The 144,179-nt window shown below is 39.9% G+C and overlaps 2 protein-coding genes and 1 pseudogene across 13 annotated transcripts; 2 read left to right on the plus strand and 1 right to left on the minus strand.

Moving 5' to 3' along the window:
* Positions 1 to 9,709: 9,709 nt before the first annotated feature.
* LOC145525221 (uncharacterized) lies at positions 9,710 to 12,253 on the plus strand (annotated as a pseudogene).
* A 10,816-nt stretch (positions 12,254 to 23,069) lies between these two features.
* On the minus strand, positions 23,070 to 97,314 carry MRE11 (MRE11 double strand break repair nuclease). Of its 7 annotated transcripts, none has more exons than XM_081543860.1 (20): positions 97,221 to 97,314; positions 96,374 to 96,491; positions 94,613 to 94,745; positions 92,249 to 92,390; positions 84,245 to 84,332; positions 82,782 to 82,923; positions 79,099 to 79,213; positions 74,614 to 74,799; positions 73,746 to 73,917; positions 71,001 to 71,081; positions 66,966 to 67,092; positions 63,915 to 64,015; positions 62,423 to 62,596; positions 56,560 to 56,622; positions 47,734 to 47,953; positions 46,522 to 46,605; positions 36,658 to 36,716; positions 34,708 to 34,775; positions 29,430 to 29,508; positions 23,070 to 26,393 (listed from the first exon to the last, which is right to left on the minus strand). In XM_081543860.1, the coding sequence occupies exons 4-20, from the start codon at positions 92,311 to 92,313 to the stop codon at positions 26,340 to 26,342; spliced, it is 1,878 nt and encodes a 625-aa protein (XP_081399986.1). In that variant the 5' UTR covers positions 92,314 to 92,390; positions 94,613 to 94,745; positions 96,374 to 96,491; positions 97,221 to 97,314; the 3' UTR covers positions 23,070 to 26,339. The 7 variants fall into 7 exon arrangements, with proteins under 7 accessions (XP_081399986.1, XP_081399983.1, XP_081399981.1 ...); XM_081543857.1 differs by having other exon boundaries at positions 46,522 to 46,602; positions 92,249 to 92,409; XM_081543855.1 differs by having other exon boundaries at positions 92,249 to 92,409.
* Positions 97,315 to 97,464: 150 nt separating this feature from the next.
* Positions 97,465 to 120,340, plus strand: ANKRD49 (ankyrin repeat domain 49). 6 transcript variants are annotated; one of them, XR_014069328.1, is made up of 6 exons: positions 97,465 to 97,516; positions 109,486 to 109,836; positions 110,518 to 110,917; positions 115,078 to 115,154; positions 117,427 to 117,531; positions 119,294 to 120,340. XR_014069328.1 is itself a non-coding variant. In XM_081543866.1 (5 exons), exons 2-4 carry the CDS (start codon positions 109,582 to 109,584, stop codon positions 115,128 to 115,130), a joined length of 708 nt encoding a protein of 235 aa, XP_081399992.1. In that variant the 5' UTR covers positions 97,465 to 97,516; positions 109,486 to 109,581; the 3' UTR covers positions 115,131 to 115,154; positions 119,289 to 120,340. The 6 variants fall into 6 exon arrangements, 5 of the variants coding, with proteins under 5 accessions (XP_081399992.1, XP_081399991.1, XP_081399993.1 ...); XM_081543866.1 differs by lacking the exon at positions 117,427 to 117,531 and having other exon boundaries at positions 119,289 to 120,340; XM_081543865.1 differs by lacking the exon at positions 117,427 to 117,531 and having other exon boundaries at positions 118,992 to 119,972.
* The last annotated feature ends 23,839 nt before the right edge of the window (positions 120,341 to 144,179 follow it).

Here is a 144,179-nt window from a genome sequence, read left to right on the forward strand (position 1 = left end):
GGGCCTAGTCCTGCTGGGGAAGCTGATACAAAGCACGCACAGCAGCTATGCAAGCCCTGTGAGGGAGCCGGAGTGTCTACACACCAGCCCCTTCAATCACGGATTGAAGGCTGCTCCCAGGAGTGTGATAATTCTCTACTTCCTGCCTGCCAAGTGGGCGGCTGGCGTGAGCCTCAGAAGCCAGAGAAGGGCCTCGGGCTGCAGTTGGAAGTTGTACCAGCATGCTCTGAAGGGGTCAGGAGTATTCACACTACCCAAAACATTAGTCGCTCAGTCATGCCCGACCCTTTGCAGCACCTTGGACTGTAGACCGCCAGGCTCCTCTGTCCATGGGATTCCCAGGCAAGAATACTGGAGTGGGTGCTATTTTTTTCTCCAGAGGATCTTCCTGACCCAGTGATCAAATCTGGGTCTCCTGCATTGCAGGCAGATTCTTTTTTTTTTTTTTTTTTAATTTTGGTGTCATCTGAAGTTTATTTATTTATTTATTTATTTTATTACCCACCTCCCTCCCCATCCCATCCCTCTGGGTCATCCCATTGCCCCGGCCCTGAGCATTTGTCTCATGCATCGAACATGGAATGGTGTTCTGTTTCACATATGATAATATACATGTTTCAATGCTATTCTCTCAGAACGTCCCACCCTCACCTTCTCCCTCAGAGTCCATAAGACTGTCCTATTCATCTGTGTCTCTTATTCTGTCTCGCATATAGGATTATCGTTACCATCTTTCAAATTCCATATATATGCATTAGTATACTGTATTGGTGTTTTTCTTTCTGGCTTACTTCACTCTGTATAAACTTCACTCCCAGTTTCATCCATCTCAATAGAACCGATTCAAATGTATTTTTTTAATGGCTGAGTAATATTCCATTGTGTATATGTACCACAGCTTCCTTATCCATTCGTCTGCTGATGGACATCTAGGTTGCTTCCATGTCCTGGCTATTGTAAACAGTGCTGCGATGAACATTGGGGTACACGCATCTCTTTCAATTCTGGTTTCCTCAGTGTGTATGCCCAGCAGTGGGATTGCTGGGTCATATGGCAGTTCTATTCCCAGTTTTTTAAGGAATCTCCACACTGTTCTCCAGAGTGGCTGTACTAGTTTGCATTCCCACCAACAGTGTAAGAGGGTTCCCTTTTCTCCACACCCTCTCCAGCATTTATTGCTTGTAGACTTTTGGATAGCAGCCATTCTGACTGGTGTGAAATGGTACCTCATTGTGGTTTTGATTTGCATCTCTCTAATAATGAATGATGTTGAGCATCTTTTCATGTGTTTGTTAGCCATCTGTATGTCTTCTTTGGAGAAATGTCTGTTTAGTTCTTTGGCCCATTTTTTGATTGGGTCGTTTATTTTTCTGGAATTCAGCTGCAGGAGTTGCTTGTATATTTTTGAGATTAATTGTTTGCCTGTTGCTTCATTTGCTATTATTTTCTCCCATTATGAAGACTGTCTTTTCACCTTGCTTATAGTTTCCTTTGTTGTGCAAAAGCTTTTAATTGTAGGCAGATTCTTTACCATCTGAACCACTAGGGAAGCCCCACAATATCCAAGTGAAGTGAAAGTCACTCAGTCGTGTCTGACTCTTTATGACCCCATGGACTATACAGTCCGTGGGATTCTCCAGGCCAGAATACTGGAGTGGGTAGCCATTCCCTTCTCCAAGGGATCTTCCCAACCCAGGGATCGAACCCAGGTCTCCCGCATTGCAGGCAGATTCTTTACCAGCTGAGCCACCGGGGAAGCCCTGTATCCAAGGGGAGGTATAAATTCTACAACACTTCCTCTTCTCCAGGCTTCCAGCTCTCCACTTGGCCAGGATTGGGCCTCCTGAGTTCCCAGTCCAGCACCACTGTCCTCGACTTCCCCTGAACTGATGGAGCAATCTAGTGCTCAGTGAAAGAACATCTCCCACTCGTTCCATGCTAAGACTAAATTATTAAGCCTTCCTCAGAGACTTTGTTGGCTCTGCAGCATTATTATGGCTATAACTAAGGAGACTTTGGAAGTCACAGAGCCTCCAGAATGAAGCAGCTCCTTCCTTTGTGCCTTTTCAATAGAACCAAGCATGCTGTGTATAGTCAGTACATGCTGTTGGGGACAAAAAAGTTTCTTCTACCCATTTAGGTTTTTTGGGCTGGTCTTTTAATTAAATTGACATAAAACAGATTAACGGGCTTCCCTGGTGGTTCAGACGGTAAAGAATCTGCCTGCAATGCAGTATACTCAAGTTTGATCCATGGGTTGGGAAGATCCACTGGAGAAGGAAACACTAGACCCTCCAGGTGGCCGCTAGTGGTAGAGAATCTGCCTGCCAATGCAAGCGATACAAGAGATGCACGTTCAGTCTCTGGGTTGGCAAGAGCCCCTGGAGGAGGAAATGGCAACCCACTCCTGTATTCCTGCCTGGAGAATCCCATGGACAGCGGAGCCTGGTGGGCTACAGTCCATGGGGTTACAGAGAGTTGGACACGACTGAGCACTCATGAACCAACAAATGAATGAAAACAAATTAACACGAGAAAATCATATTTAATTACATACTTATGGGAGCCCAAAAAAAGATAGAGCCTCCCTGAAAGTCAGGCAGTTGAGGCTGAGATGCCATATTCTGAAATAAGAAGAAGGCAATAGGGGTCTGGAGTTTCAAAGGGGAGGAAGACCATTCACAGGAAGACGGCAAGAGCCAATGTCCAGTCAATCAATGCTTGCTGTGCCTCACAGATACAGTGGGACAGAAAGGACTTTCAACAAATAGGCTCTGCTGGGTTTCCCCCAGCTTTCCAAACAGCTCACATGCTCTTAGTTACCTCTATCTGGTGATAGCTCTCTTCCTGGACCAGACTCTCCACCTGAATTCTTTTAGGCAGTTGCTGCTGCTGCTGCTAAGTTGCTTTAGTCGTGTCCGACTCTGTGCGACCCCATAGACGGCAACCCACCAGGCTCCGCCGTCCCTGGGATTCTCCAGGCAAGAATATTGGAGTGGGTTGCCATTTCCTTCTCCAGTGCATGAAAGTGAAAAGTGAAAGTGAAGTCGCTCAGTCGTGTCTGACTCTTCGCGACCCCATGGACTGAAGCCTACCAGGCTCCTCTGTCCATGGGGTTTCCCAGGCAACAGTACTGGAGTGGGGTGCCATTGCCTTCTCCGTTTAAGGGGGAGGTAAAACAACAATAACAGCAACAACAACTCTTCCTGAGTCTTTTGTACCTTAATTGATTTCAGATCAAACTAATCTATAAGCGTAAGTGGCATATTTTAGGGACATTCATTCTGAACTCTTTCAGTGCCAAATACTAATTATATTTTCATCTCTAATAATAGTCATACATGTTGAACAAACCAGAGAGCAGAGTTTAGTGTTTAACTATTTCAAATGGACTTGAAACAAAAAAAAGAAAAGTAACAAATCATTTCACAAATATTTTTAATAAAAACTAGACAAAGAATCACAATGTCATGCAGATCCTTACAGACTTGTTTCTGACGCTGCACCACACCAAGAGTCCTGGCACCACAAGCTATTGCTCACTTAACACAAGTATTGTTTCCTGAAAATCCCTACTTGATTAAAAAAGTCATCACCCCCACAGTCCTTCTCTGGTGACAATCACAATGGCAGGGGGAAAGAAACAGCACTTAGCACCGTTGCCAGTACGTGATAGTCACACAGAGTTTGTCTGTTTTCATGGCAAAAGTTGAATGTCATGTTACTTAAGCTACAAATAAACCAAGTGGGGCTGAGATATAAACTATGGCTGAAGATAATCTCAAAAGCAATAAAAATGGAAAGGTTATGTTAGGAATTGGCTTCCAAGTTCTAGTACACTGGAGCCACAGGGTAAAATGGTATATTTAGGACAAGTAAAAGGAAGTACATACAAGCAACCTACAGTTTGTGGCTTCAGTTTTTTTTTTTTTTTCTTTTCTGTAAGTTGATCTCACTCTACATGTTTACATAGCAGCTTTTATAAATGGTGGCATGGATATTGGACCAACTCAAACAGCCTATTTAACCCATGATGTGGACAAATGCTGGCATTTGTTGTAACCACCACAGAAATAGTTAGTGTTGGTGATCCAGGGTGCCATCCTCTGTTATCTGCTCCTTTTCAATTAAACATCTGTGAGTGATCTCAACCATCTCTACTGGTTGAACCATCACTCACTAATCTTTCCGAGCTACACCTCCTCTTACACTTTTGTTGAAAGCTCCAGATCAATGTTATATATTCAACTGTTGGTTGGACATTTCCACCTGGAATACGCACATGCCTTTAAACTAAACTCATCATATCCTACTCTTCCCTCATTTTCTTAAACTTGCCCCTTTTTTTCTTCACAGCTCACTACGGATAGAATTTTGGGGTCTTATCGCAGCCCACCAATCTCATGATGCTATGTATATGAAGCCACTATTTCTCTGTCTAGAATTATCCCCTCCCACCCCTGAGCTAGGAAAGCATCTCTTCCTTCTCCAAGTCCCAGCTCAAGGGCTGTCTCTCTTGTCAGATTCACTGACCCCCTCGACTGCCGCAGTCTCAGAACAAGCAGAGTCTGTGTCCCCAGATCTCATTTAAAACTGCTCCCACACCATGTGGTCTGCTCTCTGATGTCTCCTTTACCTTGTGGTAGGCTGTTTGAAATGTATCTGTCCTTCTAATTGCCAGCTCTTCTGTGTATCTCATTCTTACTACCTCCTAGAACCTAGCCCAGGACCCAGACAGGGGAAATGAGCAGGACTGTGGCAGAGACTTTGAACTTGGAATCAGACAACCCAGGATGCAAACCTTAATTTTTCTGAATACTCTTTTTTCTATCTAGTAGGGTTCAGGGACATATCTACATTTTAATCATTTAAAATTATGTAAACTGTATCTTCTGAACTCACTGTAAAATCTACCTTCTATGAAAATAACTATATTTTCTGGTTCTACTGCTGGTTAACCACTTAAAATGAGGATTTCTTCAGTAAATCTCTGAGGAGGCAAAGAGAAAAAGATACAATTCCTCTATTGGTAGAGCCATAGAATGCATGTTACAAGGAGATTTTCTGTAATCCTACAGGTTGAGTCATATTTCTTAGCACCAGCTCTAATTCTATGCTCTTAATTGCTCTTGAGCTATTTTTTCCTCTTTCTCTTTTATTTCTGCTGTGTGCTTTGTTTCAAACCAGATCTTCAGAAAGTGAAAGGGATAATTAAGCCTGATATTTAAGTCTTTTGATTAATTTACATTTTATAGAGGGAGGAATGATGACTAGTGTTTTTTTGTTTTTATAGCAATACCAAATAAAAATTTTGTAAAGCTATTTCTAGAAAGCATTACCAGATCTGCAACTTATTTTCACAGGATATAAGTAATAGCTATCATTGATACACTCTTTTGAAAAATGCTTTAATAAGACCTTTTTTTTTGAATTACCAATTGAAGCCATTGGTTTTGAGCATCAGAAAAAAGTCTTCTTTTCTCATATTAATTTTACACTGACTTCTATTTTATAAAGTTCATGCCGTGATAAAGACAAATTCTAGTAATTACAATTGAAAATACAGCTTGCAGTTGAGGGAACCAAGGAAGGTTTGTGGTGTTTGAAATATGATGATCATACTTCTTTGAGAAAGAAACTATTTGCAATGGAATAAACATGTTGGATCATAATGTAAAGGTCAGATCCTGGCCAACCACTCAGATTATTTTTAAAAATCACATTAAGGATACTATAAAAGTCTGACATTAAGGGCAGAAGAGTAATGTGTAATCTAAATTGTGAGAGGAGAAAGACCCTACCATTTACTCTATACCTGAAAGTTTAATTGCTAAGTGAAAGATCTTAGCAGCAAGTGAGTTCGGAAGAGCGTGTGGACCCTCAGCCTGCGTGTGATGGTTCATCCTGAGCTTACTTCTGCCTCAGCTTTTCCTTATGTATTTATTTTGGCCGTGCGGGGTCTTCGCTGCTGCACACAGGCTTTCTTTAGTTGCAGGGAGCGGGGGCTACCCTTCGTGTGGCTCAGGGGCTTCTCATTTCAGCGGCTTCTCCTGTTGCGGAGCACAGGCTCCAGGCACTCAGACTCAGTAGCTGTGGCTCGTGGGCTCAGTTGTTGTGGTGCACGGAGTTAGCTGCTTGCGGCTTGTGAGATCTGCCCCGACCAGGGACTGAACCCGTGGCCCCCGCACTGGAGGGTGGGCTCTCAACCCCCAGACCACCTCTAGGAAGCCCTACCTCAACCTTTCTATCCAGTGTAACAACTATCTACCTCAGCCTCTCTGATTAGACTGAGCTTTCTTAGGTGCGGGCACTCTGCTCTTTCCATCTTTTTTTTCCACTTTATTTTTTTAATTGACAGATAATTGCTTTACAGAATTCTGTGGTTTTCTGTCAAGTATCAACAAGAATCAGCCGTACACCCACGTCCCCTCCCTCCAGAAACCCCCTCCTATCTCCCTCCCCACCCCATCCCTCTAGGTCGTCAGAGCCCCTGTTTGAGTTCTCTGAGTCATACAGCAAATCCCCACTGGCTATCTATTTTACATATGACATTATAAATTTCCATGTTACTCTCTCCATACATCTCACCCTCTCCCTCCTCCCCTCCCCCTGTGTCCATAGGTCTGTTCTCTGTCTGTCTCTCAATTGCTGCCCTGAAAATAAATTCATCAGTACCATCATTCCATATATATGCATCAGTATAGGATATTTATCTTTCTTCTTCTGATTTACTTCACTTTGTGTAATAGGCTCTAGGTTCATCCAACTCATTAGAACTGACTGAAATGTGTTCTTTTTATGGCTGAGTAATATTCCATTGTGTATATGTACCACTGCTTCTTTATCCATTCATCTGTCGATGGACATTTAGGTTGCTTCCATGTTTTAGCTACTGTAAATAGTGCTGCAATGAACATCGGGGTACACGTGTCTTTTTCAATTTTGGTTTCCTCAGGGTATATCTTTTCATTTTTTAAACCATGCCTAGTGTGGTACCTAGCATAGTGCAGGCTGTTACTAAATACTTAATGAATGTATATATGAAAACATCAATAGAGTGTTTTTAAAGACAAAAAACTCCAAACGTTCATAGAACTAAAGCAGAGCTCTTCATTTCATCATCACTCCTTGACAATGGAACTGTCTCTCACAAACACAACTGGCTGTGTCCTGCAGAAGTACAGGGTGTAACTTATAAAGCCAGCAGTTTTATTTCCTTTCCAACGACCTCCTTATATGTAACCAAAACCTGCCACCCACACATTGGCTCAGTAGGCTGATGAGACCAATAACCCATCTCTGACAGTGAAAATAGTAAGGGACCTGTTAGATGTAAAGATTGACTGCATTGTTCCGGACATCACTCTCTTTTCTCTGAGTATAAATGGTATTTATAAAACAATACAAAAACATATAAATAAGGAAATAAAAATCACTACAATCTTTCTATTAATATTTTGGTGTTTCCTTTAAATTTTTAAAATAATTGAAATGAAATTTTATCAGTTTCAGGTCCAGATTACATCATTCTGGGAGCATTTTCCATGTTACTATATTTTTCTCAAAAACATCCCTTTTAATAGCTGCATACATTTTGCCTCAAGGAATACCATACTACAGTGTATTTTTCATTACAATAAATAATGCCTGATGGAATCATCTTTTAACATAAATATTTCAAGCCTTTTTATATAGAAATATGATATAATGCACTCACATGTATCCATTAGGCAGGTCCAATCCATTTCCTGTCCTCTGGTCCAGACTGTCTTAAGGCAAATTCTAAACATTCTATTATGATGTCATTTAATATATTAAATAAATTATTGCATATATTCTATGTATTTACATATATTATATTTTTATAATAATACATATTGTTAGAGTATAATATTTACTCAATTTTTAAATCAAATATCCAGTCAGTTGCTCAAGCATACCTCATTTTACTGCACTTCATTTATTGCACTTTGCACATACTGTGTTTTTTTACAAATTGAAGTTCTGTGCCAGTGCTGTGTCAGGCAAGTCTATCAACGCTGTCCTTCCAACAGCATATGCTTGTTTTGTTACATTTTGGTAACTCTCACATTTCAAACTTTTTCATTATTATTATATTTGTTATGGTGATCTGGGATCAGTGATCTTTGATGTTACTATCGTCATTGTTTTGGGGTGCTATACATCATGCACACAGAAGATGGCAAAATTTATTGATAAACGTGGGTTCTGACTGCTCCACCAACCAGCCCTTCCCCATCTCTCTCTCTCTCCTCAGGCCTGCCTATTTCCTGAGACATAGCAATACTGAAATTAGGCCAATTAATAACCCTACGACAGCCTCTAAGTATGCAAGTGACAGGAAAAGTTACACATTTCTTCTTTTAAAAGCTAGAAATAATTAAGCTTAGGGAGGGAGGCTGAAAGCTAGACCTCTTGCACCAGAGTTAGCCAAGTTGTGAATGCAAAGGAAAAGTTCTGGAAGGAAATTAAAAGTGCTACTCCAGTGAACACACAGAGATGAAAGAGAAACAGTCTTATTGCTGATATGGAGAAAGTTTTAGTGGTCTGGAGAGAAGAGCAAACCAGCTGCCACGTTCTCTTAAGCCAAAGCCTAATCCAGAGCAAAGTTTAACTCTCTTCAATGCTCTGAAGGCTGAGAGAGGTGAGGAAGCTGCAGAAGAAAAGTCTCATAGCAGAGGTTGGTTCATGAGGTTTAAGGCAAGAAACCATTTCCGTAACATAAAACCACTTCCATAACATAAAAGTACAAGTGCTGATGTAGAAGCTGCAGCAAATTATCCAGAAGATCTAGCTATGATAGTTACTGAAGATGGCTCCATTAAGTAACAGATTTTCAATGTAGATAAAACAGCCTAATATTGGAAGAAGATGCCATCTAGGAATTTCATAGCTAAAGAGGAAAAGTCAATGCCTGATTTTAAAGCTTCAAAGGACAGGGGCTAATGCAGCTGGTGACTTGAAGTTGAAGTGAATGCTCATTTACCATTCTTAGGGCCCTTAATGATTATGCCAAATCTACTTTGCCTGTGCTCTACAAATGGAACAAGTTCAGGATGATAGCACATTTATTTACAACATGGTTTACTGAATGTTTTAAGTCCACTGCTGAGATCCTGCTGCTCAGAAAACAGGATTCCTTTCAAAATATGACAGCTCATTGACAAGACACCTGGTCACCCAAGAGCTCTGATGAAGATGTACAATGAGATAAGTGTTGTTTTCATGTCTGCTAACACAAGAGCCATTCTGCAGCCCACGAATTAAGGAGTAATTTTGACTGAAAGTGAACTGACTCTTTGTGTCCCCATGGACTGTAGGCCGTCAGGCCCCTCTGTCTATGGGATTCTCCAGGCAAGAATACTGGAGTGGGTTGCCATTTCATGCTCCAGAGGATCTTCCTGACCCAGGGATAGAACTCCGGTCTCCCATATTGCAGGTGGATTCTTTACCGTCTGAGTCATCAGGGGTTCCAGTTTTGACTATCATGTATTATTACTTAAGAAACATCATATTATAAGACTATAGCTCCCATAGTGATTCTTCTGATGGATCTGGGCAAAGTCAATTGAAAACCTTCTGGAAAGAACTCACTATCCTAGATGCCATTAAAAACATTCAGGATTCATGGGAAGAGACCAAAATATGGACATGAGCAAGAGTTTGGAAGAAGTTCACTCCAACCTTCATGGATGACTTTGAGGGGTTCAAGGCTTCAGTGGCAGCTGTACCCGCAGATGTGATGGAAATAGCAAGACAACTGAAAGTGGAGCCTGGAGATGTGTCTGAACTGCTGCAATATCATGATACAGATTTAACGGATGAAAAGTTGCTTCCTGCTGCTGCTAAGTCGCTTCAGTCGTGTCCGACTCTGTGCGATCCCACAGACGGCAGCCCACCAGGCTCCGCCGTCCGTGGGATTCTCTAGGCAAGAATACTGGAGTGGGTTGCCATTTCCTTCTCCAGTGCATGAAAGGGAAAAGTGAAAGTGAAGTCGCTCAGTCGTGTCTGACTCTTAGCGACCCCATGGACTGAAGCCTGCCAGGCTCCTCCGTCCATGGGACTTTCCAGGCAAAAGAGTACTGGAGTGGGGTGCCATTGCCTTCTCCAAGTTGCTTCCTATGGGTGAGCAAAGAAGTGGTTTCTTAAGCTGGAATCTACTTCTGGTGAAGATGTTGTGAAGGTTGTTGAAATGACAACAAAGGATTTAGAATATTAAATCAGCTAAGTTGATAAAGCAGCATCAGGGTTTGAGAGGACTGACTCTAATTTTGAAAGAAGTTCTATGTGGGTTAAATGCTGTCAAACAGCACTCCATGCTACAGAGAAACTGCTCCTGAAAGGCAGAGTCAATCAATGGGGCAAACTTCACTGTGGTCTTATTTTAAGAAATTGCCACAGCAACTACCCCCACTTTGAGCAACTACCACACTGATCAGTCAGCAGCCATCAACATCAAAGCAAGCCCTTCCACCAAAAAAAGAGATTAACAACTTGCTAAAGGCTCAGATGACAGCATCTTTTAGCCACCCAGGTCTCCCATATTGCAGGCAGATGCTTTACTGTCTGTGCCACCAGGGAAGCCCTTTAGCAATAAAGTATTTTTAAATTAAGGAATGTACTTTTTAAAGACATAAGTCAGTTGTGTACATAATAGACTAAAGTATAATGTAAACATAACTTTTACACGCACAGGGAAACCAAAAAATTCATGTGACTCACTTTATATGGTATTCGTCTTTTTTTCAGTGGTCTGGAACTGAATCCACAATATTTCTGAGGTATGTCTGTTAAATCCCAGGTGGTGCTAGTGGTAAAGAACCCACCTGCCAATAAAGGAGTCAAGAGACGGGGTTTGACCCCTAGGTCAGAAAGATCTCCTGGAGGAGGAAATGGCAACACACTCCAGGATTCTTGCCTGGAGAATCCTCATGGACAGAGGAGCCTGGCGGGCTACAGTCCATGGAGTTGCAAAGAGTCAGACACGATTGAAGTGGCTTAGCCCACATGCACACGTCTGTACATAAATCTTTGATCGCATTTCTGATTCTCTCCTTGGGATAGAACATTAAAAAATGGAATTCTGGATAAAGATGAAAGCTCTTTGATGGCTTATGATATCTTGCCAGATTGCTTTGCTGAAAACATTCATCCATTTTCACTCCCATGAGCAACATGAGAGCCCCATTTTCCTGCACCCTAACCAACACCCAGTCATTGAACTGATATTTTGAAATGCATTCTGAAAGACTCCTTTTCACCCAGAACCTAATGATGAGGTCTTTGGAGTCAGTCAAGGCTGAGATTCAATCCTTAGCCTGTGTAGCCACATGATATGTGAGTCAGTCTCTGAACATCTGCTTCCTCATTCAGTAGGTAAAAATACATACCACATAGAGTTTTGTGATGATTAGATGTAATAATGTTTATAAAGTGCTTAGCGTGGTCCTGGCAAACAGTTCAATAAATGCCTATTTTAGACTAAAAGTCCCATGAGGCCATGTCTATCATGGGTGGTTGTTTGTTGTTGTTGCTGTTGTTTTGGCTTCACTTAGTGTCCATTGAGGAGCTAGCACTCAATAACCAATGCCTGAGGGCTCAGATGAGGCAGGGCGAAGAGTGCAGCCCTGCTGGGTCTCCGGCAGTCTCTCTGACAGCAGGAGGGACCCTCGTCTTGCGGTCTTGCGGAGCCTCAGGCCCTCCAGCTCACTCTGGCCCTGACCAAGCCTGCAGCTGCTCGTCACTGATCCTGGAGGCTGTTTATCCGCAGATTCAGAGCAGCAAGTTCCTCACTGTACGAATGAGAGAATTTCTGTAGGGAAAGGCATATTGCCAGAAGTTTTACCAAGAACATGAAGGGCGTTTTCTCTATCAGCGGCTGGTGGAGTTTATGGCCAGTGAGCCTACGTCCTCGCCCTCAAGGATGCCGCCCAGCTCTGGGGGACATGCGGGGACCCACCAGAGTGTTTCGAGTGTGCCGCCTGGCCCCAGATTCAATTCATGGGAGTTTTGACCTCACCAACACCTGTAATACAGCCCATGGCTTGGACAATGTGGCTTCAGCTAGTAGGGAGAGTGCAGCTTCTTCCCTGACACTGGTAAACACGCTGGTCTGAGGAAGAGAAGCCCCAGTTGCTTCATGTCCCTGTGTACTGTGTCCCAGAGGGAGGCACCCTCTGTACAGCTGGAACAGGGCACAGGGCCAGCCGGATGCAGGCCAGTCAGTCTGTGAGGACCGGAGGTGTGGCTTGGCTTTTCTCACAGACCTCTGGTCCAGGGCATTCTCCTAGGACCAGGGAGGCCTGGGGCTCCTGTGGCATCTCTGCTGAACATCACCACCTATGTGAAGGCTTAGCTCCTGTCTACCATCCATTCTAGAATCTAACTCTCTCTCTACCTCTTCTTTGGAATGCTCATGGGTGGTTCAGAGAAATGATGGCTCCTCTTTTTTCTGAGAACTACTTATCTTCTTTCAAGGAGGAGCTTGTCTAATTGACTTGCCCGAAAAATTCAGTTGACTCTGTATTAGCAATACTTGGTCTATTTTCTTTTTTTGTCTTTTTTAAAAAAATTTATTTATCTATTTTTTGCTTTACAATATTGTATTAGTTTTGGCATACATTGACATGAATCCGCCACAGGTGTACATGTGTTCCCCTTCCAGAACCCCCTCCCACCTCCCTCCCCATCTCATAATATCCCCTTCTTAACACCATACATAAAAATAAGCTCAAAATGGATTAGAGACTTAAATGTAAGGTCAGAAACTATAAAGCTCTTAGAGGAAAACATAGGCAGTACATTCTTTGACATACATCACAGCAAGAACTTCTGTGACCCACCTCCTAGAGTAATGGAAATAAAAACAAAAATAAACAAATGGGATATAATTAAACTTCAAAGCCTTTGCACAGCAGAGGAAACTATAAAATAAGATTAAAACACAATTCTCAGAGGAGAGAAAATAATTGCAAATGAAACAACTGACAAAGGATTAATCTCCAGAATATATAAGCAGTTCATACAGCTCAATATTAGGGGAAAAAAACAGCCTAATCAAAAAATGGGCAGAAGACCCTAAATAGACATTTCTCCAAAGAGGACATACAGATGGCCAATAAATGCATGAAAAGATGCTCAACATCACTCATTATTAGAGAAATGCAAATCAAAACTAGAATGAGGTATTGTCTCACACCAGTCAGAATGGTCATCATCAGAAAATATACAAACAATAAATGCCGGACAGGATGAGGAAAAAAGGGAGCCCTCCTACACTGTTGGTAGGAATGTAAATTGATACAGCCATTATGGAAAACAGTATGGAGATTCCTTAAAAAATAGGCATAAATCTACCATTATGACCCAGCAATCCCACTATTGGCAAATATCCTGAGAAAACCATGACAGACAAAGACACATGTACCCTCAGTATTCACAGCAGCACTGTTTATAACAGCCAGGACATGGAAGCAGCCTAGCTGTCCATCAACAGATGAAGATGTGGTACATGTACACAATGAATATTACTCAACCACAAAAAAGAGTGAATTTGAGTCAGTTCTGGTGAGGTGGATGAATCTAGAGCCTGTTATATAGAGAAGAAAGTCTGAAAGAGAAAAACAAATATAGTATATTAATGCATAATATGAAATCTAGAAAAGTGATACTGATGAACCTATTTGCAGGGAAGGAATGGAGATGAAGATGAAGAGAATGGACTTGTGGACACCGTCGGGGAGGGAGCGAGTGAGACAAATGGAGAAAGCAGCACGGACATACGTGCACCGTCAGGGGTAAGGTGGGCTGCTGGCGAAAAGCTGCTGTGTGGCACAGGGAGCCAGTCTGGTGCTCTGTGACGACCGGGAGCGAGGAGATGGGGCGAGGGGAGGGAGGCTCGGGAGGGAGGGGGTGTACTGCATAATTATGGCTGATACGTGTTGTTGTATGGCAGAAACCAACACAACATTGTCAAAATTCAAAAATATATTTGAAATAAAGTCTGTGTTCCACTGAATCCTCAAGGCTAGGGCAGTAGCCTCAGTGCTATCTCTCTATCTGTAACTGGAGTAAGTAAACCTGTCCTGAAGCCAAATATAAATATATAAATATATATATATATATACACACACACATACATGTGTGTGTATCAAATGAATAAAAAAATTCTATTTTGATAGCTAAAATGGCATGTCCCTTAAGGTTAATTTAATGTAATCACTAATAAAGTCCTGGGCTTATTAGCTATTTGCATTTCCTATCTATCACTTTAAAATTCATGTCCTCTGGCCATTCAACAAGGGAATTTGTTAGTTTTTACCAAGTCTTTAAAATGTGACCACACTTTATATTCAAAAAGTTCACATCTAAGAATTTATCTTAAAGAAACAAGGCAACTATATTCACAAATACATATATATTTATTGTATTAATTATATATTTCTAATTTTTTTTATAATCAGAAAAAAATAATCAATGTGATTTGGGGAGAAAACCGAAAAATTTCCATGGGAAATTATTAAATAATTTTAGTTGCTAGACACATTAAACCTAACTGAAGTAATCCTGAGAATCCCAGTGGTCACCCATTCTCAGTCTATTATCTATTATAGATTTTATCTGGACCAACTGGACACCACTTACTTTTCAATTTTCACAAGAACTTGGTCAATGAGTCACCCATATTTACTGCTTATTGTTTAATATGAATCCTTGTAACCATCTGAAAAGTCTCTCTCCAGGGGAAAGCTCTCCTCTGGGTGTTTACTCTATCTGGGCCAGAGTACCAACATGAGATCCAGCTCACAGTTTCCTTTGCACTTTGCCCTTCTTTTTTATATAATCTCTGTTCAAAGATGCACCAGGATTTGAGACTACTGCTTTAGGTTGTAACTCAGGACATGCCTCAGTTTCATGGGAGGCAGTGTGGTCATGCAGAAAGAACAAAATATGGATTCAGATTTAAATCTCAGCTCTACATTTATTAGCTGTGTGGTCTTGTTGTTGTTCAGTTGCTAAGTCATTCCTGACTCTTTGTGACACCATGGATTGCAGCATGCCAGTCTTCCCTGTCCATCACCATCTTCCAGAGTTTGCTCAAACTCATGTGCATTGAGTCGGTGATGCCATCCAGCCATCTCATCCTATTTCGTCCCCTTCTCCTCCTGCCCTCAATCTTTCCCAGCATCAAGATCTTTTCCAATGAGTCAGCTCTTCACATCAGGTGTCCAAAGTATTGGAGCTTCAGCTTCAGCATCAGTCCTTCCAAGGAATATTCAGGACTGATTTCCTTTAGGACTGACAGGTTGGATCTCCTTGCAGTCCAAGGGACTCTCAAGAGTCTTCTCCAACACCACAGTTCAAAAACATCAATTCTTTGTTGCCCAGTTTTCCTTATAGTCTAATTCTCACATCCATACATGACTACTGGAAAAACCATAGTTTTGACTATTCAGACCTTTGTCACCAAAGTGATGTCTCTGCTTTTTAATATGCTGTTTACGTTTTTCATAGCTTTTCTTCCAAGGAGTAAGCGTCTTTTAATTTCATGGCTGCAGTCAATGTCTGCAGTGATTTTGGAGCTCAAGAAAATAAAATCTGTCACTGTTTCCATTGTTTCCCCATCTATTTGCCATTGAAATGATGGGACTGGGTGTCATTATCTTAGTTTTTTGAATGCTGAATTTTGTCAGCTTTTTCACTCTCCTCTTTCAACTTTATCAGAACTCTTTATTTCTTGGCTTTTTGCCATTAGAGTGGCATCATCTGCATATCTGAGGTTGTTGATGTTTCTCCCGGAAATCTTGATTCTAGCTTGTTTGATTCATCCAGCCCAGATGTACTCTACATAGAAGTTAAATAAGCAGGGTGACAATATACAGCTTTGATGTACTCCTTTCCCAATTTTGAGCCAGCCTGTTGTTCCATGTCCAGTTCTAACTGTTGCTTCTTGACCTGGATACAAGTTTCCCTGAAGGCAGGTAAGGTGGTCTGGTATTCTCATCTTTTTAAGGATTTTCCAGTTTGTTGTGATCTTATGCTCTTTTAAAAGGGTAATAATGCCTACTTTTTACTGTTATGAGAATAACAAGAGCGCATATATACACCTGGAAGCCTGGTGGCTCACACGATAGAGTTTGCCTGCAGTTCAGGAGACTGGGGTTTGATCCCTGGGTCAGGAAGATCTCCTGGAGAAAGGAGTGGCTACCTACTCCAGTATTCTTGCCTGGAGAATTTCATGGACTGAGAAGCCTGGCAAGTTATGATCCATGAGGTTACAAAGAGTTGGACACAACTGAGCGACTAACACTTTCATACACAGTTGGGCCTGGCAGGGAAGGGCAACTCAATGAACTCAACTCAACTCTCCTTCACTGTCCACCTCTCCTCATTCCCTGTTGCAACCAATGAGAAGGGACCCCTGCAGAATACAAGGGGATGCCATCTAGGGAGTGGACAGGAAGACAGAAGGAAACTAGCAGCTGGAGAGGCAGAGGGGGTCGGATAGTGAGGGTCAGAACTGGCAGAAAGTCTGGACTGGCTGTCTTGTAAATGTAGGAAGGGACTCAGGAGAGGAGGGTAATCCACCTGGTTTAAACAGGTTGGAAGAAAGGAAGTTGGGTGAGGTAGAGGCATGAGAATCATTATTACTCTCTCTTGACAGGCTAGGTCACCAATCGGCAAAGGAATATTAGGCCAGGTAAACAAGGTTGGTAACATTTCAGGTGAGAAAAAGAAAAATAACAGCAAGAATAGCATATTTTCTTAATGTCACCCAGCAAACATTAGCTAGCTCTTAGTAACCCAAATTGGTTTCTTTGACTATCAAAGGAAATGTCAAGTCTGGGAATAAGATCAAGGTTTGAATTAAATCAACTACAGTTGATAACAGTTAAGAATTATAACCAACCATATAACACAGGGAACTATATGCAACGTCCTGAGATTAACCATAATGGAAAAGAATATAGAAAAAAGAAATGTGTGTGTATATATATATATATATATACACCCACACACACATAACTGAATCACTTTACTGTACAGGAGAAGTTAACGTAACATTGTAGATCAACAATATTTCGATTAAAAAATAAAAACCAAACTGAAACTACTGAAGTATTTTTGCTAAAAACTTATATTAACTCACAAACAGTATATATGATTATAAAATTTACTTGAAAATTTATGGAACCAAGAATTACCAAGATACTTTTGGGGAAATAAAAAACAAAGATGGAAGGCATATTCTAGCAGATGAAAACCTCATTATAAAAGTATAGTACTGAATTTGAAACAGAGCAATGGAACCGAACAAAAAGGTCAGAAATAGATCCACATATGTATATGTGGCCTGTTAATTAATGACTAAGAGAGCTCTGCACTGCAGGAGAAAATGACAAGTGATTTCAACAAATGGTGTTGGGGTAAGGGCATCTCCATGTGGAGTAGAATGAAACGATTCCTATCTCAGACCACACATAAAAATAAATGCCCAGCTGGACTGTAGAGTTACATGTAAAAGACAAATCAGATAAGCTTTTGGAAGATAACACAGAAGAACCTCCAGATCCTAAAATCTTAGGATAGGGAAACAGGATACAAAAACTTTAATCACTTATAAACTGAACTTTGTTGAAATGAAGAACTTCTGTTCAACAAAACATCATTTACAGAATGAAAGGGTAAGCCATTGGAGAGAATTTTCAATACATATACACAATAAAGAAATTATATAAAACATACGTCTCAGAAATCAGTGAGAAAAAGGCAGACTACTCACTCAAAAAAAGGCAAAATATTTGAATACACATATTACAAAACACATCAAAACTGTGAAAAAAATATGCATATATAAATGTTTCTTAGTATCATTAGTTATCAGAAAAATGAAAATAAAAGCAGAAGACAGTACTATATATCCATCAGAATGACTAAAATGAGAAAGGGTGAAAATACCAAGTATTTTATAAGGACATGGACCATCCTATGTGGCTGGTGGGAGTGGAAACTGCTATAAGCAATGGAAAAGTAGGGACATGGTGCAACATGGTTGTAGCTCAGATATCACATTGTGAAAAAGAAGTTATACACACAAAAAAAGTACACACTGTATGAGTCCATTTGAATGAAGTTATCATTTGCTAAATTTATAAAATTTGGAGAAAAAGCTATTTTTAGTTATAATTTTTTAACTTTGGTAACATTACATCAAAGTGTATAGAAAAAATTTTATGTTCCTTGTCTGTACTTTGCCAGTTTTTCGATATATTTACACTGGAGGCCAGTGCACTTAGATAAGACAAAAAACATTAAAGGCATAAGAATTGAAACAAGACGTAAAAATATCTTCATTGGTGGATCACATAAAATTATACCTGGAAAAGCCAAATGTATCAAAGATAAAACAAATTTAAGTGATAGGATTCATCAAGTTAGCAGGATATAAAATTATTATACAAAAACAAATAAATTTCATATATAAAAATAATAGCCAGTTATAAGATATAATGGAGGAGAAAAACCATGATCACAGTAGAGGCGTGACAAGATGAAATAATACTGATGATTAAATTTTAAGTGTTCAAAACCTCTATGAAGAACATTTTAAACATTTTTAAGATGCATAAACTTGAATAAATGTTAAGATATTCTTTGTTCTTCGATAGGATATCCTTAAAAGATATCAGTTCTTCTTAATGTAATTCTAAAAAAAATACCGAAACAGCTTTTGTTGCTGTTGAAGCTACAAAAGTGATACTTAAGTTCATTTGGAAAAACAAACACAAAAGAATACCTAAGAAAACATTGAAAATGAAAAGCTATGAGGGGTAATGAGCCCTATTACACATTCAGTTCAGTCACTCAGTCACGTCTGACTCTCTGCGATCCCACGGACTGCAGCATGTCAGGCTTCCCTGCCCATCAGCAACTCCGGGAGGCTGCTCAAATTCATGTCCATCGAGTCAGTGATGCCATCCAACCATCTCATCCTCTGTCACCCCTTCTCCTCCTGCCTTCAATCTTTCCCAGCATCAGGGTCTTTTCAAATGAGTCACCTCTTAGCATCAGGTGGCCAAAGAATTGGAGTTTCAGCTTCAACATCAGTCCTTCCAATGAATATTCAGGACTGATTTCCTTTAGGATGGACTGGTTGGATATCCTTGCTGTCCAAGGGACTCTCAAGAGCCTTCTCCAACAACACAGTTCAAAAGCATCAAATCTTCGATGCTCAGCCTTCTTGATGGTCCAACTCTCACATCCATACACGACTATTGGAAAAACCATAGCTTTGACTATGTGGACCCTTGTGGGAAAAGTAATGTCTCTATTTTTTAGTATGTTGTCTGGGTAGGTCATAGTTTTTCTTCCAAGAAGCAAGCATCTTTTAATTTCATGGCTGCAGTCATTTTGGAGCCCAAGAAAATAAGTCTGTCACTGTTTCCATTGTTTCCCAGTCTATTTGCCATGAAGTGATGGGACTAGATGCCATGATCTTAGTTTTTTGAATACTGAGTTTTAAGCCAGGTTTTCCCTCTCCTCTTTCACCTTCATGATGAAGACTCTTTAGTTCCTCTTCACTTTCTGCTATAAGGGTGGTGTTGTCTGCATATCTGAGTTTACTGATATTTCTCCCAGCAATCTTGATTCCAGCTTGTTTTTCATCCAGTCCAGCATTACGTGTGATGTACTCTGTATATAAGTTAAATAAGCAGGGTGACAATATACAACCTTGATATACTCCCTTGCCAATTTGGAACAAGTCTGTTGTTCCATGTTTGGTTCTAATTCTTGCTTCTTGACCTACATACAGATTTCTCAGGAGGCAGGTAAGGTGGTGGTCTGGTATTCCTATCTCTGGAAGAATTTTCCACAGTTTGTTGTGATCCAAAATCAAAGGCTTTGGTATAGTCAATAAAGCAGAATAGATGTTTTTCTGGAACTCTCTTGCTTTTTCAATGATCCAACGGATGTTGGCAATTTGATTTCTGTTTCCTCTGCCTTTTCTAAATCCAGCTTGAACATCAGGAAGTTCACAGTTCACGTACTGTTGAAGCCTGACTTGGAGAATTTTGAGCATTACTTTGCTAGCATGTGAGATGAATGCAATTGTGCAGTAGTTTGAACAGTCTTTGGCATTGCCTTTCTTTGGGATTGGAACGAAAACTGACCTTTTCCAGTCCTGTGGCCATTGCTGTTTTCCAAATTTGCTGGCATATTGAGTGCAGCACTTTCACAGCATCATCTTTTAGGATTTGAAATAGCTCAGCTGGAATTCCATCACCTCCACTAGCTTTGTTCATAGTGATGCTTCCTAAGGCCCACTTGACTCCTCACTCCAGGATGTCTGCTTCTAGGTGAGTGATCACATCATCATGGTTATCTGGGTCATGAAGATCTTTTTTGTATAGTTCTATTCTTGCCACCTCTTCTTAATATTTTCTGCTTCTGTTAGTCCATATGATTTCTGTCCAATTTATTGTGCCCATCTTTGCATGAAATGTTCCTTTGGTATATCTAATTTTCTTGAAGAGATCTCTAGTCTTTAATACTACACATTAAAACATACTATACAGACTTCATATTTAAACTTTGTGCTATTGGTGCATGAAGAGCACCAATGGAATGGAACAAAGTTGAGAAATAGACCACACAACCTATGAAAACCTAGCACATCACTGGGGCAAAAAGGCAGCTTTAATAAATGATGTTACAGCAACTGGATAGTCATTTTTAAAAGAGAAAATTAAATCTAGTCTTCACAACTTTACACAAGAGTAAACTCTAAGTGGATCAGAGATCTAAATGTGGACAAATGAAACTGTAAGAGCACAAAAAGAAAGTAACGCATTATAGATAAAGGGCCAATATCCTTAATATAAAAGTATTTTTATTAATTGGTGGGGGTGGAAGAACTAAAGATCCTAAGAAAAGGGGTAAAATACATGAACAAGCAATATACCAAAAATGACCCTGAAATATACATTTACAGATTCAATTTCATTCATAACAGAAATGCAAACTAAAACTATATGGAGATGCTCATCCACTAGATTGGCAAAAAATCAAAAGCTTGACAATAAATTGGTTAGGCTATGGAGAAATAGGCTGTCTCACATATCTTTGGCAGAAATACAAAACAAAGTAACCTCTATGGAGGGAATTTGGCAGTATTTAGCAAAACTACACAAGCATTTACTATTTTACCCAGCAATTTCACCTACCAGGAATTTACTCTGAAGATACACATCCATAAATATGAAAATATTAACAATTAACATTGCAGAAATGTTTATATAATTGTAAATACTGGAGCTACTTAAATACCCAAATACAGGAAAATGATAAACCATTGTATTTAAACTCATGGGAGTACTATGCAGCTATGAAAAATAGAAAAATCTATATAAATTGTTTGGTGTAATTTTCAGGATATATTGTTTGGGGGGCAGGGAGAGAATATATATAGCATACAACTTTTTGCATAAGAAAAATGGAGAAATTAAAAATACACAAATTTAGCTTTAGCAAAAAGAAATACAGAAAGGATAAACAAGAATGAAATTGTACCTACAATAGATAGAGCAGAAAGAGGGATGTGGGAGGGAAAAGAATAAGATTTGGGGGCACACAAATATACACTGAAATATTAAGGGGTAAAGGAGCATTTCCCCTGGCAACCTACTCTCCAAAGACCGAAAAAAAAATTACATGTACGTGTACAGTTCATGTTTGTATATGAATATATGTATGGAACATACACACATAGAGAAGAGATTTTTAATGATGAAAAGTTAAAAATTGGTGAATCTGAGTAAAAGGTAAAAAAGTTCTCTATTATTCCTGCACATTTTCCATAAATTTGATATTATTTCAAAATGACAAATTTAAAAAATGTAACCTGGTTTCAAAGCACTACTGAAATGCTCAGAAATCAAGACTGGGATGATCAGCCGCTGGGTGCTTTCAGGTATGTCTATGACAGATGGTTAGATGTGATTTCACAAGTCCTATTTCTAGACTATCAAGACCTACAGACAAAACAAAACAAAAGACCAACAGACATGCGATTGCGCCTCTCATTCTACTAGGCAATGGCTTTTCACCTCTAGCAGCACTTGCTCAAAGTCCAGATACATCCCACAATCAGTTCAAAAGCAATCACAGTAGACCGAAGTTAGTTTTGTAAGCTTACAGCTGAGAAAATATTGATTTTTAAACATAACAAAAATGAAACCCTTGAAATGAGGCACTGTGATCAAGGGCACTCAAGTGCTAGTGTTGGGTGGCTGTACATGATTCACAAGCACTGCTGTGGCTCTGACAGGCAGAACAGAGCAGCCTGGGCCAAACGGCCTAATATCCATCATGCTTCATTTGGCTAATCAACTATTATGTGCAATCACTGGTCAAGAGCCCTTTGGATCTTGCTTTACCACTTACGACATCAAGGCACACAGATTAAATATTCTTTTATTTGACCCAAATTATTAGAGTGACAACATTTAAATTACACATTGGAAAGCAGTGCAATCATCTCTCAAAAAAACAGACAATGGTGGCTTAATTAAAAGAGCTTGATAAACAAGATATGGAAAACTCAGGATGTCAAAATAAGTACTAAGGTGAACATATACCTTGACACACAGACTGAAATATTTGACTACACAATTTGATAGTTCTAATTCAACAATTTTTGTTAGTAGTCATGTCAAAAGCAATTAAAGAAATACGTACCTAAACTGTTGAGAGGTTGTCTGGGGAGAAGATTATGGAGAAATGCATGTTTTGATAAAGATTTCAAAGTCTGAATTTCAAAGAATAAATATGCATTGCCTTTATGATTTAAATAGCTAAAATCAGATTTAGCTATCAGTCACAGAACAGATATACAGAGAAAGCTATATGAACTGACTTCATAGAGACCAATCTAAACTGCTAGTATTTTGAGACCTAGTTATTAAACATTAAGTTCAGAAATATTAAAAGGGAATGAGATAAGCAAATGATGAAATGTAGACATTTTTCATTCAAGAATATGGAAGCTCTTTGGACTCAAAAAAACCAAATCTTTATTCTATAACAAATGAGCTTTAAAAAAAACAGAATTAGCTTTAAAAAGTCATAAAACACTGTGACAAATGTATAAGGAATACAAAAAACGACAACAGATTACACTGGGGGAAAGTTATTTTTAAATACAGTACATTTCAACAGAAAAATTTTACAGTGGGAGACTTTTTAATTCCGTTTTTCTAATAAAGACTTTTCCCTCTTTATTAAAACATAAAACATTTTCTTCTTGAACCTTTATATGTAAAATTTATCGAACTGACAATTTCCTTAGTAACACAGGCTGAGCCAGGTGAAATATGCCAAGCAATTTACATATAAAATTAGAAAGCTAATTTTGGTTTTAACTGCATAGGTTCAGTATTATTTTTGCATAGGTTCCAAATTTACTGCAAAACTACGCTGAGTTAATCTTAAATTTGGAAGCACCACCTTGTGGCAAAAGAACGAACTTCTCAACAGCAGGAGTCAAGATGGGGTTTCCCAGAGAGGACACCAGTGCTCCTGAGGCACCGGTGAAATCCTATTTTCTGACCTGTACAGAGTGCCATGAGGCTCACTTTATCATCATTTGTTAAACTACATGACTTTTCTGTTACTGTATTTCATAATTTTAAACATTTACGGAAACCATACTCAATATGTACCCGAATTGAAAGTTTGAATGCCTGAATTTCCCAAGTACCACTTTTATTTCCTAGAATTATAAATGTACTATTATATTTTTTATACAAAATGCCAGAAAAGGAGGTATTCTTTGGTAAATGATGGAAGAAGTTTTCCCCTCAGAATGTTTTCACTGAGGCTTTCTCTCAGCCTCTGAGAAAACTGCAGGGGTTCTGCAGTCATCACCTCCACACATCTATCCCAACTCGAAAAATCATCGAAAAAGCCCTAGATTTTATTGCATCAATACACAATATCAAGGATATGTGGTATATTTAACTATGCAGCAATATTCATCAAAAATGTCTTTCTTTCCTGCTTTACTTACTATAGCTGCTGCTGCTGCTGCTGCTGCTAAGTCGCTTCAGTCGTGTCCAACTCTGTGTGACCCGATAGAAGGCAGCCCACCAGGCTCCTCCATCCCTGGGATTCTCCAGGCAAGAACACTGGAGTGAGTTGCCATTTCCTTCTCCAATGCATGCATGCATGATAAGTCACTTCAGTTGTGTCCGACTCTGTACGACTCCATGGACAGCAGCCCACCAGGCTCCTCCGTCCACAGGATTCTCCAGGCAAGAATACTGGAGTGGAGTGCCATTTCCTTCTCCATACTTATTGTAAGGTTGGCCCCAAAGTTCATTTGGGTTTTTTGTAACATTTTACGGAAAACCCCAATGAACTTTTGGGCCAACCAATATATTTCCAGGAAGTGACATGCTATTCACAAAATGACCTGAATTAGCTGGGGAGAATTCACCTTCTCTCACTGCCAGAGTTATTTTTCACAGGAGCTAAATGCATCCCATTTAGTACCTGTTTCATACCATAGAGCAGGTTACAGAAAGGGAGAAGCCCTTACTCTTTTTCTCAGGAACCTGTCAGGTTGCATTAGTGATCATGTCCCTTACTATGACCCCCACCTGAACACATCCGATTGGCAGGTGAGAAGAGTCATTGGCTAAGTCTTCCTAGAGACTGCCTCCCAAACTAGCTTCCATCCCACTGTGGAAAGCATCTCATCTTTGCTTTATTCAAATACTGGGAATCTTAAAGATGGGAGTAGATGTGCTGGAGAGTATTTCACAGGACAAGGCCTTCTGCTGAGTTGATGCTACCTACTAAAATAATCCTATACTCAAATGAAGAACAGAAAATATTTTTAAAGAAACTAGGATTACATTGCAGTTCTTGACTTAGGCCCTTTCAAAGGGCCATGATATAGAGGCAGCCACTAAGCTAATGCCGTCTTTCAGAGTTTGACACATTCTGGGGATGAACACACCAAAGATCAGGACTGCTGCTCCATCTACTGTTTGTTTCTACCCGTGAAGAAACGTCAGGCTGTTGAACCACCAAGGTCTGTAACTTCCTCAGGAGTCCTGAATAAATAGCTGCATTGTAAGATGAAAAGAACAGTCTTAAAAAGGAAAATGGGACTACTGAACTTAAATCGGAAGAGATCAAATTTTTAGGTCCCCCCTAAGAAGGAGTAAGAGCCAGTTTCTCCTTTCTTACTTACAAGTAAGAAAAAGTAACAGAAGCTGCTTTTCTAAGATTTTGGAATTGCCCATGCCCAATGTTAAGATAAAATATTAATAATGAGGAATCTTGGCACTGATATTCCACAGAAGTGATGCTTCATTGTTAATCTAATATAACCATAAGGGTCAACTGGCCAGCCTATCTAACAAAAAAAGATTCAATATTCCTAAGAAAATATGGTTAAACTATTTTAACCCTTTCCTCTTAGAAACAGATAAGGAAGACAGAGAAACTTTAATAACGGAAAATAATGCAGGAAATTACTACCATTCAATGGAAGCACAATCTTTTAGAATCTTTGCTACAACTGGAATAAGAAATGATAATTCTGACAGACTTTATTTTTTGATACCAACTTTTATCTAATTATTTAAAGTACAGGATATATGTAATCATTCAAAGTCTCTGGCTGATACCATTACAAGCATTAGAAAAAGAACATATATTGAAAAGCAACACATATTGAGTAACAAACAGTGAGCTTAGGCACTGTTTCATATAAACTGTTTTACATGCAGGAAATCCAGGATGTCTAGAAATTACTAAAATTATAAAAAGGGGTAAAGCTCTTTTTCTCAACGCTGGCTAAATGTCATCACCTTAAAATACTGACACAGTCTTTGATTATAAAGCAGAAATGCACAATCGTAGGTTTATTTTAGTCCTTATTCAAGAATGATATTTACACAAAGCTCTCACTCAGTATAAATAAACTATTGTTATGTCATGAAAATAACCTAAGTTTTATAGAGCATTTATAATACAAGTAACATTAACACCAGATTAAAAATGAGAACCAATGCTACTCTATATGCCCTTGAACTGGGAAGTTTCTCAGACAGTGGAGTCATGGTCAAGACATGATATTAAAAAACATAAATTTTTATACATTAGTTTCTCCATCTCTGTGTAAGCAAGAATGATTCAAATTCTTCAGTTAACAGCAATACTCAAAAAATCTTCAACTGGTAAACTCTTAGTCTGCAATGTTTCAATTTTTCCCGAATCTTGAAAACTTCAAAATGTCATTAAATATATTATCTTCTGTTTCTTCTTAAACAACTAAGGTTCACGAAAGGATCGTCATCGTCCTGAAATGACATGCAAATGTAAAATTAGTGATTGTTCCATGCTTCACTGAGATAAGACAGAAGTGCTTATGGGCAAACAGTACCAGTAAGAGCCATCTTCTCCCTTCACATCGGGTAGGCTTTTATGTTTCTATTTCCTTCATAAATACAGATTGTCAGGTTTTTTTCTCTTTCTCCCTTCCTTAGTAGCCATTTCACTGTTAAAATAAACAAGCTCAACTGAATTTTTAGCAAGCATTAAAAATAAAAATTTATTCTGCTCTATATGAGTGTGTATATCAGTCAGTTCAGTTCAGTCGCTCAGTCGTGTCTGACTCTTTGCGACCCCATGAACCGCAGCACGCCAGGCCTCCCTGTCCATCACCAACTCCCAGAGTCCACCCAAACCCATGTCCATTGAGTCGGTGATGCCATCCAGCCATCTCATCCTCTGTTGTCCCAATCTCCTCCTGCCTTCAATCTTTCCCAGCATCAGCGCCTTTTCAAATGAGTCAGCTCTTCGCATCAGGTGGCCAAAGTATTGGAGTTTCAGCTTCAGCATCAGTCCTTCCAAAGAATATTCAGGACTGATCTCCTTTAGGATGGACGAGTTGGATCTCCTTGCAGTTCAAGGGACTCTCAAGAGTCTTCTCCAACACCACAGTTCAAAAGCATCAATCCTTTGGCGCTCAGCTTTCTTTACAGTCCAACTCTCACATCCATACATGACCACTGGAAAAACCATAGCCTTGACTAGACGGACGTTTGTTGGCAAAGTAATGCCTCTGCTTTTTAATATGCTGTCTATGTTGGTCATAACTTTCCTTCCAAGGAGTAAGAGTCTTTTAATTTCACGACTGCAATCAACATCTGCAGTGATTTTGGAGCCCCCAAAAATAAAGTCTGACACTGTTTCCACTGTTTCCCCATCTATGTGCCATGAAGTGATGGGACTCGATGACACGATCTTAGTTTTCTGAATGTTGAGCTTTAAGCCAACTTTTTCACTTTCCTCTTTCACTTTCATCAAGAGGCTCTTTAGTTATTCTTCACTTTCTGCCACAGAGGTGGTGTCATCTGCATATCTGAGGTTATTGATATTTCTCCCAGCAATCTTGATTCCAGCTTGTGCTTCCTCCAGCCCAGCATTTCTCATGATGTACTCTGCATATAAGTTAAATAAGTAAGGTGACAATATACAGCCTTGACGTACTCCTTTTCCTATTTGGAACCAGTCTGTTGTTCCATGTCCGGTGTGTATATACGCACCCACAACATGTATCAATATATTTCTGTCAGTTACTCATCCTACTAAAAGCAAATAAAGTATGAGAAAGCCAAAAAATAAATACTACTCAAGTCATTTCTATTAGGTTTTTAAACAGGTTTTTTTTTCAATTTACATTTTATAACTGGTATATCTGATGTTCTAGAAACTGAAAGCTAAAAAATTCATGAAGCCACATGATCTAATTTAGAAATAACTGCAATTTTTATTTCACTACCCATTTAATGCCAGAAATAGATCACTACTCTCAGAATGATGCAAGAAACAATCTAGCAGAGCAATCTTTCAAATATTTTTTTGGAAAAAGAAGTAGACAGGCTATTTCAGTTTCAATGAGTTCCTATGCTCCTGGGTTGTTTATTACATGTACAGTATGAATAGGCAAGAATATCAGATGTTTGCTAAGGATTTAGAGAGAATGCAAACTAACAAACCTAAAATAAGCCCCAAACACATGATGTAATGCAGATAACATAAATCAATGATTATATATTTTATAACTAAATATTCAAAAGAGAAAGCAAATCTGTAAAGTTTTAGTTTATGTTTAAGATATTACTAGAAAGGAATAACTATTTGGTGTTAGGCTCTGTTGGTGATGTTAACACATTCAAATGTTCACCAAGTTAGCTATATCTAGTGATATATGAATGTCTTGAGAAATACAAATTCTCTCTCGCTTATTATTTTCTGCTACCATAAAAGGCAGAACTGATTTATAAATGAGAGTTAAATCCAAATTAAAGTATAGTAGAGAATTTGCTAATAGTTCTCCTTTGCAGTTAACTTGAAGTATACAAATTTTTTTAAGTAACATATAACCATACCTATATCTAGATGCTCTGGAATTAACAAATACATCAACAATTGCTCACTTCTCTCCTGGAGGCAACATGTTAGTATTTAATAGACAAACTGTATGAGTTCATGTTGCCATTTTTCTCTGTAGCCCGAGTTCTGGGGAGTCTCTCTTCAAGCTGTTTCAAAACCACATCTGGGACACAGGGAACGTGACAGCAGTAGGTGAAGCTCAAAATCATAGGTGTGAGTCACATGCTGCAATGGGGATAAACCTGGAGGACACTGTGTTCTGTGAAATAAGCCAGGCGGAAAAAGACAAATACTGTATAATCCCACTGATATGAAGTATCGGAACAGTCAAAATCAGAACGACACTGGAGTGGTTGCCGGGGCTGAGGAGAGGGGAAATGGGAAGGTGTGGTTCTATGGGTACAGATTTTTGGTTCTGGAAGATGCACAGGTTGTGGGGGTTGTTGCAGAACAATGTGAATACACTCAACACCAGTGAACTGCTGATAACTGTGCACTTGAAACTGGCTGAGATGGTAGTTGTATGTTCAAGTTTCTACCGCAGTGAAAACTTCCCCCAGGCACCCTTATGTAGGAAATGTGTGGGGCATACAGCGAGGACTTAATAAATATTCCATAAAAAGAATTATTATCACCGCTATTTCTCCAAACATAAACAACAGAAGCTTAAAAAAACTATTCTGATCTTGTTAACTGGGCAAGTTAAATAAGAGCTGAGTGGATATTAGATGTTAAATTTCAGGCCTTTCACATCTGAGATATTTCCATTGACAGGCACTCAACAAAGGCCGCTCATTGGTTCCACATTAACTATGGCTCCAAGGAAGGTGATCAATGAAACTATTTTTAGAAATAATTTTCAGCAACTGGCTTAGCTGTTCCTGTTCAGATTTTATAAACACTTAAATTATTTAAGATTTAACTTAGTACTTTATTACCTCATCTGATTCAAAGTCGACCCCTCTGGCGATCTGGCTCTGGGACATGGGTTTGCTTGATGATGAAGTGCTCGAGCCTCTGAGGCAAAACAGGAGAAAAACAGAAAATGAACCAAAATTCATCAAAGGAGCCTTTCTTGCCAAATTTTTCATTTTAGTAGCAGCCATAAATAAAAACAGCTAGTACATTCTCTTCGAGCTGCGTTAGAGGCAGTAAAAGCTCAGAGGTATGTGACGAAAAGCACCCTGAGGTCAAGGTCTGAATTCCAGTTCTGCCCTTTACGAGCTACATGGCTTCCAGCAAGGTACTCACCCTCTGTGCCGCAACTTCCTCAAATATGAAACGGATAATAATACTTTTTTTAGAGATTAAGTGTGTTAGCCATAAAAAGGAATGAAACTGGGTCATTTGGACAGGTGTGGATGGAACTAGAGAACTGTCATACAGGGTAAAGTAAGTCAGAGAGAGAAAAACAATTATCTTGCATTGATGCACACATGGAATATAGAAAAATGGGAGAGATGAACCTATTTGCAAAGCAGAAATGGAGACAGACACAGAGAACAAACATACAAACACCAAGGTGGGAGGGGGAGGAGGGAGAGGAACTGAGAGACTGAGTTGATGTATATGTACTGTTTATGTTGTTGCTGTTTAGTCACCAAGTCGTGTCTGACTCTTTGCGACCCCATGGAATGAAGCCCGCCAGGCTCCTCTGTCCATGGGATTTTCCAGGCAAGAATAATGGTGTGGGTTGCCGTTTCCTTCTCCAGGGGAACTTCCCAACCCAGAGATCAAACCTGCGTCTCCTGCATTGGCAGGTGGATTCTTTCCTGTTGAGCCACCAGGGAATCCCATATACTATTGACACTATCTGTAAAATAGATAACTAATGAGAACATACTATGTAGCACAGGGAACTCGACTTACTGCGCTGCAGTGATCTGAATGGGAAGAAAATCCCAAAGTGAGGGAATATATGCATACGTATGGCTGATTCATTTTGCTCTGCAGTAGAACCTAACACAGCATTCTAATTATACTCCAATAAAAATTAATTTCAAAAATAAAAACAAAAAGCAATAGCCACTCAAGAAAAGACTAAATGTGTTAATATACCTAAACACTTCGATCAGTGCCTGACATATACGAAGCACTTCACAGATGTTTGCTTATATTATCATAGTTCTTAGCATATATTAACACGTATCTACTACTATCCTCTACTCCTCAAAATTATGGCAAAATTGAAATATTTTAATTCAAATATCAGCTATGTTTCCATAAAAAGATAAAAGGATTTTGGAAAAGCCTCACTGCTTTCTAGGATTGCCTCAGTTAAGATTATTTATGTTCTGTCCAAATCGAACAGCAAATATTTATTTAGTACTTGATCCTTGCCAAATACTAAATGATAGGCCCTGGGAAATATCGGTAAGCAAGATAATCGGGAATCTGCTTTTATGAAGCTTAACTTAATAGTAATGGAATTCATATTCCTGTCTTTTTACTAACAAAACTTTTAAGTTATCTTAGAACAGGGGCCAGCAATCTTGGTTAGTAAGCCAAATCCAGCCTACCTGTTGCCAACAGATGTGAGCGAAGAATGGTCTTCACCTTTTGAAATGGGTACATTTAAATGGTTGCTTAAGTACCTACATAATATCCCCAATATTGTCTCCTGGCCCACAAAGCCTAAAATATTTACTACCTGACCCTTTAAGAAAACAGTGGCCAGCTCCTGTCACAAATGAAAGCAGCGTTTGTGAATTCCTAGCCAACGATTTATTACCACACTTTGGAATGTTACTACAGCGAAAGAACTGAACGTCTTATCTGGACAAACTGTTTGAAACAAGAAGTCTTGTGTCAGAAGGAAACAGAAAAACCCACAGGTTCTCAGGCATAAAGGTGAAGGAGGATGTGATGAGCAAACTCGAAGAGCAACACAGCTTTGGAGACAGCAGATCAAGGAACTTATCAACCGATCCAACTGGGATGCCCCTACCTCTCTGCATGTGACCTAAGCTGGAACTGGTCACTGCTGACTGGCTTCCATCTGTGACAGGAAGACAGAGCATCAAGAGCATAAAGCCGAAGCCCACCACGGAAGGCAAGGCATTGTGGATGCCGGGGCTGGGGAGAGCGGAAAGGTAAGAAAGAAGCACCCACTGAGACCTGATTCTGCCTGCTGCTGTCTCCCCAGACAAATAACCAATGGTGCCCAGACATCTACACCAGATGTTGGCTCATGTGATCATAGCAGGAGCCCCTAATTCTATACCAGAGGACCCCACAGACCGACAGATCTAGTCTATGAGAAGTCCCCTATCCTTAGAAATCAGTGCTGGAAGGAAAGAATGGCTATATTGCTTTGACTGCTAGGTCAAATAAATAAATGGCTTTTGTCCTGAATGACAAAAAAAAAAAATAGTTTAATTTAATGAGCTTTAAGGCAGAGAGGGTGTATTAAATTGTGTGCCAGGAGCTCTAAGTCTTCTTCAATTTTGCAGAGATATAATTTGGAGCCACAGGTCAGAATTCTTGTCTAGATATGTTCGGCCAATTATGTCAGTTGTAGCACCGTTACAAGCATAAGATAACATGTTAAATTGGCCTTGGCACATAAAAGGTGCCCCCGAAATGTCAGTTCCCCCCACTGCGAGGTTTAACAGGATCCCCTCCATCCTTCCCCCTGGCCTGATGGGACCGGCTCTTCTTTTGCTCGCGGCTTTAAGATGAGGGTGGGTACCACCAGCTCTATCAAATCTGGAAGGGTCCCTCTTATTCCCAGTACAACAAGGTAGAGTTAGTCACTCAGTTGTGTCCGATTCTTTGCGACCCCATGGACTGTAGCCCGCCAAGCTCCTTTGTCCATGGACTTCTGCGGGCAAGAATACTGGAGTGGGTTGCCATTCCCTTCTCCAAGTGATCTTCCAGACACAGGAATCGAACCCAGGTCCCCCGCATTGCAGGCAGATTCTTTACCATCTGAGCCACCATGGAAGCCCACAAGGTAGAGTTTGCTGCAATTTTTCCAAGGAAAAGTAGGTGGACCACCATCGCCTATCCAGCAGAAGGGAGGTTTACAGCTGAAAGTTCTTTCCTTTTTCAAGTTAACCACCAGAATATTAGTGCTTTCACTGCCTACCATTCTTCCTATTATTCTCGTTCTATTTCCCTAGCCTGTTCTTCCTTATAGAGGTGTTACTTTGTGCCAAGTACTGAGAGAGTTAACTTAGGCAAGTTGATAGGGAGTCCAAGGCCCCTTTAAGGAGGAGGTGAACAGTCTTTCTTTTTTATATTCTTTTGCCTTAGCGACGTAGGCCTTGTAAGCCCTATCTCTTGCTCAAGGACATGCATTTTTTAAGCTCAAGATGTATGCTGTGGGAAAAGAGGTCTGACAAAATTTTCACAGCCTTGAGGCATTCTTTTTATCTATTCTCAACAGCCAGTTGAAAAGTATATGATGCTTTTATATAAATATATTTAACGCTTAAATATATTTAATGCTCTGCTTAAACTAGCAAGGTGGATACTCTTCTACCCCTTTCCTGTGCCTTTTGCTAGAAAATTTTTCTACCACTTTCACTTTAATAAAATCTCTGCTACACAAAGCTCTAAGTGACTGAGACTGCGTCTTTGGTCCCAGAGTTAAATCTTCGCCTTTGGAGACCACAAATCTGGCACTGTTCACCATAAGCTATCAGTACTGTACTTAGCACTTCACTAACATTAACTCACTTCTAAGCCTCATAATAACCCTTGGAGATGAATATTCTTGTCTTCATTTTACCAATGAGGACACTGAGGCACAGAAGATACTTGTACAAGGCCCATACTCAGTAAGTGGTAGAGCTTAATACTTGCAATTATGACTGAAATAAATACACAAACCATGCTATTACTAAATAATTTTCCCCAAACAACCTAAATCGTGTCACCCAGTTGCTGTCATTAGGAACACAAATCTGCCAAAGCGGATTTCAGATTTCTTGCCAAAATGTTAGTTTCTAAATTGTCTCTTGTCATTTGAATGACTCTTATTACATGCACAGAGGTCTGAGAGTTTAATCTATTATGTTAAGAAGCAACAGCAGAGGATAAACTTAGAGATTATCATAACAAGCAAAGTAAGTCTGAATGAGGAAGACAAATACCAGATGATATCACTTATATGTGGAATCCAAAATACAACACAAATGAACTTATCTACAAAACAAAAACAGAGTTGCCGACAAGAGAACAGACTTGTGCTAGTCAAGGGGGAGAAGGGTGGGAATGGACAGACTGGGAGTCTGGAATTAGCAGATGCAAACTATTATATATAGAATGGATAAACAACATGGTCTTACTGTATAGCACAGAGAACAATATTCAACATCCTGGGATATACCATAATGGGAAAGAATGTGAAAAAGAATGTATATATATGTACAACTGAACTACTCTGCTGTACAGCAGAAAATAACACAACACTGTAAATCAACTAATACTTCAATAAAATTAAATAAAAGAAGAAGCAATGGCAGAGGTGAGTCCTGGAGCAGAATGCCTGGTTGGTGACTGGCTGGTGACCTCAGGTAAGTTATTTAAACTGCCACGCCTCACTTTCTTCAAAGGCCAAAGGGAGGAAAACAGAGTTATAAATACATTTACCTCCTGGAGTGACTGTAAGCAGCAAACAAGCTAATTCATATGCAAAGACTTAGAATGGTGCCTGACATACAGGAAGTGCTAAAAGCTGAAACTGAATATTAACAAAATACAAAGCTATTTTCTGTTAATTGGAGAAAACACAGTACTCTAACAAGAAAATCACTGGGTAATAAAGGCAAAAGGAAATGAATGACAAGTTATTCAAACTGTCACTGAAAATACTTGTAATAATGATGCATCGACTCTATGAACTAGCCCCCTGGTCTATTTTTCACTTCTATACATACACGACTGCTTCCGAGGTGGCTCAGTGGTGAAGAATCTGCCTGCAATGCAGGAGGTGACGGTTTGATCCCTGGGTCGGGAAGATCCCCTGGAAGAGGGCATGGCAACCCCACTCCAGTATTCCTGTCTGGAGAATTCCATGGACAGAGGAGCTTAGTCCATGGGGTCGCAAAGAGTCAGACACGACTTAGTGACTGAACAGCAACAACATATACATGACTAGTTGAAAATGAATCTGTTAGATTTCCATGACTTAGAAAAATGTATAAGAGAATTCTGGATAATTTTTTATTTTTTCAGATGTTTCTTTCTGCAGGAAGTGACTGCACCTACCTTTGATCAGTTTTCAAAGTGGTCAGAAAAATGTCTTCTTCAGTATCTGACTCACTCACCTCAATCACCTAAGAGGGAGAAACAGCAAATAGTCTTTGTGGGGGTGGAAAATTTGAATAAAAATGCATTAAATAGTCTAAAAATACATATTTTTATAAAAATTTACAAAAAAGGAGGCAGAAACCATGTGAGCAGCATAAAACCTAAAGCTCTGCCTGACCTCCCCTCTAAGACAACTCTTCATTTTATGTATGGTTTTCTGTATAATATGTGTGAGCTCACTTCCATCCTGTACCATGGCAGCCTGGGGACCTATAGGAACATGTACCTAGACTGGTGAATGACTCACACAGGGTCACATGCAGACAGTGCCCTGTGATTTTCTTGGGTTTGAAATGAAAGACCATCAGTGTTTCATCTCCAATTAAAAATGAGGTATATAAGACTGCATGGGAAGTACTGGATATCTGTTTTTCTGTTACATTTATCCCTGTTAAATACCACTTGTTGCCTTTAAGCCTCACTAAAGATATTTGTGATTCTTGATTCTATAATCCAAAATACTACCTATTCTATATTTTGTCTTATCTTGACACTTAATACACACATTTGCTATGTCTTCATCTAACTGATAAAGACAAAACAGTGAAAAAAATAGCACTTGAGATCCACTCCCTCAACAGGTTAACACTGAACTATTAGTCAAAAACCATTAAATGAAGCTGTCTAATCAGCTATGAATCCAGACAATATTTTTGTCCATGAAATTATCAGAAGATTGTCTTATGTACCTTGAAGGAATCTAATGCCTTCAGCATTCCCCTAAACCACCACTATGTAACCCCAATTAAAAAAATGAAAGAAAAAGTTAGTTTGCCATGATTTAACTCTTTTTGAACTCATATTCTTCCATTATAAGAGAAAAATCTAGAAGGGAAGCTTCCTTGTGGACATGATGAAAATTTTGTTTGTTTTCACATATGAAGCAAAAGAGGGCAATAGCTGACTAGGAATAATGAAATGGAAGTCAGGATAAAAGGACTAGTATACTCAGAGATAGTTGTACAATAGGAAGAAGAGGTGAAAAAAAGAGATGAAATTAAGAGAGATAAAAGAACAATAGCAGGATCTGGACAGAGAAGTTTTCTGGAAGAGGAGCAGGTCAGCCACATCATGCACTCAAAGAGATCAGAAAGGGATGAATTTCATGCTGCCAGGGCGGTATGATACAGAGCAGTGATTCTCAGCTAGGTGTGATTTTTAACCCCTACTCCCATTCCAGAAAGGTCTGGCATGTCTGGAGGCATTTTTGATTATTGTATCTGGGGGGACCACAGCCTCTAGGAGGCAGAAGCCAGGAATGGTACTGGAAAACTGAGACACATGGGTTTTGAAAACGAGGTAAGAAGAGAGTCAAGCCAATTTTGGACTCTCCTTGGAATCCAAAGGAACAGCGGAAGTTTCATGTTAAACCCTCTGTTTCATGTTAAGTTTCATGTTAAAACTTCCTTCATGTTAAACAGAGGTCCATAAACTCAGACCTTGCAATCTGTCCTGAGTCTCACTTCAGCCTAATGGCTGAAGACACAGCCAGAGTATGTAAGTAACAAAAGGAAGCCAACAAGAAACAAGACCTCTCTGTGCACTGAATGCCCATCGTCTATAACAGTTTTCCCTGCAAGGACCCTTCTGGTTCAACACTATTATTCTTAAAACTATTACTGGGGACACATATTTATGGATGTACAATCAAGGTGATCCACTCTTTAAAAAAGAGAAAACAAAATAGATACTCCTAGAAGCCCTCAGCCTATATAATCAGTAAAGTTCTCAACAGTTTTAACATTTGACATTTTTTTCTTCTTTTGTTTACTCTGTAGAGCAAAGAATTGGCAATCATAATGTACCAAATGGAAAGTAGCCCACAACTAAAAAACTTTTTTTCCTTACCTCGGTATAATTTTTAGTAGCAACATTTCGGGAGGGCTGCTGTCTTGTAGATTTAAAGGCTACAATGAAAAAGATGATACATTCGTTACGTTTTTCTTAAAATAGTTTAGAAAAATCTGCATGCTTCTTTAGCTGAATATTTCCTAAGTTCTATCTGTAAAAGCTCATGATGACTAATTATAAAACCACTTACATGTCTTAAAATCTGAAGGGAGATGGAATTATATCTCTGTCAGTCTCAAATGATTTTTCTGATTTACTCAAATAAATAAGCAGTGTTCATAATAACATCTATAGTAAAAAACATTTTATAGCAAAATACCTGAAGGATAAAATCTGATCACCAAATAGACTGAATTCCAAATAGGTGAAAGTAACCTTCTCAGGTCTTCTCTTACAGTTGGCAATCTCTTTCCTTGTGGCTCTACTGTATTAGGAATCACTTGTTCCAGTAAGAGCTTCCTTACTCTCCTCTACTGTGTTAAAAATATTCAGTATCTAAGTAATTGTCCAGAGGGAATTCTAGAAAACAGTGTATCCTTTGTTTCACAATCACTTTCCCACAAATCCTTACATTTTCACCTTTGTAAACCTCGTTAGAATTATGAAGTTTATTCTTCCCAAGACTATGATATTATGATTTTACAATAAGACATATAATCTGGTCTTCATCCACATTTCTGGCAGAGAGCCCCTAGTCAGTCAGTTAGTGTTAGTCACTCAGGTGTGTCTGACTCTCTGCAATCTCACGGACTGTAGCCTGCCAGGTTCCCCTGTCTATGGAATTCTCCAGGCAAGAATACTGGAGTCGGTTGCCACTGCCTTCTCCAGGAGATCTTCCCAACCAAGGAATCGAACCTGGGTCTCCTGCATTGCAGGCAGATTCTTTACCGTCTTGAGCCACCAGGAAGCCCAGAGAGCCCCTAAAACACTGATCTCCTGAAATGATGAGAGCCATCAAGGTGTTTTTTACTATGTTAACAAGGCAACTTTGGGACCACAACTGAGGGAGGTTGGGAACTAGGGAACCAACTAGGAAGAGAAGGTTGGAACTTTCAGTCCGCAACCTGATTTCTGGGGAGGGTAGAGGAGCTAGAGGTTGAATCAATCACTAACAGCCAATAATGTCATCCATCATGCCTATGTAATGGGGCCTAGATAAAAACGCAAAAGGAGGGGGTTCAAAGAGCTTCCAGGGAATGAATCAGGATGTTTCCACATGCCACCATGCCTAGACCCCAAACTTGATAAAGACAGAAGCTCCTTTGGTCTGGACCTTGCTCTAAGTATCTCTTCAACTGACTATTGATTCATATCTTTAATATCTTTGGTAATAAGCCAGTAATCCAGTAAGTAAACTAGTTTCCTGTGTTCTGTGAGTCACTCTAGCAAGTAAATTGAATCAAGGAAGGAGTCATGGGAACCTCTGATTTATGGCTAGTTGGTCAGAAGTATGGGAACAACCATATGCCAGCATGTGACTGGCATCTCAAGAGGAGCAGGCAGTCTTGTGGAGCTGGGTCTCTCCCCTGTGGAACCTGATGCTATCTCTGGGTAGCCAGTGTCAGAACTGAGTTGACTTGTAGGACACCCAGCAGGTGTCTGACAACTGCATGGTGGTGTGGGGAACCAGCCCCCAACCCAACACACACTGGAATTAAGAGCAGAATATTAAAAACCTAGAATAAAATTTAAACAGCCCATCAGAAGTTTAAGTTTCTCCTAAGCCTTACCAGTTTCCTAACATAAAAAAAAGGTCTCCCTCAAGATAACCTCAAAGCCAAACAACAGGGTGAGAGGAGATAAAAAGAGGATTTAAAGAAGTCAAATGCTCAAACAACCCCACAAAGTCCAAAATTCTCCTAGTCAGAAAACTCAGGAATCTTCCTACCTAGCCCTAAGCTACTATCCTTTTTTCCACCCCCAATCTTGGCATGTCTAGCTAAGAGGGGAGAGGAAAGACAGATGCAGAGTTCCTACCACCTACTCTATTACTGGTCTCACATCCTACTCCACTCAAAGGCTGGACAGGGCAACTGAATCAAAGAGCCAGTGATTGAGACTCTTTCAAAAATGTATTTCTGCTCAATCATTATTCACTAATGGACTCTTCAAACTCTCAGCTCCTCGAAGAAGAAACAAGAGCCTTCTTTTCTTTTTATCCCCAATAAATGTTTGTGTGATAAATGAACATTATCAGAAAATTAAGCACTGGGTTCTATTAGGAAGGCAATGCATACTGTACTGGGGGCTAAAAGCTCTGGTTTTAGAGTTAGACCTAGGTGGACTCTCTAGCTGGGTGACTGTGGCCGGGTTCCTTGGCTTCTCCAAGTCTCAGTTTCCCCACCTATAAAAGAGTGTTAATAATACTTCATGCTGTATGGAAATATAAGAAACCTCGAATAGCCAAAGCAATCTTGAGGAAGAAGAATGGAACTGGAGGAATCAACCTGCCTGACTTCAGTCTCTACTACAAAGCCACAGTCATCAAGACAGTATGGTACTGGCACAAAGATAGAAATATAGATCAATGGAACAAAATAGAAAGCCCAGAGATAAACCCACGCACATATGGACACCTTATCTTCGACAAAGGAGGCAAGAATATACAATGGAGAAAAGACAACCTCTTTAACAAGTGGTGCTGGGAAAACTGGTCAACCACTTGTAAAAGAATGAAACTAGAACACTTCCTAACACCGTACACAAAAATAAACTCAAAATGGATTAAAGATCTAAACGTAAGACCAGAAACAATAAAACTCCTAGAGGAAAACATAGGCAAAACACTCTCCGACATAAATCACAGCAGGATCCTCCATGACCCACCTCCCAGAATATTGGAAATAAAAGCAAAAATAAACAAATGGGACCTAATTAAAATTAAAAGCTTTTGCACAACAAAGGAAACTATAAACAAGGTGAAAAGACAGCCTTCAGAATGGGAGAAAATAATAGCAAATGAAGCAACAGACAAACAATTAATCTCAAAAATATACAAGCAACTTCTGCAGCTGAATTCCCGAAAAATAAATGACCCAATCAAAAAATGGGCCAAAGAACTAAACAGACATTTCTCCAAAGAAGACATACAGATGGCTAACAAACACATGAAAAGATGCTCAACATCACTCATTATTAGAGAAATGCAAATCAAAACCACAATGAGGTATCATTTCACACCAGTCAGAATGGCTGCTATCCAAAAGTCTACAAGCAATAAATGCTGGAGAGGGTGTGGAGAAAAGGGAACCCTCTTACACTGTTGGTGGGAATGCAAACTAGTACAGCCACTATGGAGAACAGTGTGGAGATTCCTTAAAAAACTGGGAATAGAACTGCCATATGACCCAGCAATCCCACTGCTGGGCATATACACCGAGGAAACCAGAATTGAAAGAGACGCGTGTACCCCAATGTTCATCGCAGCACTGTTTACAATAGCCAGGACATGGAAGCAACCTAGATGTCCATCAGCAGATGAATGGATAAGGAAGCTGTGGTACATATACACAATGGAATATTACTCAGCCATTAAAAAAAATACATTTGAACCGGTTCTACTGAGATGGATGAAACTGGAGCCCATTATACAGAGTGAAGTAAGCCAGAAAGAAAAACAACAATACAGTATACTAATGCATATATATGGAATCTGAAAGATGGTAACGATAACCCTATATGCGGGACAGAATGAGAGACACAGATGCATGGAACAATTTTATGGACTCTGAGGGAGAAGGTGAGGGTGGGACGTTCTGGGAGAATGGCATTGAGACATGTGTATTGTCATATGTGAAACAGAGCACCATTCCATGTTCGATGCATGTGACAAGGGCTCGGGGCCGGGGCAGTGGGATGATCCAGAGGGATGGGAGGGGGAGGGAGGTGGGTGGGGGGTTCGGGAAGGGGAACACATGTAAACCCATGGCTGATTCTTGTCAATGTATGGCAAAAACTATTGTAAAGTAATTAGCCCCCAAGTAAAATAAATAAATTTATAAAAAAAAAAAAAAAAAAAAATAATACTTCATGCTGAAAATTGTTCAAAGGATAAAAAGAGGTAGTTAATATAAATTGTTTTGGCAAGTGACTACAGGAGTAGTGACATCAAATAATGTCACTAGTAACAGTAGATGGAGTAGCACCAATGATAGCCATGGTAAATTAAATGCAAAGACAGAGGCTCTTTTATTACTTAGTCACTACCCTTTGCAGACAAACTTCTGTGGAAAAATGTGGGCTGTCAACTCTTATTTACAACTGCTGCTGGCTATAATTGTAATATCTAATAATACATTTCCGAATAAAACTCCAATGCAGTAACAAACCTCTACACTCCATGTAGTGTGTTATAATAGAATTGAACCATTATTTATCTCTTCATTCCTCCACTTAGGATACAAACACAGAAGCTATAGTTTTAAAGTTGCTTTTGTCCCAAGTTACAGCAACTATAGCTAGTACTCCATGGTTATTCTGTCACAGACTGTATTTAAAGTCAGTTTTATTTTTCAAAAAAAGGCCCAATGTTGGATGTAACCAGTTAAATTTAAAACCACTGACAAATCAACTGTATAAAAGACAAATTTATACTAATTTATGGAAGATCCATTTTCATAAGTTTATTGTAAACACTGCCACTAATACTTATTAATAACAACAGCAATCATTGATTGGATTCTTATCAAGTGCTATGCTCAGTAATGGATATGCATAGTTCAGTTAACACGTTTAATTACTCTGGGAAGTTAGTACTACTCCCCAATGGGAGGACAGAGTAAATAGGCTATATTTATTTAATTGAAGATTAAATAAGATTGCCAGGAGAAATATCAATAACCTCAGATATGCAGATGACACCACCCTTATGGCAGAAAGTGAAGAAGAACTAAAGAGCCTCTTGATGAAAGTGAAAGAGGAGAGTGAAAAAGTTGGCTTAAAGCTCAACGTTCAGAAAACTAAGATCATGGCATCTGGTCCCATCACTCCATGGGAAATAAATGGGGAAACAGTGTCAGACTTTATTTTTTTGGGCTCCAAAATCACTGCTGATGGTGATTGCAGCCATGAAATTAAAAGACGCTTACTCCTTGGAAGGAAGGTTATGGCCAATCTAGACAGCATATTTAAAAGCAGAGACATTACTTTGCCAACAAAAGTCCGTCTAGTCAAGGCTATGGTTTTTTCAGTGGTCATGTATGGATGTGAGAGTTGGACGGTGAAGAAAGCTGAGTGCCGCAGAATTGATGCTTTTGAACCGTGGTGTTGGAGAAGACTCTTGAGAGTCCCTTGGACTGCAAGGAGATCCAATCAATGCAGCCTAAAGGAGATCAGTCCTGGGTGTTCATTGGAAGGACTGATGTTGAAGCTGAAACTCCAATACTTTGGCCACCTCATGCGAAGAGTTGACTCATTGGAAAAGACCCTAATGCTGGGTAGGATTGGGGGCAGGAGGAGAAGGGGATGACAGAGGATGAGATAGTTGGATGGCATCACTGACTCGATGGACATGGGTTTGTGTAAACTCCGGGAGTTGGTGATGGACAGGGAGGCCTCGCGTGCTGCAGTTCATGGGGTCGCAAAGAGTTGGACACGACTGAGCAACTGAACTGAACTGAACTGATTTAATTGAAATCTTAGAAGAATAAGAACAGAATAGAGGTAGTATCTGAAGGGATAACAGCAAAGGATTTCTAGAAGTGATAAAACACGCCAATTCACAGCTTCATAAAGCTGAATAAATTCTAAGCAGGATAAAAAAAGAATTGAACATCTAGTGAAAGAATTTCACATCACAGTGAAAGTGCAGAACACCAAACACAGCTAGCTGGAAGAAAAATGGACTACTTAAAAAAAAAACAAACAAGCTAAACTAACAGCTGATTTCTTAACAAGCACACTGGAAACTTGAATACTCAGTTTGAGTGATTAATTCTGTCCACTGGTGTCAGGGAAAGCTTCACATAAAACAATAACGCCTGGACTCTCCTGATGGTCCAGTAGGTAAGAATCTGCCTACCAGTGCAGGGGATGTGGGTTTGATCCCTGGTCCGGTAAGATCCCACATGCCATGGGGCAACTAAACCCGTGCACCACAACTACGGAGGCCACAGGCCCTGGAGCCTGTGCTATGCAACAAGAAAAGCCACCTCAAGAAGTATGCTCACTGCAACTGAAAAAGCCAGTGCACGGCAATGAAGCCCCAGCGCAGCCAAAGTAAAAAATTAATTTAAAAAACAAGCAAACAAACAAAAAACTGAACAAAGCCATGATGAAAAAACTCAGTTTGGGCTCAGGTAAAGGCAGGTAATTTACAGTGTCCATGCCTCTGTGTTGCACACTAACCAAATTGTGGTGGCTTAACAAGGAAGTGTTCATATTTTATTCATGTTCCTTTCCTAACTCCCTCTTTTTTCAATAATACCTCTCTCTTTTTTAACATTAACATTTCACAAAAGCCTACTATGTGCCAGGCTTTGGGGGGTGGGGGGGTGCCCTATCATCTGGCTTGCAGGATCTTACTTCCCCAATCATGGATTGAACCTGGGCCCTCAAGGAGAGTCTAACCAGTGGACGCCAGCGAATTCCCAGGTTTTTTGCTTTTAACCTTCAGAATAATCCAATTTGGCAAGATGAGTCCCAATTTACATGTGAACAGACTAGGAGAGTGAGTGACTCATCTAAAGTCACAGAACTTTTCATATGTTGAACTCAGCCCAGATTCTTTATAGTGCTTTTTTTTCACTTCTCTGCTTTTATTTTAGACCTGCTAAGAATGTCTCAGTATCTTTCTAGATGCCATTTTCTAAATGGCAACAGAGACAATATACTTAGGAAGTCAAAAGGATTTCAGCTGGCTCTATGCAAGTACTGAATAATTCTTGAATAAAAACACAGCAGCAGGACTTTTGATAAGAAGGTTCTTTAAGAATCATTTAATAGATCTGATGTCTTTATCCTTTCTCCAAAGTGATCTGTCATCCAAAAAATACCGAAAAACTTCCTCTGATGGAGTCACAGGTCATTTTCTTCTGAGGTGGCTTACTCCATGTTTGGGTTGACTGACAGGCTATTCTGTATAATGCAAAGACTACTGAGAACCAATTAGCTCAATCAACCAACTAGCTCAATCTCTAATTTTATCTCACTCTGGAAACTAGTACAGTGCTTAACTACTTGTCCCGAAGGCCAGAGAATGTGGGGGCTCAATTCAAGCTCCAGAATTTACCAGCTGTGAGACCTATGTTTTCAAAGCCTTGGGTCTCTTTTCTGTAAAACAGAGAAAATACAAGTAGCAACCCTACTGAGCAGATGCTAAAGAGTCTGCCTGCAAAGCAGGAGACCCGGGGTTGGTTGCTGCGTCTGGAAGATCCCCTGGAGAAATGGCTACCCACTCCAGTATTCCTGCCCGGAAAATCCCATGGACAGAAGAATCTGGTGGGCTATAGGCCATGGGGTAGCAAAGAGTCAGACATGACTGAGCGACTAACAGTTTCACTTTCCACTGAGCTGTTGACAGGCATCCAGTAATTGTCTCATAAATATTAGTAATTACAGTTGCAGACAATTAGCAATTGTCTCATAAATTATTAGTACTATCAGTGGTTTTATATCCATAAGGCAAAGTATTTAGCTCAATTCCCTCGTCTATAAAAGAGGGAGTATGTGAAGTTGTTCTTAAGTCTTCCAGGTCTCTTTTATCATAGAATAAACTTAAATCTGTGTGTGATTAGCTTTTCCCATCTGTCCTCATTGGGGAGCTGTTCTTAACCTACGGCCCATGGATGGGCTTCTCAGGGATCCCTGAACCCTTTGAAATGGAATACAACTGCATGAGTACTTATTTAAAGACAGGATATGTAGCGTGCAGAATCTACAGCTTAAAACAGATTTAAAACCACTGTCTTAAGGACTATGCAAATCACATCTATTCAATCTTTGACACGATAGAACTTCATTAATGTAATGATTTCAATTTTTCTCAGGTTAGCTATCCTAAGTTCCTTCTAAGAGATTTTTTTATATTATATGGTTTCTCTTCTGAATGATATAAAGCTGAAATCCTTCTTGAAATATGGTTCCAAAGATGAGCACAGTATTCTTGACATGATACATCCAATCAACACCGAGGGAGAACTTCCTTGCTGTAGAGAAGCACTACTTCTCTAAATACTGCTTTAGGCACTGAGAGGATAGGAAGGCCAGGCATCTCCAAATAGAGGAAATAGGCTGCAAGTGTCAGACGATTTTATCTCTTAAGAGATTTTATCTCTCTTAATTGGCAAGAGGAAACAAACTACAAGTATCAGATTTTTTTCCTTCTCTATACAAAATTAAAAGGTTTCTTTTAAAATTCTGTGTTGCCATGCCGACACTTGGTTCCACCTGAACTTTTCTCAAACCTTGAGCTAATCACTGTGTTTTTCTTACGGAAATGTTTTTCTTAAGCTATGTTAATGAACTATGATTTTCTTCAAGTCAGTTCCCTTAAGAGACTCAGAACTGATAATGGCTCAAGGAACCAGTATGTTTTACTCATACAACTGTTCTCCTAATCCATGTTAATGAAACTATATATTTGCTTGGAAACCTGCCTATCCTCAAGATTCATGTCAATTGCTTTATGGCCCACCATGACTCACCTTGTGCCAGTGTTATGTCAAAATGTATGTTGTGGGTGAGGGGCCTGATGCTGGTCTCTGAGTTTTGAGATATTTCCTTTCTCCAATTGGCAGCCTGCTAGTAGCTGTATAACATCCAGCTAAAGGCTAGCAGGGAGGCACTCCTGCCTCCCCCTTCTGATGTCTAGGTCCGTAAGCCTTCTCTATCTCTTTTATACTTTAATAAAACTTTATCACACAAAATCTCTGAGTGATTGAGCCTTGTCACTGCCCCCGGATTGAATTCCTCTCCTCCTAAGAGCAAGAATCCGGGCATCTTTCAAAGCTCAGCAACAGCCTTTCAGGCACCATCAGATTGAGACAGTTAGATCAATCTTTGCACAACCTTAATGACCTAAGTTTTTCTTACTTGGTTTCCTGCTAATATCACATACTTCTCAGAACTCTCTCTGTGCAGCCATCCTTTTGGACATATATACAGCATGTATTTACCCTTTATAAATTTCATCTAAGTAAATCTAAGATTTACTCCAACTCTCCAATCTGTCAAAAATTAATCTCTAATAATAAGATAATATAAACACAATACATATGGATATACTCTCAATGGTAAGGAGAAAAAATCACCTATTTTAACATATATTTTCACAAATCTGACTTATAATTTCTGCTGATCTCATAAACTATAATATTAAAAAGTTTATTAAATTTTTATACTACATGATTATCAAAACAGTTTATAAAAAATAGGTTCCCTTAGTTTGAGGCTAGCTTTCAGACACAACACATACACAAAATCAATGCATAGAATTCTGACTGTAATTTCCCTTGAATGCAGCTCACATGACTATATTAACAGTAGAGATGGACAAAAGCAGCATGAGAAAAGCAAGTTAACAGTATGTTAAGAAGCAGTTCCTTGTCTCTTAATCACTGTTGATACACTGACCAACTGCCTTTTCTATGTCTCAATGATCCCTCTATTAAAGGGAAATCATCAGATCTGTCTAATATCAGATATTATAAAAAATTACATTTTAGTGCTCACCCTCTTCAATAGCCCCCCTGAATGGCAAAGGTCTTTTAAATTAATATAATTTATCCCGTGATTCCAATAACCCTTTTGACTCCCCAGTGATGACAACACAAACCAGTAAGACTTATTCATGGGGTTTCCTGGGTCTTCTTGCATTGGAATTTATAAATAACTGCAAGCTGATCTCTTGCAGTCTATACTCACCATCTATAATAGACATATTTCTAGATGTTGACGTCGTGGCCTTTGAACCTCTGCCTTGAGTAGAAATCTCCAGACTAGTGCCTGCTGTTAGAATATTGAGCAGTTAATATACAATCTATCAGTAGCTAAAGTTTTCTTTAAAAAAATAAAATCAAAATGAAATTTTAAAAAGTTATCTCAAAACCGTTTATGTGTAAAATGCCAAAAATATATATATAAGAAGAAACATCTAGAGTCTGATCAGTCAATTTTCAAAGACTATACTTAGGCCACATTTGGTTCATATTGTTCCATTTAAAACTTAAGGAAAATATTTATAAATGCAAGGATAATAAAATAATCATCACTAGAATATGGAGACTTTTCTCCTTGTAGATTTTTAAGTACTACTCATTTTAACCAGTTTAAAATTCCTATAAATATTTAATAAAAATAATTTTTAAATATTCCTAGGGATTTTTATACTTCATTAGGAAATCACTGGGTGACTATCTTCTATTATTTGGACTATTCAATGACAACACTATCACATTAAACACAATGATGGTAATTAATGTTAGCTAACATTAAGAAATAAAATTGTTTGAGGGCAGTTTTTCTTTGTAAACAAATTTTATAAAGCCATTTCATGATAATGTGGGCATTTGTATCTTAAGACCTACCAAAAATAATTTTTATGATCTGGAGTTTTCTTCCTACTGTCAGTGGGCCTTAGCTAATTATTTTCCTTAAGTGTTTCGTTCACTATTTCTTTGTATATCTGAGAGTAAATGTATCGATTAAATGTACCCACTGTGTAAGAAAAACTGTGAAACTTTTTTCTTTTTTTTTTGGCTGTGCTGTGAGACTTGGGGGATCTTAATTCCCTGACTAGGGATTGAACCCACACCCTTAGCAGTGAAAGTTCAAGTCCTAACCACAGGATCTTCAGGAAAATCCCCAAACACAGTGAAATTCTTTCAAAAAAATATGAGAGTAGGTATTAAACTCTTTTATTATGTAAAAAAATATATATTAAAAACTTCATGTGCATGTGGCCATTCAATATTTAAGTGAAATGTGTATGTCAGAACTATATTAAAGACTGTCTCAGCACATTATAAAGATAAAATTTTGAAGGACTGTGTAATTCAATTCTGCCAATGGGAATACAATTCTGAACTTCCTACACAACTACCAAGTGTGAATGTGTAGGGAAGACTTGGGGCTAACCTCTTCCTCTCTGCAACCCCCTTCTCGACACTGAATTCTGCCCTCTTCCTCCTCTTTGGCCTCTTCCTCGGCCTCTTCCTTTGTTGCCTGCCGTTATGATGCTATCATCAGAGTCATCAGCCATCTGTTCTGCCAAATCTATACTCATAAGGTCTTCAGCAGTCAAGTCGGAAGCGGCGTCCTCTGACTGAGATCTGAGGGCTCTGGCCCTACTCATGGCCTGACAGGGATGACAAGAGGAAAGCACATGTTAGTGGACAATGCAGCATCCTCCAAGTCATTAATCTGGTCACTCTGGTGAACATCTCACATCGCCAAACTGTCTAAACTATTATTTTTCACTAATCAAGCTGTTATTGTTGTTGTTCAGTCACTCAGTTGTGTCTGACTCTGCAACCCCATGGGCTGCAACATGCCATGCTTCCCTGTCCTTCACTATCTCCTGAAGTTCACTCAAACTCAGGTTGATTGAATCAGTGATGCCATCCAACCATCTCATCCTCTGCTGCCCCCTTCTCCTCATAATCATACTAAAAACTGCAATACAAGAGAAGCCTTCTCCCCCAGCAATCAAATTCAGTGCCTGTAATTTGCCAGATCAATTTGCGATACTACCTGTAAAAGACCTTTTGAAAGGTATACTAAGGATGACAAAACTTCACAAAACCAGAAGTTTCAGAACTGGCAGGAATGGCAGTTCTGGCAGGAGTTAGCAATCAATCCCAATTCAACAGGCTTCCCAGGTGGTGCCAGTGGTAAAGAACCTGCCTGCCAACGCAGGAGACATAAGAGATGAGTTCTACCCCTGGGTCGGGAAGATCCCCTGGAGGAGGGCCTGACAATTTCCTCTTGTCAGGAAAACAAGAGAAAATCCCATGGACAGAGGTGTCTGGTGGGTTACAATCCATAGGGTTGCAAAGAGTTGGACATGAGGGAACCGACTTGTACACGTGCATGCGTGCCTAATTCAGCACCACCATTTATAAGAGACTGTCATCATTTGAGTTTCTCTATACAATGAGCTATTGATAAATAACAAGAAAAAAACCTCACAAAAAAGAGCTTGTATCTCTGGGTGATGACATTTTGGGGTGCTTTTCTTTTCTTCATTATTCTTGAATATTACAAATTTGCTATAATATACATTTTCTAAAATATGACTTTTATAATCAGAAAAACATAAGCAATAATTTCTTACAAATATATAATAAAAAGAATTAAGTAGAACAAAACAAGTGAAAGCCTGGAAAAGGATAAAAACCTTAGCACCAAGATTTTAATTTAATACATTTTAATTTGAAAAGAAACTGTCTAGAAAAGACCAGTTTGAGACTTAATGAAATATCCTGAATAACTCTGAAGGGAATAAAGATTTCCTGATTAAAAACAAAAAGAGCAATGCTGCCCTGATCTCTTCCTTTAAACCTATCAAAATGTAACAAGAAGAACAAAATTTTTTTTTAATGTTTTCAATAAAATTAGAAAAATGCTCTACCCACAAAACACAAAGCCTAGAAGGAAGAGTTAATGGGTAGGAAAGTGAATATCTGGCTTGGCTAAGGGAGAAGGCTAAAGAGTTTCAGACAGCGTAGAGAGCTCCAAAATTGATCTATCCCTCCCAAGAGACCATGACAACAGTCTCTCTTGCCTAGAATGACAAGTTCTGGGTCTATGAACAGGCAGCTAGAGCGTTTCCAAGCTCTCTGTGATCCATGAACTATGGACAGACAGGGCTAACTGAGGAGACGAGACAAAGCAGGCAGGGTAGAAGCAGGAGTGAAGTGGTGGTGGGAGGGAACCAAGCTTCACCATGAGGCACTTGCTGGAGTGGAACAGCTAACTCACTACAAGCGCTCAACATGGCATTACAACTCAAAAAGAAAAAACTTCAGGGAATACAACAAAAAACATAAAGAAAAAAAAATTGTGAAGGTTTCAATTCATCTTTCTTGTCCCAGATAAAGTATGGCCAATCCTCATAATTTTCACATCCCATATATGCAAATTCACCTACTTGCCAAAATGTTTTTATAACCCCAAAACAATACTCCTGATATTTTTGTGGTCATTTATGGGCATGTGCAGAGTGGTGAAAATTTTTAATGGCCCGACACACACATTCCCAGATGATGTCGAACAATGTGACACTCAGCCTTCTGGTTTCAGCTCTTGTGCTTGTAAATGAGTGTCCTTTTCGGAGCACATGTAGTGCCATATTGTTCACAATTTTGTGCTTTTGGATGGTGATTTTACTTTTAAAACGGCCCCTGGTGTACTGCTGAAGTGTTGTTTACTGTTCCTAAGTGAAGGAAACTAAGATGTGCCTTGTGGAGGAAATACACTTGTCAAATAAGTGTCATTCAGGCATGAGTTGAGTGCTATTGGCCACAAGTTCAATGTTAATAAATCAATGACATATACTGAATAAGGTGTCCTCAAACAGAAACACACAAGGAAAAGGTACTGCATTAATCAGTTAGCAAATATTTTGTAATCAGTGGCTGAAAAGAGCCTATTCTTCTATTTCCTCTTGAAGCAGTAAGTTAAATAGTCACTCAGTGTTTGCAGTGACTTTACAGAATACAACTACCATAAATAATAAGAACCAGTACATTAAAAAAAAAAAAATATATATATATATATATACAAAGACCTAAATTACATACTAAGGTAGATCTAGTTGATACATGTTGAACTCTGTACTCTGAAAATAAATAATATACTGCTTTTCAAGACCCCATGAAATGCTTTAACTGATATATAATGGAATGCTAAGAAAAAGATCAATTCTAAATAGCAAAAAAGAATACCATACTTTCTAATCACAGTACAATAAAATTGAAAATGAAAATACCCCGACTTCAAATTGCAAAATAAAAGAAAAACTACAGAATATCTAGAAAATTATAATAAAAATACTGAATATCAGAACAGATGAAACTACTTAAAATGAACTGTTAAACTAAAGCAAAGAAATGACAATGGAAGGGGAAAAAAGATCTAAGGAAAATTAAAACAATTATGACAAAGCACTCTGCTCAATTCTAAGTAATTTGGAAAGTAAATGGCCTCAACTAAACCAAGACAGTCTCAACAGACTTATTAACAAAGAACATTTTGAGAAAATTATTAAAAGAACTACAATCCAGAAAATGACCACAACCAGAAAGTTTCACAGATAAATTCTACCAAATCTTCAAAGAACAGATGATTCCATGACTATTTCGATAGCATTAAGAAAGAAAGCTGCCAATTTCTTTTTATAAAGCCAGCATAACATGGTATTGAAAACTGACAAGGGACTGCATGCACAAAAGAAAAATTACAGTATCTTACTCATGAATATCAAAGCAAACAAAAGGAATCCAGGGACACATTGAAAGACCAGTACACCCATTACCAGGGGGTTCATAAAGTGATACTAAGGATGTATCAATAATAGAATAGAAAATAATATAATTCACCATATTAACAGAACACAGGAGGAAGAACCCCACAGGCTTATCTTCACAGATGCCAAAAAAGCTTTTGATTCATTACCTATTCCAGATTTAAACAAACAAACAAAAAACCCTCAGGAACAAATGGAGACCTCTTTTACATGACAAAAACCCCTAACTCTGCTACACAAACACTCAGTATGAGTGTGCACACACTTTCACCTGAGTGCTCTTATAAATCAATCAGAGAAAGGCCAATGACCTAGGCAAAAAAAATAATACTCTATGTAAAGAACATGACGAAGTGTTTCATATAAATGTAACTTATAAAAACTGTTCAGACTTACTGGTAATAAAAAAAAGTATGAATTAAAAACAACAGTAACATATAATTTTTCACCACTTAGGTTTGTAAAGATCATATAGCAATTCCATGTTTAACTTTCTGAGGCATCATCATACTGTTTTCCACAGTAGCTTTTACCCTCCCACTAGCAATGCACAAGGGTTCCTATTTCTCCATTTTCTTGCCATTATTTGTTGCCTTCTTATTTTTGGAGAACAGCCATTCAAAGGGATACAAAGTGTATCTGATGGTTTTGATCAGAATTCTCTAGTGTTTAGTGATATTGAGTATCTTTTCTGTGCTTAGTGGTTAACTGTATCTCTTCTTTAAAGAAATATCTAGGCAAGCCCTCGGTCCATTTTTAAAATAGGTTGTTTGGTTGGATTTTAGAGCTCTTTATATATTCTGGTTACTAATCCTTTATCAGATATATGATTTGCAAATATTTTCTCTCATCCTACTGGCTGCCTCTTCACTCCATTAATAGCACTTGGTATTACAGCTTAAAAAAAGATATTGACCCGGAATCAAATCCAGATAGAACATAAGAAAGAAATCAGAGGCCAGTCCAACTATGAACTTTGGAACAGACTAAGAATAGTTTCTACATTTTTAAAGGTCTGTAAAAAAAAAAAAGTGCCATATACCACAGATGGCCAGCAAAGCCTAAAATATTTACTACAGATATTTGGCTTTTTATTTAAATAGGAAGCTACAATTAAAGAAAACACTTGAGTTTTTCTATGTGAAGAAAACATTAAAGCATGTTTTTTATCTCTAAAGGAAAAACTGATGCTTTTGTTTGTCTGTTTAAGTAATTTAAGTATGATACTGGGATTCATGTTTTGAGCTAAATAATTCTACAAAGCTGTGAATTACACCTTGGGAAAGCCTCGAACTCCATTGGTCAAGTTCTAAATAGTCTCAGTTCAGTTCAGTTTGGTGTCACTCAGTCATGTCCAACTCTTTGTAACCCCATGGATTACAGCACACCAGACTTTACTGTCCATCACCAACTCCCAGAGTTTACTCAAACTCATGTCCACTGAGTCAGTGATGCCATCCAATCATCTCATCCTCTGTTGTCCCCTTCTCCTCCCGCCTTCAATCTTTCCCAGCATCAGGGTCTTTTCAAATAAGTCAGTTTTTCACATCAGATCGCTAAATATTGGAGTTTCACCTTCAGCATCAGTCCTTCCAATGAATATTCAAGACTGATTTACTTTGGATAGACTGGTTGGATCTCTTTGCAGTCCAAGGGACTGTCTCAAGAGTCTTTTCCAACACCACAGTTCAAAAGCATCAATTCTTTGGCGCTCAGCTTTCTTTATAGTCCAACTCTCACATTCATACATGACTACTGTAAAAACCATAGCTTTGACTAGACAGACCTTTGTTGGCAAGTAATGTCTGCTTTTTAACATGCTGTCTAGGTTGGTCATAGCTTTTCTTCCAAGGAGCAAGCGTCTTTTAATTTCATGGCTGCAGTCAACATCTGCAGTGATTTTGGAGCCCCCCAAAATAAAGTCTGTCACTGTTTCCATTGTTTCTCCATCTATTCGCATGAAGTGATGGAACCGGATGCCATGATCTTAGTTTTCTGGATGTTGAGTTTTAAGCCAACTTATTTACTCTCCTCTTTTACTTTCATCAAGAGGCTCTTTAGTTCTTCTTCGCTTTCTGCCATAAGGGTGGTGTCATCTGCATATCTGAGGTTACTGATATTTCTCCTGGCAATCTTGATTCCAGCTTGTGCTTCATCCAGCCTGGCATTTTGCATGATGTACTCTGCACGTAAGTTAAATAAGCAGAGTGAAAATATACAGCCTTGATGTACTCCTTTCCCAATTTGGAACCAGTCTGTTGTACCATGTCCAGTTCTAACTGTTGCTCCTTGACCTGCATACAGATTTCTCAGGAGGCAGATAAGGTGGTCTGGTATTCCCATCTCTGTAAGAATTTTCCACAGTTTGTTGTGATCCACACAGTCAAAGGCTTTGGCGTCATCAATAAAGCAGAAGTAGATATTTTTCTGAAACTCTCTTGCTTTTTCGATGATCCAGCGGATGTTGGCAATTTGATCTCTGGTTCCTCTGCCTTTCCTAAATCCAGCTTGAACATCTGCTAGTTCACAGTTCACATACTGTTGAAGTGCGGCTTGGAGAATTTTGAGAACTACTTTGAAGTGTGTGAGATGAGTGAAATTGTGCAGTAGTTAGGACATTCTTTGCATTTCAATCTGACCTTTTGAAAACTGACCTTTTCCAGTCCTGTAGACACTGCTGAGTTTTCCAAATTTGCTGGCATATTGAGTGAAGCACTTTCACAGCATCATCTTTTAGGATTTAAAATAGCTCAACTGGAATTCCATCACCTCCTCTAGCTTTGTTTATAGTGATGCTTCCTAAGGCCTACTTGACTTCACATTCCAGGATGTCTGGCTCTGGGTGAGTGATCACACCATCGCGGTTGTCTCAGTCATGAAGATCTTTTTGTACAGTGCTACTGTGTATTCTTGCCACCTCTTCTTAATATCTTCTGCTTCTGTTAGGTCCATACCATTGCTGTCCTTAATTGTGCCCATCTTTGTACAAAATGTTCCCTTGGTATCTCTATTTTCCTGGAGATCTCTGGTCTTTCCCATTCTATTGTTTTCCTCTATTTCTTTGCAGTGATCACTGAGGAAGGCTTTCTTATCTTGCCTTGCTATTCTTTGGAGCTCTGCATTCAAATGGGAGTATCTTTCCTTTTCTCCATGGCTTTTGGCTTCTCTTTTCTCAGCTATTTAGAAGGCCTCCTCAGACAGCCATTTTGCCTTTTTGCATTTCTTTTTCTTAGGGATGGTCTTGATCACTGCCTCCTGTACAATGTCACAAACCTTCATCCATAGTTCTTCAGGCACTGTGTTTATCAGATCTAATCCCTTGAATCTTTGTCACTTCCACTGTATAATCGTAAGGGATTTGATTTAGGTCATACCTCAGTGGTCTAGTGATTTTTCCCTCCTTTCTTCAATTTAAGTCTGAATTTGGCAACAAGCAGTTCATGATCTGAGCCACAATCAGATCCTGGTCTTGTTTTTGCTGACTATATAGAGCGTCTCCATCTTTGGCTGCAAAGAATATAATGAATCCGATTTCAGTATTGATCATCTGGTGATGTCCATATGTAGAGTCGTCTCTTGTGTTGTTGGAAGTGGGTGTTTGCTATGACAAGTGCATTCTCTTGGCAAAACTCTGTTCGCCTTTGACCTGCTTCATTCTGTACTCCAAGGCCAAACTTGCCTGTTACTCCAGGTATCTCTTGACTTCCTACTTTTGCATTCCAGTCCCTTAAAATGAAAAGGACATCTTTTTTGGGTGTTAGATATAGAAGGTCTTGTATGTTTTCACAGAACCATTCAACTTCAGCTTCTTCAGCATTACTGATCAGGGCATAGACTTGGATTACTGTGATATTGAATGGTTTGCCTTGGAAACAAACAGAGATCATTCTGTCATTTTTAAGATTGCACCCAAGTACTGCATTTCAGACTCTTGTTGACTACAAGGGATACTCCATTTCTTGTAAGAGATTCTTGCCCACTTAGTAGATATAATGGTCACCTGAATTAAATTCGCCCATTCCAGTCCATTTTAGTGCACTGATTCCTAAAATGTTGATGTTCACTCTTGCCATCTCCTGTTTGACCACTTCTAGTTTACCTTGATTCATGGACCTAACATTCCAGGTTCCCATGCAATATTCTTCTTTACAGCATCAGAGTTTACTTCCATCACCAGTCACATCCACAACTGGGTGTTTTTGCTTTGGCTCCATCTCTTCATTCTTTCTGGAGTTACTTCTCCACTCTTCTCCAATAACATACTGGGCACCTACGGACCTGGGAATTTCATCTTTCAGTGTCAGATCTTTGTGCCTTTCATACTTTTCATGGGATTCTCAAGGCAAGAATGCTGAAGTGGTTTGCCATTCCTTTCTCCAGTGGACCACATTTTGTCAGAACTCTCCACCATGACCTGTCTGTCTTGAGTGGCCCTACACAGCACGGCTCATAGTTTCACTGAGTTAGACAAGACTGTGGTCCTTGTGAGCAGTTCCAGCTCTTTCCAATTCACCACCTGTCAGCTACAGTTCTGAAATATTTAGGGAGTAAAAACGGACTAATGGGACAGTTGTATGAATTCAGTGAGGATGAAACTTCCGGTCATAAGGTTTAAATTTTTCTTTCTGCATATCTCTGTCTCACGTACTAAACTGAGCCTCTCTGGGGGACCCAGACCATCTTTTTCATATTTATATACCTAATAAAAAACACAATGGCTACCCACAACAGGTACTATAGAAAATGCTGAAGGAAAGCAATCAAAAGTCCAAAATAAATAATTGATAAAATAATTGTTAAGTACTAGACAGCAATTATCCAACATTTACAGCAATAAGAAAATAGGAAAATATACTTCAATTTGAATTTCAATCATGAATTCACCAAGTACCAGACAGAGGCCCAAAGTTTAAGTTAACAGTTGCTAACCTCAAATTCCTAATCTACAAAGAGATGGAAAAGACAGTGATGAGGGCGACCAAGCAAATTTCAACATTTTAGAAAGACCACTGGACACTGTGTATTTACCTTTAATGACACTGCTAACCAAAACACTAAATTTCTTTTTTTGCTGCAAACAATATCAGCTCAGTGGGGTAAGGTTTTATCTTATATTGATAAGATGCTCTAATAGCAGTTGGGAATTATTTTGACTAGTAAGAACTCTTCAGACTATTATTCCTGCCCCCTGCCCTCCCACTCCATACACGTATCAACAATTAGTTAAGTTTTCAACAATAGCAAAAGGTTAAAAACAGAATATCAGCAACCAGAATTCTCGTAGGTTGAACTGGAATAAGTCAAAGGCAGCTGTCATCAGCCAACCCCTGCTCAGTCCCACCCACCAAACCAAGATACTGTGGACTAAGTAAAGCTACTAGTTATTCTGATTTAACAAGCTGACAAATATGCCAAGGAATTAACAGCAAAATTACCTCTCGAACTTCATCATCTTCTTCATTTGTATTCTTTTGTCTGCTTTCTCTGAAACGACGTACCTGGATTGTAACAGAAAAATTCACAAATATGTTACAAACATGTTCGTTATGTAAATACAAAACTGCTTAACAGATGCTTTTCATTTCAACATAAAACTTGGAAATTCAAGTATAGTTTTGTTTCACAAAAGATTAAAGAAGTCATATTTTTCCCAGTGACTTACATTAAAAATTCAGAAATGTACTCTAAGAAAAATTGGCCATAAGCAAAATTATATTACCTGCTGCCAAAATAGCCCGTCATTGAAAAACAGCCAGTCAGACTACAGAGGAAAAAATTGCAATGTCCTATGGGTGTTATACTTCAGTAAAATAGCCAAGAACAAAAACCTCTCTTTTAACAGGTTTGAGTTATTACAGTACACAAATTATTCTTGGGCTCCTGGCTGTAAGTCATCCAGGAGGCTCTCTAAAATAGCGTCCGAAATGGGTGGGCCCTTGAAGATCCATTTTATTAACAGTCAACCACCGAAAGTTTAATGATTGCAAACCCTGGTCCTGGTGCCACGAAGGATACAGAGCTTCCTTTGTTACCAGCTGCTGCTCACAAAGCTCTTACAATTTAGTTTTGCAGTTGGAGATATGCTCCATTTATTTAATAATTTACTTGGCACATATTTACTGAGCCAAGCCACTATGTACCAGGTACTACTGTAGGGGTGGAGAATAGAACAACAAACAAGAGTCAGAAAGTCTGCCCTTAAGGAGCTTATAATCAACGTTTGTGTGTGTTAGAAAATCAGAAACAAAATAAGCGATATTGTATTTTAGAAGGTGTATGGGATCAAGTCTAGCTGGGATCAGCTAGACTGGGAAAACTCTGTCCTTACCTCTGAGGAGCCTCTGGCAGCCCCAGCGCCGATTTACTGATGGTTTCCTACCTGGATGAGCAGTTAGCATGGCTTATGTGACCAGAGGGGCATAAAAAAAACCCTGTCAACTTCTGCACATATCTTGCCAGGTGTCCAGTCCTGGGTTTGCGGTGTGCATATAAGGAGAGAAGTGGATGTCTGGTATTTCCCAGATCCCTAATGCCTGCCTATACTCCTCCTCTTGCTGTACTGTACCAGCTGCCTTTAAATAAAAATCTTATTTCAAGTACATGAACCTGTGAAATTTTTGCAAAAGGTGTTAAGTGCTCCCAGAGAAATAATGTGGGAAGAGGGACAGAGTGCCAAGGAGAGGCTACAGAATGATCAAAGGCCTACTGAGAAGGTAATAAAGTGAGAAAGTGGCAAGGACTTGAAAAGGTAGGGAATGAACTTTCCAAGTACCTGGGGGAAATCATTCCAATCAAAAGAAAGAATACATGCAAAGGCAATGGGGCAGAAACACTGTATGTTTAAGAAATAGCAAGGAGGATGCTGGGCTTGAGCAGAAAGGTGGCTGAAGAAGTTACAGAAACCAAATCTAGTAAGGCCTTGGAAACAACTGTAAGGATTTTTTCTTCTCTGGCAGGAGTGATTTCATCTGAATTACGTTAGGACCACCAACAGCGGAACTGAGGACAGAACAGAGGGTGGAGGAAAAGAAACATGGGCAGAACAGGGAGACCAGTGTGGAGGCAACAGGAGTAACTGAGGTGAGAAATGGCCATGCCTTACACCACTGATAGTGATGGGGGTGGTGAGAAACAGTCACATCTGTACAGATTCTGAAGGCAGAATTAAAGGATTTCCAGGCAGGATATAGGCGACAGAGAGAGAGGAATCAAGGATGACTTCAAGGTTGATCGCCTGAGCAATGAAAGAATGGTGCTTTCACTAGAACCTTACAGGTAGACTAGGGGCTAAGGATCAGTGATTCAGATTGGGAATGTTGGAAGCTGAGGAGGTCTACTGAACATCTGAGTAGAAATGTCTAGTAGGCTCTTGACTAGAGAAGACTTGAGTCGACAGAAGAGGTCGGGCTAGACTTTTGAAAAGTCATCACCAAACTGATGATGGTATTTAAAGCCAGGAAGTTGGATGAGAATACAAAAGAAATGTGTAGATAAAGAAGGGGTCAAAGGACTGAATTCTGGAGACTCCAATGTAAGAGGGTTAGAGGTGAGGGGAATCAATAGAGACTGAGAAGACACAGATAATGAGGTGGGAAGACAGCAGAAGAGTATGGAGCCCTAAAAGGCCATGGAAAAAAGGCTTTAAGAAGTGGTCAAGTGAGATTTAAGATGGAGAATGGACAGTGAATTTAGCACTGGAGGTCACTGGTACTTTGACCAGAGTAAATTCACTAGAAAGATGGGGTCAAAACCCCAGAATGAACAGGTTTAAGAGAAAAATGAAGGCAAAGATTCTGAGCAACAAATATAGAAAACAATTTTGCTGTGAAAAATGAACAAAGAAGCAGAGTAAGAGCTAAAGGGAAATAAGATCTAGACTCCAGAGTTTTGTTAAAAGAAATAGCAGCATGTTTGTTATGATTCAGTAAAAGGGGAAAAATAATTGTTTTTTAAAAGCTGGCATAGCATGTAATAGTACTCCAGGTGGCATATGATATACCAAAAGCACTGAGGCGTTCACAGACGAGAAATGAGAATCAGGGAAAAAGTGTGGAGCAGACATTATGTGCCAGTGTGCTGAGGACTGACATGTGTTCTTTGAATCCTCACAACAACTCTGATGGTGGTTCTATTATCCCTATTTCACAGATAAGGAAACTGAGGCAGAGAGATTAAAATAGCCCACTGACAGTTCCATAGCAAGTAAGGTCATCCTGTCTGCAGTCCATACGTTTAGCCCCCATGCTACACACACACACACACACACACTCTCTCTCTCTCTCTCTCTTTTGACAGACTGTCAAAAGTCATGATGTCACTCCAGGTGTGGATGGTCCTTTTGGAGGGTAGAGTATGAGGAGGGGGGCTTGTTTTTTTTATTTTTTTTAGAGCAGTTTGGGTTCACAACAAAACTAAAAGGAAGTTACCTAGATTTCCCATACACCCTGTCCCACACATGCACAGCCTCCCCTATTAATACCAACATCTGCCACCAGAACTGTTCAGCTGACACTCCACACTCTGTGCTCCATATCACCCAAACTCCAGAATTTACCTTACGGTTCACTCTTGGTACTGTGCATTCTATGAGGCTGGACAAATGTATAACGGATACATGTATAATCCACCACTTTAGTTCGATACAGCGTAGTTTCTCTGTTCTAAAAAACCTCTGTGAATCTATCTATTCATCTTCTCATCCCCACCCCCGCCCAACCACAGCTTTTTACTAAGGTCATAGTTTTACCTTTTCCAGAATGTTACACAGTAAGGAATCATGTTCAGTACATGAAGTTACTTTTTCAGATTGGCTTCATTTACTTGGTAATATGCATTTAAGGTTCCTCCATGTCTTTTAAATGCTTGATAGGTCATTTCATTTTAGTACAGAATAACATTTCCTTGTCTAGATGTTTTACAGTTCACTTGTTCATTTCCCTACTGAAGTACACCTTGGTTGCTTCCAAGTTTTGGCAGTTATGAATAAAACTGCTATAAATACCACGTGCAGGGTTTTGTTTAGACTTAAGTTTTCAACTCTGTTGGGTAAATACCAAGGAGCATGATTGCTCAGGAGCATGATTGCTCAGGAGCATGGGAAGAGTGTGTTTGCTTTTATAAGAAACTGCCAAACTGTCTTCCAAAGTGACTATACCATTCTGCATTCCCACTAGCAATGTAAGAGTTCCTGTTGCACTATGGCCTCACCAGCATTTGGTGCTGTTGGTGTTCACGAGTTTGGCCATTTCGATAGGTGTGTAGTAGCTTCATTTCCCTAATGACATGAGATGTGGAGCATCTTTTCATATGCTCACTTGTCAATAGTCTATCTTGGTCTGTTAAGGTCTCTGGTCCATTTTTTAACTGGATTTTTAAAATTTTCTTATTGTTGAATTCTAAGAGATTTTCACATATTTTAGATAATAATCCCTCATCAGATGTTTCTTTTGCAACTATTTTCTCCCAGTCTGTGGCTTCTCTTCTCATTCTCTTTACAGTCTTTTGGAGAGGAAAAGTTTTAAATTTTAATGCAGTCTAGATTATCAATTACCTCTTTCATGAATCATGCTTTTGTTGTTGAGTCCAAAAAGTCATTACCATACACAAGGTCATCTAGGTTCTCCTACGTTATCGCCTAGGAGTTTTATAGTTTTGCATTTTACATTTAGTGGGGGATGGTCATATTATATTTATGGCACTTAACTGAGAAAATTACCCATGCTAAAAATTTATGAACCTAACACATCCAGAATCACAGAATAAGGGGTTTTAAAGTGTGAATTATCTGCCTTCCCTGTGAAAGTACCTGGCATTTAATATTACTGGTTGTATACTAGTTGACATCATTAGGCTTTAAAAGAATTATGCTTAATAATTAAAAGCAAAAAATAAGTCAAGTGGAATGAGTTTTAAAAATAACATTTTGTTCTTCTGCTTAGAGGGAATTTGGAAAACACAGGAAATGAACCCTTATAATCCTACTACCTGAAATAACCATTGATAATGTCTGGAACATTTTTTGCATACACACATACACATATTCACATAGACAATAAAAATAATTGGGATCACATTGTGTATAGTTTTACCTCTTTGGAATTCTTTTCCCACTTAACACTGAAAATACTTTTGCATGTTCTTAAAGTATAATTTTTAATAGCTGCATAGTATTATATGGGCATTCCAGGTGGCACCAGTGGTAAAGAACCCACCTGCCAATGCAGGAGACTCAAGAGACATGGGTTCAATTCCTGGATAGGGAAGATCCCCTGGAGGTGGGCATGGTAACCCACTCCAGTATTCTTGCCTGGAGAATCCCATGGACAGAGGAGCCTGGAGGGCCCTAGTCCACAGGGTTGCAAAGAGTTGGACACGGCTGAAGTGACTTGGCACACACACATAGTATTCTATACTATCTATGTGCCAACATTTATTTTACCAAAACATTTCTGACCTCTCCCCTGCATTACACTGAGATAAATTACACCTCATTCAAATCTCTATCTCATTATTGTCTCAAGAAAACTTTCTAGGGCTGAGTTAAAGGGCAAATCTTAACCCTTTTGACATACACTGCCAAAATGCTTTATAGTACAGCTGTTCAAACTCAATACTGCTACCAGCAGGGTACTAAATATCTTTAACAAATTGTTGCTACTTTGACAAATAAAAAATTAATTTGAGTTTCTTTGATTATCATAGGTTAAATACCATTTTCATATGCTTATTAGCCATTTGTATTTCTTTTGTGAACCACTTATTCAGGTCCTCTGTTCATTATTCTATTGAAACGTTTAGTAATCTTCTTAAGATTTATAAGAGCCCTTTAACACTATATTAAGAATATTAACTTCTTACTCTGCCCACATACAAGTATTTTCTCCATGTCAGTACCCTCTAATTTTGTTTTTTGACAATCTGACATGCAAACATTCAAAATTTCTTTGTAGTCAAATCTAAAGAGCTTTTCCTTTGCTTTTATGCTTACAGGAACTGCATTTTCTAAGTGAAATTCAAAATCTCAATCAAAATTTACTAAAAATTTTGAGTAAGTAGACATTTTCACCCTATGAGGTTCATTTTAAAGCACTTAGCATTCATTAGGTATCAATCATTTTTGAGACTGTGTTCTAGACACTTATTAGACATTTTATAATTTAATCCTCATTTTATGATCTCAATTTTATAGATGAGGAAACTGAACAAATCAGAGAAGTAGTGATGTACCAAGAAGAAATGCAGAGCTACTCTTAAGGAAAGACTATCTAAATATTAGATTTTCCACCCCAAATTATTCACCTCTTCATCAATTTTATCTTCTAGGGCATCAATATGACGTTCTTTAAGAAATCGCTGTGTTTTTTCCAACTGATATTTCACTAATTCCTCTATGGCATCTTTTTCTTCCTTGTCCACAAATTCTTGTACTGCTTCACCCATTCCCCTTTCTGTTAGAAGTGAGAGCTGTACGTTCTGTAAGAGACAGAAAACAGTATTTTCTGATGCAGAAAGTAGTATTTTCCCTGCAAAACAATTCTATACGAGCAAGGAAAATTACAGAATAAAAAGCTATTTAGTTAATGAAGCAAAGCAAAAGAAAACAAAGGACGGTAATTGAGCCTACTGATAAATATTAAGGGCCCAAATCAGCAAAGTATAAACAGGAAACGGGAGTCGAGCTCAGGACCTATGAAAACAGAGGTGCCTGAGTGGCTAGGACACAGAGTGCAGAAATGGGAGCTAAGGGTCAGATTAGGTTGACTAGCGTGGCAGGCAGAACTGTTTGCCGTTTAGTTGCTCAGTTGTGTCCGACTCTTTGTGACCCCATGGACTGTAGCCATCAGACTCCTCTGTCCATGGGATTTACCAGGAAAGAATACTGGAGTGGGTTGCCATTTCCTTCTCCAGGGCAGAATAGTCGCCCCCCTAAAGATGTCCACATCCTAACCTCTGGAACCCATGAATATGTCACATGGCAAAGGAGAATTAAGGTTACAACTGGAATTAAGATTGAAATTCAGCTGGATACAAAACTGGGAGACGAGCAGGGACTATCTGGGTGGGCTCTGTATCATCACAAGCAGCCTTCACAGCGGAAGTGGGACACAAAAGGGAGTCAGAGAGATGTATCTGGGGAAAGACAGCAAGGCAGATACAATGTTGCTTGGTTTGAAGATGGAAGAAGGGGTCTTGAGCCAAGTAAGGCAGGCACAGCCAGAAGCTGGAGAAGTTGAGAAAATGAATTCTCCTCTACAGCTTCCAGAAAGAAACACAGCCCTGCTAATACCTTAATTTTAGTCCAGGGAGGAGAGTCAATTTCTGACCTACAAGATTGTTAGGATAATAAATTTGCATTGTTTTAAACCACTAAGTTTACAGAAATTTATTTCAGCAGCAACATAATCAGAGGATCTCAAAATGGCATACACTCATGATAATAAGAGTAGCGTCACCCTCCTGTGGCTATATAATAAAGTAATTCTGAAATTACATCCTGATGCAAGAAAATTAAATCCCAGATTCAGACTTATGTAGCAGAGATAAAAAGAAAGAGGATAACAACAGCAACAATAATACACAATAATCATGTGCTAATAACTAACATTAATTAAGCAGTTATTTTTCTTGATATATAATAACTATAAAGGAATGTAACTGATTGCCCTACTTACTTCATGGAAACATTCTGAGGATTCATTTTGTTTAAACTGTCAATTATACATATCCTAAATAGAAATGTTATTATAAGATCACCAATAATTCAAATGGAGAACTGTAATTAAGAAATTACCTTCTCTGCAGTTTGAAAATACTGTTTTACAAGGTCTTCAACCCTTAGTGTTGTTCCTTCTGAGGGTTTTGAGATGAACTTGCCAAAGTTGATCTCTTCTCCTAGAAAAAAGACATCCATGAGAAAACCAATAACAGTTTCTATTTTAATGTTGGGGCCTTCCTGGTGGCTCAGTGGTAAAGAATCCACCTGCCAATGCAGGAGACGTGGGTCCAATCCCTGGGTCAGGAAGATCCCCTGGAGAAGGAAATGGTAACCCACTCCCTGTTCTTGCCTGGAAAATCCCACAGACAGACTGAAATCTGTGGCAGACTATAGTCCATAGACACAACTAAGAACATACACACACCTTAGTTAAAGTACCCAAATTCACTGCACATTCCTGTCAGTGGAGGAGGTACGGCCAAACTTTATCAACTGTCAGCTTGCTCAACATAGTAAATTTTGAGACAAAAACATGGCATTTTTGCTAGTTTCGAGAGTCTTTCCCCCCAGGCCTCTACTTCTCCTGATTTCCAAGCAGCACGTCTCCTGGCCCTCGAGGTGGTCTGCCGATCTCTGGGAGTCCCCCATACTGCTTCAGTGGCTCAACAGTCACATGAAGACATTTACCTTTTCCACGGTACTGCCACTTCCACTGATGATATAAAAGCAGCCCTGGGTAAAACTGCCAGTGTCTTGGGATGAGTGAAGGCAGTGGTTCTGAGTTCTACTAATAGTCATCACCTCGTATTCACAGTTCAAAACAAGACAAAGCAAACAGCCTGTTTCACTTAAGAATATCCTTGATGGAACAGCAAAAATTATTAGTTAAATCTGAGCCCTTAAGCACATATCTGTTTAATATTCTGTGAGACAAATGGGAAGTATGTGTAGTAAAGCAGTTTTGCTGCCTTCTTACACAGGATGGTTGTCTCAAAAAAACAGCAGGTACAGAGTGAAAAGAATACTGGGTAAGAAGTCAAAAAACATAGGCTCTGCTCATAACCTCTGTCAGGGAAAAAGAATATTAACTGTCCAGCAGGTATGTGACATGGTGTGGAAAATACAATAATAAAATGATAGGAGAAAGCCCATAATAGCTAATGATTACAATATAAGGTGGTAAGTGCTACAACAGAGAACAAAAAATATGACATGCCAAGAAGAAATGAACTAATTCTTCCCCAAGAAGATTGAAAATAATGTGCAGATAGCAAATGCTGTTATCATTTGACTCAAGACTTGCAGAATGTGTAAGATACACTAAGCAAAAAAAGAGAAAGAAAAAATATTTTAGGCAGAGGGGAAAGTTTATGTCATGGCTTACAGGATAAAAAGGCACAAAGTTCAGCATGCCTATTGCAAAGCAGTGAGGACAAGTGAATAGAAATCCTTTTTGAATTTCAAGATGGGAGAATTAATATTACTTCATAAATATGTTACTACATTTCACTACGCCAGACACTATGCTAAGACCATTTACACACAGTATATCATCTAATCCTCACAACAGTACTATGAGGTAGGTGCAGTTATTATCCTAATTTTGATGACAAGAAAACTAAACATCAGAGAGATTAAGCGATTTGCATGATTTCACACACACAGTTGAAGTAGCAGAGCTGGCCAAAACAACAAACAATTTCATGCTTTCAATACGATATATGAAAGGGTCATTGTTTCCATTCGGCAATTAATGTTTAAGCAAAAAGGGATCATCAGAACAAAACTGTTTATGGATGAAACTCAAGCAAAATAAGGAACCAGTTCTGAACTCCATATTCTCACAAATGCTGTACCAATAAAACTCCAAGGAATTGATATGGATGAATGATTAAAGTAAATCATCATCAATAACTAGCTAAAATTAATACATAAAAACAATTCTCTGATATGGATTGTTTTCCTCTAAAACAGTATTCTATGAGCTCCATTTAAATATCCCAATGACTATTTCAGGCTGAATTAACAGTACACACCATTTTGATCACAATTTAACTCTGAGAACAGAAGCCCACTAAATCAGAATTAATAAAAACCAATGTGGTGTATGTGTCAACAAGGGACATGTTTTTCCATGAAAGTGCTGACTCAATAGCTCTAAGGAGAAGAGCTCCTGTATTTACAAGGACCAATATCTCTTATGAAGAAGCACTACTTCAGTTGGGTGACCTGTTTCTGATAAATGCTAAAATAAAGGCAATTAGTTTTCACGAAACTTAACTGGAAATTATCTGATCATCAGAAACATCAAACTTAAGCCCTTAAGTATATATCTTTTTAATAGTCTCAGACATCTCTTAAGACTGGAATCTTAAATCACATACGCTATGAAGTTGAAATTTAGTACTGTAAAATTAGAGAGCATATTCTCTGAATACTAAGAATATATAGTAAATAATAGATATGTAAACACTAAATCTATAAGGTATGTGTTGTTAATCAGCCGCATGTTTAAAAAAAACTATGAAATCCATCATTACTTCACTGATTTCCGCAGGTTTACAAGCAACTGCTATCTAATTTTTGCCTGCATGCATGTGCGTTTAGTCACTAAGTTGTGTCGGACTCTTTGTGAGCCCATGGACTCCTCTGCCAGGCTCCTTTGTCCATGGGATTTTCCAGGCAAGAATAACGTAGTGGGTTACCATTTCCTTCTCCAGGGAGTCTTCCTGACCCTGGGATCAAATTTACCACAGGTGGCTCAGTGGTAAAGAAAATGCCTGCCAATGCAGAAGACTTGGGTTTGATCTCTGATTCGGGAAAACCCCACTTGCCTTAGAGTAACTAAGCTCATGCACCACAACTACTGAGCATGTGCTCTAGAGCTGGGAACTGCAACTACTGAGACCCCTGCTGAAGCTGCTGCAGCGCAGGTGCCCTAGGACCCCGCACTCCGCAACAGAGAAGCCACAGCAATGAGGAGCTCCCACACCCCACTACAGAGTCACCCCTGCTCGCCAAACCTAGGGAAAAAACGGCAAAGAAACGAAGACCCTGCGTGGCCAAAAATATCCCTTAAAAAGAAAGTTTCTAAAAATGTCTTAAAAAAAAAGATAACCAGCTTACCTGTGTTTTCCTTTTGTTCTCTGTGCCTGAAAAAATGGATAACGTCTTTTGGATTAGCTACCCGATCCACAAATTTCTGGCTAAAGCGAAGAACACTGAATGGTTCAAAGCCTCCACTATAGTCCACCTGGAAATACAGAACAAGTTACAAAGTTACAAAGGGTAGCAAACAACAGAGCACCAATTGCAGTATTTATGGGTAAGACTTTTAAGTTAGTACTGTATGTTAATGTTCTACAATTCATTTTAAAGATCATGATGATGTTACACCATTTATTCTATGAAAAAATAAAGCTTCAAAGGTTTATGCTTCTGCAAAACATTGTTTGATGGAATCAAAGTACAGCAAGAATTCCCACAATGTCAAAATTACTGTATCTCCCCATGGTAAAACCAACAGTCTAGGAACCAGGAATATCATCTGAAAAGGACGTGAAATTTCTAAACAAGTTTTCTTAAACTTTTAAAACAGATATGCAAATAGAATGCTGGCACTAGATGCATTCATTAATTAGTTTATAACATAAGGATAAGCTTTCACATCAGACAAACGCTGGGAAAATCATGGAGGAAAAGAAGCAAGTCTGTGACCTTTGAGAAATGATCACCTTCAAAACACGGGACAGTCATCTCTTGGTATTTCAGGGGGATTGATTCCAGGACCCCTGGCTGGGAACACCAAAGTCTGCAGATGCTGAAGTCCCTTGTATAAAATGGCACAGTTCAATCAGCCCTCCATATCTGCAGATAACGAAACTGCAGGTACAAGAGGGCTCACGATTTCTATTTAGAACTAACAATGGTTCTCAACGCAGGCTTTTCCTAAAGACTTCTCTTATGGCACCAAGCCCCTTACAAAGAAAAACATTACATCTCTTCCTAACAGATACAATCATTTTCCTAAACCAGCTGTTCTCAAAGGATGCTCTGGGAATCAGCATTGTACCACAACACCAGCCTTTCCAGACTACTCCTAACCTCCACCCCACTTATACTCTCTGTCACACTTAGCACTAGCTAAGATTCTGCTCACATATTTGCTATTTGTTTATTGTTTTCTCTCCTCACACCTCCACCTCCTATAAGCCTTGTCTATTTATTCATCACTGCCCACCCCTCACTCTCACATGCAGAAAAGAAGGCACTCAATAACTCAATACACATCTGTTCACTGAATTAATGAATCGATGAGGTTCATCTAGCCAATACAATGTACTTTTGGAATACTCCCTACAAGAAAATATTTCTTCTTTTATTCATTAATGAGTTAGTAATGTGTTTGGGAAAAGGAACACCAATTTCCAATTTAAGTCTGATTGGTTTTAATAATATCAGGCAGACATAGATGAGAAATATGGTGCTTCTGCCCTGATCAAGAGACCTGTGTGGGTCCCTCAAAGCAGTTATGTCTCTATTTCCCAGACAAACCATCTCTACAGCTGTCATGTTCTAAACCAGAAAATGCGAAATGCTCAAGCTAGGGGGTCTCCCCGAAACACATTTTTAACAACTGAACTCTAGTCTAGTTTTATTTGTAATTTTCTGCTTCTAAACTTTACAAAATTATTCACTAAGCAAACTTTACTGAAGTGTCCACAACGTCTAAGTACTCTGTCAAGGGCCAGATATAACATAAATAAAACAGCATCCTGGTTGGAAAGAAACTAACAAGCTGGCAAGGAAGACAAACTATGTAAAGAAGAAGCTGCAAGCAGAACCTGAATAGTGCTGTAAGAAGTATGTACAGAGGAGACTGAGGACACGAAGAAGTAGCGATTCTGACGGGATGTCAAGAAAGGTTTCTGTTGAAGAGGGAAGCTTAAGTGAGTATTAAAGGGGATTATTTCAGAAGAAGAAAAGTACATCCCATGCAGCAGGATCAGCGTGAGCAAACGTGCGAAAGAGTGAAATAAACTCCACTAGGCCTAGAAAACAGCAACTTTCAGTCAGAAACGGAGTCTAGGAAGTGCTGGCAGGAAACGAGGTAGAAGCAAAGAGGTGGGTTTAGACCAGATCATGTCAAGTCTGGAATGCCACATGAGAGTTTAGACTCGTTCCTATTAAGAGCTGGGATGTCATTAAGTCGTTTTCAGCAGGAAAAGCATGCAAGATCATATTTTAGAAAGAGTGTTGGCATTAGTCTGGAGAGGCTAGAGGTGGGGCCAGGAGGAAACTGGAGCAGAGTCAGGAAGGAAGCTGCAGCTGCAGGCCAGCTAAGAGAGCATCTGGGCTCAGCTACAGCAATGACAACGAGATGGAGAGAATTCACTCAGATCTAGAAGTACACACCCAGGGACAAGAGACCCAGTGGCTCAAGGTCACATAGCTAGTGACAGAGCCGGAACCAAACCAGACAGTCTGACTCTAGACTGTCCGGTTTACCTTCATCTTGTACGCCCCAGGGCTTCTCAAATTTTCATGTGCATATAAATCTTTGGGGGATACTGTTAAAATGCAATTCAGTGGGTTTAATATGGAGCCTGAGATTCTGTATTTTTAAGAATTTCCCAGGTGATGCCAGTGCTGCTGCCGTTTGAGGGCCATGACTCAGGTACAAGGCTTTAGAAGGACTCTTGGACTCCAACAAGGAGGTCTCAGGGGTAGGTCAAAATTTGGGAGCCATCATTCTATAGGTGATCATATGCCTAGACTGGACCCAGGACTTACTAAAATATAGGAAGGGACAAAGAAAACTTGTAGAAGAGAATGCCAAAGAGTGACTCAGTAAGATGAAAAAAATCTACTAGATTTGACAATTGAAGGTTGCCTTTTCCATCTGAGATGGTGGTGTCACAGCCTTGATTATAGTGGACTGAGGAAGAGACTGTTATATGAGCAAATAGACAATGTATTACTATTTTGGGCGGAAAAAATAAGAAAAGCTAGAAGCTAAAAGGGAAAGGCACAGGGATGAAAAAAAAAAGTCTGTTATTATTTGTGAATATCATGATGCAAAAGATCAGCAGGTTTAGAGGCACAGGAAACACTTCGATTTCTTAGAATTTTCTAACTGAAATGTAAGTTCTTGCTGCGTACTTATCAAGCACGTGCAATTGCCAGGGAATGATCTGGGATCTTTGGCTACATTAGTTAACAAGATTCACAAAGTTCCATGCTTCCGTAGAGCAGATAGTTTGGTAGCTGAGGACAAACAATAACCAAAATAAATAAATAAATTGGATGTCGTGGTTCAGGAGGATATGCTGTGGGGAGAAAAAGAAGATGTAGAGAAGGGTAAGTGAAATCAGTAGTACTGGAGAGAGGGCCAGGGGGTTACAATCTTAATCAGGCTGGGGTCCACTGAGGTGACTACTTGGGTGACATGTGAGCAGACCTGGAGGAAGTGAGCGGGTCTGATATGTCTGAGGCACTGCAAGAAGTCCAAGTGCCTGGAAGGAGGGGAGAGCAGGGAGCAGCAAGCAATGAAGTCAGAGAGCACAGCACCTGTTCAACTCAAGACTATTTAGAAATGAGGGAAGCAAGAACACAAAAACATCAAACCTATCAGAATAAACTAAAATGGATAGCCAACAAGGACCTACTGTATATATAGCACATGGAACCTCCCCAATGTTATGTGGCAGCCTGGATAGGAGGGGGTTTGAGGGAGAACACATATATGTATGGCTGAGTCCCTTCACTGTTCACTTGAAACTATCACAACATTCTTAATCAGCTATACCCCAATATCGGAGAAGGCAATGGCAACGCACTCCAGTACTCTTGCCTGGAAAATCCCATGGATGCAGGAGCCCGGTAGGCTGCCACCTATGCGGTCGCGCAGAGTTGGAACAACAGAAGCAACTTAGCGCAGCAGCATACTCCAATATAAAAGAAAAAGTTTATAAAAAGGAATGAAACTACAATTAAATCAAATGCTGGCTACTATATTATTTTCTTCACCAATGATGATATCTCTTTTTACTATACGTACTCTCTTCGCTATTTTACCAAAAAAAAAAAAAAATTCATGTAAACTGTACAAAACTCTCCTCTGAAAATCAATAAAGCTGAATTCATCTAAATAGGACTTACTCGCAGTCGTATAAGAGGCTTCTCTGGCTGTCGAGAATTTCCCAGACGTTCCCGTTCTGCATTTTCAAGCATTTCTTCAACCTCAAAATAAAGATATTGTCATGACTAGGGGGAAGAGGGACTGCTGGCTGGCATCTAGTGGTAAAGGTCAGAGAGGACTTGTAAAAATCCACTGTGCACAGAACAAGTTCCCACAACAAAGTGTTTCCCAGTCTAAACTGTCAGCTATGCCAAGGCTGAAAGACCCTGTGCTCCCTGAGTAGGCCGGGACAATCCACTCACTCATTCTCCATCTCCCTCGCCTCAGAGGTCGGGTTCAGGGACAAGTACACAACCTCAGTCCACGGAAACTCAATGTTTAAGGGGTTTATCTGGAACCACTGGGGAAAAAAATGATTCTTTCAGCTGTAAAGACAATATTAAGTCTGTGGGCTACCACAGCACAGCCTTCCTTATAGTGAAGCTTAAGATAAAAACCATAGGACTGGGTGGCACAGGACTAAACAAACACGCAAACAGAGACAGAGGGACCTGCTATCTTAATTTGAGTTTCTGGGTCTGGTCATCTTGAAACCAGCAAACCTAAACTTTTCAGTTATGTGAGTTACATGCTGCTAGTAAAGTTGTGACATTGGGTGAGTTACTTTAAGGTTCAGCTCCAGTGGGCGTTTCCACAGTTTAGTGGTTATCACGTTTGCCTCACTTTAAGGTTCAGCTCCTCTTTCTATAAAATGTGGATGGTAGACTCTAATCGTCCTATAGCATTGCTAAGTGGATTAAATGCAAAATGCTGTCAACAGTGTCCAGAATATACAAGCGATGAATAGCAGTGACAATTATCATCATCATCAGGCTTTTCATGAGAATAAAATGCAAAGCAGAAGAGCATACACAGAGTAAGAACTGAGTAAGTGTCAGCAATTAATGTTACATATGAGTGACTTCTGTTCCAAGAGCAAATCTGTAAGTAATTTGTTCGTAAGTCCAACAGTTATCCTAGGTACTCAACTAACACAATTGGCTACATAATCCTGTACTGTAATAGGTTTCCCAGCTGGTGCTAGTAGTAAAGAAATCGTCTGCCAATGCAGGAGACATAGAGATGCAAGTTTGATCCCTCAGTCAGGAAGATTCCCTGGAGGAGGGCACAGCAACCCACTCCAGTATTCTTGCCTGGAGAATCCCATGGACAGAGGAGCCTGGCGGGCTACAGTCCAAAGGGTTGCAAAGACTCAGACACGACTGAAGAGACTTGGCACACATGCACTCAATAGGTTTATAATACTTTTCACACAAATAATACGTAAAAACAAACACAAAAAATAAAGAAAACATTTTTAATCTTAAGCGTAGCACTTTGAAAAGTACAACGGCACCAGCCACATCACTGCTGCTTTTACGCTTCCCTCCAGACATTCTTCAGCATGAAATAAAGATACTGTACTACCATACTCTATACAGCGGTTGTGGTGGTTTAGTCGCTAAGTCGTGTCGGACTCTTGCAACCCCATGGACTATAGCCCACCAGGTTCCTCTGTCCGTGGGATTCTCCAGGCAAGAATACTGGAGTGGCTTGCCATTTCCTTTTCCAGGGGACCTTCCCAACTCAGTGCTCAAACCCATGTCTTCTGCATCGCATGCAGATTCTTTACTGCTGAGCCACCAGGGAAGACCACTATACAGTACAATACAGTAAAGTACACCAGAGTACAGCCACTTGCAGAGGATGCATGCAGGACATGCACACCAGACACGGAACTAACTTAAGTGATGGGACATGCAAACGCATGTCCACATCTTTCAAAGTTTGCAACTTAAAGGTTCATGTGTAGGAGACTTATTGTATTAAGATGTCAAGTTCCATATTATCAAACGCATTCATCCAACTTCAAAGTGGCTCAAGCAATTCTGCAGAGGTTTAGGGATGGTCTCTATGGGAGAAGGTATAGGACTCACACTGAAGTGACATGGTCCCTGTGCTGTGCTTAATCACTCAAGCATGTCTGACTCTTTGTGACCCCATGGACTGTAGCCCACCAGACTCCTCTGTCCATGGGATTCTCCAGGCAAGAATACTGGAGTGGGTTGCCATGACCTCCTCCAGGGGATCTTCCCAACCCAGGGATTGAACTGAGGTCTGTTGCATTGTAGGCAGACTCTACCATCTGAGCAACCAGGGAAACCTAAGAATACTGGAGTGGGTAGCCTATCCCTTCTCCAGGGGATCTTCCTGACCCAGGATTGAACCAGGATCTCCTGCACTGCAGGCAGATTCTTTACCAGCTGAGCTACCAGGGAAGCCCTAGCAGACACCTTTCAAGATTTTATCTGGAGGTAGATTTCAGGGTGAAAGGATGTGTGAGGGAGACTATTAGGCTAAGGTTCCCCTCATGTACCACAGTATCCTGCCATTCCTCAGTCAGTCACTACTTTCATTAATAAAATGAACAAGTTATTAAATCAGGATAAAAAGAAAAAAGTGATTATACATACGTCTCTGAGAAGGAGGAAAGGATCTGGGAGGGGGGCTTAAAGTCTCTTCTATATGTAACATTCTTCCATCTCAAAGACTAAAAAAAAACCTTCGATATGCCTAAACTCATTTACCAAACAGTGGTTTCTTAAAGATTTCATGAGAATATAGCAAATATAATGTCTTCCCTCTAGTCTACTGAAGTATTTAATTCAATGTAACTAACCTCTCAACTAAAATAGATTTTATTGACCTTTATCTAGAAGAATTACCTTCTCCAAGCAGAAGTTCTGTATGACTTGGGTTACTTTAGGATTATCTGGGTTAAAAATGTCTGGATGATCAGCCAGAACAACATCATCCATGAAAAACTGCCTCACTGTGCGGAGAGGAATTTTCTGCATATTCATCTTCCTTCCTTTAATACGCAGCAAACCAATGTGTCTGAAATGAGGAGGGAAATGAAAGCCTAGTCACATTGTAAATTTCCTCAGGAAGATGTGCACATCAAAACTACCATATTTGTTAATGTCTACAAAATCCTTACAACCTCCCCTCCTTAAAAAATGTTTAATGATTTGATCTGTTTTTTTTTTTTTTAATATTTATTTATTTGGCTGGGGACTTTCCAGTTGTGACATGCAACGCTTAGTAGTTGTGGCGCCTAGGCTTAGTTGCTTTGTGGCATATGGGATCTTAGATCCCTGACCAGGGATCAAACCTGTGTCTCGTGCATTGCAAGGCAGATTTTTAACCAATGAACCACCAGGGAAGACCTTTAGTAATTTGATCTTAATATTATATCACAGGAAAAAAATGTAAACATTCTTCTTCCCCAGAATAAAATCTACTAATCCATCAACTTTCCTATAGCATTCTAACTTAAATCTTAATTAATAAAAAATGTTAGCTTTGAATTGGCCTAATGAACAGCAAAATCATTAATACCACTGGGGTCTTCTCCTGCTGAAAACAGCTTAAAATTTGGGAAAACAGTAACAATATATGGAATGATCAGTCTTTATAAACAAATTTATCATGTAAGTAACAGCACTATCAGTACTTTTAGCCTATGAGATGGTCAGATTATTATAGCAAATATTTTTAAAACTTGGTTTGGAAAATATAATCATTACTCACTTCTTTACAGCTTCTCCTGGGGAAAGAGAAGTGACCACTGAACTCCCAGGCTGTGACACATAGAAGAGCTGTTGTTCGTTTTTGGTTGGAGCTATTTTACACTCATGTTCATGGCCCCAGATAACAAGATCGATGAAGTCATCCAAAAACTGCTCTGGAATGAAGTTGGTACTTCCGTGTTTACTCCTATGCCAAGATTTTTAAAAACAAGTATTATAAATGTCCAGGGATAAAAAACTTCATAAGTCTTTCTCCAGTCGCTAAAGATTTATTACATCCCTTCTGTAAGCTAGAAAGTGTTCAAGGGGTTGGGGATACGAAGATAATATCCAATTCCTAATCTCAAAAGGTTTACAAGCTTGCAGGACACAGACAAGTAAAAGCCCCCAAAGAGAAAGCGGTCAATGCTACACAGAGAGATGGGCCACTAAAGGCAGACAGGAGTAACTCTCCCTGTGGGAGAGCCAGAGAGCATGAGCTCTAAAAAGAGTGAAAACCTACAAACTGGTCTGTGTGTACACCAAACAGAAAACAGAAGATGATGTGAATTTAACCTCAGCTTTAGAAAATAAAATCAAATCTCTGAATATGTCCCATCATTTTTAACATGTTTCTTTTACTGGTTAAAATAATGAGAATGTCAGTCTTATATGTGATAAGAGTTTTCAATATTAAACAAAATATTGCATTAATGTGATTTCCAAACCCTTATTTTGTACCTAGCTTAGCTGCTATTATTAAAAGATATTTGAAAACCCAAAGAAAGGAAGACAAGAAAAAAATTTTCCATAATACTGATTTACATCACTGGGAATTTAAGTACAACTGTCCAACTACTTCAACCAGCATTCACTTGAGGCAAGCCGACATTCATTCATTCAGCAAACATTTACTGAGTGTCTATTATGTGTCAGGTTTCCCAGATCTCTTCTAGATCCTGAAGACATAGCAATGAACAAAGTCCTTGCTCAAATGGGGGAAACCAGCAATAACACAACATGTTCATGTATATGCATACACACACACACATACATATATACATCTATGTTTTTTATATAAAGTTTTGTCAGATAGTGATAGGTGCTATAAAGAAAAATAAAGGGAAAAGTTACATGTAAAAGGGAGGCTACTATACATAGGGTGGTCCAGAAAGGCCTCTCTGACAGGAGACAAGTAGCAGAGAATGGAGATGAGGGACCAGGAATGCCTGAGACCTAGGCAGAGGGAGGAACTGATGGCAAAGGCGTTGACATGGGAATGTGTCCAGTGAATTCAAGAGCAGCAAGGGAACCAATGTAGCTGCAGGGAAGAGCAGGAAGTGAAATCAAAGAAGCTCATGTATCTAGGAATGTTTATGTGAAAAAACACTTTTATGTAAAAAATGTATAATGGTATCACAACGACTGAAGAGATGCAGAATAACTCAAATAAAACATGATGTAAGTGTGCCTTCATGGAGCAGTGGAAAAGGGAGAATTACGCTGGTGGGTTGACTTTGACTTATGACCTAGAAGCTGATTAGAACATCCTTGTGGAAATATTTTGCACGACAAAATCTGTTTAGGGTTTACCTTCTTTGCTGCAAGAAAAAGAAAACTGATCAACATACAGAAACAAATAGGAAATAAAGTAAAATGTAAAAGGCTCAAAAATTCTTGCTCAATAAGAGAAAATGTTTTTTTTTCACAAGACCTTGAAAACATACTTACCCTGAAAACAGGAAGTATGTAAGAATGCTGAAGGTGAAAAATGACCCTAACAGCATTACCAAAAAAACCCATTATGACCACAATGAAGGGGTAGGGGAAAAGGAATTGACCTAAGTAACTTTAGAAAGTGGTGTTTTTTTACTAGATATAGTAAGGCTATGGACTAAAATAATATACAAACACTGAATCCTAGCTGGCAAATTTTCTCAATTTTGAAATTACTTTATATGTGAATTAAGATTAAAAAAATAAGTAAACATAAAGTTGATACAATCCAGGTTTCTATTAGAAAAAGAAGTCTCAAATAAGGGAGAAGACAAAAATGAACCTGTAGGGCTGGATTCGAATCAGTATGAACTTGCACTGGGGTGTTTTTTTTTTTTAAACACATATATCTGTTGTTCAGTCGCTCCGTCGTGTCCAACTCTTTGCGACCCCATGGACTGCAGCACGCCAGGCTTCCCTGTCCTTCACCATCTCCGGGAGTTTGCTCAAACACATTTATACATACAGACATGTATGCATGGATTAGTAAATATACATATATTCCTTAACTCTAGTCATGAGGGCTATGGAGACCTGCAGTAGCAATAAGCACACTTAGTGGCCATATCTGGGTTTCTAAATACCACTCTCTGATGAAAGCAATCAGGGCTCCTTGGAGAAGTAGTTGATTCCAGGGCTTGGGAGAAAAACACAAGAGGAGCCTGGAGCGTCTTGTAGGACTGGAAGGTTAATGACACAGCTCAAATGGAAGAGGGCTTGCTGAAAGAGCACACAAACCAATATAAAAAAGCTCTCAATGGTCAGAGTAGAAACAAAGTAAGCAACAACAAAAACTGATGATACTGGATTATACCTCAAAGAATAAAATAAACATCTAGAGTCTACAGTAACATAAATAAATTAATGGAATGAATAAGTAAATAAATGAGAATGACAAATTCTCCTAACAGAAGACTTTCAGTCAATAATTATAGAAAGAATAAGGGAAATTAAAAGAGTCACAAACACCACCACAGCATTAATTACTGGAAACAAGATGCACCAGTGGATTCTAAAGTCTGTGGGCCAAAGTTTAAGGGGAAACAGGATATTCATAGTCTCAATGTATTTTTCCCAAAATATTTACTAAGTAGAAGATGTGACCTTTCCAGTGGAGAAACCTGGTTTACACCACCTTAATCGAATGATCAATATTATTAACATCACCATTAACAGCAACCAGCCATACCAACATTATATTACCCATTCCCCTCAACAATGCTGCCACTCCACCTCTCATTTTGGTATGGAATGGCTTATGACCGTTCCTTCTGACTTATCCCTACTTGGGGAAAGCAGAAAGTGTAGCAGAACTGGGAAGCCCTCAGCAAGAGAAGCAACAAACTCCCTGTCTATTACATGGAAACCACACATATCAAAACCCTGGCCTGTTCCTCCTTTGAAACTCACAGTGTTTATTCAAGAGTATACATAAGGCAACATAACACTGCAGCCTAAAACCTTTCTTTCACTGAGTACTAGTGATGGATAAGTACCAGAGTATTCTACAGTCAATAAATATCTCTTCAATAAATGATACTATTTAATAATAATAAGAAGAAATTATACAATCAGGCCCCAAATCCCTTCAGATTCTTCTTCAATAACTTTTCAACTTTGTTCCTTATGTATCATTTCACTGCACCATTGTTACCATCTCACACTTTTTTACTATAATTATCACATAATAAATCTTGTTTCTTCAAATCTCTCTTTCAATCAACCTTGCACCCTGCCAGTAGATTAAATTTCTTAAAACTACCAACAAAAAAGTGCTGATCTACCTGTATTTAATATTCTGGAAAAACACCTGTATATATGTACCAGGAGTGATGTATAAGAATATTCCTATGCTCACTTCAGCAGCACATATACTTAAAAAAAAAAAAAAAAAGAATGTTCCTAACAAAAAGATTAAAAAAAATCTGGAAATAACAAAACACTCATCAACAGGAGAAAAAGTTGAAATGTATACATCAGTGAAAATAAGTTATGCTATTAAGCAGCAAAATGAATCACAGTAACACAGGGCTTCCCTAGTGGCTCAGTGGTAAAGAATCCACCTGCAATGCAGGAGACCTGGGTTTGATCCCTGGGTCAGGAAGATCCCCTGGAGAAGGGAATGGCTACCAGCCCCAGTATTCTTGCCTGGAGAATTCCATGGACAGAGGAGCCTGGCAGGCTACAGTCCATGGGGTCGCAAGAGTCAGACACGACTAGTGACTGACACTTTCACTTTGAAGTAACATACTGCTGAACAAAAATAAGCCAACTGCAAAATATAAAGCATGGTTCCAGTTATACCAAAACCAAATGAAGACGACTCATTGTAAGTGTGTAACTGAACAATAAAGAAAGCTATAGACAGATTAAGTAAAAAGTGAAGATAGTGCTTCCCTCTAAAGTATGTGGAAAAATATAGGGTCAGAAAAGGGCATGGGGTAATGTACTGCTCATGTTCCACTTCCTTCTGAATTTAGGAGCATTCATTTTACGGTTTTTGGTATACCTTACCCATATGCTAGAAATATTTGTTTGTATTAATAAGTATGAATATATATTGAAAACGATTTCAAGATGCAGTCACACAATGCATATCTAAGTTTGCCTGATCTTGCACTGACAGCTTTCAAAGAATAAGGAGCCCTTTGCTAAAATAGGTAAGCTTAGAAACAGAGATTTGGGGAACCTCAACATTTGACTCAAGAATTTTCAGAGACAAAACTTTTACCTGTTCTGATGAATCACAAATAAGTTAAACCAAGAGTTCTCATCTTCTTTGGGTCTCAACATTGTTACTTTTTTGTTGACAAACATTCGATAGAGCCTTTCATCTGGAATGGATCCTGAAATAGACATTACATTATTTTAAAAGGTTTGCTTCTAAATTACGTGCTTCTCTGAGTATCTCATTTTCCTATTAGATATTTGAAATCTGATATCATTATTCACAAATGAAAATGTTCCAAGTTCATGCCTGACAGCTGCTGAGCAGTTGTTGTTTAGTCGCTCAGTCGTGTCAGACTCTTTGTGACCCCATGGACTGTAGGCCGTCAGACTCCTCTGTCCGTGAGATTTCCCAGGCAAGAATACTGGAGTGGGTTGCCATTTTCTCCTCCAGGGGGTCTTCCCGACCCAGGGATTGAACCCGAGTCTCCTACAAGTGTCCAGCACTGGCAGGGGGAGTCTTCACGGCTGAGCCACTGGGGAAACCTGCTGAGCAGTTAGTTGCATTCAAAGAATGTTTTCCATGTCAAGCATACACACCTTCAAAATCTAGAAAATGTAGAATAAAAATCTGTTTTCTATGCTTATAGTCTTATTAAAATTTTTAATAATATTGTTTTCTACTCTATTTCTTCTATGTGTACTTTTGATCTAACATATACATTGTAAAATACACAGGAAGTGACATTAAAAGGGATGAGATTTTAAAATGTACTTAAAAATAATAGTTTTATGTATATTACGCTTTTAAATAAAAATAGTGTGTTTTAAATAACTTAATGACTTTTAAATAACTCTTCCTAATTCCCCAAAGGATCATCTTAGTCTATTAGAAGTCAATGAAAATAAACATGCAAATTATAATTTTAAATACTATAAAAGGGAAAAAAGTCAGGATGCTAAGAAGGTGATTATCAGTGGGAGGACACGGTTACGACTTCATGGAGTGATCAGGGAAGGCCTGGGAAGAAAAGCCAGTGCTGTAGAAGTGTAAGAGCTAGAAGAGGTCTGGCTTCCAAAGAGAGCTCCCAGTGCTGCCAGTGAAATAGATGGTAGAATGTATGACTGGGACAAAAGAGGCAAGACATGAAAATTCAGGGCATTAGAAGGTTGATCTACTTAGCTGCTGAAGCACTGAGAACATTGACAAAATTGGAAGGTAAGCAGGTAAGAAAACTGAGGTAATGGAAAGGGCAGTTTACCGGTTGGCAGTTAGCTTCAAGGGTGTCTGAAAAGGAAGGACAGGGGGTGGCAGCTGGAAGCAAGGAGAACAGGGACTTGTGTTCCAGCCCCTCCGGCCTAAAGCCTGTGAGAGGCCAGGAGAAAACCGCACAGGACACAGGAATCTCGTGGGCCAGTTTCACTGAGAGTGGCAGAGCACAGGCAGCATTCAGACTGATGATATGAAGAGTCTGCTAACTAAAAAGGGCTCTAGCGTATACAGAGCTGGGGTGAGAGGAGCCACTGGAAGGTAGAGACTGAGTCCAGTTAAGGAAAACAGAACAGGATGAGATGAGAGCTTGGGGGAAAAAGGGATGACTGAAGCAGTTTGCTTCTGGCAGTGACTAAGGCATAATGGGGTCTATCCTTGGTCTGAAAGTGTGAGGATCAATCATTTTCTTCAGATATGATCCCTAACGTTACAGTGATTAAAATATCAGTAGTTTTTTTTTAAGTGTATTTTACTTCCTGCTCTATCACTTGCAAAAATCAGACACAATATTTTGATCTCATCTTCTGTATCTCTAAAATAGAGATTGCCATGATGCTTTTCTATTTGTTGGCAAAATTATGTAACCTGGGCAAAGATGCTACACTTCCTACAGAAAGTATTTAAATAAACCACCCATCTTAATTATTCTTTAAAAACATATACATAATTACTCTTAATTATTCTTTAAAAACATATACAAAGAGAAATGAGTACTAAGGCTTATATTTTACTAAAATTACTCAAAAAATAATGAAAATTATTTTGAGATTAGATACAGTGTGATTTTTTTCTCAATTTCCCTTGGGGTACTTTAAAACTGGTTTAACATGAAGTATAATTTTTATAATACTTTAGGAAATGGCAACCCACTCCAGTGTTCTTGCCTGGAGAATTCCATGGATGCAAGAGCCTGGTGGGCTACAGTCCATGGAGTCACTAAGAGTCTGGCACGATTTAGCGACTAAATGATACACATCAAAAACAATAAAACTATTGTATTCATATAACAAATATCAAACTGAACTTAACCAAATGAAGACACAAAAAATACACTCTGAATGCATGCTGAAAATGGTTTTCCCAGTAGTCATGTATGGATGTAAGAGCTGGACCATAAAGAAGGCTGAGCACAAAAGAATTGATGCTTTCAAACTGTGGTGCTGGAGAAGACTCTAGAGAGTCCCTTGGACTGCAAGGAGATCCAACCAGTCAATCCTAAAGGAAATCAACCCTGAATATCCATCGGAAGAACTGATGCTGAAGCTGAAACTCCAATACTTCGGCCACCTGATGCGAAGAGCCAACTCATTGGAAAAGACCCTGATGCTTGCAAACATTGAAGGCAAAAGAAAGGAGCAGTAGAGGATGAGATGGCTAGATAACATCACCTACTCAATGGACATGAATCTGAGCAAACTCCAGGAGACAGTGAAGGACATGGGGGCCTGGCGTGCTGAAGTCAATGGGGTCGCAAGAGTCAGACACAACTTAGCGACTGACGAACAACAAACATAAAAACAGTCTTCCACTCACATGTAATAAAGCCTAGCAAACAGCTTCTACCTGCTGGAAACTAAATAAACTACATAAGTTGATAAAGCAAATTTTCTGAGCATTGTAGATGACAGCTCTAAACTAACACTAATAAAAATAACATGTGAGCCACCAAAATGGGCCAAATATGTAATTTTTTAATTTTCTAGTAGCCACATTAAAATAAGTAAAAGCAATAGGTGAAATTAATTTTAATATGTTTTATTTAACCCAATATCTGAGTAAGGTATTTTACATTTTTTCCTAAGTCTTTGAAATCCAATATGTATTTTATACTTATAGCATGACTCAATCTAGACTAGCCACTTTTCTAGTGCCTGATATCCACATGATTACTGTATTGGACAGTGAAACTTTAAACCTTTCAAAGATTTCCAAAATATCAAAATGCAGTTTTTCTAAATTACTCTACATTTCTGATGTTCAGGATTCTTGTCTCAGTCTAAAAGGAAAAAAAGAAAGAAAAAATAAACAATAGATACTAAGGGAAAAATATTTTTTCATCGAAACTGCTATTAAATCTCAAGGACTATTGAAATGAAATGAAATATCAGTCGGTCAGTGATGTCTGACTCTTTAAAACCAGATGGACTGTAGCCCACCTGGCTCCTCTGTCCGTGGAATTCTCCAGGCAAGAATACTGGAGTGAGTAGCCATTCCCTTCTCCAGGGGATCTTCCCGACCCAGGGATTGAACCTGGGTCTCCTGCACTGCAGATTCTTTACCATATTGGTGCCTATAAAATAATAAAAAATGTCCACCAAAACCCTGTATCATTTTTTAAAGTCACCCATAAGGAATAATTAGATTTGCCTCACTTCCTTCCAAGCAGCAACAAAGTAAACTCCAGAATTTGATTTCCTAGTTGCTTAAACAATTAAACATTTATCAACATAAATAGTAATATAAAGCCATCTTACCTAAGCCATATAGAGCGATTTTTGTGCTTCCTTTTTGAAGCAAAACTGGACTAATGTCTATCTTCTCCACAGACATTGAACGTCCAAAGTGATTGACAAATCCAGCACAACTTAAAACATCCAGGGCGCAGAGTGCGTCTGCCTATGCAAAATATTTTCAAAGAATATTAATGTATATCTAAAAGTAAATAATCTGCATATCATGTTATTACTTATTAAAAGTATATTCTGTATAGCAGGTATAAAAACCTAGATTAACATAGTGTCTTGTCAAAACAAGATTACAATAGTAAAGTATGTGCTATCCTTTTTTCTAGCACTGTGAACAGAATCACATGCTAAATGCAAAGTTAATGTTTCATCAAAACTTATCATGTCTTGTCCACTGAAAAATAAAATCAGCTACAGAATCAGTTATTTGTCATATTAAGCAGACCTCTCAAGAGGTGAGGAAAAAAAGACTAGCTAAGTAGTGATTTATAATATATAAATGACCAGAAAAAAAAAAAAAGATATTTTGAGATTATTTTAGGATCCCTATTAAATAAATAATAAAGATCTTCCTCGACTTACAGTGGATTTAGGTACCAATAAATCCATAGCAAATTGAAAATACTGTAAGTCAAAAATGCAGTTAAAGTACCTAATCTACTGAAAATCATAGCTTAACCTAGCCTATTTTAAACATGCTCAGAACACTTATATGAACCTACAGTTGGGAAAAAGTATAAATATTTTACAGTAAAGTACAGAGTATCTTGTATTTACTGGATAATCTACTGTACGTGAAGAACAGAATAGCTGTTTGGTACGTACACATACAGAATGGTTGTAAGTGTGGCAGCTATTTACCCTTGTGCTAGGGTGGCTGACTGAGAGCTGGGCCTCATTGTCTTTACTCAGCATCACAAGAGCATATCTTCCCACAAATCATTAGCCCAAAAAAAGATCAAAACTCGTAATTCAGTTTCAACTGAATGCATATCAGTTTCACACCATTGTAAAGTTGAAAACTCTTAGGTCGAGCCATCATAAGCTGAAGATGGTCTGTACTTCCTTATCAAACAAAATAAGATGATCTAATTTAGATTTAAAACTGTTCATGAAACAATTATTTCCTACAGTGAGATTTCTGATAAAAGCACCAGATAATCTGTAAAGCATTATAAAACATTAGGTTATTCCCAACATTTATTTATTTCTAAATGTTATTCCTTCTATTGGTTACTTATTGTTAACTTTGGCACTCAAGAAATAAAAGCGTATCTCACACATCAATTATTATCTCAGATTTTTTAATGTATCTAAAAAGCAGTATAAAAGCCTATATGAGTGATTAAACGTCAATTTGAATCTCTGAGTCAATCTGACTAAAAGTTGCTGGGAAGAAGTGGAAGAATGCTTCCCATAGACAAATGGAAAATTTCTAAAATTTCAACAAACTTTAAGAACACAATAATTACCCCTGTGGGATCATCATGATTGCCATGAATACTAAACACTGGAATTGAAATGTTGAGATTGCCATCTTGGTAGTTCACCCATGGAAACCTTAAAAAAGAAAGAAAGAGAGAAGTTTCTGTAACAGACAGAAGCTCTTTCCTCCATTATCCTCCTCCAAACACTTAATACAGTTACAGGTAAACTGGATGATCTAAGTTGGCAGACGACTACTAGTTTGGAGCTTTAACAAAAAAAATCAATCAGAGGCAATAATTCAAGTTTGAAAAGATCTCAAAAGTACTGCACTTGAAAAGAAAACCTTACAGTATATGTTGTTTGTGAATTGTACGAACGATTTGATTATCTGAATAGTAAGCTAATAGGCTTTCAAAATTTTTAAAGTCTTTTTGTAAGGTTTGTATTTGTATTGTAGAAGTGGGAGGGGAAGAAACACATCTACTCTGGAATACAAAAGACCTTGATTAAAAATTCCAGCTCTCTCACTCACTACTTGTATGACAAATTTTCACAATACTCCTGTCCGTAGTCACCAAGCTCCTCTTCTCAGAGGAAATGACACTAGCAATTTCTACTTTTTCTGTGCAAAAATATCTTATACCTGTAAAGCAAATAAATACATCTTCCTTCTTCCACAAATGGCAGCAGAATACAGACCTCTGGACCCTGCCTTTATCACTTAAAATACTTTGCAAATCATTCCATATCAGTATGTAAAGAGCTTCCTTGTGGTTTTTTTAGCCAGACACTGTATGGATTATTATAATGTGTTTAAGTAGATACCTATCAATGGACCCTTAGGCCGTTTCCAGTCTTTTGTTTCACAAATGGTTACAGTGAGTTATCCAGTACAAAAGTGCCCTTGTGAGAGTATAGGAAATTATCTAGGAGGACACTGTCAGGTCAAAAAGTACACCTACATTTGTAAATTTGATTACTGCCAATTTCCCCCCATTGAGGTGGTATAACTTACATATAATACAATGGCAATGCATGAGACCATTTCCCCTTACTCCACTACTACAATATATGGTCAAACTTCTTCAATCTGTGCCAGTGGTTCTGAACCCTAGCTGCACAGCAAAATTCTCTACGGATCTTTGAAGATCCGCCAATGTCTGAGACACACTCAGGAAGATTAACTGACCTAGAGACTGGGCATCAGTATTTTTTAAAATTCTGAGGTAATGATAATACACATCCAGGACTGAGAATTACTGATGTATATCAATCCTATAGGAGAAAAATATCTCAGTATACTTCATCTCATACCTTTCATATTCTTTTAATATGTTTAAATGTCACTTTATTTCCTTTTCAGTGAATGATGTCCATATTCTTTACCTTTTTTTTAATTAACTCATGAATTTCTTTTAACTGACATGAAAAATTATTTATCTATTGGGAAAATTAGACCTTAATTTGCCATGAATTAAAAATGTTCTTTCTGGTTGAACCTGGGCTTCTGACTTCCATGGGCAGCTCTTGCCATGCAGAAATTTACAAAGACAAAAACATCAATCTTTTCTTTTATGGATTCTGCATTTGTGCAATACTTAGAAAAGTCTTTTCCACATCCAGATTTTTTTAAATGCTTAAACAGTTTCGTCTAGTTCTTTTGTTGAATAAGCTATATTTTCCTGGAGATATGTGACACCACCTTTATCAAATACTAAATTCCCACATGTATCGAGGCTATTTCTGGAACGTCTATACTCTTCCAATTATCTGCCTATCAATTCATGAGTCATACCACATTTTTTACTATTGTAGCATTATAATATACTTTTTTCCAGCTTTATTGTAATATAACTGACATGCAACATTATGTTACTTTAAGGTATATAAATACATTGGTTTGATATATTCATATACTGCAAAATGATAACCACTGTAACTTACCTAGCACCATAAGCTTAACACACACTTAACAGCTGCCAGCATGTCACACAGTTACTATCTCCTTTTTGTAACATTCAAGATCTACTCTCTAGAAACTTTATTAACTATAACTAATACTATGCTGTACATTAGATCATAGGAATGGAATCATTTTTTAATCAAAATTATACTGTTTGACCAGCATCTTCACTCCCCCCCCAACACCTGGCCCTGGTAACCACCATTTCAGTCTCCATTTATATGAGTTCAGATTTCCTATACTGTGGAGGTGATATTACACATTATTTGTGTCTTTGTCTGACTTACTTTACTTAGCATAAAGCCTTCAAGGTCCATGCATGTTGTCTCAGATGAAAGGATGTCTCTTCTCACAGTTCAGTGGCATGTATGTATTACATATACATAAGTAATATACCTATATATGTACATTACATGTTTATCCATTCTTCCACTGATGGGCATATACACTGTTGCCACCACTGTCTTATCTTGTGAATAATGCTGCAATGAAGCTGGGAGTGCAGATTATCTCTTAAGATACCGTTTTCATTCCCTTTGGATATATACCCAGAGGGAGAACTACTGGATCACACGGTGGTTCTGTCTTTGAGGGGGAACCTCCAGTGTTTTCCAGTGGCTGCATAAATTGGCATTCCCAATAGTGCGCAAGGGTTTTCTCCTCTCCACATTCTCCCCAATACTTGTTCTCCCTTATCTTTTTGATGACAGACATCCTAAGGTATATCACCTGTCAGGTGATAAATCTCACTGTGGTTTTCATATGTATTTCCCCAATGATTAGTGATGCTGAGCACATTTTCCTGTACTTGTTGTTTGTTCTATTTCTGTGAAAACTACCATTGGAATTTTGACAGGGATTGAATTGAGCTAAACGCTACTTAGTAGTCCTCTTTTTCAGAGTTTCCCTATTTTTTTTTTTTGTTGTTCTATTTTTCTACATGAACTAGTAAACTGGAAGGGAAAATTATCCAAAATGTAGTACAAAGAAATAAGGTTATAGGGGATATTAAAAATTGGGTAAGATATAATTTTCAGAAAGAACAGGAAAGAAGGTTTGAAAACATGTGCTACTGTTGTTTAGCTGAAAAGTCGTGTCCAGCTCTCTTGCAACCTCATGGCTTGTAGCCCACCAGGCTCCTCTGTCATGGGATTTCTCAGGTAAGAATATTGGCATGGGTTGCTATTTCCTTCGCCATGGACTCTTTCCAACCCAGGGACTGAACCCGTATCTCCTGCACTGGCAGGCGGGCTCTTCACTACTGAGCCACCAGGGAAGCCCCATTTGAAAATATACTGGATATGATGCTGCTGCTGCTGCTTCTGCTGCTAAGTCACTTCAGTCGTGTCCGACTCTGTGCGACCCCATAGACGGCAGCCCATCAGGCGCCCCCGTTGCTGGGATTCTCCAGGCAAGAATACTGGAGTGGGTTGCCATTTCCTTCTCCAATGCATGAAAGTGAAAAGTGAAAGTGAAGCCGCTCAGTCGTGTCCGACTCTTAGTGACCCCATGGACTGCAGCCCACCAGACTCCTCCGTCCATGGGATTTTCCAAGCAAGAGTACTGGAGTGGGGTGCCATTGCCTTCTCCGATACTGGATATGAATTTTCCAAATTTGCTGGAAAAAAAGTTCTTAGACTGAAATGTGTATAGCTCAAGCAGGATAAAGAGAACTAAATCCACAACTAAATATGTCATAGTAAGGCTGCAAAATGCTAAGAGCAATGAGAAAAACTTACTAGTTATGTGAGTGTTTTCTTCATGCCAGTTACTATTCTAAGCAATTTTCTTAACTCAACTACAGCTATCAACAATTCTGTAAGATTAGCTATTCTTTTCCCATCTTACAATAATGAAACTAAGACAGGGCAGAGCCAGGATTTGAACTTCGTCTACCAGAGTCCATGATTTCAAGCACTATGTTATTATGCTTTTCCAGCAACTGAAATGACAGCAACAAGAACCAAGAGTTTAATGACAGCCAGTGAAGAACTGCTAAAAACTGTACCTGGAAAGGAAACTGAATCTAGACAAAAGAAATCAAATATAGGAAACAGCAATAGTGAGCAAAGAAAGTGGATGAAGCAGTTTAATAAGAAGAAAAAACTCAAGTTTTAGATCTGAATAGAAGACTGCTTAAAACACTTGATTAGAATTTTTTAAAACAAGGATGTATGTTAAAAATTGTAAGAATACTTCAAAATCCAATTCTATACTCAGCCAAATTATCGACCCAAAGTTAAAAATACCCATTTTCTTACATACTAAAAATCTCCAAAAATTTACCTCCAAACATAAACTTATTTTTAAAATATATATATATACACAAATAGGTACGAAATAATAATGGAAATAGCTGTGAAAAGCAGAGAAGCAAAAGTCAAAGGAGAAAAGGAAAGATATACCCATTTGAATGCAGAGTTCCAAAGAATAGCAAGGAAAGATAAGAAAGCCTTCCTCAGTAATCAATGTAAACAAATAGAGGAAAAAATAGAATGGGAAAGACTAGAGATCTCTTCAGGAAAATTAGAGATACTAAAGGAACGTTTTGTGTAAAGATGGAGACAATAAAGGACAGAAATGGTGTGGACCTAACAGAAGCAGAAGATATTAAGAAGAGATGGCAAGAATACACAGAAGAACTGTACAAAAAAGATCTTCAGATAATCATGATGGTGCGATCACTCACCTAGAGCCAGACATCCTAGAATGCAAAGTCAAGTGGGCCTTAGGAAGCATTACTATGAACAAAGGTAGTGGAGGTGATGGAATTCCAGTTGAGCTATTTCAAATCCCACAAGATAATGCTGTGAAAGTGCTGCACTCAATATGCCAGCAAATTTGGAAAACTCAGCACTGACCACAGGACTGGAAAAAGTCAGTTTTCATTTCAATCCCAAAGAGAGGCAATGCCAAAGAATGCTCAAACTACTGCACAATTGCATTCATCTCACATGCTAGCAAAGTAATGTTCAAAATTCTCCAAGCCAGACTTTAACAGTATGTGAACCGTGAACTTCCAGACGTTCAAGCTGGTTTTAGAAAAGGCAGAGAAACTAGAGATCAAACTGCCAACATCTGTTGGATCATCGAAAAAGCAAGGATGTTCCAGATAAGCATCTACTTCTGCTTTATTGACTACACCAAAGCCTTTGACTGTGTGGATCACAACAAACTGTGGAAAATTCATAAAGAGTTGGGAATACCAGACCACCTCATCTGTCTCCTGAAAAATCTGTATGCAGGTCAAGAAGCAACAGTTAGAACAGGACATGGAACAGACTGGTTCCAAATCGGGAAAGTAGTTCATCAAGGCTGTATATTGTCACCCTGCTTATTTAACTTCTAGGCAAAGTATAGCATGAGAAATGCTGGACTGGATAAAGCATAAGCTAGAATCAAGATTGCTGGGAGAAATATCAATAACCTCAGATATGCAGATGACACCACCCTTATGGCAGAAAGTGAAGAAGAACTAAAGATCCTCTTGATGAAAGTGAAAGAGGAAAGTGAAAAAGCTGGTTTAAAACTCAACCTTCAGAAAACTAAGATCATGGCATCTGGTCTCATCACTTCATGGAAAATAGATGGGAAACAGTGGAGACAGTGACAGACTTCATTTTGGGGGGCTCCAAAATCACTGCAGATGGTGATTGCAGCCATGAAATTAAAAGACACTTACTCCTTGGAAGAAAAGTTATGACCAACCTAGACAGCATATTGAAAAGCAGAGACATTACTTTGCCAACAAAGGTCCATCTAGTCAAAGCTATGGCTTTTCCAGTAGTCATGTATGGATGTGAGAGATGGACTATAAAGAAAGCTGAGAGCAGAAGAATTGATGCTTTTGAACTGTGGTGCTGGAGAAGACTCTTGAGAGTCCCTTGGATTGCAAGGAGATCCAACCAGTCCATCCTAAAGGAAATCAGTCCTGAATATTCTTTGGAAGGACTAATGCTGAAGCTGAAACTCCAATACTTTACCACTTGATGTGAAGAACTCACTCCTTGGAAAAGTCCCTGATGCTGGGGAAGATTGAAGGTGGGAGGAGAAGAGGATGACAGAGGATGAGATGGTTGGATGTTATCACCGACTCAATAGACTTGAGTTTGAGTAAATTCTAGGAGTTGATGGACAGGGAGGCCTGGCATGCTGCAGTCCATTGGGTCGCAAAGAGTCAGACACGACTGAGCAACTGAACTGAACTGATGTCTGTTTTCATGGGTTACTTTTTATATATATATGTATGTGTGTATACATATACACATATACCTATACATACACACACACATACATATACGTATGCACACATTTTTACATATATATATTTAAGTTCTGCGCACTGAGAGAAACTAGAAACACCACAAGACAATAGCCACATGCATGCCAAGCATCCAGACTCTAGCTTCCAAAAACCATTCCAAAAGAAACCAAGACTCCATGAGTATAAAGCTTGGGAAAAAACAGAATTAGCCTGCAGCATCTTCCAGTGCCAAAAAGTAAGAAAGACAGGGAAAAAAGATTAAAGTACATTGACAGTACACAAGAGCCCATCTGAAAGAGTGCCCAATGGCTAAAGCTGGAACAATTTATTTGAGCAACAAAACAGATTATCAAAATAATGTTAAATTACAACCCAAAGGAAAAAAATGATTTCACGCTGATATAAATGATTTAATAAGTTCCTACTAATATAGACAACTGCTGCTGCTGCTAAGTCGCTTCAGACGTGTTTGACTCTGTGCGACCCCATAGACGGCAGCCCACCATGCTCCGCCATCCCTGGGATTTTCCAGGCAAGAGTACTGGAGTGGGTTGCCACTGCCTTCTCCATATAGACAACTGAATATATAAATAAACAAATGGGGGACAAGGGACAAATCTTTATAGAAGAATTCCAATTACTAAATGGCAGAAAGAATGTGGGAAACAGGAAATCACCATGAGGACACTACAGTTACAATAGCTGTAGGTAAGAACCCACTGGCAAATGCTAAAATTACTGGACAAACATTAAAGAGAAAGGGAATAGGTGCAGAGCCTCTCCTAAAATTTTACTAATTTTAGTAAGTGGTGGCTTTAACATGCCCATCAATTCTTTGACACTCCTTTCTCTCTCCAGGAAGCGACACATAACTCCCTCTCTTTGAGTGTGGGCTGGACTTGGAGACTCACTTCTAAAAAACAGTGAATGGAAAGAGAAAAATATTAAGTTGATAGTAGAGAAACCTGTAAGACACCATCTTAACCAAGTGACCAGGGTTAACGTCACCAGTGCAGGTCATGTTGATGGCATATATTCTTGATATGCTATGAGAAGGGCAATTCACCTATAAGGAATACTCTTTCCCCAAAATCAATAACCCTAGTCTAATCATGAGAAAAACCCAAATTGAGAGACATTCTATAAAATATCTGACCAGTACACTTCAAAACTGTCAGTGTCTTTTAGGAAAAGACCAAGACACTGGCATAGGCAGAAGACAACTTTGAGATCATTTTAACTAAAAGCAATGTGGTATCCTGCACAATGTATAAGAACAAAATGACATACCTTTATGACAGGGGGGTTCTAGGTAAATATTGTCAGTAAGTCCCAAAAGCACAAATCTTAAAGTAAAAGAACAATACATTTGACTATGAACATCAAAATTAAGTATTTCTGTCAACAAAAGGTCCTGTGAACAGTCAAAAGACAATCCACTGATTGGGAAAAAAAATACATGCCTAACAAAGGCTTGATATCTAGAATATATAAATAGCTCCTGCAAATTCAACATGAGAAACAGAAAAAACAATCCAAACTTTTTAAATGGACACAAGATATGAACAGATATACCAAAAGTACAATAAAAATCTGAGAAGTTATTCAATCTCACTATTAATTAGGGAAATACAAATTAATACAATAATGTACAGAAAATTCAAAGAACTACAATTGCCAAGGAAATAGCTTATAATGAAGAGAAGATGACTAACTGTTAACGCGTTCATGCATCTTACATAGGAAATATTATATATCATAGACACATGCAGTATTATATACTACAAGAAAACATTAATTGAAATATTTAAACATACTTACTTACTAAAACCAAAGTTAACTGACTGGTCGCTGAGAATTTCAAACTGTACAGGACGGTCCCCCATACAATATTTTCTTAATAACTCGAGGCAGGTATGTAATGTTTTTCTTGAGGGTTTATTTTCATGAAAAAGGTCACCACCTAACAAAATAAAATCCACCTAATCAACAGAAAATAGTGTGAAAATTAGTTATGTTTTATAGGTAAAGTTTTTAAAATTATAGACCAAAGAGAGAAAAAGATTTTATAAAAGATACCATTACGTATGGAGATTTAAAGTTTCATATTTTATTCATTCAAAGGCCCTTCCAATCTGGTTACTAATCTGACTCCCACTTAGGTTTCCAGGCCACCTTCAAAAAGCCATCTTCAAATTACTATACCAAGTCTCCAACTCATGTTACCAGAAGTGATTTCTTTTTTTAAAGTTATCCAAATCAAACATAAACTTTTCACTTTAATAAAACCTACAGAAGGAATGGTTCAGTGGTAAAGAATCTACCTGCCAAGCAGGAGACCCGGCTTTGATACCTGGGTCGGGAAAGTCCACTGAAGAAGGAATTGGCAACCCACTCTCCAGTATTCCTGCCTGGGAAATCCCATGGACAGAGGAGCCTGGCGGGCTACAGTCTATGGGATCACAAAGAGTCAGAGACAACTTAGCAACTAAACAACAACATGGAAGGAAGAGCTGATTCAATCCAAATTATTTACTTGATTCATTCAGAAGAAAATAAACAAGTAGATAATTCAATAAATTATTCCAGATAGTGCTATAAAAAAAATAAATGAGTAATGTGATAAGACTGTTTGGAGTTATCAGGGAAGACCTCTCCAAAAAGATAAAATTTGAACTGAGAAGTAAACCCTGACAAAATCAAGATGCTCTGAGCAGGAAGAGAACCAGACACATCGAGGTCCCAGAGTAGAACACATATTGCAGTGTAGATGGAGCATAAGCCAACCACCCAGAGTCAAAGGAGATGAAGTCTTCTAGTAGGGGCCAGACCATGTTGAACTTTGTAGTTTAATTTTTACTCTAGATTTAATGGAAGGCCACTTAGATTTTGAAGCAGCAGAGTGACATGATCTGATTTATGATTTTATAAGTTCACTCTGTCTGCTATGCTGTAAAAAAGAAAAAAAAAAAACCTAAGGGGAGCTACTGTAGTTCAGCAAAATAAGATAAAAGTTTTGGATTAAGTTTATAGACACAAAGGCAGAAAATAGTGGAGAGGATCTACTGATAAATATTTGGAAATATAAACTAAAGGACTTGCAAAAAAACTGAACAGAACTCTGAGGAAAAGTAAAAGTTGAAGATAACAGTTTGCAAGTCACCCAAATTTATGTTTATTCCCCAGCTGTCTTTTGGGCTCTAGATGGACATTTTATCTGTCTGCCTGAAGGTTTCCGTGAATATCCTGTTGGAACCTCCAGCTCAAATGGTCTAAATCAAAATTCATCACCTTCCCACATAATGAAGTATGTAATAAGGCACTGCGAAAATAAGAAAGAAATCTTCCTTATTTAAAACCTACTTCTATTATCGGTAACACCATTCACCCAAACTTAACACACTTCAGAGATACTGTCATCCCTTCTCCCTCATCTGCATCTCCTAATCAAAGTATGTAAACCCTATTTTTGTAGCTCTTGTATTCACTTTCTTTTTTTCATTGCAAGCCACCACTTTAAAAAGCCTCAAACTTATCTTGACTTCATGCTATATTCTGTTGCCAGAAGACTTTCTATTAAGTCGGGTACAAACTCCCCAATGTGGCATTTGAAGCTCTGACTGCAGCTCAAACCACAATTCTAGTTTTTCAGCCCTCTTTCTAACACAGGACCCACCAGTGAGTTAACATGGCTGCTGTACCCCTCCCAAGCCCCAGTTAAATGCCACTTAATTTATCTCATCTTGCTGTCCTCTTCTAAATGTGATCTCTTCTACATCTAATCTCCCAGGAAATGCTGTTTATAATTTTCTTATGGCTCTTATCACATACGACCTTGCATCTGAGCATTTTAGACATTTATCACATATCACATGCTGATTTGCCTGCTGTACGTTCTTTGAAAGCAGAACCTATGACAGTCATCTTTACAGTTCAAATAGAAACATGCTGCACTCAGTAAACACTTCATCAATTTTCATAAATTTTTACAGACTATTTACAAAAGTCACTTCTACTTGAATTCAGGGAATAAGGCACACGAAATCTGATTTGGGCTTTCAGCATACTTATCTTTAAGCAGGCAGTTTGAGCACATGAACATATAAAATAAACCTCTCACTTTAAAAGGAAAAAGAGTAAGTATGGGAACGTGGTAGAAATTGCAAAAATGCAAACCAAACTCACATCATTTTCCTGGGCAAGTCTTAAAATTTCATCAAATGTTACAAATGTATCATGTCCTCTCACGGCATCTTTTTCCATAAATCCGAGATGAATATCTGTTGCAACCAAGATTTTAAATGTATTTTCATCATCGCTGTATTAAAAAAGAAGAAACACTTCAATATAATTCATCGAAAGAATGTTCAAGCATACTGAAACCTAAATCTATAAAATAGCAATTATGAAATAAAACCACTTTTCCAGCTCTAAACGAGGTCGGAAAATTTGAAGCATTCACTAGTTTATTAACATCACAATTTTCCTACCACTAATACAATGTAGAATATATACACATTTTTTAAAAGGCTCTGTAACTGCTTCAAAAAAATATAATCATGTTACAAGCAGCTTTACCTACTCATATGTAACCTAGATTTGAAAGCTTATTTTCCTACTCTGTTCCACAGCAAAAATCTAACAGAATTTGATCCCAGTATCTAACCTTGTTATTTATCTACTTTGCACTTTTCCAGGAATATTAGAATTAGCTAGTTAATTTAAAAAGCACCCCTCTTATTTTATAAGTAGATTTCTACCATAATAAGCTAGTAACTTCTATCCAGGCCCCTGAAGAGGCTTGCTTGACTACTCTCCATACAAAGTTAGCTTCCCATTAACAAATTTGGCCAAGCAAAAAAATGAATTTACAATGCCATTTAAATTTGGTAGTATTCAAAAGATTCAATACTTTCATGTGAAACAGCAATATGATAGTTATTAATACTCTCTTAAACTTGATGTGACTTTTTAACTGTCTTTAAAATAATTTATCTCTGGTCACATCTCAACTCTCACATATAAAGAGGTTAAGTATTATTGTTTCTGAAAAACCAGAAGGCTAAATACTAGAAATTAATTGATTTATCATGAAACAAAATGGCAGAAATGGGATTAAAAGCCAGGATTAAAATTCAGGCTGTTTTCACTAAACCATATGAACTTAAAAACAAACTTTTATATATCTCTAAAATTCAAATCTTTATACACAGGAGAATTTTCCAGAAAAGATGTCTCTTCAGAAACTTCAAAATGATATGCACAGTTCTGATTGCTATATACATACAGATTAAGTCAGAATACTTTCTGATCACATTACTACCCAGACGTCTACAGCAATTTCTAAAGTATTTTCACTTGAATTTCTTCACTTAAATATGAAAATTTATCTGAGAGTCATTTTAACTTGATGATACACATGAAGAAATTGAGGTGAAGTTTAAAGGCTTGCTAACTTGTCCAGGGTCAAACAATACTAATCAAGAAATTAAAACCAGGACGAAAGACTCCAAGCTGAAAGCTTTTCCCACATGACTTTTCCCAGTTCTTTTATTTACTTTCATTTTAGTCAGATTCATTTCCAATTTATTCAGTACTAGGGCAATTTATCCCTCTAAAAATGTGCTCTAAAAGACTTGCATTACCTAGTCAGACTTAGTTCAAGAATATTTATAGCTTCAATAGTTTAAGAAAAACTTAACATAAATTTATACAGCAATATGCCAATCTACTGCAAAACCCCAATCTACAAGCTGCATATTATGTTTAACTAATAAACATACAGTATTAATTGCTAACCATTCCAAATACTCTTTTTGATGACTAACACTTGTGTTCATGTAAACTCTTTATTTACTAAATAAGTTTTCTTTTATGGTGATCATAGTCGATAGGCTATTTGGTAGAAACCCAAACCAACAAAGATTTCGGAAGAAAGGTGCTTACAGGGCGTCTGCAGGACTCATTTCTACGGTCAGTCCACCTCCTCCGAGACCAGTTCCCTCTCCAAGTACCCTTGGGTCCGGTGCTCAAATAGGTCAGAAAACTCACTCGATTCCAAATTCTAAAACAAAATTTTATTTAAAACACATTTTAAAAACGCAGACTGGCAATTTCGGAAGAGTCTCATTTTCACTTAAGCACCTACTATATTTTTATTTTTAATGTTAACAACAACAAAAAATAGCGAATCTCCAGTGCCACTCTAGTTTTACCACTGTAATTAAACTCCCCTCCCAGTTCCCTTTGCGTGCCCTGTGGGAACTAATGTTTGTTAAATGACTAGGCAAAGAGAGTCACACAATACTTCCGGTTTAGCACACGAATAACTCTGGATGAAGAAAAAGGTTTAAGTTGCATGCAAGGGCTATCCTGGAGCCTAAAGTGATCCTGTATTTCCTGCTTAAACACAGACTTATTTTAAAGACACGGGCTTGTTTTGAAAGGATAAGGGGTCCACGTTTGAATAAACAAACACATGTTGAAGGAAAACAGCCAGGATTTTTGAGGAGGAGCGGCTGCCACCGTGGAACGACCCCCCCCACCCCCCCGCCCCCACGCCCCACGCCAAGATCGCCTGTTCGGTGAGGATCCTAAACCTCAGCGCGCCCGCACCACAGAGCTCGAGGAACCTCCAAGGCTCTTCCCGAGTCTACTGGGCTCATTCTTCCCACAAAGTCAGTTCTCTCTGGGCTTCCGCCTGCGACGCCGCAGACAGCGGAAGCAACCCCCAAATTACCCCACAACTGGACTCTCCAAAGCCCCACCCTGGGGTCCCGAGGCTGGCTTTTACCCGGGAAGAAGGAGGGACAACCGCGACAAGAAAAGCTACAGCACCACACAGGATGGCGTCTCAGAACCGGCTTGTTGGTAAACCCGAATTAGGCGGGAGAATAACAGCGGCTCCTTCTCTCGCGATACCTCACTGGTGACGTAAGCGCTTCAGCTCCTCTCATTGGCTGTTGAGTGCCGCGAGGTCGCAAGAAAAGTTGAAGCGAGGCCCCGCCCTCATGGAGGAGCCAATCCTGAGTAGCCGAGGAGACGAAACCCGGAAGCGAGGTTCCCGGCGGCGATTTTTCCGTCTCTGAGGTGGGTAGCTCTTTCTCGTAGGGGTCACACTTCCTGGTCGCTTGGCGCCACCTTTGAGCTTCTGAACCTAAAGGGGCGGGCCCCTGTGGACCCCTGGTGAGCTCTGCAAACCCTTCCGCGATGTAGGTCTTCGGTAGGGCTGGAGCGGTTTCCTCTCGCTTAGCGGTTTGGAAGGCCGTAGACGCGCCTCCTGGGCCTGCGAAGTGACCGGCCAATGCCGGAGGGTCGGGACTGGTGGCCTTGTCTCTCACTGCCCTCCTCAGAGAGTGAACATTCGGCCTCTAGTTTACAGGCCTTTCCCTGCGTCTCCTTATTGTGTCCGTGGACCCCAGGTTCAGCACACCTGTATTGCTTTGTGCTGACTGCATTAAAAAAATAATAATAATGTTGCAGCCACGTGTTTTGGGAAACGAACTCACTCAGAAGGACAATGCAGGTAGTGGAATGCAGTTTATTACACCGGCCGGCCCAAAGCAGAGTCTTCTCTTAGCCAAGGACTCCGACCAGAATTTGTGAAAATCTTTTATACCGCATGTGTACGGGTGTCCGAACTCACCACCCCAAATTCCTTGAGACTTACATAAACAAAGGAAGGGTAAATACAATCACAACAATCCCATCATTCATGTGTTATGTGTTCAAACAGTTAAACAATTGGCCAATAATGAATAAGCCCAAGGTTACACTCCGATAGGTACAGAAAAATTTATGGCCTGTCTGGAGACAGGGGTGATTAGTGTATGTTTTCTCTTAGGCGATGAGTAACCTGGATACGATCTTCAAGTTTCCCCTGTCCAGAGGGGGGTCTTATCCTTTTATTGTCATTTCCATAGGCACTAAGCACAGAATTTGGAGTCCATTAGAGAGGTGGCCAAGCGTGATCAGCATGAACAAGCCTAAGATGGAGTCCAGGCCCTATGAATTCCCTCTTCAATAATAATGTGAAACTTTTGAATTAGAAAATCCGGGCCTTTAGTTCCATTGAAAGTTGTTTTAACCTTACTAAACCTCAGCGCCTTGGCTTGTGTAATGGGGCTTATAGCTCCACCTGTCTCTAAAAAACATAGCCTAGTTCCTCCTCTTGCAATATCATCAAGTAGGAATCTTGATCGACTGTTTAAACCTTGAATCAGGGAGATGTACCAGAGGTTGACTTTTTAAATTAAATTAATTAAGAAGTTTTTTTATGTAATTTATTTTACCTGAAACAGGAAATTCAAATTTTAGAAAGTTTTTATAAAAAGGAGAGGAGGGGCATATATATCATACTGTGCTCTAAACTTACTGTGCTGTACCTACACTCTCAGAAGCTTCAGTCGTGTTTGACTCTTGTGACTGGGGCTTGCCAGGCTCCTCAATCTATAAGATTCTTTCTGCAAGAATACTGGAGTGGATTGCCATGCCCTCCTCCAGGAGATCCTGACCCAGGGATCGAGCCCACCTCTCCTGAGTCTCCTTCATTGCAGGTGGATTCTTTACTGCTGAGCCACCAGGGGAGCCCCAATAATGTTACTATGGTTGCTGTAATGAATATGTGAACTTTACATTATTTACTGGTATTTATTAAGGGTTTAATGAATAGATGTATATTGCATTGTAAGCTTCAGAGAATAGTTTGAGTAAAAAGTGAAAATATTAGAATATAAAAACCTTTTTGATAGGGTCTCTTGATTGATCTGAAAAACTGAACAGTCTTTGAAAACTCTTTAGTACAGTACTTTCATTGTGCATAGGGTCTTCCCTGGTGACTCATGGTAAAGAATCTGCCTACAATGCAGGAGACCCGGGTTCTATCCCAGCGTCGGGAAGATCCCCTGGAGAAGGGAATGGCAACCCATTCCAATATTCTTGCCTGGAAAATTCCATGGACAGAGGTCTCTTGCAGGCTACAGTCCATGGGGTCACAAAGAGTCAGCCATGACTCAGCAACTAACCCTTCATTGTGCAACAAAGTAACAGGTCCAGAGAAGGTATTGGTCATGTGTGATAGATTTAAACTTGGCTTTAATGCTCTTGGCACTAGTATTAAAATCTAATGATGCATTAGGATTCATTCAATTAAAACTCATGAAAATTAGGTAGAAAGAAATCTGTATCGTAGGAGTATGAGTAACTAAGATTTCTCAGAGTCCGTCCCAAGCAAAATCAAGTGATAGCACTTTAATCATGTTATTCTGCAAATGTTTTTTAATGCTTGCTGTATATAAGTCGGACATAAATGTAAGTTAAATACAGTCCCTATCCTTAAGCTAAAAAATCTTTTAGAGGCTAAAACAAGAATAAAATTAGTGATGAATAAGACAGTATGTATCACCAAGAAACAGGAGATACTAGAGAGAGATCTAATATGCAGGCGAAAGAAAGACTTAAGAGAGAGGCAACTTCTGGGAAGAGTCTTGAATGGCTAAAAAGATTTCAACAAATATAATTAGGAAGCTGAGAAATATTTTTAAATATTATACTCATTTAATTGGTTAAAATTTGATACACTGTACAACTTTTTTTAAATTAATTAATTTATTTTAATTGGAGGCTAATCACTTTACAATATTGTGGTGGTTTTTGCCATAAATTGACATGAATCAGCCATGGGTGTACATGTGTTCCCCCATCCTGAACCCCCCCCTCACCTCCCTCCCCATCCCATCCCTTTGGGTTGTCCCAGTACACTGGCTTTGAGTGCCCTGTTTCATGCATCGAACTTAGACTGGTCTTCTATTTCACATATGGTAATATACATGTTTCAATGCTATTCTCTCAAATCATCCCACCCTCACCTTCTCCCACAGAGTCCAAAACTCTGTTCTTTATATCTGTGTCTCTTGCTGTCTCGCATATAGGGTCATCGTTGCCATCTTTATAAATTCCATATATATGCGTTAATATACTGTATTGGTGTTTTTCTTTCTGAGTTACTTCACTCTGTGTAATAGGCTCCAGTCTCATCAGCCTCATTAGAACTGATTCAAATGCGTTCTTTTTAACAGCTGAGTAATATTCCATTGGGTATGTACCACAGCTTTCTTATCCATTCGTCTGCCTATGGACATCTGGGTTGCTTCCCTGTCCTAGCTATTGTGAACAGTGCTGCAATGAACATTGGGGTACACATGTCTCTTTCAGTTCTGGTTTCCTCGGTGTGTATGCCCAGCAGTGGGATTGCTGGGTCATATGGCAGTTCTATTCCCAGTTTTTTAAGGAATCTCCACACTGTTCTCCATAGTGGCTGTACTAGTTTACATTCCCATCAACAGTGTAAGAGGGTTCTCTTTTCTCCACACCCTCTGCAGCATTTATTATTTGTAGACTTTTGGATAGCAGCCATTCTGACCAGCGTGAAGTGGTACCTCATTGTGGTTTTGATTTGCATTTCTCTGATAATGAGTGATGTTGAGCATTTTTCCATGTGTTTCTTAGCCACCTGTATGTCTTCTTTGGATAAATGTCTGTTTAGTTCTTTGGCCCAGTTTTTTGATTGTGTCGTTTATTTTTCTGGTATTGAGTTGCATGAGCTATTTGTATATTTTTGAGATTAATTCTTTGTCAGTTGTTTCTTTTACTATTATTTTCTCCAACTCTGAAGGCTGTCTTTTCACCTTGCTTATAGTTTCCTTCGTTGTACAAAAGCTTTTAAGTTTAATTAGGTCCCATTTGTTTATTTTTGCTTTTATTTCCATTACTCTGGGTGGTGGGTCTTAGAGGATCTTGCTGTGATTTATGTCGGAGAGTGTTTTGCCTATGTTTTCCTCTAGTAGTTTTATAGTTTCTGGTCTTACATTTAGATCTTTAATCCATTTTGAGTTAATTTTTTTTATGGTGTTAGAAAGTGTTCTAGTTTCATTCTTTTACATGTGGTTGACCAGTTTTCCCAGCACCACTTACTAAAGAGATTGTCTTCTCTCCATTGTAGGTTTTTGCATACTTTGTCAAAGATAAGTGTCTATTGGTGTGTGGATGTATATCTGGGTTTTCTATTTTGTGCCATTGATCTATATTTCTGTCTTTGTACCAGTACCATACTGTCTTGATGACTGTGGCTTTGTAGTAGAGTCTGAAATTAGACAGGTTGATTCCTCCAGTTCCGTTCTTCTTTCTCAAGATTGCTTTGGCTGTTCGAGGATTTTTGCATTTCCATACAAATTGTCAAATTATTTGTTCTAGTTCTGTGAAAAATATTGTTGGTGGCTTGACAGGGATTGCATTGAATCTATAGATTGCTTTGGGTACTATACTCATTTTCACCATATTGATTCTTCTGATCCATGAACATGATATATTTCTCCATCTATTTGTGTCATCTTTGATTTCTTTCATTGGGGTTTTATAGTTTTCTATATATAGGTCTATTGTTTCTTTAGGTAGATTTATTCATAAGTATTTTATTCTTTTTGTCACAATGGTGAATGGGATTGTTTCCTTAATTTCTCTTTCTCTTTCTCACTGTTAGTGTATAGGAATGCAAGGGATTTCTGTATGTTAATTTTATATCCTGCAACTTTACTATATTCATTGATTAGCTCTAGTAGTTTTCTGGTGGTGTCTTTAGGGTTTTCTATGTAGAGTATCATGTCATCTGCAAACAGTGAGAGTTTTACTTCTTCTTTTCCAATCTGGATTCCTTTTATTTCTTTTTCTGCTCTGATTACTGTGGCTAAAACTTCCAAAACTATGTTGAATAGTAGTGGTGAGAGTTGGCACCCTTGTCTTGTTCCTTACTTTAGGAGAAATGCTTTCAATATTTCGCCATTGAGGATAATGTTTGCTGTGGGTTGATCATATATGGCTTTTATTATGTTGAGGTATGTTCCTTCTATGCCTGTTTTCTGGAGAGTCTTTATCATAAATGGGTGTTGAATTTTGTCAAAGGCTTTCTTTGCATCTGTTGAGATAATCATATGATTTTTATCCTTCAATTTGTTAATGTGGTGTATCACATTGAGTGATTTGCAAATATTGAAGAATCCCTGCATCCCTGGGATGCCGTGTGTCTCCTCTGGGAAGCTGATCTCAGGCTGTGACCCTCCTTGCAGATGTCAACCATCCAGGATCCCAGGAAGATGTGGCTAGCAACCGGGGGCCTGCTCACAGTTTGGTGGAGGACGCAAAGAGTCGGACACGACTGAGCAACTTCACTTTCACCTTTCACTTTTGTGCGTTGGAGAAGGAAATGGCAACCCACTCGATTGTTCTTGCCTGGAGAATCCCAGGGACGGGGTAGCCTGGTGGGCAGCCGTCTATGGGGTCGCACAGAGTCAGACACGACTGAAGCGACTTAGCAGCAACAGCAGCAGCAGCAGCTGTCTCTGGGACCGAGATTGGGGCAGCCCCTTGCCTTCCGGCTCTGGCTGTCACCCGCCTGCCTCTCTGCCTCCGGGCAAGGAGGGGCTTGTACACAGGTACAAAGGCTAGCTCACCTTTGCTGTTTGCTCAGTCCTTTGTTCTGTGAGCGGGCGAGGCTTCGAGTTAGAGCCTTTTGCGGGAAGGTTCTATTTTTTTTTTTTCCTCTCCAGAGATCCCACAGTTTGGGCTACTATCTCAGGTTAGCTCTCTCAGATTGTCCTCAGGGCATTCAGGCCCCGTCCAGTCCTTACCCTAAGTATGCAGCCCGTGCCTCCCTGTCCAGGCCCCGGTGGTGAATGTCAGCTTCTGGGCCACTTCTCCGCTGGCAGTTGTGGTTAGGCGCATATTCTGTGGGTTTTGTTTTTTTTCCTCCTGGTTATGTTGCCCTCTGAGATTCTAAAACTCCCCACAGACCTGCTGGTGAGAGGGTTTCCTGCTCTTTGGAAACTTCTCTTCTTTCACAACTCCATCCCCAGGGCAGGTCTCCATCCCTAACTCTTTTGTCACTCTTTTTGTCTTTTATATTTTGTCCTCCCTCCTTGAAGAGAATGGGCTGACTTTTTGGGTGCCTGGTGTCCTCCGCTAGCATTCCGAAGTTGTTTTGTGAAGGTTGCTCAGCACTCAAATGATCTTTTGATGAATTTGTGGAGAAGAAAATGGTCTCCCTGTCATATTCCTCCGCCATCTTAGGACCACTCCCCTGCATAACTCTTTAAGCTGATATTGTTTATAAATTATTATGGCATATGACCCAGCAATCCCACTGCTGGGCATACACACTGAGGAAACCAGAATTGAAAGAGACACGTGTACCCCAATGTTCACAGCAGCACTGTTTATAATAGCCAGGACATGGAAGCAGCCTAGATGCCCATCAGCAGATGAATGGATAAGGAAGCTGTGGTACATATACACAACTGAATATTACTCAGCCATTAAAAAGAATACATTCGAATCAGTTCTAATGAGGTGGATGAAACTGGAGCCTATTATACAGAGTGAAGTAAGCCAAAAAGAAAAACACCAATACAGTATACTAACACATATATGTGGTGTTTAGTCAATCGGTAAAGGTAACCCGAGCTGCTGAGCCGTCGCAGCCGCCTCGCTTCGGGGCCCGGGGGCCGGGGGCGGTGGCCGAGAGGGGCTAGGCTGGGCCGGGGGCCAGGGGCGGCGGCCGACGGCCTAGGCCGGGCCGGGGGCCGGGGGCTGGGGGCGGCGGCCGACAGGGGCTAGGGCGGGCCGGGGCCCGGGAGCTGGGGGCGGCGGCCAACAGGCGCTAGGCCAGGCCGGGGGCCGGGAGCTGGGGGTGGCAACCGAGAGGGCCTAGGCTGGGCCGGGGGCCGGAGGCTGGGGGCAGCGGCTGACAGGGCCTAGGCCGGGCCGGGGACTGGGGGCCGAGGGCTGGGGGCGGCAATCGAGAGGGGCTAGGCCAGGCCGGGGGCTGGGGCCGGCGGCAGCGGTGGCAGCGGCAAGAGGAATTACCCAAGGCCCAAGGTAAGAGAAATCCAAGTAAGACGGTAAGTGTTGCGAGAGGGCATCAGAGGGCAGACACACTAAAACTAAAACTACAGAAAACTAGCTAATCTGATCACACGGACCACAGCCTTGTCTATCTCAATGAAACTAAGCCATGCCGTGTGGGGCCACCCAAGACGGATGGGTCATGGTGGAGAGGTCTGACAGATTGTGGTCCACTGGAGAAGGGCATGGCAAACCACTTCAGTATTCTTGCCTTGAGAACCCCATGAACAGTATGAAAAGGCAAAAGGATAGGACACTGAAAGATGAACTCCCCAGGTCAGTAGGTGCCCAATATGCTAATGGAGATCAGTGGAGAAATAACTCCAGAAAGAATGATGGGATGGAGCCAAAGCAAAAACGATACCCAACTGTGGATGTGACTGGTGATAGACGCAAAGTCCAATGCTGTAAAGAGCAATATTGCATAGGAACCTGGAATGTTAGGTCCATGAATCAAGGCAAACTGGAAGTGGTCAAACAGGAGATGGCAAGAGTGAACGTTGACATTCTAGGAATCAGCGAACTAAGATGGACTGGAATGGGTGAATTTAACTCAGATGACCATTATATCTACTACTGTGGGCAAGAATCCCTTAGAAGAAATGGAGTAGCCATCATGGTCAACAAAAGAGTCCGAAATGCAGTACTTGGATGCAATCTCAAAAACGACAGAATGATCTCTGTTCGCTTTCAAGGCAAACCATTCAATATCACGGTAATCCAAGTCTATGCCCCGACCAGTAACGCCGAAGAAGCTGAAGTTGAACGATTCTATGAAGACCTACAAGACCTTCTAGAACTAACACCCAAAAAAGATGTCCTTTTCATTATAGGGGACTGGAATGCAAAAGTAGGAAGTCAAGAAACACCTGGCGTAACAGGCAGGTTTGGCCTTGGAGTACAGAATGAAGCAGGGCAAAGGCTAATAGAGTTTTGCCACGAGAACGCACTGGTCATAGCAAACACCCTGTTCCAACAACACAAGAGAAGACTCTACACGTGGACATCACCAGATGGTCAACACCGAAATCAGATTGATTATATTCTTTGCAGCCAAAGATGGAGAAGCTCTATACAGTCAGCAAAAACAAGACCGGGAGCAGACTGTGGCTCAGATCATGAACTGCTTATTGCCAAATTCAGACTTAAATTGAAGAAAGTAGGGAAAACCACTAGACCATTCAGGTATGACCTAGATCAAATCCCTTATGAGTATACAGTGGAAGTGACAAATAGATTTAAGGGACTAGACCTGACAGACAGAATGCCTGATGAACTATGGACAGAGGTTCGTGACATTGTACAGGAGACAGGGATCAAGAAAATCCCCATGGAAAAGAAATGCAAAAAAGCAAAATGGCTGTCTGAGGAGGCCTTACAGATAGCTGGGAAGAGAAGAGAAGCGAAAAGCAAAGGAGAAAAGGAAAGATATTCTCATCTGAATGCAGAGTTCCAAAGAATAGCAAGGAGAGATAAGAAAGCCTTCCTCAGCGATCAGTGCAAACAAATAGAGGAAAACAACAGATTGGGAAAGACTAGAGACCTCTTCAAGAAAATTAGAGATACCAAGGGAACATTTCACGCAAAGATAGGCTCGATAAAGGACAGAAATGGTATGGACCTAACAGAAGCAGAAGATATTAAGAAGAGGTGGCAAGAATACACAGAAGAACTGTACAGAAAAGATCTTCACGACCCAGATAATCACGATGGTGTGATCACTCACCTAGAGCCAGACATCCTGGAATGTGGAGTCAAGTGGGCCTTAGAAAGCATCACTACGAACAAAGCTAGTGGAGGTGATGGAATTCCAGTTGAGCTATTTCAAATCCTCAAAGGTGATGCTGTGAAAGTGCTGCACTCGATATGCCAGCAAATTTGGAAAACTCAGCAGTGGCCACAGGACTGGAAGAGGTCAGTCTTCATTCCAATCCCAAAGAAAGGCAATGCCAAAGAATGCTCAAACTACCGCACAATTGCACTCATCTCACATGCTAGTAAAGTAATGCTCAAAATTCTCCAAGCCAGGCTTCAGCAATGTGTGAACCGTGAACTTCCAGATGTTCAAGCTGGTTTTAGAAAAGGCAGAGGAACCAGAGATCAAATTGCCAACATCCGCTGGATCATCGAAAAAGCAAGAGAGTTCCAGAAAAACATCTATTTCTGCTTTATTGACTATGCCAAAGCCTTTGACTGTGTGGATCACAATAAACTGTGGAAAATTCTGAAAGAGATGGGAATACCAGACCATCTAACCTGTCTCTTGAGAAACCTGTATGCAGGTCAGGAAGCAACAGTTAGAACTGGACATGGAACAACACACTGGTTCCAAATAGGAAAAGGAGTACGTCAAGGCTGTATATTGTCACCCTGCTTATTTAACTTATATGCAGAGTACATCATGAGAAACGCTGGGCTGGAAGAAACACAAGCTGGAATCAAGATTGCCGGTAGAAATATCAATAACCTCAGATATGTGTATGACACCACTCTTATGGCAGAAAGTGAAGAAGAACTAAAGAGCCTCTTGATGAAGGTGAAGGAGGAGAGTGAAAAAGTTGGCTTAAAGCTCAACGTTCAGAAAACTAAGATCATGGCATCTGGTCCCATCACTCCGTGGGAAATAGATGGGGAAACAGTGGAAACAGTGTCAGTCTTTACTTTTTTGGGCTCCAGAATCACTGCTGATTGTGACTGCAGCCATGAAATTAAAAGACGCTTACTACTTGGAAGGAAGGTTATGGCCAACCTAGATAGCATGTTTAAAAGCAGAGACATTACTTTGCCAACAAAAGTCCGTCTAGTCAAGGCTATGGTTTTTCCAGTGGTCATGTATGGATGTGAGAGTTGGACGGTGAAGAAAGCTGAGCGCCGCAGAATTGATGCTTTTGAACTGTGGTGTTGGAGAAGACTCTTGAGAGTTTCTTGGACTGCAAGGAGATCCAATCAATCCATCCTAAAAGAGATCAATCCTGGGTGTTCATTGGAAGGTCTGATGTTGAAGCTGAAGCTCCAATACTTTGGCCACCTCATGCGAAGGGTTGACTCATTGGAAAAGACCCTAATGCTGGGTAGGATTGGGGGCGGGAGGAGAAGGGGACGACAGAGGATGAGATGGTTGGATGGCATCACCGACTCGATGAACATGGGTTTGGGTAAACTCCGGGAGTTGGTGATGGACAGAGAGGCCTGGCGTGCTGCAATTCATGGGGTCGCAGAGAGTCGGACACGACTGAGCGACTGAACTGAACTGAACTGAAAGATAACCCTGTATGCAAGACATCAAAAGAGACACAGATAAATAGAACAGTATTATGGACTCTATGGGAGAGAGTGAGGGCGGGATGCTATGGGAGAATGGCATTGAAGCATGAAAATTATCATATGTGAAACGAATCTCCAATCCAGTTTCAACACATGATACAGGGTGCTCGGGGCTGGTGCACCGGGATGACCCGGAGGGATGGGGTGGGGAGGGAGGTGGAAGGGGGGCTCTGGAAGGGCAAAACATGTACACCCGTGGTGGATTCATGTCAATGTATGGCAAAACAAATACAATATTGTAAAGTTAAAAAATAGAAAATAAACTAATTTTAAAAAGTTATTATGACAATCTAGCAGAATAAATGTCATTTCCTTCTGTAATCCCTTGGCGGTGGTATTTTAGTCACTAAGTCGTGTCTAACTCTGCAAACCCATGGACTGTAGCCCACCAGGCTTCTCTGTCCATGGGATTTCCCAGGCAAGAATACTGCTGCTGCTGCTGCTGCTGCTAAGTCGCTTCAGTTGTGTCCGACTCTGTGCGACCCCAGAGACAGCCGCCCACCCGGCTCCCCCTTCCCTGGGATTCTCCAGGCAAGAGTACTGGAGTGGGTTGCCATTTCCTTCTCCAAAGAATACTGCAGTGTGTTGCTATTTCCTTCTCCTGGGCATCTTCCCAACCCAGGGACTGAACCTATGTCTCCTGCATTGGCAGACAAATTCTTTACCACTGAGCCACCAGGGAGGCCCTCAGTAATCCCATAAGACTGGGTTAATTATGGTCCTCCTGTGTGTTCATTGTATCTGGATACAGTGTTATCATAGTACTTAATGCTGTTTTTGCCAGTCTTCCTGACTAGATGGTAAACTTCATGAGGTAAAGACATTAATCTTGTTCACATTGAATCCCAGTACCTAGAGATTGGCAGGCTTCCCAAGTGCTGCAGTGGTAAAGAACCTGCCTGCAAATGTAGGAGACAAAAGAGAAGCGGGTTTGATCCCTGGGTTGGGAAGATCCCCTGGAGAAAGAAATGGCACCCCACTCCAGGGATTTCCAGCCTGGGAAATCCCTTAGGCAGAGGAGCCTGGCAGGCTACTGTTTGGAGGATCGCACAGAGTTGGGTTTGAATGAGCCACTAAGCACAAGCACGTAACACCGAGAGACTGCACATGCCAGGGTTTTTTTCATCTTCGTTGAATGAAGGAGTGAGTGACAGCCAAAATTCTGTTTCACAAGAACCCAGTTAAGAACAATAGTTGTCTCTCAGTGAATAGGACTACTTTTTAAAGCTGTGAATTTTCCTAAGCCAGAAATTGTTCGAGTAGAAAGAGGATGATTATTATAGTTGTCATGGTAAAGATGTCTGCATTGATGAGAGATTGGGACATGTGTCCTCTGGGGACTATTCCAACTCTAAGAATCTCTGATTTTTGGAAGTAGTTTTTAGGAGCTAAAAGTTTTTGCTTCTCTTCTATTACATCTGTGTGTCTAGTTTATAAAAATGGTGAATGTTCTCTTCTTTATTGTATTAGTTATAATTTAAAAGCTTCAAGCATTGACCAACTGTTAGTACAATACAACATAGTATCCGAACCAATAGATTCAAAATAAATAGAGTTATAGCTACTGACTTAGTAGAAGAAAACAATAAAAAATGCATATTAAGACAAAAATAAAGATAACTGAAATCTGTCAGCTCTGATATTTGATGAATGTAAAGGGTATTAATAAACACCAAAAAGTTTAGACAGAGTATATTTGTGTATGTTTGCAAGACTTATTTATGCTGTTGATAAAGCCTCAATTACTGGTTTGCTCCTAATTTTTGTGTTTGTGTTTTCAGATCTTGATGAATAAAATAAAGCAGACATAATCATCTCTGGAGAGATTGTTTATATCCTGGTGTTGGAAATGATTTATATTTAAAATAGTAGTGAAAATGGAAAAAGAGAAAGTAAATGATGAAAAAACAGACCCAGAGAACTCCTTGGACTTTTCTGAACACTTCAACCAACTTGAACTGTTGGAAACACATGGACACCTTATTCCCACTGGTACCCAGAGTCTCTGGGTAGGGAATTCTGATGAAGATGAGGAGCAAGATGAAAATACTGAAGAGTGGTATCAGCTGCAAGAAAAAAAAATGGAAAAGGATCCAAGCAAATTGCTTCTTTGGGCTGCTGAAAAAAATCGGGTAAAAAAAAAAAAGAACAGTTAAAAAAGAAACCTTAATTTAGTAGAAAAACTACTAGATTGGAAGCCAGAGGACCTGTCCCTGAAGCTTGCTTTGTCCTCAGACCAAACAGAAAAAAAAAAATCACTTCCTGAAAACGGGTGTCTGAGGTTGTTTTAGTTAGAAATAATTGAGCTTCTTAATCTCTAGATTTCCTTGTTAGCATTGTATTCTACTGATAAAAGTTTATGTTTTAAAGTTTTGTACACCATGCATATTGGTGTGATAATCCTACTACTGAAAGATCAGAACATAATGTTTCATTATTATGTTTTCTTCACAGATGAAACATAACATATCAAACATGATTGTAGCCTATATTGTTCATCTAACTGTAGCTTTAGTGCAGTAAGCCTTAACTGGACCGGGAGTAAACGTATGGATTGCTTTTCAGAGAATCACGTTCATAAAATCAAGTTTATGAGGGAAAAGAGACCAAAATGATTTACCGTTAACACTGACTTGTTCATTGTTCAAATCAGTTGTCCTCCTCCCCAAAAGAAATCTTAACGTCTGTTTTATAGTCATCTACTAACAAGGAAGTTTTCATGTAACTTAATTAAACACTAGACCGTTTCATGTTCTTTATTTACTGTTTTGTTTCATCTTGAGTTTGTGAAAGATCTCCTGTTTTCTTCTCAGCTGACCACAGTGCGGCGACTGCTTTCAGAAAGGGCTACCCACGTGAACGCTCGAGATGAAGACAAGTACACACCGCTCCACCGAGCAGCCTACAGTGGGCACTTAGACATGGTCCGGGAGCTGATTGCACACGGAGCAGATGTCCACGCGGTGACTGTGGATGGCTGGACACCCCTGCACAGTGCCTGTAAGTGGAATAATGCCAGAGTAGCTTCTTTCTTGCTGCAGCATGATGCAGATATCAACGCCCAAACGAAAGGCCTCCTGACCCCCCTACACCTTGCCGCTGGGAACAGAGACAGCAAAGACACCCTGGAGCTCCTCCTGATGAACCGCTACATCAAGCCAGGTCTGAAGAACAGCCTGGAGGAAACGGCATTTGACATCGCCAGGAGGACCGGTATCTATTACTACCTCTTTGAAATTGTGGAAGGCTGCACAAATTGTTCACCTCAGTCTTAATAACGGTTCTAATAATTTTCTTGAGTTTCTAAGTCCGAGTGCCTGCTTTGTGTGAGATGTGAAATGTCCCCATTGTACAAAGTTGACATCAAAAGTCTTAGGACAGTAATTCAATGGTACTCACGATACTATCCCTCCAAGTGAATTGGCTGACCTTGATGTCAAAATATATTTGAAAGTTGTTTGGATTTATCTTTAATGATCTCCATGGCGTTTGTGATTTTTACCAAATCATTTTAACTTGCCTATATTGAAAAACTTGTCAGAGGTTGTACAGAAAACTAATGATATTTTTGGTGCTGATCCAAGAGAAATGTATTTTTACATTTACAATATCCCCCATCCTAGAGCTTTGTGGAGTATTTAGTATATCAACATGTATTTTTATAAGGTCAGGTAACTCAGAATTTCATTTAAAAATCTTAAATATACTGGTGCAGTTCATCTGTCTTCTCTGCATCACCATAGCCATTTGCTTTCACTGTAAACCATAAGAGTGAATATATTAGTGACTTGAATCTTCATAAGTTTAAAAAAAATTGAGAAACTTAGATCTTTGTCTCTTATTAATGGAACCATAGATGTTTAATCTACGAATGTTATATACTGCCTCTCCTTCCACAATCCACACAATCCTGTGGACCCTCCTACCTCACCCTGGTCAACCTACATAATCCTTATTCTCCTGGTGAGTCAGCACGACCCTTAAGACATGCGCACAACTGTACCTTGGTCCAGGTGATCATAGCGTATTTGCCATACGGCTAGTTTTACCTATCTGGTCCTGCTGAGCCGGGCCCTGCTCGTCTCATCTCCCAGGTTCACAGGAAGGGTTCTTTACCAGGATCCTCATTTTACAGAAGCCACACAAAGTCAAAGCGACAAGGGAAAACGAATTCTAAGATGATTATACTGGGGCAAGAACCACAAAGTGGCTCAGGCGTTTTTTAAAAGCCACGTTGTAGATAACAACAAAAGCATAAGTATAAATATTCTAAAAAAAATAAAGATTTTAAACAACCAAGAAAAAGCATGAATAATTCTTATACCTGTGTGTATCTTCCTTGGATTCATAACGTATTTATCTATCCAGCATACATTTGTTTAGGTTTGACTGTCCATCTCTCCAGCAGCAGCTTCCTGTTCCTTTGCCCTTCTGTGACTAAAACAAAAGAGTTATCTCTCAACTTCTCAGCACCAGAACTAACACACTGGGGAAAGGGAGCTGAACTAATGGGCCTTTTCTTTGGTTATATGTATGTATGTGTGTGTGTGTGTGTATAAACATATATACAGTTTTTTATTTTATTTTCTTCTCTTTGGCTGTGTTGTGAGGCTTGCAGGATCTTAGTTCCCCAACCAGGGATTGATCCTGCATCCTTGGCAGTGAAAGCTCAGAGTCCTAACCACTAGACCACCAGGGAATTCCCTCTATGATTATATTTTTTAAATGTCCACCAAGGTATTTGTTTCTTTTGACCCAGCCCATGTGACCCAGTTACCTTAAACTAAGTAACAACGTTATTTAATCAAACATATGTGGCAGTTTTTAGGTTAAAACAAGATTGGATCATCTCAGAAAAGTTAAAGATGACATATGAACTGAATCATTGTGGCAGTGTTTTGAAGACTTAAGAGAGCTTTGGTTATTTTGTGATCTCTGGCTAGGAGATAGCTCTATTTCAGAGTATCAATACCTTTGATATAAAGGTTTTGGCAGAAAGTGAGAGGTTGATTTCTGTTTAATCTGACCTAATGTAGTGATACCAAATGACAAGGTATAGCTGATAGAAATGACAGTAGAAAAAAAAAGAAAAAAAGAAATGACAGTAGAATAATACCCCAGCTACCCCATTAGACTGCTAAAGGAGGCTACTTGATTACTTGAAAGTCGCAGAGCCTATGGCTCCTTTCTTACTTGGGAATGAGTTGCATTTGTGATTTTATATATGTAAGCTTTCCCTATGAGTATGACTCCAAAGGAGCTGCTTTATTTCTAAGAAAATGAGATGTGACTTCTCCCTTTTTTTCAGTCTTCAATCACTCAACCAATCCTAGGGAGCAAATTTCTACATATTAGAGAAATCCCTTCCATCCCTGAGGGTGGAATTTGTATTACTTGCTTCCTTTATACCTTCCTTGGTGGTTTTTTAATTTCATTTTTTATTATTTTTTCTTTTTTAACTGAAGTATACTTGACATAAAATATTATATATTTCAGGTATATAACAAAGTGATTTTTTTTTTTTTTCTTTTTGGCCGTGCTTCATGACCTGCAGGCTTTGGTTCCCCAATCAGGGATCCAGCCCACACCTCTCACATTGGAAGCACACAGTCTTAACCAGGGGACCTCCAGAAGTCCCAACAAAGTGATTTGATACTCTCCTTAGTATTTTCTGACTCCTCAGTCCCCAGAAGATGTGTGCTAATCATGCTTTTCACTACTCAGTGGACCCTTGCACACACATTTGTATCGTGCAGGTCCATGTATAAGCAGTACTACACAACCCGTGCTGGAGAAGGAAATGGCAACCACTCCAGTATTCTTACCTGGAAAATTCCACGAACAGAGGAGCCTGGTGGGCTACAGTGCCTGGGGTGGCAAAGAGTTGGGCACGATTGAGCACTCATGCCTACATGCACACAACCTGTGCATTTGGTTAAATCTGGGGATGCAGAACCACAGATACAGTTCCAATGAGAAAGTTCAATTTTCGGTTATGCAGAGGGTTGGCACCCCAATCCTTGTGTTTAAGGGTCAACTCTGTATCACCTGTGTTTACCAGTTGCCTTTAAGAAGACTAAATAAATCCATTTGCAAACAAAATTTTCACTAGTCTTACAGAGTTTATCTCAAGGACTTTTTAAAAAATAAAATCTGTTTTGCATAACAAGGCTTAACTGTTTAACTATGTGCTTGAGGAAGAGGTGACTTTGTCATTGTTCAAGGGGCAGTGACCCACAGTGAAATTAGTTGACTTTGCCTTTATAAATCTTAACTGTGCTTCTCCAGGGCCCAAACATTTGTTCTGGCTCACAACTTACAACAGTGAAAGGATTTAGCATTTTTATACTATGGATGTGAAAGCATCCATTTGTGTCTATTCTCTGGCATCTATTATTGCATTTACCACTATGCTAGAAGACCATGATCAAAAGAGGCCCAGAGGGGGGCAAAAAAAAAAAGAGGCTCAGAGAAGTAAAACTTGGTCTAAGACTTATGTCCCATACCAAAATGAAATTGCATCAGTTCTCCATTCCTGAAGAAAACATGTGCCATCTTCACCCTACCTGAAATGACTCAAGGAATTTACAGCACTGCTTTGATTCAGGGAGGTACCAAACATGATCAAAAAATCATTGATAATGGCTTACTTCATTAGTTACCATAGGATGCTCTAGTCCCTCTGTAGGTTTGTAGGATGACCATTCAACTTGTGTAAGACAGTGCTTTCTCTAGAGGGAATTAAAGATCCATGTTTATTAAGTTCAGAAGACAGTAAACTAAGAAGGATTGAGTGTAGCATATTCATGTTTTAAATTCCTAAAAATTTCCCTTTGAAATCCTATAATTTCACTTCTAGGAACCTAAGTAGAAATGATCAAAATCAGTGCTACTACATAGAAATATAATGTGAGCCACATAGGTAATTTTAAGTTTTTTTTTCTAAACAAAAATTTTTTTCTAAGTTTTTTTTGCATTAAAACACAAATGGGTGAAATTAATTTTAATAATCCACATCATCTAACCTGATACATCCAAAGCATTCATTCCAGTATGATACAAATATTTTTAAATTATTGAGATATTTTACTTTTTTTATAGTACATCTTCAAAATGCAATGTGTATTTTATGTTGTTGTTCAGTCAGTAAGTCATGTCTGACTTTTTGTGATCCCATGGACTACACAGCATTCCAGGCTCCTCTGTCCTCCACTATCTCCCTGAGTTTGCCTAAATTCATGTCCACTGAGTCAGTGAGGCTATCTAATCATCTCATCCTCTGCCCAAGAAAATATCTGTCATTGCTTCTAGTGTATTTTATGGCACATCTTAATTCAGATGAGCCCCATTTGACTAGTGGCTACTTTGTTCAGCACAGGTCAAGATGCCTGAAACTTTCCCTGGAGGCAAAGCAGAAGGCAAATAGGAGGAGCAGGAAATTTTGAGCCAGGTAAATCTGTGTCCAAATCATGATTGCCACCTATGTGCGCCTTTTGGCAAATGACCTATTTTCTCACATGTAGTATGCAGATAGTACCAGCGTGTTACAGTTTTGTGGCAAATAAATGAGATGTAATATAGATAAGGTATTTCCTTTCCCCAACATTTCAAGCAGAAATGCCCTTTCTATTTTAGGTATTTGGATCCTTGAAGATCCCAAAGTTCTCCCTTGATATTCCTATAGTTCTTTCTCATGACTTTAGTAGGATATGCAACAAAGAGTTTCTTTCAAGAATCCAAACACCTTCACTCCTAGGAAAAATGCCTTCCCATCTTCAAAGGCCCTTACCAGCTGTCAAGGTCTCCAACAGAAGAAAAACTTCAAGGAACAAGAAAAGGCAAAAGAATTTCAGCAGCTAATTCAATTTTCGGTTATGCAGAGAGTCAGCACCCCAGTCCTTGTGTTTAAAGGTCAACTCGGTATTACCTAGCTAATTACAGCTAATTACAGGGATTTGAAGGAAATGAGATTCTAAGAGAAAATCCGTTTACATTGTGGACCCAGCGCCTTGAAACTCAGAATACTTTACTGCTCATTCCATGTGTGGAACTTTTTGGTAATTACCAAATGAGTGATTCTAAATTGATGCCATTTTCCCTTTTCAGTTCAGTTCAGTTCAGTCGCTCAGTCATGTCCAACTCTTTGTGACCCCCTGAACCACAGCACGCCAGGCCTCCCTGTCCATCACCAGCTCCCGGAGTACACCCAAACCCATGTCCATAGAGTCGGTGATGCCATCGAACCATCTCATCCTCTGTCGTCCCCTTCTCCTCCTGCCTTCAATTTACCCAGCAGCAGGGTCTTTTCAAATGAGTCAGCTCTTTGTATCAGGTGGCCAAAGTATTGGAGTTTCTGCTTCAGCATCAGTCCTTCCGATGAATGTTCAGGAGTGATTTCCTTTAGGATGGACTGATTAGATCTCCTTGCAGTCCAAGGGACTCTCAAGAGTCTTCAACACCACAGTTCAAAAACATCAATTCTTCTGCGCTCAGCCTTCTTTATAGTCCAACTCTCACATCCATACATGACCACTGGAAAAACCATAGCCTTGACTAGACGGACCTTTGTTGACAAAGTAATGTCTCTGCTTTTCAATATGCTGTCTAGGTTGGTCATAACTTTCCTTCCAAGGAGTAAGCATCTTTTAATTTCATGGCTGCAATCACCATCTGCAGTGATTTTGGAGCCCAGAAAAGTAATCTCTGACACTGTTTCCACTGTTTCCCCATCTATTTCCCATGAACTGATGGGACCAGATGCCATGATCTTAGTTTTCTGAATGTTGAGCTTTAAGCCAACTTTTTCACTCTCCTCTTTCACTTTCATCAAGAGTCTCTTCAATTCTTCTTCACTTTCTGCCATAAGGGTGGTGTCATCCACATATCTGAGGTTATTGATATTTCTCCCAGCAATCTTGATTCCAGCTTATGCTTCTTCCAGCCCAGTGTTTCTCATGATGTACTCTGCATATAAGTTAAATAAGCATGGTGATAATATACAGCCTTGACGTACTCCTTTTCCTATTTGGAACCAGTGTGTTGTTCCATGTCCAGTTCTAACTGTTACTTCCTGACCTGCATGCAGGTTTCTCAAGAGGCATGTCAGGTGGTCTGGTATTCCCATCTCTTTCAGAATTTTCCACAGTTTATTGTGATGAACACAGTCAAAGGTTTTGGCATAGTCAATAAAGCAGAAATAGATGTTTTTCTGGTCAGATGTTGGCAATTAAATCTCTGGTTCCTCTGCTTTTTCTAAAACCAGCTTGAACATCTGGAAGTTCACGGTTCACATATTGCTGAAGCCTGGCTTGGAGAATTTTAAGCATTACTTTACTAGCATGTGAGATGAGTGTAATTGTGTGGTAGTTTGAGCATTCTTTGGCATTGCCTTTCTCTGGGATTAGGACTTCCCTGGTGGCTCAGAGGTTAAAGCGTCTGCCTCCAATGCGGGAGACCTGGGTTCGATCCCTGGGTCGGGAAGATCCCCTGGAGAAGGAAATGGCAAACCACTCCAGTATTCTTGCCTGGAGAATCCCATGGACAGAGGAGCCTGGTAGGCTACAGTCCACGGGGTCGCAAAGAGTCGGACACGACTGAGCGACTTCCCTTCCCTTCTCTGGGATTAGAATGAAAACTGACCGTTTCCAGTCCTGTGGCCGCTGCTGAGTTTTCCAAATTTGCTGGCATATTGAGTGCAGCACTTTCACATCATCATCTTTCAGGATTTGAAATAGCTCAACTGGAATTCCATCACCTCCACTAGCTTTGTTCGTAGTGATGCTTCATAAGGGCCACTTGACTTCACATTCCAGGATGTCTGGCTCTAGGTGAGTGATCACACCATCATGATTATCTGGGTTGTGAAGAACTTTTTTGTATAGTTCTTCTGTGTATTCTTGCCACCTCTTCTTTTCATGATGGGTCTTATTAATGCTGAGCAAATGGAATAAAAGCACTCATATTTGGTTTATCACTTTAATTATTCAATCAAGCCTCAGGAACATCTAATAGTCCTCACCATGAATTGAATGACATAGCCCCATCTGCCACTGAATCTCAGAGAAGCAGAAATTTGTAAGCCCGAAAATGTGTTTAATGAAAGAAATAGCTTATGCAATCTAAAAGCAAACTACCACCTAATTTGTTTTCTTGCTTCCCTTTCTATTACAACACGTTCAGCATTTTGTCTCTGCTAGACAGTGCTTGGAAGTTAGGAGGACATCACTGGAGAATTAATATGAGTTCATAAGCACTGACTCCTGAGTGGTCACTGGTATTCCTTTTTCAGACACAGCTGTCTTAAACAAGGCAATTTTTAGCAATAAAAAACAAATGAGAATGTGGGCCTGCCTATATTAAAAAACATCAGGTGTCTCTCAGGTTTTTCTAAACCCAAATGTAATAACTCATGAAGAAGATGTATCCTGATTGAAGGGACCAAATCTAGGAGCAAGAAATAGTCCTTCATGACACATACTAGAAAAAGCACTAGAGTTCAGATTTGCTTCTCTGTTCTTTGCATATTTGTTATTTGAAGATATGCATGGCTTTCAAGAAGAATCAAAAGGAAGAAAATTGGGTATTAAGATGGATCCTTTCATCCATGCTTTTGATTTTAGTCTGCACCTTGAACAATGAGATTTTGGAGCCCATATAGAAAGGTAATCATGTGTCATGGTTCTTCACTCTGTTGACATTGGGGCTGAATAATTCTGTGTATTCAAATTCTGTGTATTCTGTGTATTCAGATAATACATAGGGGCATCCTGTGTATTAGTGATGTTTATCAGCATTCCTGGCCTCTACTTGCTGGATATACCTCCCACCCCGCCACCCAGCTGTGACCCCCAAAACTGTCTGCAGACATTGCCAAGTGTTTCTTGCTCTATGTCATCAGAAGTCCTTAAGGCAGGAGATTTCAGAATTTGGCTAGCCACAGAGTTGTTTTGTTATCATTCAAGTAAATTTTATTTAAAATGCACGTTTTTCTTATATTTTGCTAGTCATTCCAAATATTCATCAGTGAACACTCAAAAATTATATAATCGTTGATTCTGCTTAAAATCTTTGGTATTTTGTTGAGATCATTCAAACATATTCAAAAATTGGGCTAAAATATACAGTTAGAAAAAGAACTCTTCGATACTGAGTTTCATACGTCAGAAAAACACTCCTGTTCACAGGTTTGGTCTCTAGGAAACTTGTTTTTTTACCTTTTCTTTCTTTTTCTACCCTTTACTTTCTTTTTCTTTTTCATCCTTTACTTTTTTTTCTTTCTTTGGGGAAGGCCTCACTGCCCAGCATGTGGGATCTCAGTTCCCTCACCAAGGATCAAACCCACAGCCCCAGCAGTGGAAGGAAACACAGTCTCAACCACTGGATGACCAGGGAAGTCTCTTGCCTCTAGGAAATTTATCCCTTAAGTCAGATGAGAAATTCTAGAGAATTTAGAAAAAGTCTGACTTCTGGTATCAAGGGAAATAATAAATCCTGATTTTTAATAGGTTGTACAATTATAAATGTAAAATTTTTATTGCACTGCTGGACAAAGTGCAATGAAATTGATGCACAGTTTTTTCTTTAGAAAAGATTTTAGAAGAAATGGGGTAAGAAGAGCCAACCACTTCTGTAGAGAAGAAGGAAATGGAGAGAGAGTTGGCATCTTCCAAGTGTCAACAACTGCAGAAATAGAAGATAATCTCGTAATGTCATTGCCATTTGAGAACCCTTAGTTATTAAAAAGAGAAATAATATGGTATAATTTATTCTGGCGATTGTTGGAGACCTTTCAGCAAAGGTCATTAAGAGCATGTGGACTGACCCAGGCAATGGAGGCTCCTCACCCCCTCCACTGTCCTTGGAATGTATGTTCTTCCTACTGTTTCCACCATGGGAACCCTTTCAAGGGTGTGACCTTGGGAGAGCAATGTGTTGTTGGGACTTCCTTGAACTCAGTACATGACTGAACCCAGTTGAGGCCTCTATGCAAATTTTTAAGATTCTGGAGGGCAGGAGGGGAGATCAACTCATCATGCAGTCACCCTAGACAATCTTGCTATGTAAGCTCCCTTACTTATTAACCTTGCCATCTATCAAGCTGGAGTGGTCTGCTGTTTTCTTCGGTCTCTCCTCATCCTGCCTGTGTGGGAGCCAATCTTAGGTTTCACCCAGGAAACTCGAGGTTGCAAACCAACAGAGATGACTTTTGCTTTAAAAATGAATCCCAAGATAAAATGTATTAAAGTCATAATGTAAAAAAAGAAAAAAATTTTGCGTCTGTTTATCAGCCTTCCCTAATCATTTTTAATGTGATGCACAAGTAGAATAATCTCACATGGTCTTCTTTATGAAAGTTTTTATATATCCAGATGTGCTACACTGAGCCACTGTGATAATAACTGTTGACTGGGTGCAGGCTGTGCTGTAGGTGCTCACATGCATTACCTCATGTGAGCCTCACAATAACTCTCGGAGATAAGATGCCGTTGTATATACAGGGAAGTGGGCTAATGGAGGTTAAGTAAATTGTCATGCAGTTAGTGAGAGATGGAGATAAGTTTCAAGCATGTCTTTGTGATTCTACCACCTTGATCTTTGTATTTGCAAAGTTGATTAAAGAAGATATCCTTTGGTGCACATTGAGTTTATTTTCTTTGAACTGTTTACAGAAAACTTTGTTCCAACATTACCACTTTTCACATATGAGTGTTAATATCCCGATATCACCAGTTAGTTTATCAAATAATCATAACAAAAATTCAGTTTTCTTTCTTTTCCATTTTCTTTAAGATTATTTTTATGTAGTCAATTTACAGTAGTGTTTGAGGATATAAAAATGTACTATTATTAGGAGAAAGGGCTTCCCTGGTAGCTCAGCTGGTAAAGCATCTGCCTATAATGCAGGAGACCCCAGTTTTATTCCCTAGGGAAGGAAGATACGCTGGAGAAAGGAATATCTACCCACTCCAGTATTCTTGCCTGGAGAATCCCATGGACAGAGGAGCCTGGCAGGCTAGACTGTTTCACTCTCAACTCCACCTGGGAGAACACTCTGGGTGCTGATTCTTTCTTCACTACAATCAGTTCCTGACACAGCACGTGAATTTTCTGGCTGAAGCATGGTGCTCAGATCTCCTTCCCAAGAACTCATCTGCTAGAACACCTAGGTTCATGTTATTGTATGGTTATTTCAACTCAACACACAGAGAACAACCAGGTCACTCCACTTCGGTCATCCAAGGTTGTTTGACTCAAGTGTATATTTTCAGTGCTGAGATACTGCAAGGAAACATGCTAGGTGTCAAACTGGCAATTGGGCTCTGCTAGCAAGAAGTCTGCTCTTATCGTGTGAAAGCAAGAGTGTGTCATTCTTAAACCCAAAAAATCACTGCGGATGGTGATTGCAGCCATGAAATTAAAAGACGCTTACTCCTTGGAAGGAAGGTTATGACCAACCTAGATAGCATATTTAAAAGCAGAGACATTACTTTGCCAACAAAAGTAGTCAAGGCTATGGTTTTTCCAGTGGTCATGTATGGATGTGAGAGTTGGATGGTGAAGAAAGCTGAGCGCTGAAGAATTGATGCTTTTGAACTGTGGTGTTGGAGAAGACTCTTGAGAGTCCCTTGGACTGCAAGGAGATCCAACCAGGCCATCCTAAAGGAGATCAGTCCTGGGTGTTCATTGGAAGGACTGATGTTGAAGCAGAAACTCCAATACTTTGGCCACCTGATGCGAAGAACTGACTCATTGGTAAAGACCCTGATGCTGGGAAGGATTGGGGGCAGGAGGAGAAGGGGATGACAGAGGATGAGACGGTTGGATGGCATCACCGACTGGATGGACATGGGTTTGGGTAAACTCCAGGAGTTGGTGATGGACAGGGAGGCCTGGCGTGCTGCGACTCATGGGGTTGCAAAGAGTCGGACACGACTGAATGACTGAACTGAACTGAACTGAGGGAAACACTTTGGGTGTTTGAGAAAACACTTTGGGTGGTAGTGATGATCCCTCACTGCCATCAATACTGGTCACCTGGCATGACTTTTCTGAAGAAACACTGTGCTTTCATCTCCTTACTAGGAACTCTACTCAGAACACCTAGGTTCATAACACATTGTAGGGTTATGCCACTCACGACACAAAGATCAACCAGTGCACACCACTGTCTTTGTGGAAAGGTTCAGTGTGTTGCAAGTGAGTCGACTCAAGTTTGGGACACTGCCAGGAAACACGCTGGTTTTGTGAACTTGCCATTTGTGGACTGCTGGCATAAACAGTGTGCTCACCCTGTAAATGCAAGAACGTTTCACTCTGAAGCCTCTTACAAAAACACTGATTCTCAGTTCACAACCATCAGTGTTTAGTGCAAGCAAGTAGTATTTCTAAAGTAAAATTTGCCTGACTGGCCTTACTACCAGCTCTGCTTATTGAACACCTAGGTTCCTACTGTGTTGTATGGGTTGGCCACTCACCACATAGATAAGAGTTCACATAACTTTCTAAATGCAAAGGTTTGGTTTGTACCAACTGTTCATTTCTAGTGCTGCAAGACAGCAGAGGAGTATGCGGGGTGTGCCTCAGTCATTTATGTTCAGCAGGCAAACGCCGTTTTCTCACCCTTTGCAAGCTAATAGTGTTTCACTCTCAAACCCCCTTGAGAAAGCTTGGGTGCTGACTTTCTCTTCACTACAGGCAGTTAATGCAAGGAGGTGACACTACTAAAGGACACAATGTGCTTCAGTCTCCAGAGCTGGAATTCATCTCATAGAACTCCGACATTCATGATGCGTTTATTTTTCTGCCATGCACGACACAGAGAATATCCGTTCAACTGCTTCTTTTGTGGAAAGGGTCAGTTTGTCTGAAGTTTATATTTTCAAGGCTGAGACACTGTTGGGAAGTATGATGGGTGTGAACCTGCCCTTTGAGTTCTGCTGGCCAAAACACTGCTCTCACCCTGTGAATGCTGGACTGTTTCACTGTCAAAACCACCTAGGAAAACACTCTGGGTGTGGATTTCATCTTCACTACAGTCAGTTTTTATCACCTGCAAGTTGCTTTTCTGAAGAAACACTGTGCTTGAATCTCCTTACTGAATTCTCCTTACTGAATCTTCTTACTGAATTCTACAAGCTAGATCCACAGTGTGTTGTATGGTTAAGGCTGTCACTGCACAGAGAACAATCAGTTGATACCACTTCCTTCGTGGAAACGTTCAATTTGTTCTGAGTGAGTACTTTCAACTCTGAGACACTTTCAGGAAATATGCTGGGTGTAAACTTGCCAGTAGTGGACTGCTGGCAAAACAGTGTGCTCACCCTATAAATAATAGAAGGTTTCACCCTGAATCCACTTACAAAAACACATTGGGTGCTGATTTTCACTTCACTACCATCAATTTTTAGTGCACGCAAGTTAACTTTGCTGAAGGAAAAACTGCGTGCATCTCCTTACTATAAGCTCTGCTTGTAGAACACCTTGTATGGTTATGCCACTAAACGTCCAGTGAAAATCCAGTTCACACCAGTTCGTTCATGGAAAATTTTGGTTTGACCCAAGTGTATATTTTCCGTGATGAGACATTGCAGGGGTTTATTCTCAGTGTGAACCTGCCAAATGGGGTTTGCTAGCAAAAACACTGATCGAATACTGTGAAAGCTAGAGTGTGACATTCTCAAAACCCACTGATGAAAATACTTTGAGTGCTGATTCTCCCTTCATTCACGTCAATTTTTCGTCGCTATCAAGTGACTATTCTGAAGAAATGCCATGCTTGGATCGCTTTAATATGAGGTCTTCTCATAGACGACCCAGGTTCATAATGCCTAGTATGGTTAGGAAGCTCATCACACAGAGATCAGCCAGTACACCCCACTTCTATATCAAAAGGTTGTTTGACTCAAGTGTGTATTCTCAGTGCTGAGACACTGCAAGGAAACGTGCTGGATGTGAACCTGGCAATTGGGGTTTGCTAGCAAAAACTGCTCTCATCCTGTGAAAGCAAGATGTGTCATTCTCAAACCCACTGAGGAAAACAATTTGAGTGTTAGAGAAAAACACTTTGGGTGCTGATTCTCTCTTCACAACCGTCAATTTTTCTGGCCAATGCATGCCTTTTCTGAAGAAACACTGTACTTGGATCTCCTTACTAGGAGGTCTGCACGTAGACCACCTAGGTTCATAATGTGTTGTAGGCTTATGCCACTCAAGACACGGAGATCAACCACTTCACACCACTTCCCTCTTGGAAATGTTGTTTGTTCAGAGTGAGTACTTCCAACTCTGGGACACTTTCAGGAAATAGGCTGGGTGTGTACTTGCTGGTTGCGGACTGCTGGCAAAACAGTGTGCTCATCCTATAAATCCTAGAAAGTTTCACCCTGAAACCACTTAGAAAAACACTTTGGGTACTGATTTTCACTTTACTACTGTCAATTTTTAGCACAAGCAAGTTAAGTTGCTGAAGGAAATCTGTGCCCGCGTCTCCTTACTACAAGCTCTGCTTATAGAACACCTTGTATGTTATGCCACTAAATACCTGGTGAACAACCAGTTCACCTCACGTCCTTCATGGAAAGGTTGGGTTTGAACCAAATGTCTGTTTTCAGTGCTGGGACATTGCTTGGATTTATTCTTGGTGTGAACCTGCCAATTGGAGTCTGCTGGCGAAAACACTGCTTAATACAGTGAAAACTCAAATGTGACATTTTCAAAACCCACTGAGGAAAACACTTTGGGTGCTGATTCTTCCTTCACTCTGGTCGATTTTTCGTCACTATCAAGTGACTAGTCTGAAGAAACACCTTACTAGGGGCTCGTCTCATAGAACACCTAGGTTCATAATGGCTTGTTTGGTTACACAACTTAACACACAGAGAACAACCAGTTCACCCCACTTCCATCATCGAAAGGTTGTTTGACTCAAGTGTGTATTTTCAGTGCTGACACACTGCAAGGAAACATGATGGGTGTGAACATGACAATTGGGGTCTACTAGCCAAAACTTTGCTCTCATCCTGTGAAAGCAAGAATGTGTCATTCTCAAATCCACTGAAGAAAACACTTTTGGTGTTTGAATAAACAAACACTTTCACTACCGTCAATTTTGGTCACTAGCTGAAGAACACTCTATTTGCATCTCTTTACTAGGACCTCTTCCCATGGAACACCAAGGTTTATAGAATATTCTAGGGCTATGCCATTCATGACACAGATCAGCCAGTTCACACCACTTCCTTTGTGGAAATGTTTTAGTAAGTTCCGAGTAAGTACTTCCAACTCTGGTACAGTGTCAGGTAATATGCTGGGTGTGAACATGCCAGTTGTGGACTGGTGGCCAATGTGCTTGGATCTTCATCTTAGCTCTCATCTCATAGGACACCAAAGTTCATAATGCATTGATTTTTCTGCCACACAGCACGCAGAGAACAGCCAGTTCAACCACTTCCTTCATGGGAAGGTTCAGTTTGTCCCAAGTGTGTGATCTCAATGCTGGGACCCTGCAAGGAAATGGGCTGAGGGGAACTTGCCAATTGGGGACAGCTACCAAAACAGTGTGTTCAACCCATGAAAAGAAAATGTTTCACTTTCATGGAAATGATGACCCTATATGCAAGACAGCAAAAGAGACACAGATGTAAAGAACAGACTTTTGGACTCTGTGAGAAGGTGAGGGTGGGATGATTTGACAGGGTAGCATTGAAACTTGTGTATTATCATATGTGAAGAGGATTACTGGTCCAGATTCGATGCATTGAGACAGGGTGCTCAGGGCTGGTGCACTGGGATGATCCTGGGGGATGGGATGGGGAGGGAGGTGGGAGGGGGGTCTGGATGGGGAACACATGTGCGCCCGTGGCTGATTCATGTCGATGTTTGGCCAAAAACCACTACACTACTGTAAAGTAATTAGCCTCCAATTAAAATTAATTAATTAATTTTTTAAAAAGTTTCACTTTCAAACCAAGCTGGGAAGACTCTTTGGTGCCTATTCTCTGTTCACTACAGTCAGTACTTGGGCCAGGCAAGTGAACTTTCTGAATGAAACACTGTCCTTGGATCTCCTTCCTAAGAACTCATCTCCTAGAACACCTAGGCTCATAATGCCTTGTATGGTTATGCTTACTCCATACACAGCGAACAATCAGTTCACATCACTTCCTTCGTGGAATGTTTTGGCTTGACCCAAGTGTGTATTTTCAGTTCTGGGATATTGCAGGGAATTACTCTCGATGTGAACCTGCCAATTGCGGTGTGTTATCAAAATCACTTCTCAAATAACTGTGAAAGCTTGAATGTGACATTCTCAAAACCCACCGAGGAAAACACTTTGGGTGCTGATTCTCCCATCACTCCACTCGATTTTTGTCACTATCAAGTAACTATTTTGGAGAAACACCATGCTTGGATCACCTTACTAGGAGCTCATCTCATAGAACACCTCAGTTCATAATGCCTTGCATGGTTGTGCAACTCAACACGCTTAGAAAAACCACTTCACCCCAGTTCCATCATCAAAAAGTTGTTTAACTCAGGTGTGTATTTTCAGTGTTGAGACACTCCAAGGAAACATGCTGGGTGTGAACCTTGCAATTGGGGTCTGCTAGCACAAACTCAGCTCTCATCCTGTGAAAGAAAGAATGTGTCATTCTCAAACCCACCTGGAAAAACAGTTTGGGTGTTTGGGAAAACACTTTGGAGGCTGATTCTCTCTTCACTATCGTCAATTTTTGTCGCCAGCTTGAGACTTTTCTAAAGAAACACTGTGCTTGGATCTCCTTACTAGGAGCTCTGCCCATACGTTCATAATGTGTTCTAGGGCTAGGCCACTCACGACACAGAGATCAACCAGTTGACACCACTTCCTTCGTGGAAATGTTCAGTTTGTTCAGAGTGAGTTCTTTCAATCTTGGTACACTGCAAGGAAATATGCTGGGTATGAACTTGCCAGTTGTGGACTCCTGTGCTCACCTTGTAAAACCCAGAATGTTTCACTCTGAAGCCACTTACAAAAACAGTTTGATTCTCACTTCACTACTGTCAATTTTTAGTGCAAGCAAGTTACTTTTCTGAAGGAAAATCTGCCTAACTCGCCTTAAAGAACTCTGCTTATACAACACCTAGGTTATACTGTGTCGTATGGGTTTGCCACTTTCCACATTGAGAAAAGTTCACACAATTTTTTAAACGCAAAGTTTTGGTTTGTCCCAACTGTGCATTTCTAGTGCTGAGACACAGCAGAGATATATGCTGGGTGTGAATTGGCCATTTACATTCAGCAGGCAAAAACAGTTTTCTCACCTTCTGAAAGCTAGAATGTTTCATTCTCAAAGCCACCTAGGAAAACAGCTTGGGTGCTGACTTTCTCTTCACTACAGTCAATTGGTGCAAGGAAATGACACTATTAAAGGACACAATGTGCTTGAATCTCCATCCTAGGGGCTCATCTCATAGAACACCAACTTTTATAATGCGTTTATTTTTATGTCATGCACACACAGAGAACAGTCAGTTCAACTGCTTCTTTGTGGAAATGTCCAGTTTGTCCCAAGTCTGTATTTTCAAGGTTGGGACACTGCAGGGAAGTATGAACCTGCCATCTGAATTCTGCTGCCAAGAACACTGCTCTCACCCTGTGAGAGCTAGACTGTACCGCTCTCCAATCCATATAGGAAAACACTTTGGGTGCTGATTCTATCTTCACTACAGTCAATTTTTGTTGCCAGAAAGTGGCTTTTCTGAAGAAACACTGTGCTTGGATCTCCCTCCTAAGGGCTCATCTCCTAGAACACTGAGTCTCATCATGCCTTGTATGGTTATGCAGCTCAACACACAGAGAACAACCAGTTCACCCCACTTGTGGTGTCAAAAGGTTATTGACTCAAGTGTGTAATTTCAGTACTGAGACACTGCAAGGAAACATGATGGGTATGAACCTGGGATTTGGGGTCTGCTAGCAAACCCTATTCTTATCCTATGAAAGCAAGAATGTGTCTTTCTAAAACCCAGCTAGGAAAGCACTTTGGGTGTTTGGAAAACATTTTGGGTGCTGATTTTCTCTTCACTGACATCAATTTTGGCTGCAGCTCAGGACTTTTCTGAAAAAACACTGTGCTTGGATCTCCTTGCTATTATTTCATGACTTAGAGAAACCAAGGTTCAAAATGCACTGTATGGTTATGGCAGTACCACACAGAGAACAAACAGTTTGCACCACTTCCTTTATGGAAAGCTTCTGATTCTAAGCTTCTGTCCTTCACAGAAAGGTTCAGTTTGTCCCAAGTGTGTAGTTTAAGGGCTGGACACTGCAAGGAAATATGCCGGTTGTGATCCTGCTAATTGGGTACTGATGGCAAAAAGAGTATGCTCATCCTTTAAAGGTAGTATGTTTCATTCTCACATTCACCTAGGACCCATTTAGGAAAACACTAGTTTTGAACTCGCTATTTTTGGTCAGAGGGCTAAAACAGTTTTCTCCCCTTTGAATGGTTGAAAGTTTCACTCTCAAATCCACCCTGGAAAACATTTTGGGTGCTACACTCCATTTTTGACACAAGCAAGTGGCTTTTCTAAAGGAAACACTGTGCTTGGATCTCAATAATAGGAGCTCATCTCCTTCAACAGCTAGGTTCACATTGTGCTGTATGGGTATGCCACTCAACACAGAGAACAACCAGTTCCCACCACTTCCTTCATGGAAATGTTCAGTTTGTCCCAAGTGTACATTGTCAGTTCTGAGACACTGCAGGGAAAATTCCTGTGTGTGAACCTGCCAATTGGGTCTGCTTACAAAAACGGTGTTCTCACCCTCTGATAGCTAGAATGTTTCACTCTCAAACCCACCTAGGAAAACACTTTGGGTACTGATTCTCTCCTCACCAGTTAATTGTTGGCGCAAGCAAGTGACACTTCTGAAGGAAACACTGTGCTGGGATCTCCTTACTAGGAGCTCATCTCCTAGAACACCTATGTTCATAATGTATTGTATGGCTATGCCAGTCAACACACACAGAACAAGCCGGTCATACCACTTCCTTGTAGAAAGTTCAGTTTGTTCCAAGTGTGTATTTTCATTTCTGGGACACTGTAGAGAAATATGCTGGGTGTCAACTTGCCAATTTGGGACTGCTTACAAAAACTGTGAGCTCTCCCTGTGAAAGATTTACTGTTTCATTTGCAAACCCACCTATGAAGACACTTTGGGTGCTGATTTTCTCTTCATGACAGTCAGTTCTTTGCACAAGCAGGTAACTTTTCTTAGGGAGACACTGTGCTTGGAGCTCAATACTAAGACCTCATTTCCTACAACACTTAGGTTCATAAGACCACTCACCACACAGAGAACAAGCAGTTCACACCACTTCCTTCATGGAAAGTTTTGTTCCAAGTGTGTATTTTCAGTTCTGGGACACTGCAGGAAATACGGTGGGTGTGAATCTGCCAATTGGGATCTGCTAACAAAGACACTGGAAATTGCTGGCTCTTGAGTGGAGCTTGGATTCAGTGTAGGTATGGAGACTTGGGTGGGCTGTCGTCTATTAATGTTCCCTGTGGTCAGGAGCTCTATGATGATACCAAATTCTGAAGTTGAGTCTCCAGCCTCTGGGTTTTGGTCACAACTTCTTACAATAGCATCAGGACATGTCCGTCCACACAGCACAGAATACAAAAGCCCTAGGTTATCGGTGAAACAATTCTTCACAGCCAGGAACAACCAAAGAGATTCACAAAGTTATATAGAGAATAGAAGAGGGAGGAAGGAGAAAGAGGTGACCAAGAGGAGAGAAGAGAGAGTCAAAAATGAAGAGAGCAATCAAGCCAGTAATCAAATCCCTAAGTAAAAACAGGTACTAAAAATTAGCCTCTTAAAGATACAAGATTAATAACTAGATCAAAAACAAAAACTAAAAACCTAGAAAAAAATTAGACTCTCAAAATTACAATATTAAAAAAGACAAAATAGAGCACAAAAATTTAAAAATATGGAACCTATTTAAAAAATAAGTTTTTTTCTCTTTTTTAGAAAGGTAAAAGTAGGGTATAAAAAAAGTTAAAGGAGTAATAAAGAACCATATTAGAACAGTTTGAGGGAAAAAAGAAAAAGAGCAGAAGAGGAAAGGAGAAAAAAGGGCAGAAAAAAATAGAATAAAAAAGAAATTAAATAAATAACATTTTTAAAAATTAAAATTAATTTTTTTTGTATTTTTTAATGAGGCATGGGGATATATATGGTAGTAGTGAGGTGAATGTTCATGTGATTCCTCCGTTTTCCCTCTCCAGTCGACTTGCCTACTCAGAAATTCCTCCAGTGTATCTAGGAATGTCTCTGGAGCTCTTGTCAGTGTAGAATCAGTCCAGCGTTAGATATTCCATTGTTCTGGCTTGTGCTTGTTCTCAGTGTCTACAGGTGCCCCTCAAATGCACAGTCTCAGCTTAACTGCAGGATTTTAATCTGTTGCACCTGCCACCTCTGGGGCGATTCCCCCTTCTTTTTTTTGCTTAGGTTGGCCTCCTCTGCTTGCAAGTCTCTATTCAGTGTCTGATTTCCACCCTGGCATGATGGGGTGAAAGTGGTCACTTATTCGGGCTCACTTGCTCTGTTGTACTGTGGAGAGGGAGGGACACCGCAAACAAACGCCACTGGTGTGTGTGGGGAGCTCTCACAGTTGATAGACCACGGGGGAGTCTAAGTCACTTGGGCTCCCAGGTGCCCTGTGAGGGCACAGTCAATGGCATTTTCTTAATTGCTTTGGGTTTTTGTAGGTCTTTTCCTTCTCTTGTGTATCCTGCCTATAGAAGTCACTTTAACATTTGTTGTAAAGCTAGTTTGGTGGTGCTAAATTCTCTTAACTTTTGCTTGTCTGTACACTTTTGATTTCTCTATCAATATTGAATGAGATCCTTGCCAGGTAGAGTAATATTGGTTGTAGATTTTTCCCTTTCAGTAATTTAAATATACACTGCCATTCCCTTCTGGCGTGAAGAATTTCTGCTGAAAGATTAGCTGTTAATCGTTTGGGGTTTCCTTAGTATGTTACTTATTGCTTTTCCTTTGCTGCTTTTAGTATTCTTTTTTTGTGTTTAGTCTTTGTTAGTTTGATTATTATGTGTCTCAGCATGTTTCTCCTTGGACTTGCCCTGTATGGGGCTCTCTGTGCTTCTTGGACTTGATTGACTATTTCCTATCCCATACTGGGGAATATTTTGACTATATCTCTTCAGAAACATTCTCAGACCTTTTCTTTTTCTCTTCTTCTTCTGGTACCCCTATACTTTGAATGTTAGTGCATTTAATATTGTCTCAGAGGTCTCTGAGGCTATCCTCAATTCTTTTCATTTTTTCCCTTTATTCTGCTCTTCAGTGGTTATTTCCAACATTGTACCTTCCAGCTCACTAAATCCTTCATCTGCCTCAGTTATTCTGCTATCAATTCCTTCTAAAGTATTTTTAATTTCATAAATTGTGTTATTCATTTCTGTTTGTTTATTTTTTATTTCTTCTAGCTCCTTGTTATATGTGCTTATTTATTCTTTCATTTTATCCATTCTATTTTCAAAGTTTTGGATCATCTTTTCTAACATTACTCTGAATTCTTTTTTTGGTAGTTTGCCTACTTCCTCTTCGTTTATTTGGCCTTGTGAGTTTCTAATTTGTACCTTAATTTGCTTAATATTTTTCTGTCTTTTCATTTTTTTTTTCTAACTTACTGTTCTTGAGGTCTCCTTTTCCTAGGCTTTACGGTCATATTCCTTCTTCATTTTGGTTTCTGCCCTTGGTGGGTTAGGTTGGTCCAGTGGTTTGTGTAGGGTTCATATTGGGAGTAACTTGTGCCTGTGTTCTGGTAGGAAGAGGTGAATTGTTTTTTCCCCTCTGATAAGCAGGGCTGTGTGAAGTAGTATGTTTTGAGGTGTCCGTGGGAACCCTGTATGCTGATGATTAGGTTTGTGTTTTTGTCTTGCTTCTCTTTTATGTGAGGCATCTTACACTGTCTGCTCTCAGCAGTTGGGTGATGCTGGATCTTGTGTACTTGTGGAGGCCTTCACAGGAGTTCTCACTGATTAATACTCCCTAGGGTTAGGAATTCTCTGTCAGTCTAGGGCCTTGGGTCCTGGACCCAATCCAAAGACTCAGGCCTGATCTCTGGCTGGAGAACTGTGATTCAACAAGTCATTTGTTATGGCATTAAAGGGAGTTAAAATAAACATACAAAAACAAGAAACAAAAGATGAACCCCAGGCAAATAGTAAATACAAAATCAGAAAAATAACAAAAAATAATGGAATTCACATACACTCACATACACACACACACACAAACAAAACCAAAATAGTACAAAGAAAAAGTACAAGAGAGTGATCCAGCAAGCGAAGAATACTAAAAATGATATTGAGGAAATAAAACAAAACTAACTAAAACACAAGCTGGAAAACAAAACCAAAGCAGAGTGCCAACTAGGGAATAAAGCAAAAAAAAAAAAAAAAAAACAACCCACAGAACTAACAAACATGGTGAAAAAAATTAAGAAAGGAAATGAAAGAAAGGAAAAGTAGAAAAGCAAAGTTAAATAGAATTATATAAAGAGATTTTTATATATTGAAGAATAACTACAGCAGGAAAATAACAGTAATGAAAATAACAAGCAAAAAAATATTTTTTAAAATTTGAAACAAGAAAAAATCCCCACAGAACCACAAAAGGCCAGTGTAGAAGTAGAAGTGACAGCTGATGGTGAATGATGCTGGATATGTGATCTCTGAGGAAGATTCAGTTTGGGGATCAGGGACCAGGCTTAATCACTCAGAGCTTTTGTGTAATAAAACTCAGAAGTTTTATTACAGTGAAAAAGGCAGGGAAAGCTTCTGACACAGACATCAGAACATGGATGGAGAGTGTCCCGCACGCTAGTATGATCAAGGCCTTATATATTTTTAACATACCCAGTCCAACAGTCAAAGTGGCAAATAGATTCAAGGCATTAGATCTGATAGACAGAGTGCCTGAAGAACTATGGACGGAGGTTCATGACACTGTACAGGAGTCAGTGATCAAGATCATCCCCAAGAAAAAGGAATGCAAAAAGGCAAAATGGTTGTCTGAGGTGGCCATACAAATAGCTGAAAAAAGAAGAAAAGCTGAAGGCAAAGGAGAAAAGGAAAGATATACCCATTTGAATGCAGAGTTCTAAAGAATAGCAAGGAGAGATAAAGCCTTCCTCAGTGATCACTGCAAAGAAACAGAGGAAAACAATAAAATGGGAAAGACTAGAGATCTCTTCAAGAAAATTAGAGATACAAAGGGAACATTTCATGCAAAGATGGGCACAATAAATGACCTAACAGAAGCAGAAGATGTTAAGAAAATGTGGCAAGAACACACAGAACTATACAAAAAAGATCTTCATGACCTAGATAACCACGATAGTGTGATCACTCACCTAGAGCCAGATGTCCTGGGATGCAAAGTCAAGTGGGCCTCAGGAAGCATCAATATGACTAAAGCTAGTGGAGGTGATGAAATTCCAGTTGAGCTATTTCAAATCCTAAAAGATGATGCTGTGAAAGTGCTGCACGAAATATGCCAGCAAATTTGGAAAACTCAGCAGTGGCCACAGGACTGGAAAAGGTCAGTTTTCATTCCAATCCCTAAGAAAGGCAATGCCAAAGACTGTTCAAACTACTGAACAATTGCATTCATCTCACACACTAGCAAAGTAAAGCTCAAAATTTTCCAAGTCAGGCTTCAACAGTACATGAACTGTGAAATTCCAGATGTTCAAGCTGGATTTAGAAAAGGCAGAGGAACCAGAGATCAAATTGCCAACATTTACTGGATCATAGAAAATGTAGAGAGTTTCAGAAAAACATCTACTTCTCCTTTATTGACTACACCAAAGCCTTTGACTGCATGGATCATAACAAACTGTGGAAAATTCTGAAAGAGATGGGAATACCAGACCACCTTACCTGCCTTCTGAGAAAGCTATATACAGGTCAATAAGCAACAGTTAGAACTAGTTGCGCCCATCACCGCCTGCACCCAGAGCCACAGCCGGCCTGAGAGAACGCTCTCCCACCACATATTGCCGGCCCCCACGGCCCTCACACGCACAACCCACTGCACCCAGCTTCCCCCCATCTCAGGGACTGAGGGCACTGCTTTGCCCAGGGATGCCACTGGCCTACGGAGGCTGGGGGACGACACCCACATGAAGCATGGAACAACAGACTGGTTCCAAATCGGGAAAGAAGTACGTCAAGGCTGTATGTTGTCACCCTGTTTATTTAACTTCTATGCAAAGTACATCATGAGAAATGACAGGCTGGATGAAGCACAAGCTGGAATCAAGATTGCCGGGAGAAATATCAAATATACGTCAGTACGCAGATGACACCACCCTTATGTCAGAAAGCAAAGAAGAACTAAAGAGCCTCTTGATGAAAGTGAAAGAGGAGAATGAAAAAGTTGGCTTAAAACTCAACATACAGAAAACTAAGATCATGGCATCCGGTCCCATCACTTCACGGCAAACAGATGGTGAAACAATGTAACCAGTGAGAGACTTTATTTTTTTGCACTCCAAAACCACTGCAGATGGTGACTGCAGCCATGAAATTAAAAAACACTTGCTCCTTGGAAGAAAAGCTGTGACCAACCTAGACAGCATATTAAAAAGCAGAGACACTACTTTGCCAACAAAGGTCTGTCTAGTCAAAGCTATGGCTTTTCCAGCAGTCATGTATGGATGTGAGAGTTGGATGATAAAGAAAGCTGAGTACCGAAGAATTGATGCTTTTGAACTGTGTTGTTGGAGAAGACTCTTCAGAGTCCGTTGGACTACAAGGAGATCCAACCAATCCATTCTAAAGGAAATCAGTCCTGAATATTCATTGGAAGGACTGATGCTGAAGCTGAAACTTCAGAACTTTGGCCACCTGATGTGAAGAACTGACTCACTGAAAAAGACCCTGATGCTGGGAAAGATTGAAAGCAAGAGGAGAAGGGGACAACAGAGGATGAGATGGTTGGATGGCATCACTGACTCAATGGACTTGAGTTTGAACAAGTTTCAGGAGTTGGTGATGGACAGGGAGGCCTGGCATGGTGTAGTCCATGGGGTCGCAAAGAGTCGGACATGACTGAGCGACTGAACTGAGCTGAACTTCCACAACATACATCTTAAATTAACAAGATTAGAACTAGCAATAGAAATGTCTTACCAGACCCACTGGTACAACATACATCTTAAGATAACAAGATCATCTAAGATTAGTCAGAAGATTCTTGTTAAGAAGGAGAAACATATCCTCAAGATACATTGTTCTTATATAATCATTAGTACACAGCTTAAGGAAAAACATACCCTTGAGCAAGATGGGTTGTTTTGTTGTGTAATCATTAGCTCTGAGCTTAAGGAAAGTTAGTCTTAAAAATTGTTGTCATAACAACTCAGAGTTTAAGAATAAACATCTTATGACTAAGGCAAAGAAATGTAGAAAAAATGTTTGTCCTTTTCTCCTCGAGAGCCTTGGACCCCTTTCTCCTTGAGGGCCCTGGACTCCTTATCACCCCACCTAAGAATTAGCTCTCTCACAAGCATATGAAGGAAATAAAAAGTACGATTAAAAAGAAGTTCTCAAAAGACTAAGTAGAGTTAATAGGAATAATAAAACCAACAATGACAGCAACAGGGGGAAAAGAATCCAGAACCAATAACAGAACAAATCAAAATAAAAGAATGATAACTATTTTTTCTCACATCTTAGCTATCAGCGTCCGTTCCCTCGCTGTCACAGAGCCCCTGCGCCTCCCTAGGGTGCCCCCCAACACTGGCGTGGTCTCTGGACCTACTGTGGGGGCAGCTCAGACTCTAACCTTGCCCTACTGTTGGGTGTTCTTGCCCCCAGTGTCCACAGTTGCCAGAGTTTGTGAGTTTCCTTTTGTGGGAACTCTCGTTGTTCTTTCATATACTCCATAGACACAGAGCCTGCCTAGTCGAGTGTGTGGATTTAATCTGCAGCTTGTACAATTGGTGGGAAGGTATTTCCTCCTCCTCCTCAGCCCCCTGCCCCTGCATTTCAATTGTGTTTTTATCTTGAATGGTTGTTGCTGAGCCGTGAAGGACGCTGGGATTCTTGGCCTCCGGAGTAGAAGAATTCAATCTGGGGCTAGTGATGAGGCTTGAGAGCTCAGAGCTTTTGTGTAGTAAAGTTTTATAAAGTATGAAAGAGATAGAGAAAGCTTCTGACATAGATACCAGAAGCGGGCAGAAAGAGTGCTGTTCTGCTAGTCTTTAGCCAGATGTTATATAGCTACTAGCAGGCTGCTAATTGGAGAAAGGAGATGTCTCAAAACTCAGAGAATGGCACCAGGCCCCTCACCCACAACATGTATTTTGAGATAACGTTGGCACAAGGTGAGTGGTCCCAGGCCATAAAATGATTGACATGAATCCTGAAGAAAGGTACGTTTCCAAGCAAATACAGTCTTATTAACATAGCTTAAGAGAACGTTTTCATGAGTAAAACATACTGGTTTGTCAACTTGGTTCTGAGTCTTAGGTGGAACCAACTTGAAGACAGAGTCTAGGGTAAATACATAGTTCATTAACAGCTTAAGACACACTTCTCCATAAGAAAAACACATTGGTTAACTCAAGGTTTGAGAAAAGTTAAGTTCAGCTGGAACCAGGTGTTGTCATGGCAACACAGAATTTTAAAAGAAACCTCTTTTTAAATTTGTATAGAGAAGGGGAAAAAATCTAACACTTGTAGTTTGTTTCCTCTGAAGGAGGAAAGGAACAGGCCGAGCTGACTCCATCTTGAAAAGGAAGGAAAGTCCATCTTACATTCCCAGTGAACTTTGGACTATGTGCCTGGAGGCCATAGAGATCACATACCCATGACGGAACAGACCTCCCAGCCTGATAGACACCAGATCCCGTGCCAAGATTTCCCTTCGCCAGAAAGAATGTAATAACCCCCTATGTAGTCAATCACCTTTGTAATCTTTACGGCACCCATTGCTGTAGGTTACAATGTATAACCAGCTGACCCTTCTGATTATGAATCATGGCTGCAACCTGATTGTATCTGCCTTTAACATTTTCCAGGCTAGGCTTAAGGAATTTGGGGATGTGGGCTTGAGCAGTACACTTAAGGTATATAAGGTGTTAACAAAAGTTGGATGGGGTCCTTGGCTAAAGAGGAAACTCTGCATCGGACCCGCCTGAGTAATAAACTGCACTCCACTATCCACACTGTCCTTCTGAGTGAGTTTGTCTCCCGGAGCATTTGGCTATAACACCTCCTGCCACTTAAGAGAGACAAAAAATGTCTGACACTTGGTGCCTATTTTTCCTGTTTGGAGACCCCTGGATTTCTGCCTGTTACCCTCTCAATCTCTACTTCTGCTTGTGGGTCATCCACAGGAGTTTGCTCCTAAGGCTGCCCTGGAGGACTTGCCCAGTGAGGACCAGGTGTGGAGGTGGTGCAGCTGTTTGGATTGCAGGGACCCTGGCAGTACCAAGTGTGCTGGGATACCAGCTGCCTCAGCTATGGTACTATTAAGAGTTTTTCTAGCCTCTGACAGCTGGCATTCAAAGGACCTCCCTGGCTGGTCCTTCTCTGTTGCTCAAGGCATTCAGGCACTTAGATGGCCCCCCTGGCTGGGGTCCTTCTCTATTGCTTGGCATGTCAGGCACTTAAGTGGCCCCCCCCTGGCTGGGGTCCTTCCTTAGGCACTTAATCCCCCTTCCCCCTCGGCTGGGGTTCTTCGTTTCTTGGTGTGTCGGGGACCGCCCTGTCTGAGGTCTTTCTCTACTGGTCAGTTGCTGGTGCTGGCATGAGGGAGAGAGGTGACGGTGATGGCCCCACACTCTGTGTGTGACTCAGCAGTATTGCCCAAAGGCATTTCTCATTGCAATCTCCTCGCTCATATCCCCTTGGGCTGTCTCCCTACAGTTAACAGCAGACTTTGTACTGGGGTTGCTCTCCAATTCCTAGGCTTCAGCTCCCAGCCGCCATGCACTCCAGGGGACTTGCCTCCCTGTCCAGTGTATGTACAGCTGCGGCAAGGATTGTCTGTATGGTTCTCATTCAACCTGTCGCAGATCACTGCTGCACTCTCCAACAGTCTCAAATGCTTCTCTTCTGCAAACAAATAATTGCAGTTCCAGTTCCCGCACCCACCAGGTGCAGGACCAGTCCTGCTCACTCTCTGGTTTTTCTCCCCCTTCATTTGTCCTGCCAAATTTTGCATGGGTCTATATATTCCTTTCTAGCGGTCAAGGATTCCCGCCTGCTCTCAGCTGGTGTCCTGCAAGAGCTTCTGTGTCTGAAGGTGTAATCCTGATGCATCAGTGGAGAGATGTATTCCATGTCACCTACTCCTCTGCCATTTTGTTTCTCCTGTTTGTAAACTTTTTAATGATGGCCATTCTGACTGGTATGAGGTGATATATTGTACTTTTGATTTGCATTTCTCTAATAATTAGCTATATTGAGAATCTTTTTATGGCCTATTGGCCATCTAGATGTCTTCTTTGGAGAAATGTCTGTTTATGTTTTCTTCCCAATTTTTGATTGGGTTGTTTTTTAGTTGTTGAGTAGGATATTTTTAAATTATACACTTTATTTTGACATAATTGGAAATTCACATGTACCTGTAAAATACTAGACATATTGTGTTTACTCTGCATGCAAAACTATAGGACAATGTTACAACCAGAATTTTGATATTGATACAATCAAGATACATAACATTAACATCTCAACAAGGATCCCTTGTGTCTTACTGCAGCCATACCTTCTTCCTTCCTGTCCCCACCACCTCTTTATATCCTGGCAGTCACTAATCTGCTATTTCTATAATTTTGTCATTTAAAGGATGTTATATATAAAGGATGTTATATAGATCCTTTATATGTGTGTGTGTGTGTGTATATATATATATATATATAAATGTAAATATATACACTATATATACTTTCATAACTGACTTTTTTCACTCAGTGTAATTTTCTGGCCTTTCACCCAAATTGTAGTGTGTGTCAATAGTTCATTCCTTTTTATTGCTGAGTTTGTATCCCATGGTATAGATGTATGATAATTAAACCACTTACTATATAATAGTAGACTGAATAACTGTCCCCAAAGATACCCCTAATCCCTGGAACTAAACCATAAATATGACTTAGTGTAAGAAATTTGAGTTCTAGATTATTTGAGTGGGCCGTAAATTCAATCACAACCATCCTCGTAAGAGAGAGGCAGAGGGAGATTTGACACACGCTAAAGAGGCAATGTGTCCTTGAAGACAAAGAATTGAGTGATGTAACACCAGCCGAGGGATGTTGGCAGCCACCAGAAGCTAAAAGGCAAGGAACTGATCTCCCCTGGAGCCCTAGAGCCTCCTGAGAGAGTATAGCCCTGCTGACACCTTAATCTCAGCCCAGATTTTAGACTTCTGGCCTCCAGAAGTGTGAGAGAATACATTTCTCTTCTTGTAAGCAACCAAGTTTTTGGTAACGAGCAAGCCCACATTCCCATCTCCCTAAGACTCTGGACCCTTCCAAACGTTCTGACATTTCCACCGAGCTGGCTGTAGGCAGCTACTGTGTCAATGCTGCTATCACTCCCAGGTTTCCAAGCCAATACATTCCATCACATTCCCCATGTGAGTACACCAGTATCAACAATCCTGGCCTATCCCATGTCACACGTTTGGTGTGTACCTAGAATCCACCTCCACACTTGTTTCCCAGGCTCCTACCGATGCAGAGCGGTAATATCCTGCACAGGTGCCTTCTCTTGGGCTCAACGTCGTACTCATTTGGGATACGCTGGCACTTAAACCCATTGTTTTCCGGAGTGTAAAGGTGGATGGCAGGTGTAGACCCTGATATCCTCTGAGAGAATTTTCTTAGGTGAAGTCACTGAAAGCTTTATTTTCTTGGGAGTAAGACTGTTTCCCTCAAAGAGGAAGGATTCCTTCTGTCAACTACAAAGGACAAGATAATCCCCTAAAGCTGCCACAGTTAAGTTTTCTGATGTTTCACACTTGCTTTCAATTTACCCTTTTTCCTGTGTCTATCTCCTGGACATCCAAAAAGGCTAGCCCAGGACTTCCCTAGCACTCCAGTGGTTAAGACTCTGTGCTTCCACCGCAGAGGGTACAGGTCTGATCCTTGGTCAGGGAACTAGTATCTTGCATGCCATGTGGCATAGGCAAAAAATAAAAATCCCGAACGACTAGCCCTCACAACCTCTGTAATCCCCACCGTGACCAGAGTGACTAAACGCCACAGCCACTCGATCTTCTTAACCCATTGTTCTCCAACACCCCGCAACACCATTAGGGACAATGTGAGCAAATGTGAAATCACCTCTTGAGGCTCTGCTTCCTGAAGCTGCTCGTGGTACAAATGACTATATTCTACAGGATTGCCCCAGGAAAAGGGAATGGAGTGAACAAAGAGTGCAGGCAAGGATAAAGGACACTACAAAAGTTGGTGAAGCAGCCTGGGTCAAGCAAGAGCACCATGTTTCTACTCATAAGGAGAAAATGCAAGGAAAACCCGTTGCTGAACCTGTGAGATCTACTTCTGGGTTACGTCAGGACCTGTAATGTGGAGAAATACAGCCATTTCCAAATCACTGCGTGAGAGGAGGCAAAAGAATAAACTCCTTGACCTCCTTCCCTTCCCACCCAGTCTTCTCCTAATGGCCTCGCCCATTTGCAACACTCTACCAAGGAAAAGGAATTCTGGTTAATATAGTGCATAGAAGCCAACTTCTTGGGTACTGAGCTGGGTGAAGGGTGGAGTAGGTTTGGAGAGCCAGGTTATCAGGCTTCCTTACTAAGGCAGCACTGGGAAGAGCACAGAAAGGGTGCTAAGTACAAACAGATATGACAGCATAATGTTCAGTTCAGTTCAGTTGCTCAGTCGCGTCTGAACTGCATGACGCAGCCATGAACTGCAGTACGCCAGGCTTCCCTATCCAACACCAACTCCGGAGCTTATTCAAACTCACATCCTTCCAGTTGGTGATGCCATCCAACCATCTCATGCTGTCATCCTCTTCTCTTCCTGCCTTCAATCTTTCCCAGCATCAGGGTCTTTTCAAATGAGTCTGTTCTTCACATCAGATGACCAAAGTATTGGAGTTTCAGCTTCAGCATCAGTCCCTCCAAAGAATATTCAGGACTGATCTCCGTTAGGATGGACTGGTTGGATCTTGCAGTCCAAGGGACTCTCAAGAGTCTTCTCCAACACCACAGTTTAAAAGCATTGATTCTTTGGCGCTCAGCTTTCTTTATGGTCCAACTCTCACATCCATACATGACTACTGGAGAAACCATAGCTTTGACTAGACGGACCTTTGTTGGCAAAGTAATGTCTCTGCTTTTCAATACACTGTCTTGGTTGGTCAGAGGTTTTCTTCCAAGGAGCAAACCATCTTTTAATTTCATGGCTGCAATCACCATCTGCAGTGATCTTGGAGCCCAAGAAAATAAAGTCTGACACTGTTTCCATTGTTTCTCCATCTATTTGCCATGAAGTGATGGGACCACCAAAACTGTGGGCTTCCACTAACCTACTACTTGAGCTCCAGCTGGTAGAAGAGTCGCTTTATATCTAGCACACAGGTGCTTTCTTGAAGGTGACTTGCAAAGGTATGCATTATGCCAAGCATCAGGCTCTACTTCTGATTAAGTATTCAACAAACTTCACTTTTTGTCCTCCTAATGTTGGCTCCTATTTAATTTTTCCATTGAAAAATGATCCTGAAGGAACTGTGACTGCATATTCCTAAGCAAGGAAGTTTCTCTGCTGTCCTTTTTGTTTTAAAAGTTGGGCAATTTTACATTCTACGTTACTATTATCAGTATTGCTTCCATCATAAAGATTCTTTCCAAAAATGTAGATAAGAATGAATGCCTCCAGATGTCCTATTGTAACTCCTAACGGTGACTACTTACCTTTAAGGGTATGTATGTATGTATGTGCGTGGTTAAGTCACTTCAGTCGTGTCTGACTCTTGTGACTCTATGAACTGTAGCCCCCAGGCTCCTCTGTCCATGGAATTCTCCAGGCAAGAATACTAGAGTGGGTTGCCATGCCCTCCTCCAGGGGATCTTCCTGAGCCAGGAATTGAATCCTCATCTCTTGTTTCCTGTATTGGCAGGCAGGTTCTTTACCACTAGCACCATCTGGGATGCCTCAGGGTATGTATAATTTAATTGAGCTGATTATTCTCATACTGTTGCCACTTTGAAGACATCCAATCCTGATGTTTCAATTCTAATAGGAAAATATAGGCTGTTAAGTATATAACATTATTCATAGACTATGGATGCATACACAAGTAGTTAAGTCCATAAAACTACAAGTGATACTCATTATCTCTGGGAGGGAAAAAGGAATAGGACTGGGGGTGATGCCAAAACTCAGCCTCTGTGCATCAGTGCCAAATTGAATCTCGAAGACAAGGTTTTGGGTGAAGTAGAAGAGCTTTATTGCCTTGCTGGGTAAAGGGAACACAGTGGGCTAATGCCCTCCAAACTGTGTGCCCCAAGTCAGGGAGGATTTGGTGAAGAGTTTTATAGCAATGATTCAAGGATAAGATTGCTGATGAGGACCAGTTATGTTTAAGACCTGCATTGCTTTCATCTGGCCTCAGGTGGTCTCCTGATGAGCTTCTGTGGTTCTCAAACTGTGATCTTCTCTGGAATAAAGAATTCGCAAGTAGTAAACATCTCCCACTTGTTGGGGGTTTTAGTTCTGTGGAAGAGCTCAGATATTGTTATGTGTATCCCTTGAGGCAGAATCATGACCCTGCATACTACTATTCAATTGTTCCTCCTGTCTCTGCATTCCCTCCATTCCTTGGTTAGCAACTGTTTGAACCTGTCCTTTGGAACTCAGAGGTCACGGAGGCTGAAGTCTATACTGTACAAACAAGAAACGAGAAACATGGAAAGGCTTCCATGACCAGGAGCCCCACACAGTCCTGCTTGGTTTCAGGGGTGGGAGCTATCAGGCACTATCTTTGGGATAAAAAATTTGAGGCAAATATGGCAAGACAGTGATAAACCTAGGTATTGGTGACCTGGCATTATTTAATGAAATCAGCAAAAGCTACAAATTAAGGCTTCCAGGCTCTATCATCCTTGCCCCAGGATCACTTCCATTCTTTACAGGGTCACTAAATTTTAGTACAGTTCAATTCAGACTCTGGATCTAGGCTACCTGGTTCAAATGTGGAGACCACTATATAATTGCGTCTGCTTTATTAGTCAACTGCTTAACATCTCAGTACCTTATTTTACCCATCAGTAAAAAGGGGATACTAGTTCGATGCATGAGACAAGGGCTCAGGGCCGGGGCAATGGGATGACCCAGAGGGATGGGATGGGGAGGGAGGTGGGTGGGGGGTCCAGGAAGGGGAACACATGTAAACCCATGGCTGATTCATGTCAATGTATGGCAAAAACTATTACAATATTGTAAAGTAATTAGCCCCCAACTAAAATAAATAAATTTATAAAAATAAAATAAAATAAAATAAAATGAGTGAGAGGAAAAAAAAAAGGGGGGGGGATACTAGGACTTACCCTGCAAAGTTATGAGGATTGCTTGATACATGTGAAGCACTTATAATGGAAGATAGGTATTCTAACATAGATGCTCTCAGACAGACAAAAGATATTCATTTATGTGCAAAGACTTTTGCCAACCCCAAATTCACAAACTCTGGTAGCATGTTTTCCCCATAACTATTAGCTCTCCTCATATCCCTTTTAATTTGATCAAGAACTGCTGCTACTGCTAAGTTGCTTCAGTCATGTCCAAGTCTTTGTGACCCTATGGACCGTAACCTGCCAGGCTCCACTGCCCATGGGATTCTCAGGCAAGAATACTGCAGTGGGTTGCCATGCCCCTCTCCAGGGGATCTTCCCAACCCAGGGACTGAACCTGCACCTCATGTCTCCTCCAATGGGCAGGCAGGTTCTTTACCACTAGTGCTACCTAGGAAGTGCAAGTACTAGATGGAATCATCCTTATGCATATTTTTGATCAGATGTATATATTTAAGTATACATATATTTATGTATATACATACATAAAAACGTATACAGAAACATACAGACATATAAATCTCTTTAGCTGTTTAAGTTCAGATGGCAGTACTTCAGTTAGCAAAGGGCTATTTAGTTACCCAAATCTAATTAGTTTCTGAGTTTCAGATACTTGGTAGTAAGGATGGCAAACATTTTAGTTGAAAATATATCCAAATATATTCAATTCCTGAGTTTGAAGAGCACAGGATATGTGAATATGTTTATGTGCACACATACACACACAGATTCATTTTAAAAAGTCAATCCATCAGAGTTCCTAGGCAGGAAAATATTAACAGAAACCAATGAAGCTATAAATACTGGGCAGTATGGTACAATGCTAAGAATGTT

Source organism: Giraffa tippelskirchi, chromosome 11 (genome assembly GCF_054371585.1).
Source record: "Giraffa tippelskirchi isolate mGirTip1 chromosome 11, T2T-mGirTip1v1.2.pri, whole genome shotgun sequence".
NCBI lineage: Eukaryota > Metazoa > Chordata > Mammalia > Artiodactyla > Giraffidae > Giraffa > Giraffa tippelskirchi.

Bases quoted from the DNA above. Each gene is read 5' to 3' on its own strand.
- MRE11 (XM_081543855.1), bottom strand. From the start codon at position 96,393: ATGAGTCCTGCAGACGCCCT. The intron at 79,214-82,781 runs GTAAGATGGCTT...TGTCTATTTCAG, and splicing joins AATCGCTCTATATGGCTTAG to GATCCATTCCAGATGAAAGG. The intron at 46,606-47,733 runs GTTAGCCCCAAG...ATATTCTAACAG, and splicing joins GGGGTTGCAGAGAGGAAGAG to CAGGCACTAGTCTGGAGATT.
- ANKRD49 (XM_081543864.1), top strand. From the start codon at position 109,582: ATGGAAAAAGAGAAAGTAAATGATGAAAAAACAGACCCAGAGAACTCC. The intron at 109,837-110,517 runs GTAAAAAAAAAA...TTTTCTTCTCAG, and splicing joins GGGCTGCTGAAAAAAATCGG to CTGACCACAGTGCGGCGACT.